The sequence below is a fragment of the Apodemus sylvaticus genome, chromosome 4 (genome assembly GCF_947179515.1).
Source record: "Apodemus sylvaticus chromosome 4, mApoSyl1.1, whole genome shotgun sequence".
NCBI lineage: Eukaryota > Metazoa > Chordata > Mammalia > Rodentia > Muridae > Apodemus > Apodemus sylvaticus.
This window is the reverse complement of record NC_067475.1, coordinates 43,046,916-43,191,094: the sequence shown is the minus strand read 5'-3', so window position 1 is coordinate 43,191,094 and position 144,179 is coordinate 43,046,916. Positions and strand designations below refer to the sequence as shown.

The following is a 144,179-nucleotide window of genomic DNA, read 5'->3' as shown; positions in this document are numbered from 1 at the left end:
TTCCTGTATCATCTTTTCTCAGAAGCTCTTGAGCTCTGTGTTTTCTTGGAGCAGTTTCTGAGTTGCAGATTTTACCTTAAGGTCTTTGATATATTTTTCTAGGATCCTTCTAGCTTGTCAGTCATCTATTGACTTCAGAAATGATATAGTTCTCATAAATTCTGGTAGTATATGGTTTCAAACAAATGGCCTACTTATTCCTTACAAATCCCTGCCTAGTCAAACATAAATGAAATGAAATTAGCCTATATTTCATATAAAGAGAATAGAACTTATAAAACTTACATATGATTCTAGCTACCCAAATTACTTAACACTTAATATACAAAGAGAAATCATTTTATTTGAAGTACTGCTGAGTTTTATCACTTTATGGTTTTTTGAAACATTGTCTTCCTTGAATTAATAATAATCACCATAAAAGTAATAATACTGACACATCATTTACATAACTACGTTGCTTTTGATTCTTTTAATAAAAGTTGAGAATTTTTGCCCCATTGGAACATGGTCCAAGAATGGAATTGTATGTGACTCCTGAGTTCTTTTTTTTTTTTATTCGATATGATTTATTTACATTTCAAATGATTTCCCCTTTCCTAGCCCCCCACTCCCTGAAAGTCCCAGAAGCCCCCTTCTCTTCCCCTGTCCTCCCACCCAACCCTTCCCACTTCCCCGTTCTGGTTTTGCCCTAAACTGCTTCACTGAGTCTTTCCAGAACAAGGGACCACTCCTCCTTTCTTCTTGTACCTCATTTGTTGTGTGGATTATGTTTTGGGTATTCCAGTTTTCTAGGTTAATATCCACTTATTAGTGAGTGCATACCATGATTCATCTTTTGAGTCTGGGTTACCTCACTTAGTATGATGTTCCCTAGCTCCATCCATTTGCCTAAGAATTTCATGAATTCATTGTTTCTAATGGCTGAATAGTATTCCATTGTGTAGATATACCACATTTTTTGCATCCACTCTTCTGTTGAGGGATACCTGGGTTCTTTCCAGCATCTGGCAATTATAAATAGGGATGCTATGAACATAGTAGAGCATGTATCTTTATTACATGGTGGGGAATCCTCTGGGTATATGCCCAGGAGTGGTATAGCAGGATCTTCTGGAAGTAAGGTGCCCAGTTTTCGGAGGAACCGCCAGACTGATTTCCAGAGTGGTTGTACCAATTTGCAACCCCACCAGCAGTGGAGGAGTGTTCCTTTTTCTCCACACCCTCTCCAACAACTGTTGTCTCCTGAATTTTTAATCTTAGCCATTCTGACTGGTGTAAGATGAAATCTTAGGGTTGTTTTGATTTGCATTTCCCTAATGACTAATGAAGTTGAGCATTTTTTAAGATGCTTCTCCGCCATCCGAAGTTCTTCAGGTGAGAATTCTTTGTTTAACTCTGTACCCCATTTTTTTCTTTTATTTATTTTTTTTATTTTTATTCGATATATTTTTTTATTTACATTTCAAATGATTTCCCCTTTTCTAGCCCCCGACTCCCCGAAAGTTCCATAAGCCCCCTTCTCTCCCCCTGTCCTCCCACCCACCCCTTCCCACTTCCCCGTTCTGGTTTTGCCCTATACTTCTTCACTGAGTCTTTCCAGAACAAGGGGCCACTCCTCCTTTCCTCTTGTACCTCATTTGATGTATGGATTATGTTTGGGGTATTCCAGTTTTCTAGGTTAATATCCACTTATTAGTGAGTGCATGCCATGAGTCACCTTTTGAGTCTGGGTTACCTCACTTAGTATGATGATTTCTAGCTCCATCCATTTGCCTAAGAATTTCATGAATTCATTGTTTCTAATGGCTGAATAGTACTCCATTGTGTAGATATACCACATATTTTGCATCCACTCTTCTGTTGAGGGATACCTGGGTTCTTTCCAGCATCTGGCAATTATAAATAGGGCTGCTATGAACATAGTAGAGCATGTATCCTTATTACATGGAGGGGAATCCTCTGGGTATATGCCCAGGAGTGGTATAGCAGGATCTTCTGGAAGTGAGGTGCCCAGTTTTCGAGGGAATCGCCAGACTGATTTCCAGAGTGGTTGTACCAATTTGCAACCCCACCAGCAGTGGAGGAGTGTTCCTCTTTCTCCACATCCTCTCCAACACCTGCTGTCTCCTGAATTTTTAATCTTAGCCATTCTGACTGGTGTAAGGTGAAATCTCAGGGTTGTTTTGATTTGCATTTCCCTAATGACTAATGAAGTTGAGCATTTTTTAAGATGCTTCTCGGCCATCCGAAGTTCTTCAGGTGAGAATTCCCTGTTTAACTCTGTACCCCATTTTTTAATAGGGTTGTTTGGTTTTCTGGAGCCTAACTTCTTGAGTTCTTTATATATATTGGATATTAGCCCTCTATCTGATGTAGGATTGGTAAAGATCTTTTCCCAATTTGTTGGTTGCCGATTTGTCCTTTTGATGGTGTCCTTTGCCTTACAGAAACTTTGTAATTTTATGAGGTCCCATTTGTCAATTCTTGATCTTAGAGCATACGCTATTGGTGTTCTGTTCAGAAATTTTCTCCCTGTACCAATGTCCTCAAGGGTCTTCCCGAGTTTCTTTTCTATTAGCTTCAGAGTGTCTGGCTTTATGTGGAGGTCCTTGATCCATTTGGATTTGAGCTTAGTACAAGGAGACAAAGATGGATCAATTCGCATTCTTCTGCATGCTGACCTCCAGTTGAACCAGCACCATTTGTTGAAAAGGCTATCTTTTTTCCATTGGATGTTTTCAGCCTCTTTGTCGAGGATCAAGTGGCCATAGGTGTGTGGGTTCATTTCTGGATCTTCAATCCTGTTCCATTGATCCTCCTGCCTGTCACTGTACCAATACGATGCAGTTTTTAACACTATTGCTCTGTAGTATTGCTTGGGGTCAGGGATACTGATTCCCCCAGATTTTCTTTTGTTGCTGAGAATAGTTTTAGCTATCCTGGGTTTTTTGTTGTTCCAGATGAATTTGATAATTGTTCTTTCTAACTCTGTGAAGAATTGAGTTGGGATTTTGATGGGTATTGCATTGAATCTGTATATTGCTTTTGGCAAAATGGCCATTTTAACTATATTGATTCTACCGATCCATGAGCATGGGAGGTTTTCCCATTTTTTGAGGTCTTCTTCCATTTCCTTCTTCAGAGTCTTGAAGTTCTTGTCATATAGATCTTTCACATGTTTGGTAAGAGTCACCCCAAGATACTTTATACTGTTTGTGGCTATTGTGAAGGGGGTCATTTCCCTAATTTCTTTCTCAGCCTGCTTATCCTTTGAGTATAGGAAGGCCACTGATTTGCTGGAGTTGATTTTATAACCTGCCACTTTGCTGAAGTTGTTAATAAGCTGTAGGAGCTCTCTAGTGGAGTTTTTTGGGTCACTTAGGTAGACTATCATGTCGTCTGCAAAGAATGATAGTTTGACTTCTTCCTTTCCAATTTGTATCCCTTTGCCCTCCTTATGTTGTCGAATTGCCCGAGCTAGTACCTCAAGTACAATATTGAAAAGATAAGGAGAAAGGGGGCAGCCTTGTCTGGTCCCTGATTTCAGTGGGATTGCTTCAAGTTTCTCTCCATTTAGTTTGATGCTGGCTACCGGTTTGCTGTATATTGCTTTTAGTATGTTTAGGTATGGGCCTTGAATTCCTGTTCTCTCCAAGACTTTAAGCATGAAAGGATGCTGAATTTTGTCAAATGCTTTTTCAGCATCCAATGAAATGACCATGTGATTTTGTTCTTTGAGTTTGTTTATGTACTGGATTGCATTGATGGATTTCTGTATATTGAACCAACCATGCATTCCCGGGATAAAGCCTACTTGATCATGGTGGATGATCGTTTGATGTGTTCTTGGATTTGGTTGGCAAGATTTTTATTGAGTATTTTTGCATGGAAGTTCATAAGGGAAATTGGTCTGAAGTTCTCTTTCTTTGTTGGATCTTTGTGTGGCTTTGGTATCAGCGTAATTGTGGCTTCATAGAAGGAATTGTGTATTGTTCCTTCTGTTTCTATTTTGTGGAATAGTTTGAAGAGTATTGGTGTTAACTCTTCTTTAAAGGTCTGATAGAATTCTACACTGAAACCATCTGGTCCTGTGCTTTTTTTGGTTGGAAGACTTTCTATGACTCCTTCTATTTCTTTAGGCATTATGGGACTGTTTAGATGGTCTAGTTGGTCCTGATTTAATTTTGGTATTTGGTATCTGTCAAGGAAATTGTCCATTTCCTCCAGATTCTCCAGTTGTTGAGTACAGTCTCTTGTAGTAGGATCTGATGATTCTTTGGATTTCCTCAGTTTCCGTTGTCATATCTCCCTTTTCATTTCTAAGCTTGTTAATTTGGATACTTTCTCTGTGCCCTTTGGTCAGTCTGGCTAAGGGTTTATCTATCTTGTTGATTTTCTCAAAGAACCAGCTCCTGGTTTTGTTGATTTTTTTGTTTGGTTCTCTTTGTTTCTACTTGATTGATTTCGGCCCTGAGTTTGATGATTTCCTGCCTTCTACTCCTCCTGGGTGAAATAGCTTCTTTTTGTTCCAGGGCTTTCAGGTGTGTCATCAAGCTGGTAATGTATGCTCTCTCCATTTTCTTTTTGGAGGCACTCAGGGCTATGAGTTTCCCTCTTAGCACTGCTTTCATTGTGTCCCATAGATTTGGGTATGTTGTGTTTTCATTTTCATTGTGTTCTAAAAAGTCTTTAATTTCTTTCTTTATTTCTTCCTTGACCAAGGTATCATTGAGTAGAATATTGTTCAGTTTCCATGTGTATGTGGGTTTTCTGTTGTTTTTGTTGCTATTGAAGACCACTTTTACTCCATAGTGATCTGATAGGAGTCATGGGATTAGTTCGATCTTCTTATATTTGTTGAGGTCTGTCGTGTGACCAATTATATGGTCGATTTTGGAGAAGGTACCATGAGGTGCTGAGAAAAAGGTATATTCTTTTGTTTTAGGATAGAATGTTCTATATATATCTGTTAAATCTAATTGGTCCAAAGCTTCAATTAGTTTCATTGTGTCCCTGTTTAGTTTCTGTTTTCCTTATCGGTCTATTGAGGAAAGTGTAGTGTTGAAGTCACCCACAATTATTGTGTTAGGTGCAATATGTGCTTTGAGTTTTAATAAAGTTTCTTTTATGAAAGAGGGTGCCCTTGCATTTGGAGCATAGATGTTCAGGACTGAGAGTTCTTCTTGTTGTATTTTTCCTTGACCAGCAAGAAGTGTCCCTCAGAGTCTCTTTTGATGTCTTTGGGTTGAAAGTCAATTTTATCTGATATTAAAATGGCTACTCCAGCTTGTTTCCTGAGACCATTTGCTTGGAAAATTGTCTTCCAGCCTTTTACTCTAAGGTAGTGTTTGTCTTTGACCCTGAGGTGTGTTTCCTGTAAGCAGCAAAATGTAGGGTCCTGTTTACGTATCAAGTCAGTTAGTCTGTGTCTTTTTATTGGGGCATTAAGTCCATTGATGTTAAGAGATATTAAGGAATAGTGATTGTTACTTCCTATCATTTTTGACGTTATTTTTTAAATTTGATTGCTTAACTTCTTTTGGGTTTGATGAAAGGTTACTATCTGGCTTTTTCCAGGGTGAAGTTTCCCTCCTTGTATTGGTGTTTTCCTCCTATTATCCTTTTTAGGGCTGGGTTTGTGGATAGATATTGGGTAAACTTGATTTTGTTATGAAATATCTTAGTTTCTCCATCTACAGTGATTGAGAGTTTTGCTGGATATAGTAGTTTTGGTTGGCATTTGTGTTCTCTTAGAGTCTGCATGAGATCTGCCCAGGACCTTCTAGCCTTCATAGTCTCAGGTGAAAAGTCTGCTGTGATTCTGATAGGTCTTCCTTTATATGTTACTTGGCCTTTTTCTCTTACTGCCTTTAATATTCTTTCTTTGTTTAGAACATTTGGTGTTTTGATTATTATGTGACAGGAGTTATTCCTGTTCCGGTCCAGTCTGTTTGGAGTTCTGTAGGCTTCTTGTATATTCATGGGCATCTCTCTCTTTAGGTTAGGGAAGTTTTCTTCCATAATTTTATTGAAAATGTTTGCTGGCCCTTTAAGTTGTAAATCTTCACTCTCATCTATGCCTATAATCCTTAGGTTTGGTCTTCTCATTGTGTCCTGGATTTCCTGGATATTTTGGGTTACAAGCTTTTTGCATTTTGCATTTTCTTTAACTGTTGAGTCCATGGTTTCTACGGAATCTTCAGCATCTGAGATTCTTTCTTCTATCTCTTGTATTCTGTTGTTGATATTTGCATCTCTGTCCCCTGATTTCTTCCCAAGGCTTTCTATCTCCAAAGTTGTCTCCCTTTGAGTTTTCTTAGTTGTTTCTACTTCTGATTTTAGATCCTGGATGGTTTTGCTTAGCTCCTTCACTTGCTTGTTTGTGCTTCCCTGTAATTCTTTAAGAGATTTTTGTTTTCCTCTTTCATGACCTCAGTCTGTTGACCAAAGTTCTCCTGTATTTCTTTAAGTGTTTTTTGCGTTTCCTCATTGTTGGCTTTTGTATTCTCCTGGATTTCTTTCAATGATTTTTGTTTTTCCCTTGCAAGGGCTTCTAAGTTTTGATCCATTTTCTCCTGAATTTCTTTAAGTATGTCCTTCATGTGTTCCTGTACCAGCATCATGACCAGTGATTTTAAATCCAAATCTTGTTTTACTGGTGTGATGGGGTATCCAGGACATGTTGGTAGAGGAGAATTGGGTTCAGATGTTGCCATATTGCCTTGATTTCTGTTAGTGACGTTCCTGCGTTTGCCTTTTGCCATCTAGTTTTCACTGGTGTTAGCTGGTCTTGTCAGTGCTGGACTCACCAGTGCAAGCTGCCCCTTCCCAGTTGGCCTCTGGTGCACAGCTTACCTCCTGCACTGCCTGTAGACAGGGTGCTGCTGCCCAGGCTGTTCAGATCCCGAAGCAGGCACCCGAAGGCTCCTGCTGGGGGCCGCTGGATTCACCGGAGCACACCGACTTCTCCCAGCTGGCTGCCCGGAAGCCCCTCTAGCCTCTTGCAGGACCTGGAGATGTGGTGCCGCCGCCCAGGCTGATCTCAGTCTGTCCGATCTCTCTGAAGTCCGAAACCAAGATGGAGGTGAGCCTCTCCTGACTGGCGGGAGGCCGAGTTCTGAAGTGGCTTCCGTGCAGCGAAAGGCGCCGCAAAACCGCAGCTGCTTGCAGCCCGGCTGGTCAGCGAAGGTCAGTGGTCGTGGGCGCAGGGCCTAACTGGACCCTGTGTCGCCTTGGTTCCACTGCTGATGGCCCTTCAGCTGGACCAGCCACTGCTGCACTGCAGCGGCCACCACCGCCGCCGCCCCCTCCTCTATCGATTCCTGAGTTCTTACCAGAAAACTCCAAGAAACCAAGACCAGAGCCTTGTGGCCTCTGTTTCTTAAAAAAAAAAAAAAAAAAAAAAAAAAAAAAAGTTGTTCTTGGAGGTTTGCTTTCATGCCCTTCTCAGGTGTAGTGGATAGGAGTTCGTTTTCTTCAGATTGTTCATTATAAATTGCTTTTTCTTATTTGTTTATATGCCTCTATGGAAACAGAAAACATGTTTTTTGCTAGGTGTGGCTTGTTTGCCCCATCTGGCTTGCCCATGTGATTGTGTACATCACACGATCCTCTTAACCCTCAATATATAAGTTGTCTGATACTCTGAATAAAGGTAGCTGTTACATGAGACATTAGTATGCCTCACTGATCAGCTCCACTCTCCCAGGTACCACCTCCTTTAGAGCAGTAAGCAGCGTTCTGGTTGATTTTATGGCAACTTGACATAAACTAGAGTTATCTGGGAGAAGAACCTCAATAGAGAAAATCGCCTCCACCAGACTGCCTATAGGCAAACCTGGAAAGGATTTTCTTAATTAATGATTGATGTGGGAGAGCCCAGTTCACTACCGGTGGTGCTACTCTGGGCAAGGTAGTCCTGGGTGGATTAAGAAAACAGGCTGAACAAGCCATGAGGAGCAAGCCTGTAAGCAGCATCCCTTCATGGCTTCTGCATCAGCTCCTGCTTCCAGATTTCTGCCTTGAAGTCTCTTCATGATAGGCTAAAAACTGTAAGATGCAATAAATAAGCCGTTTCCTCTCCTATGCGTTTCATCATGATGTTCATCATAGCAATAGAAAACAACTGAGAAGAGCATATGTGTGTGCCTTTCTGAGTGAACCACTCGTGCTTTTGAAAGCAGAGTCAGAGGTGGGTATAAGCTGCCCACTGTGAGTGCTGGAAACTAAATCTTCATATTCTGCAAGAACAGCAAATGCCCCTCATCCTGTGAACCATCTCTCTAGCAACAAGGGTTTATATTTTTCATAGAATGATATTTTTCGAATAAAAAAAGTATTGATATATAAGATTTTTGAGCACTATAGAACATATAAAAGAGATAAGCACTTGCTTTTATGTTAGTAGATGATTTGTCCTGATTTTCAGGGATATAACAAATGTTAGATTTACCTTATCAAAATAAGTTCGCTGCAATCTTCGTTCCTAATTGTCAGAATTCGTATAGCCTATTCTCACGCTCTCCACTCCCACCCACACACACTCTTGTTTGTTTGGTTTTGAGACAAGGTTTCCAAGTATCCCAGGCTGGCGAACCTACTATCCTCCTTGCCTCAGCTTCCCAAGTCTTGGGATTACAAAGTGTGCACACAACTCAGCACAACTCTGTCCCAGTTCCACTTGTTACTTGCTTATTTGTTTGTGTATCTGTGGAGGCCAGAGGGCAACTTCCCATAGCTGCTTCTCTCCTTCACCACATGGGTCTTAGTAACTGAGCTAAAACTGAGTTCATCACATTAGATAGGTACAAGTGCTTTTGTCTGCTGTGCCATCTTGCCTGCCCAACAACAAATGTGCACCCTACCTCTTATTTCTGTTAAGTAGAAGACAGAAAATCAGTCATAACCACAAAATTCAAAATTAATGTGCACTATACTTAATTGAACTATTACAACCCAACCCAAATCAATGACATGTAGACTTTGGCAAATTTCCTAACATACTGATAGTATAATGAATGAAGATATGGTAGCATGATAAAGTAGTAATACACAGAGTACTCACCCTCAGAGAATGCTAAATTGAAATTTATATTAAAAATAAATATGATAGGCAATAAAATATCCATGATTGACTGATAGATATTCCTCAGGAGTTATACAAATAAATGTGAACTGCGGAGTCAAAGCAGTATTTTTTAGCTCTGGCTGATTTTCTGCGATGAAATAGATATCCTGAGATTTAACTTGAGAATAAATGAAAATTCCTGGCAGCTTCATTATAGCAATAAGACAACTCTAAGACACTGACTGCTTCATAGGATCATAATCAAGTTTGTGAATTTTAAGCGAGGCTCGAGTTCAAAATGTCTCAAGGTTATGATTATATTTTTTCACTTTTAAATTAATTTTGAGGAACAAGAAAAAACCTGAAAGTTCATTCATAACCTGAATGTTGTTCCATTGTTATAATCATGTTAAAGGCAGAACAATCTGCAGGAAAACAATGCCGACGAGCACCAGTGCAAAGGGCTTATGTGTTTATAAATCAGATCATTAACATGACCAGCCTGGCACCAAGGGTATGCAGTCAATAGCTAGAAGGGATACAGTTACTTGCTTCCATCACTGGCTGGAAACATGGATAAGAAACAATGGGAAATGCTTACTGCAGACTTGATAGTCACACGGTTATATATTAAGAACTGACACTAAAATGATAAACTGAACCACAGAAAAGAGATTTTGAAGCAATTACTAATCAGGAAAAGATTCTAATAAATCAATCAGCATTAAAGTTGCTCTTCATCAGCTAGATTCATGGCATTGCAAGCTATTTACATTTTTAAATGGCTCACCTGGCTTAGCAATGATATTCAAATAATTTCCATAATGTCGCTTGACAAGGACATCTTAGGAAATTGTGTATTTAGCTCAGGTCTTAAGGAGAGTGTGTGAGTGTGGTGAGAGAAAAAGATAACATGAGAGAGAGAGAGAATGCCCAGCCAAAAAGAGGAAAAAAGAAAATAAAAGAAGACAAATAAAATTTTAATGTGTCTGTAAACTTAGATTCAGCCTATCTAGAGAATATAGCTAAGCACAGAATTGTGTAATTTCTCCTATAGTATATCTGTAATTTTTGTCACAGAAGGAGCAGTAATAGTCTATGTATTTTTTCATACATGTGGTAAAAGCCATTCAGAACTCAGACTGATTTGTGTGTTGTAGCCTTCCATATTAACATAAATTTAAACTTGAAGGCAGGACTCTGTAAGTTAGGCTATATTGTCAGAAGCATTTTGTCAAACAACAACTAAAACTTTGTGATGTCCTTGAAAAGTCCCTAAGGTGGAAGAGGCTGTGTCTACGGTCACACAGGAAGTCCATGGAGCACCCACATCCTTCCCTATGGTGGCGTTTCTTTACAGTGTGTACCTTGCCAGAAATGACTTTCTAACTTGCTCTGTGCTGAATTGGATGGAGTGCACAAGAACAAGAAAAGTTGCTTTAAACACAAAGGATCCAAAAAGGAGCACGTTGGCTAAGCAGATACCCTTTCACGAGGAAGTATCATTTTGTGCTGTTGGGTTTTTAGAGGGATAGGCTCTATGGCTGGTCACCCAGCCCTCAGTGAACTCCGTCTACTTTGTCAGAGAGGATTGATAATAAAATAAACAGATAAATATACCACCATCCTCATCCACTTTCTATAGAAGCCTTGATCACTCTATTCAAGCGATTATGCATATGGTATATAGCCCAAGGCCACTCCAGATATTGACTCTGCTGCTGTCTCCTTTCTGTGATGTATTTATGCTTTTTAAAGGTAGATGTCCCAACAAAAGTTTTCAAACTAACATGTAGCTACCTCTCACTCTCTTGCACTATATAGTATGTCCCATACTACAGTTTGTTACACAGGCTACACATATCAAAAGAAGTGAAGATTTCATTGAGAGTGGGTTAGATGGCTATATGGTTTCAGATTATATAGAGCCAGGGATATAAGCTATTTTCCTAACTCAGATATACTGGACTTGAGATACTCCAAAGTTTTAATTCCTGGATCTTGTAGGTACTTAGTAAGCAATTTCCATGGGTCAAATAACGTTTAAGTTATTTTTCCCTTCTCCACTGACAAATGACAAGGTGAAGTTGGGGTTTCTAGAAGTAAAGCATATTTGGGGAAAATAAAAAAGATCCTACTTGCAATTGTCAAGAGATGACAAGGATGGGGGTGGGGTCCTGTATCCTTTTAGTTTAGGAGAGCAAGAAATTCCAAGGATACCATACACTGTTGATAAATCAAAAAGATTACAGAAGTCAATCAGGACAAGGAGTGTTGGGTAGAAATAAGTCAAGGGCAAATGGCTTCCGTGAATACAAAAGCATCAGAAGGATTGTTGAGATGAGAACGGGTAGAAGAGAGGATATGGTCTGGACCTGGCCAGCTGCAACTACGTCACTGCAGCCATCATTTGGGGGTTTTGCTGTTTGGTTTTTTTGAAAGTAGAGGCTCCTATGAAATTCGTAAGAGAAAATGAGGCTCACTTTTGAAATATATGTGAAATGAGAACCACTAGGTGTTGTTTATGGTGTGATGGGAAAGGAATCACAGGACACTATGGACATAAAGGAGTCTGGTTCTGGAGCAAGGGAAGCTATAGATCCCTAGAGAGTTTGACAATGGAGAGCTGTCTTGGGAAAGCGCAACATACAGCATTAAGAGGAAGTCGGTGCTGAGGACTTGAGCTAACCTTGTAACAGCAGTCTAAACATGAGTTAGCCGACTTGAAAGTTTTAAGGGTCACAAGGCTGCCAATGAGGGCAGGTTCTTTCCAAGGTAAAATTCAACTTTGCCAAGTCTTGAGAAACCCTACAACGTATTTTGCATTCAGTTACCACATAGTAATTCCTAAATAATATCTATTATTAATAAGCTGAGGTCAAAGGGAAATCAGAAGTCTGATCTGTACATGTGGAAGTTAATACCAAGAATAGATTCCCTCAAATACAGAGAGTGCCAGCCAGTTATTACACATTGGAACATAGATGAGATCTCTCCAACAAATCCCTACCTCAGCACTCAGGAAACCCCACTGAAGAGGCTGTAGAAAGCGTATGCAAGCCAGAGGGAATGAAGGACAGCAGAACAAGGTTCTCTAAATCAACTGGACAAAGCTCGTATGAACTCACAGAGACTGTAGCAGCAAACCCAGGGTCTACATGGCTCTGTGCCAGGTCCTGGAACTCCGGAGCAAGTGTGTGAATGAGTGGGTCTCTGGTTCTTGTGCCTCCTCTGGGGGCTGTTTTCCTTCTGTTGGTTTGCTTGGTCCAATTTTAATGCGATGATTTGTCTTATCTTAATTATATTTTAAAAATGTAAGAATCTGTATGTATTATAGTTTAATTAAGAATAGCATTGACGTAATTGTTGGGAAATTTTTCCATCAATACAGAGTTGAGTGGATGACAGAACTTTTAGAATTCAAAGAATTACTTTGAGAAACAGGCAGCCAGGATATAATTAGAGTTAATTTGTGCCATTTAGCTGACGTCAATGGTTAGTTTTCTCACTCTGAATAGCAAGATCTAACTTACTGAAATTCCCTGAATTTTTACTAGAATATATAAAGGAAATTAGAGATGAAATGAAAAGACAATAAGTAAGTAAATAAATAAGAAAGTAAATAAATGCTCTGACATTTCAGCAGTTTCCAACACTGCCTTTTTCTTATAGTTACTACACTTTTGTACAAATTTGCTCTCATCTCATAATTTTAATACGACATTGTTTTGTATAGGAAAAAGAGAAGGAGGAGGAGGAGGAAGAGTAGGTTCACTATGAAAATGGAATCTAAAACATAAAGAAACTTGGGGCAAACTGAAGCCGCCCTGTCCTGAAGTTCTTACAAATCAGAACCCAGTGAAGGGGCTGGAAACCCGCACACATAGATATGGGTGGGGTCAGTGGACTGGTGCTTAAGCGGACATAACTTGCACATTAGTGTCCAGTAGCCTTCTAGAGAGCTTGTTTAAAAAAAAATAGATCTGGGCTGGGGAGATGGCTCAGTGGTTAAGAGCACTGACTGCTCTTCCAAAGGTCCTGAGGTCAAATCCCAGCAACCACATGGCGGCTCATAACCATCCGTAATGAGATCTGACTCCTTCTTCTGGTGTGTCTGAAGATAGCTACAGTGTACTTACATATAATAATAAATAAATAAATCTGAAAAAAAAGAAATAAAATGTCTTAAAAAAATAGATCCTGAACCCTTCGGGTTTCTTATTCAGTGGACATCCTGAGAATACACATTCATGCTAAGTTATCAAGGGAGCTACAGTGAAGAGCACCACACAGTTACATCTGAGGGTAGATGCTTTGCTGGTAACAATGCATGACCCATGAAAGGTCTATTTCCAATGAATGAGGTGAATACATATTATGAAGAGAAATGCCTGTGGTTAGACATCAGAGAAGATATGCAAGCAAAGAAGATATGTAGCAAAGGCTACAGTTGATACTGACAGCGGAAGGACAAAAGCTAGAAGAACAAAACCTCTGAGAAAGAAAAGATGGATCCCGAAGGGGGAAAAAAAGGATGCAGAGATAGTCTGAAATCAACCATAATTATTTTGTGCACACAATACACCCACTTTGGATGTATGTACCCAACTTGAAGGATCCACAGTATTGAAACACAGAGCCACTAGAAGTGAACCTAACAAAGTTATTCGTCCTATTGTCTGAACCCTAGAGCCCCAGGTAGGCCCTGCAAGGAAGCTAGAGCTTTCAAAAAGCTATCAAAAGGTGTTTATAGACACAGGACAAAGTATTGCTTTTAAAAGTCTGGGCTGGGGTTGGGGGGTGACTGGAGAAGTCCTGTTTAAAGTATAGGCTTCACCATTTGCTACACCTACTGATCCTTGTTCTCCCCAAACATAATGCTAGCCTCATGCTTTGTCCCAAGTCCCAAGTGAGCCAATGCAGACAGGGCTCAGCCTGTGATAGGAAAAGCGTGCTGTAAGTTTCTCCCATTAAACACGCAGCAGAGCAGATGGACCAGTCCACACCTACTGGGCATCAAGGACTTTTCCTGGTGTCACTGTTTCGACTTGGTTTTTCCTGTATCTTTACTAAGAATACTGATGTCTGTTTTCTGTTTAATCCTCTAACTCACAGACAGGGGACAGCTGAGAAGAAAAGTCTGACTTTCATCCCAAAATATTTAGATTATACACTGGTTGTATAATCCAAACACACTCTGTATACTCACACATGACCTAGATGTACAGGATTTATATCGAAAGGACAATAAAAATGTTAGAACTGAGGAAAGGTGGGAGATAGTTCATTCTTAACTATCCTCTTCAGTAGCCAGCTAGGAGGAGAGGTCCTAGGTCATTCGGAAATGATTGCTGAGCATTTCCATACTAGGTTCTAGAGGGTTTTACTCCTGGATTCTTAGCTAACAAAACCTGCCTCACTACTGAGCCTTTTTAATTCTCTGGCAAGATGCTGGGCTCTAGGCCACAGGCCAACCTCCTCCCTTACCTACCTTTGGCCACCGATGACCCTCAGAGTGGGCTGTGTTAGGCTAACTCTCTCCTCCTTGCTGCCCTTGGCCAGTGATATGGAGAACAGGCGGGCTCTCGGGGCTTACTTCACCTGAACCTCAAAGGTCTATCCTTGTCTCACTAGGTCAAGTCCTCGCTGTCATTTAAAATGACCCAGCCAGTTCTCCCTCTTCCTCACAATTTCCCTCCTCCTCCTCCTCCTCCTCCTCCTCCTCCTCCTCCTCCTCCTCCTCCTCCTCCTCCTTTTTCCTTCTTCTTCTTCTTCTTCTTCTTCTTCTTCTTCTTCTTCTTCTTCTTCTTCTCTCTCTCTCTCTCTCTCTCTCTCTCTCTCTCTCTCTCTCTCTCTCTCTCTCTCTCTCTCTCTCTCTCTCTCTCTCCTCCTCCTCCTACATAATGTAGGGAGGAGCAGAGAGAGAGACTCTGTATGCTTATATACTGTCAGGACTTATGTACTGTCCCCGAACAGCAAACTTCTTGTCCTGTGATTCTTTCCTTAAAGGAGAGCTAGGAGACAATAATATTGAATAATGGCAAAGATGACCTAGTAGAGAGCCAAAGGTAAGACTGGAGGAAGCAGGGTCTGAGGAAGGCTTTCTGTAAAGTGGCTATTCTAGGATGCGCAGCAGGGGAGAGCGCAGCTTGACCTCCCTAATGAATCACGTGGGCCGACCTGGGGCTGGGACAGAAAGAGTAGAAGAACTTCTTCTGGGTCGCTGTCAGTCTCAACCTGGGGCCGGAACTTCTTTACCCTTTCCTGTAACGTAAAGGCTGCACTGACTTTTGGTGCTTGAGATTTGGTGATGAGTTCCCAGAAAGGCAACGAGTGAGACTCGGACACAGCCTCGGCCTCAGAAGCACCAGAAAACATTCTCCTTCAAAAATGACAAGTTTGATAAGAGTGTTCAGACCAACTGTAATGCAAAACTTCGTGATGGAGTAGGTCAACACTGCAAAGAAGTTCTTGAATGGCGTGTAAAAATACAGCAAATACAAACCACTGTCAAAGCCTAAGAAATGTGTTAAATGTTTACAAAAGACAGTAAAGGACTCTTACCACGTAAGGTGTAGACCATGCGCCTGTGAACTTGGAGTTTGTGCAAAATGCGGAAAGAAAGAAGAGATCGTTATTCCATTTAGTAAAGCACCAGAAACTTCAGAAAATACTAACAACTAAAGTTCTAACCATAGAAGAAGCTGCAGAGCGAAGGAAGACAGTGATGAGGACTTAGATGCTGAGTCTGACTCAGATGGTGAGGATGGGGACACGCAGGCCTGACGACAGCACCGAGTCGGCCGCAGAGGGACAGAAAAGGCCGCCCCAATAGGCAGAGCTGACTCCTGAGCAACGCTGGTTGTTTATAACATTCGAGTAACAGAATCTTAAAAGTTTTTACAGTAATACTTAAGCTGTATATATACAGAATATGTGTGGGCACACTGTGACATGTTGTATAAAACCTATAGAAATTGCTTAGAAAATCATATTATCGAATGTCAAATTATTCAGTGTTGAGAATTGGTGATTGTAAGGGAACTATCTCATGGAAAACTAAGAGTGCATTCCATAACCTGACCTCCCATATGTGACTTCTTAGCAAAAGTCCCCTTACATTGTACAAAACAGTTAATTTTTATACATACATACAATCATGTGTAATGTTTTTCTTTCAAAATTGTTTTTATATACTTCATTCCATTTTTTAACCTTTTCTTGGTTTGGAAATATATACTTAGAAAAGATATGTAGACTGTATAGTTACTATCTAGAAAGGAAAATCTAACATTCATAGTAGAGATAGTTGCATTATCAGAAGCTGCTATGATGATCTCCCTCATCAGCTTACCCTTTCCAGAATTCCATCATCCTGAATTATCACTTCATTGCCAGAGTTTTTACTTGTAAACAGTGTAAGTCAGCGTCATGTGATTATTGAAACCTGTGTCCTTGTGTTTAAAACCCCAAAGCTACAGAACAGGTGGCACAATGAACTTTTCCACACTCTTTAGCCAAATTCCCAATTTTAATGTTTTACTATGTTTTCTTTGTGCCTTTATCTCTACAAATGTATATATGACACACATGTGCATGTACGAATGTGTGTATATATTTGCTGAGGCATTGAAATAAATGGGAAACCGTGGTTTTGAAGAAAAACTGGAGGAAGTTCATCTTTCACTGAAGGAAGCAATCATATGACTTCAGCGTTGGGTTCAATCTAAAAGAGTTTGTTCTTTTGTACTGAAAATCTAACAAAGTTTAGATCCCTGGACAGACACCAGATTGATTTAGTGTCCTCATCATTGTAAATAAAAGTTTAAGTTTAGTTTCTAATATGGACATTGTACTTCCTGCACACTGTCAAATAGCTGCTAGAAGCTCCTGATAAAATGAGAGAATGTTTCATTCTTTGGGGACAGAAAAGGGGTCACCATAATCCTAACGCCCCATGAGTGAATTGATTGTTAGATGTAGTTGGCCCAAGAGAAACAGGCTCATTTTACTGAGTCTGTTATCTTCAGAAACCTCAACACATTACATGACTGGTACTCTCTGGTCATGTCTCACTATTCATTTGAGTTACAAATGAATATACATTTAAATTAATCTCAAAAAAATTAAATAACTCATGTATCTACCCCCTCCCTGAGACAGCATTTTATTATTTGAAAAAATCCTAAACATCAAAAAAGGGGGGGGGGTAGAAAATGCCTTAAAAGTCCTGTTTGCTGGCTCAGACCTTGGGCTGGCTTGGTTTTTCTCAGTTGGCACAGGGTAGGATCATTTGAAAGGCTGGCACCTCAACTGAGGAAACGCTGCTCTAAGATCAGCAGGTAGGCAAACCTGTGTGGCATTTTCTTGATGACGGATGTGTGTTCCAGCCCATTGTGCGTGGTGCTACACCTAGACAGGTGGCCCTCGGGTAGTTGTGAGAACTGAGGCTGTAAACAGCATTTCTCCACCACCTCTGCTTCAGTTTCTGTCTCTAGGTTCCTGCCTTGAGCAACTACTTACTCTGACTCCCTTCACAATGGGCTGTGACTGGGAGATGTTAGCTGAAATAAACACTCCCTTTCCTCTCCTGCCTGGTTTTGATTGTGGGGTTTTTATCTCAGCAATTGAAACCCGAAGACATAACTCTAATTATACCATTTAGGAGGAACACTGTGAAGCCCAAGCCAACATGAGTTATGGAGCTATAGTCTCCCTACACACAAAGAAACACAGCCCCTGGCTTCAACACAGGCTGTTCTCAGCTACATAGAGGTTCACAGTTAAGTTCAAGGCCAGTTTGGGCTACAGGGAATCCATTCTCAAGAAAAAAAATTAATTAAAAAAGAGGAAAAGCCAGGTCAAATATTTGCTGTCTTGATTATCAACACACCTATATGGCTCAGACTTAAGAATTTAAAGTAGGGGTTCTATTTTCGATGTCTAGGTTGCCTCCTGGTCCTAGAATACTCTAAACATGTCAGCATTGCACGTCACCTGACTGTTTCCTATCTGTCTCCCTGCCTACCTACACCCATTTCTGTTCATCTTCTGTCCTCCTCACAGCAAGAATATGGAGCCAGCCTAAATGTCCATCGGGTTAAAACAGATAATGGAATGTGGCACAAGGACAAAGTGGAACTTTATTCAGCTGTAAAGACAAGGAGATCATGAGGACCGGAAGTATGACTCAGTAGTGAATTGAATGCACTGCTCTTGCAGAGTTTGGGTCCAGTTTCAACCACTTTTAACTCCATTTTCTGGTCTCAAGAGGAACATTCACTTGTTAGCATCCACCCCCTCCCCCAACACACATATCGTTAAATCGTTTATAAAACCTGAGATCAGGAAATTAATAGGAAGATGACTGGATATGGAAAGCATATTATGCAAGTGATCCAAACTCAACTCAGGCCAACAAACCCCACCTTTTTCAGTATGCGTATTCAAGTCTGTAATGTATAGACATAAAGCACTATTATACAAGTACTGAATGAGGAAAAGACTTAAAAACTAGGAAGGAGATCGTGAGAAGGTTAAGAACAGCTGAGAAGCAGTGGAGGTGGTTGGTGGGGATGGCACAAAGTGATTTTTGGGATATCAAGATAGACTGGATGGAACGTTAAGGCAGGGATGGAGAAGCCCTGGGTGGAAAAGACCAGTCTGCTAAAACACGCTGTTCAGGCTCCGCTTCTCCACCAATATGATTGGCCCACAATCACGTCTTGAACTGAGTGGGGAAGCAAGGCAAGCTGGCCAGGAGCAGAAGAGCCCACAGGCAAAGGAGGCAATGATCATGGGTTCAGTGAGATAGCTCACTGAATGGGGGGGAACAACGGCTATTTAAACCTTTGGGGGGGTGAGTAGGGACTATGTACTAAGGATGCCCCATTTCCATAAGGAGGAATTCCAGGTGCTGCTGGACATTACCCCATAATCAGAGAGGAAGTTCAACCTGGCTATCAGGTTACACGATCTCCAGAGGAGCAAAGGTGGAGGCACAGGGCTACAAGACTACTGCAGATCTCTGGGCGAGACTTCCTGGGTTTGGACCTGTCTTGAACTCCTGCCCCCACTCTTGCTCCGGGCCTTCTCCCCCAAATCCCAGTCCCACAGCTCCCCAGTCCCACAAAAACAGAGCTGAAAAATGGCATAATGGTACATAATGGTATTTTGAATGCTAATTTAAAAAATCAGACTGTGGGTGAGTTGCGTGCAGTCCCAAACCCCTTTGTTTAGCTCTGGGCTCTCTTTGGTCCCGAGATGCCTTGCAGGACCCCGAGAGAGACCCACTTCCCCATGCAAACCTTTGCTAACCCAATAAAACTAAGCAGCTCGGAACCCTGCCTGACCAATCCCATCCTAGTGGGATCCACTGGCCATTCAGTTGGTCTGCCTGGGACAGCCTACAGAGGTGAGCTGCACGAGTCTCCTGAGCCCCACTGCGAGGCTCTGGGCTCACTCTTCGGTCTCAGGAGGATACTTGAAGGACCCCAGGAATGTCCTGCCCCCCCCACCCCATGGAAACCTTTGGGGGCCACAAGACCAACCAACTTGGTTTGCTACTTCAGCCATTTCATCCCTGACAGATCCGCCCGCCATCCCAATTGGGTCCTACTGGGCCACAGGCTGCAGAGTGGGGTCTGCCTGAGGCACAGCCAGAAGGGTCAGGTACCCAGACCTCCATTGTCTAGTCCACGGCTTCCCAGACTTTCCCAAGAAGACCTGCTACCTTCAGGTTCATTCAGCCAACATCAGGAAAAAACCAGATGTCTAAAGGACAGCTTAAGAATACAACAAGAACCAGGGCAATATGGCACCGCCAGGGCCCAGCCACCCTGTTACAACAAACCCCGGATTTTCTAATGAACGTTAAGCACCAAAAGAGGATCTTAAATCCAATCTTATAAAAATGATAGAGGTTTTTAAAGAGGACATATATTTCCCTTAATGAAATATAGGAGAATACACTGAAACAGAGAGAGGCATTAAAAGAGGAAACAAATACATATAAAGAAATACAGGAAAATATAATCAAACAGGTGAAGGAAATAAGTAAAACTGTCAAAGACCTGAAAAGGAAAATAGAAGCAATAAGGAAAACACAAACTGAGGCAGTCCTGGACATGGAAAACCTAGGAGAGAGAACAAGAACTACAGACACAAGCATCACCAACAGTATACAGGAGATGGACGAGGGAATCCCAGGTGTAGAAGATATGATAGAAGAAATCAATGTATCAGTCAAAGAAAATGCAAAACCTAAAAAGTTCATGACACAAAATATGCAGGAAATTTGGAACACTGAAAACACCAAACCTAAGAATAATAAGAACAGAAGAAGATTCCCAGATCAAAGGCCAGAAGAAAATTTTAACAAAATCACAGAAGAAAATTTCCCTAACCTAAAGAAAGAAATGCCTCTAAAGATACACAAACACCAAAGACTGGACCAGAAAAGAAAATCCTTCTGCCATGAAATAATCAAAACAGTAACTATAAAGAACAAACAATTTAAAAGGCAAGTAACATATAAAGGCAGACATATCAGAATCACACCTGATTTCTCATCTGAGATTCTACAAGTTAGAAGACCCTGGACAGATGTCTTACAGACCCTAAGAGATCACAGATGTCATTACTACTACTATACCCAGCAAAACTTTCAATTGTCATAGATAGAGAAACCAAGGTATTCCAAGACAAAACCAGATTTAAAGAATAGCTTTCCAGTCAGACCTACAGAGGATACTAGAAGGAAAATTCCATCCCAAAGAGGCTAACTAGACTCAAGAAAACACAAGAAATAATTTCACACCATTAAAAACAATAGAAGAGACACACACCACCCCCACCACTACCACCATCAAAATAACAGGGAGTCACAATCATAAGTCATTAATATCTTTCCACATCAATGGACTCAATTCCTCAATAAAAAGACAGGCTAACAGAATGGATGATATGTAAACAGAATTCATCAAAAGAATAGGGCTGGAAAAAAGTTTTCCAAGCAAACAGTACCAAAGACTAGAATAGCCCTTCTAATAGACTTCCAACCGAGAGTAATCAAAAGGATAACGCTTCATACTCATCAAAGGAAAATTCTACCAAGAGGACATTTACATTCTGAACATCTATACCTCAAATGCAAGAACACTCACATTCCTAAAAGAAACATTACTAAAAATGAATCACAGGTGGAACATTACACATTGAGGGAAACTTCAATACCAACTCTCATCAATGGACAGGACATGGTGACAAAAACAAAACAAAAATAATGAAATTAACAAGAGGCTATGATTCAAATGGACCTAATAGATGCCTATAGAACATTTCACCCAAACACAAAGGAATATACCTTCTTCTAGCACCTCACAGAACCTTTTCCAAAATCAGCCATATAATCAGTCACAAAGTAAGCCTCAACCATACAAGAAGATTGAAATAGCACCATGCATCTTATCAGATGACCATGGGTTAAAGCTGGACTTCAACAACAGAAAGCCCACATATTCATGAAAACTGATCAACTCTCTGCCCAGTGATCACTGAGTCATGGGAGGAAGGGAGGGAGGAGAAGAGGGAGGAATAGAGGAGGAGAGGGGGAGAGGAAGGAAGAAGTATCAAGAAAAAAAGAAATTAAAGACTTTCTAGAATTCAATAAAAATGAGGGAACAACATGCCCCAACTTGTAAGACACTATGAAAGTAAAGTTCATAACACTAAGTGTCATCAAAAAGAAATTGAGAGTTCTCATACTAACAAAAGTACATTTAAAGGTCTAGGGGGGAAAAGAAAGAGGAGGAGGAAGCAGCAACAGAGTAAATTATAAGAAATAAACTGAGAGCAGAAATTAATCAATTAGAAATTAAGAAGACAATACAAAGAATCACCAAAACCAAGAGCTGGTTCCTTGAGAAAATCAACAAGATGGATAAATCCTTAGCCAAACTAATTAAAAGGCAGAGAGACTATCCAAATTAACAAAAACAGAAATGAAAAGGGAGACGTAACAATGGATACTGAGGACATTCAAAGAATCAGTAAGTCTTACTACTTCAAAAGCCTGTTCTCTACCAAATTGGCAACTCGAAATGAAATGGATGATTATCTTTAGATAGACACCAATTATAAAATCTAAATCAAGATCAGGTAAACTATCTGAATAGTCCTATAAAGAAATAGAAACAGTCATTAAAAGTCTCCCAATCAAAAAAATGCCTTGGGCTAGATGGTTTTATTGCAGAATTCTACCAAACTTTTAAAGAGCTAATGCCAACACCCCTCAAAACTATTCCACAATATATAAAAGAAGAAACACTGCTAAACTAATTTTGTGAGGCCACAGTAATCCTGACCTAAACCACACAAAGTCAAACTAAACCACACAAATATTCAACAAAGAAAGAGAATTTCAGACCAATTTCCCTTATGAATATTGATGCAGAAATATTCAATAAAATACTGGCAAGTCAAATCCAAAAACACATCAAAGACATCATCCACCATAATCAAATAGGCTTCATCTAGGGATGCAGGATGGTTTAGTATGCTAAAATCCATCAATGTAATCCACCATATAAACAAACTGAAAAAATAAAATAAAATCCATATATCATCTCACTAGATGCTGCAAAAGCCTTTCACAAAATCCAACACTCCTTCATGATAAAAGTCTTGGAGATGGGGGGATACAAGGTGCATACCTAAACACATTATAGTCAATTTGCTTAAGGCCAATAGCCAACGACAAATTAAATGGAAACTTAAAAGCATTTCCACTAAAATCAGGAACAAATTATGGCTATCCACTTCCCCCATCTCTTCAATTCAGTACTTCAAGTTCTAGCTAGAGCAATATGACAACTAAAAGAGATCAAAGGGATATGAATTGAAAAGGAAGAAGTCAGAGTATCTCTTTTCGCAGATGATAGTATATATAATTGACCTCAAAAATTCTACCACAAAACTCCTAGAGCTAATAAACACCTTCAATAAAGTGGCTGGATACAAAATTAACTCAAAGAAATCACTAGCTCTCCTCTACATAAGCAATTAGTGGGCTGAGATAGAAGTTAGGAAGATAGTACCCTTCACAATAGCCACAAAAAATATAAAATACCTTGGTGTAACTCTAACCAAGCAAGTCAAAGACCTGCATGATAAGAACTTCAAGTCTCTGAAAAAGAAAATTGAGGAAGATATCAGAAGTTGGAAAGACTTCCCATGCTCATGGATTGGTAGGATTTACATAGTGAAAATAACCATCTTACCAAAAGCAATCTATAGATTGATACAATGCAATTCCCATAAAAAAAAATCCAACACAATTCTTTACAGATCTTGAAAGAACAGTTCTCAACTTCATATACAGAAAGAAAAAAAAAAAACAAAAAACAAAAACGGGATAGCTAAAATGATCCTGAACAATAAAGAACTTCTGGGGTTATCAGTCCTGATCTCAAGCTACACTACAAAACAATAATAAAACTGCATAGAAATAGACAGAAGGATCAGTGGGATTGAATCAAAGACACAGAAATAAACCCACAAACCCATGGACACTTGACACACTTGATTTTTGAACAAGAAGGCAAAAACCATATAATGGAAAATAAAATGAACTATCTTCAACAAACAGTGCTGGCCTAACTGGGTATCTGCATGTAGATGAATGCCAACAGATCCATATCTATCACCTTGCACAAAACTCAAGTCCAAGTGGATCAAAGTTCTCAATGTAAACCAGATACACTAAATCTAATAGAACAGAAAATTGGAATAGCCTTGAGCTAATTGGTACAGAAGTCAACTTCCTGAACAGAACACCAATGTCTCAGGCTCTAAGATCAATTGATAAATGCGACATCATAAAATTAAAAAAGCTTCTGTAAGGCAAAGGACACCACTAATAGGACAAATGGCAACCTACAGAATGGGAAAAGATCTTCACCAATCCTACATCTGATGGAGCGTTAATATCTGAAATATAAAAAAGAACTCAAGAATTTTGACAACTACCCAAATAACCCAATTAAAATATTAGGTACAGAGGTAAACGGAATTCTCAACAGAGAAATCTTGAATGGCTGAGAAACAAAGAAATGCTCAAAGTCCTTAGTTATCAGGGAAATGCTAAACAAAACGACTCTGAAATTCCATCTTCCACTAGTCAGAATGGCTACAATCAGTTCTCAGGTGACAGCACATGCTGAGGATGTGAACAAGAAGAATACTCCTCCATTGCTGGTGGGAGTGCAAACTTGTACAACTACTTTGGAAATCAATTTGGTGGTTTCTCAGAAAACTGGGAATAGTTCTACCTCAACACCCAGCTATACCAGTCCTAGGCATATATCCTAAAGATGCCCCAATATACCACAAGGATACTTGCTCAACTATGTTCATAGCAGCTTTATCATATTAACTAGAAACTGGAAACAACCTAGATGTCCCTCAACTGAAAAATGGACAAAGAAAATGTGGTTCACTTACACAATGGAATACTATTCAGTCATTAAAAACAAGGACATCATGAATTTTGCAGGCAAAGTGGTGGAACTAGAAAATGTCATCTTGAGGGAGGTAATCCATACCCAAAAGGACATGCATGGTATGTACTCACTTATAAGTGGATATTAATCATAAAGTACAGGATAACCATGCTAAAATCAACAGACCCAAAAAATCCAAATAAAGAGGGTTCAAGGGAGGATAGCTGAACCCTTCTCAGAAAGAGAAACAAAATAGGTATCAGAGGGCAAAAGGAGGGGCCCATCTCTAAGACATGTCTAAGACCTGAAATAGGAAAGCGTCAGCGAGTCTATGGAGGCAACTCCAGCTGAGAGTCCTGGTGGCAGGGGATATGGATCCTGAAGTGGCCACTTCCTGTAGCCAGGCAGGACTACAAAATCTTCCACCCAACATGTGCCCTGCCTACAAAATGTGCAGTACAAAGAGCAGACTGAGGGAATGGACAACCAGTGACTGCCTCAAATCTGAGACCCATCTCAAGAGCAAGACCTTGACACTATTAATGATACTGTATTATGCTTGTAGGCAGGAATCTACCATAACCAGTGTCCTCTTTTGAGAGGCTCCACAGAGCAGCCAATGGAAAGAGATGCTGATTCACACCCAAACTTAAGAGTTGGGAAGATTGATGGACAGAAAGAGGACAGGGACTCCAACAGCCAGATGACCTAGGCTCTTGGGGGTCTCCAAGAGACTGACCCACCAACCAGAGTGAGCATGGGCTAGACCTAGGCCCCCTTCACATATGTAGCAGATGAGCAGCTTGCTCTTCATGCACGCCCCTCAACACCTGGAGCAGGGTCTGTCTCTGAGCCTGCCTGCCTGGAGATCTCAAGCTCCTAAGTGGACAGCCTTGCCTACCCCAAGTGGGCAAGGATGCGCCTAGTCCTGCAGGGAGCTGAAGTGCGAGCATGCGTGCGTGCGTGCGTGCGTGCGCGTTGGGGGAGGGCAGTCAGAGGGGGGATTCTGCTTCTCAAAAATGAGGCCTTGGGTGAGGGGTACTGGGAAAGGAACGACTGCTATTGAGTTGTATGTATACACATGTATCGGATTTTGTTGTCCCGAGCTTTTAGTTTGCACAGGATGTCACCATCTTTTTTTTTTTTTAACTGTTCTATATACATTTGTACCCTTTTCCCAAACCTGGGTAATTCACATAGAATTACCCCAAGAATCTTAATTACTAAGAGCTGAGCATATGCTAGTGGAGTCTAGTTGTTTCTCCACACATACTAACCTGGACTATTATTTACTGGCAAAAGGCCCCATTATATGACAAAAAAGTATATTTTAATGCCCATTCTCTGTTTTCTAAGCTGGAGTATTCGTTATGAGGGACGATCCTCAAGAGGCTAAAAATAGATGTTAGTACAGGATGTCTATGATCTATTTTTTTGTTTTAAATTATAGCATGGCAGATAGGAAAAGGGTTCTTGTGGAATAAAGCCAGGCAGTCACGTTAGTGTGCCTGTGACCTCAGTTGACTAGTCAAACTGGTCTACGTGACAACAGCCTCAGGTTTGTACACATCTGATTTTAAAAGTGGGCCCCTGTTTGCACTTTTTATGTGTCATACACACACACACACACACACACACACACAAGACATACAAGTATGAGGTTAGTGGGTGACAAAAAATACTATTTTTAAAAGGGGGCTGTTTGACTTGAAATCAATACTGGTCATTTAATGACACAATCCTTAAGGCTAAATTTTGTTTGTTTCTTCTGCTCTCTTGTATTCATGTATAACAGGTGTTTTGAGGATGAAAATTTGTTCACTCAGAAAATTGTGATGTCATCTAGAAATTAGTGCAAAAGGCCACTACCAAACCTATTTCCAAGGCACTTGACAATTTCTAGTAACTGTACTAAGTACCCTCTTGACACTTAACCTAGTAAAGACAGATTATCAACTCCATTTCATTGGTGAGGACAACTCATTTTTTTGGCCCAACCTACTGTTATTAGTTAAGTAGAAACACAATCTTGTTTTCCAAAGTCGAACTTTACATCCTTTTGCTCTATGTTGCAACAATATGATTTATCCTATACACAACCAGAATGGTCACTTCATTTAAATTCTCACCCTTGGCAAAAATGGGCCATAAGGAAAAACCATAAGGTTGCAATGAAACACCGAAAAAAAATCTATCAGTGTCACACACAGACTTAAAAACACCAGCATAATTTTCCATGTTAAGTGGTTAAAAACGTTTAATACTGTAAATATGATATTTTAGTCTCAAGATGGCTTGGCATGTGTTTGAGTAAAAGAACGAAGGGCAGCAGCGTAATAGGATCTGAAATCAGGTAACAGCCCGGTGTGGGTGTGCAGCACTCAGCAGCAGACCCACACATGAGGTCCATGTGGTCATTTTTACATTCCTTACCCAGCTTACTTCAGCTGCGATGTTTCCTGCTTCCATTTTGTAGCTCTTCCAAAGAATCACAAGTAAACATGAATTCATGTTTAAGCTGTTCCCTGACCTGTTGAGCTGCACTTTTTATTTTTAAGGTGCCATGGAAAACTAATTCTACTGGGGCTCTCTGTGTTTAACATGTGCCAAGTATCTTGATTTAAAATAAGTCAAAATCAGGCGGTGGACAGGGGACCCTTCCTAAATTAAATGCCAAATACCACAACAGGGACAAGAGAAAACTGACAATGGAACGGGGCTGTTTCATGTAGTCTTCACAGGTCAGTAGAGGCAGTGATCATCTATTTCACAGATGAGAAAACTAAGGCTAATGAAGGTCTCACCACAGCAGAATGAGGTTTCAATATCATAGTGTCATCTGTGCTTGCATTTTACAGATGCCTCTGTAATTAAGTACGTTCACATCAGAACATCCCAGACTTAGAGAAGAGCTGAAACAACCACAGCAGTATTATCCATTATCCCCGAGACAGCTTCCACTGACGTTATGAACTGGAATGGCTTCATAAGACTGCCATCTTCTTAAAGGAGTTCTAGCCAAACTAATCATTTTTCTCCATTAAGACTAAACACATTCAGGAGTGGGGGAGAACACTTAGAAGTTTCAAGTTTCAGGAAGCCAGTACAATCTGGATTTGCTTGGGGTTTTGTTGTTGTTGTTGTTGGGTGTGTATGCACATGTGTGCAAGAAAGTTATTAAGCTGAACCAGACAAAAATACAGTAAAATACCGTATTATATATACACAATGCATCGTTGGGGTTGTCAGTTCATTAGCTAAAAACAACAAAAGAGTTACAAATAATTACAGTTTTCAATCAGAAGAGCAAGAGAAAGTTAATTTCAAAAAGAATGGCGAAATAGAGTGTAGATGGGCAGCTGGAGCAGGGGAAGATTTGACAGCAATGAGCAGAAGCAGGAGACAGCAAGGCAGAACAGGACAGACACCAGACACACGCTGTGCTGCAGGCGCGGGCGTGGCCCTTGCAGGCACACTTCTCAACAGCTAAGGTCTTAGGTATCTGTTCTTCCAGGAGCTGAGAAAATGATTGAAAATGTGCAAAGTGATAGGAAAATCATTTACTAAAAACCCAAGGCTGCCTTCCTTCTTAATATGTTGACCAAGTCAGGGCTAGAGTTAATTTGTAGTTACTTTTAAGTTAGTTCATGTGGAAATCTGCCTCTTCCTTCTATGCTAACACTTGGCATTAAATACAAAGCCATGCTGATTTCAACCACATATTTAACTATCAATTCAAATATGCTCTATTAATACTAAGAGCAACACTATTTCCTTTCCTATACAATTCCAGTCAAGGGTGGACTAGGAACCTAGCAGTGAACACTGCGACTAATGTATGCTGCTTGCTCTTTGTCTGGTCTCACCAGAGCCAATTCTAATGTAAAACTACTAAGGAAATACAACAAAATTTCCTCAAAGAGAACATGAAACAAAAACAGTCCCACTCCTGTGCCTCCAACTTGTATGTGCAGGAATCTTGCCCAAATACTCAGGTCAGAGGTGACAGCAACTGACCTTGGTTTGTGGTTGTGTTGGGTAGCAAGAAAGAAATGCAATACTGAAAAGTTAAAATTATCCAGATTATTAGAGAAAAGAAAGAAGTTAACGAAAGATAAAATACTGTTAAGGAGAAATATAGTCTCAATGAAGGTTCATGAATAATTATGCGTTAAAATGAAGGAAGATTGGGTGAAGAAAAACCAAGGTTCAATTTATTTTAATTTTTTTATTTAAAAAATTCAGTTTTGTTGGCGAGAGAGAGAGAGAGCGAGAGAGAGAGAGAGAGAGAGAGAGAGAGAGAGAGAGAGAGCACTAATACCAAATAAAAGAGACAAAAGGTGAGAAACCCAATTTTTTTTTGTCCATTGAACACAAGAGGAAGGGAGGAAACTATGTAATAAAGAAGAGGTTGTAAGGTGTCTGTGTGCAACTGGCAGATAACTTTATATGTAGATCTTAAACATAGCTGGCTACCAAACACTAGCTATGGCCACTTGCTTGTTTTCACACACGAGATCCAACCAAATTATTTACTGAAGAGGGTTATAAAACTTCTTTAGAAAAGGTTATCAGTTATCAGTGTCTTAACATCCCAATCTTAACAACTATGAACTGTGATGCACAAAGAGGAAAAAATGAAAACCATACCTAACAGCTTAGCTGTTATAGCATTTATGTTCAAAGAAATATAAGCTCAAACACAATGACAGAATACAAAATAATTCTTTGGAAAGCAACTACTGAATACAACACTAAATTCAACATGAGGTAGGTACTTGGAATGGAAAGAGGTGGAAAGGGGGCGGGGAGGTCTACAATACTCAGCAGAACTGAGTGGGCAGGCGGGTATCCGCGATGTTCTCTGCTCTCTACAGACTTGTTTTCACTTTGAGTAACTAATAATGTAACTCTAAAATGTACACTACTTACAAAATCAAACTAAGAAGATAACTTACGGGAAATAAAATTAAAGTCTAACTATGTAAAACTCAAATGATTATGTTATGAAGACTGACAACCAGCTAACACTCCAATACCAGTTTAATAATTTTTCACATTTCTTATCAGACTTTCTAGAAAGCAGTGTTCAGCTGAAATAGAATCCTTTGTGAGCTCAATTTCATGAAATAATTCTATATTCTTATGTTCTGAATGGAGACTGATGTTCCCATCTTGTATAAAGTCCTGGGTTACTCAGAAAATTATGCCGTTTCTTCCATCTTATGCTGGGAAAATCTTTAGTATGGTTAAAATTATCTTCAAGTTTCACAGCAAATTGTAAAGGCTTATACATAATCTCCTTTTATATGGAGCCGGTAACTATAAAAAGCTATACTTTATTATTCAACTATCAAGTAGTTCAAATGAAAATCAGAGACTGGGCATCAACAGTTCCTTTCCTTGAGCTGTGGGATGCATTCTGTAACTACATTCTACTGTTAATGAGTAGCATTTTAAGTGATTTTAAAACATTAACAAACATTTCTTTACAACAGTAAGAAAGACAGTGGGACGACATGGAGTGGTAATGACCAGGTTTCCTCAGGCAAACCTGGAAGGTAGGAATACTGGCACTTAACATTTGTTTTACAGAGTGCCTCACTTGGCTCAGCCTACCCTAAAACTCAAACAATTCTCCTGCATCAGCTTCCTGAGCACTGGGGATGTGACTTTATGAATTCCGTTTTAATTTTAGGCTTAGAAAAATTGTTCCTCAAAAACTATACAACTGGTAATTTAAACATATCTACATGAACTAATTATGTCAATTAACATAGTTTCCTATCCTAACCTTAAAACCTCAATATTGTTAGTTAATAGGATTTTTAACGGTTTTACAGAACTGTTACCTTCTTCCTAGCAAAGGACTTAGTCGATTTCACACAAAGAAATAGCATCTGACATTAAACGTAAGCAATATGAATCCCCTTCTTATTTAGGTGATTTGAAACACATTGTCAAAAGCAAATCTTAATTAAAATTTTTTCTCTAAATTATAAAAATTTATTCTATTTGTTTCTAAATTCCCAAGACAAAGCTTTTCCTAAAAAGCAGTTGACACTAAAAATATTGTAAGGTTAGCTAGTGTGAGAGGCTGAGGCAGAGTGATCGTAAGATAAGAGCACACAAGACTTTTACCTAACGTTCTTTTGATTGAGTGCTATTTTAATCTAATGCGCTGAACTTTAAGAATTCTAGAATATCGAATTTCCCACTTCAGTGTCTTGATACTTTTAAATAAGATCGAATTGGTGGAAACTATTAAAAGAGGATAAAGCCAGCCACACCCTGGATGAGGGGACTTGGTCTGTCACTGAAGAGAAATCTGGAAAGCCCTCCCCAGGTCATTATGTAAATGGATCCCAGTGTCTTAACGCAGCCCAGAACCTTGTTTTTCCTTTTAAGCAACTGTAACCTACAAAGAAACTACCTGAAATGAAGAGAAAAATCTATTTTTCAAGTATTGGACCTCCATGCAATCCTGAGGAAAACCATACTCAAAGTAGTTCTGTCCCAGTGCTGGTCGTAAACTACCAGAATTAAGGCATAGCTGATCTTACTGTACCTGGACATAGTACTACACCACCACTTAAAAAACTAACAAGAAACCATGAGCAACACTCAATTCTTAACTCTAAAACAGAGCCATTCTTACTTACTGTATTTATTTCTTGGAGTTGAGTAGACTCTTGTGAAAAGAATCATTTTTAAACATGACCTTTCATTTTTTAAAATCAACCTAATGTCCTCAGTGTGTGACTTTGAGGTATACATGTATTAATGCCAAAGTTAATTGATACCAATATCTGTATATAAAAGGCTGCCAGTCTAAAGCGCGCATGGCCGGGCACCTACAGGTGAAACCTACGGCACCCACCCACCCAGAAGCAGGTGGCACAGCCCTTTCCTTCCCTAACAACAGAACCCTTTAAAGCTCAGAAGGAGTGTAACATTAGTAGGAAATCTTGAGCAGACACAAAGATGAAAGATGAAACTGCAGCAAGAGAGCATGGCAAATCCAAAAGGTCTTATTAGTGCGTAAATCTACGGGAAAACAACAACAACAAAAGAGAGAGAGAGAATTAACAAGCTACAATAGAAGTTATGTCTGTAAAGCAGATTATAAACAGGGTGGGAAATGTTTAATATGTGTCCTCCTGAAAAAGCAGTTACCGTCTTTTGCATTAAAAAAAGGAACAGCTGGTGCATTTTCACAGCATCTAGATTTATTTACGGTATAAAGCCATAGTATTGTATTGTAATATTATTACTCCTTTCCCACCCTGGCAGAGTAAACATGAATTCAGAAGCACAGTGGAGTGAAAACAAAGGAGAGAGAGAAAAGGCAGCAGAGAGACAGGAAAGGTGAGTACGGAGCTACAGAAGTGTTTATTGAGCATGCTACAGAGGTAAGCAGAGTACACACAAAATGAAATTAAACAACCAGCAAACCTCCCAACTTTGTTAGAAAATTAATTTTTAATTGTGCCGCTTTCAAACTATACTGAATTTTACATTTCTAAAGATGTAAAAACTCAACTAATAGAAAATATACATGACCATTCTGTCTACATAGATAACAGAATCTATGAATCTTGAAACTAAGTACATCAATTTCAAAAAGTATTGGTCATTTAACAGAATCAACAATTCAGATTGACAAGAACTGTTCAAATAAATTTGACCTGTAGATTCTGAGCCATGTTTTTATTAAAGTCAGATCTATTCCTAAATACAAAATATTTTGAAGATTTATTAAAACTGAATATTACAATGCAAGGTAAATTAAGACTAAAGGCACATAAACTTTGGTCCCACCTGGTTGTCAGTTTTAGAAAACTGCCACAAAATTAATCTTCCTGCAAGTTTTCGCAGTACACTTTCTTTGTCTTTGAAAAAATACATGCACCAGTTCCTGAACTAGCTAGACCAGTCTGCACATGCTCAGAAATCCACAACCATTTTCCAAATCTTAATTACAAACTAAGGATGGCAATATATATTTAAATGCACATAAGTCATGTCAACTTCAAAAACATCTACGAAAAATATTCAGCCACAAACAAGACATTACTTAGTGCTGACATTTATGATACGTCCCACAGAGTGTGTACAAAAAGGTTAAGGTTCCACAATGCTTTCCACATAGGGCTCAAACTTACAGAAACCACTTGTCTTAAGAAATTAATACTCTGCATCTTGTTAATTTTAACTAATGCCTACATTCATAACTGAATCTAGACCAGATTTGTGAGATACAAAAGGCCAATGTTTTTAAAAGCAATAAAGCCTAAGATAGTAAAAACTAAAAATGCTGTTTTATACTTTCAGTATCAAGTATCTTATTAGAGTAAATAGAAAGAAATGTGATAAGCCAATAATTCAAAATAAGTTCCAAGCAGGAGAAACAAAAACTTAACCTTTTGACACACCCCTGCCTAAACATATTTTAATTCCCACATAACGATGTGCCCTAAACAACCAATTCCTTTTTCCTAGTAAATGCACAATAGCAACACTAGTTTTCCTTTGTAAGGCACGTATGTCAACTAAGTTGGAAAAAAAAAAAAGCAAAATTAAACTAAAAATTTAAACAGACAAAAATGGCTTCCCTATTGAACAGATGAAACACAGCAGTTAGCAACTCTGCCTTTACATATGCCATTTCATTTTATAACCTAGGAATGATAACAGCATGAAAAAAAAAATCAAACTCTGGTCCCCACTTTTCTGAACAGTCAATAGGTGATGACACCAAACAATGGGATCTGCCCGCCATCTTCATCTCCCATCCTTAAATGGTTGACTTGGAGAAAGACACTCTCAGATGATGGTTTTCTCCAAGGTTATAATTATGAAGATCAATCAAAGCCTGGATAGCTTCCTCCACTGTTGCCATCTGAAGAAGAGCCATTTTGTGATCTCTTCTGAAACAAAATTATGAAATTAGATACATCATAACAGTTTAAACATTGATTTTTTTTTTACCCATTTGAGGTAATTATATATAATATATATATATATTATATATTTTTTTACCCATTTGAGGTTTTATATATATATATATAAAGATTTGAAAATTTTTTTAATTTCTATCAAGTCACACATTTTAAGACAAAGAAGCTTGCTTACTGAAAAAACTTAAATGCTTTCACAGTGCCCCCGGTGTTAGCAAACAGAGTTCGCAGATCCTCTTCTGCTACAGAAGGACTAGAAAAAGAAGACAGGAGAGTCCAGATGAATACAGACAACAGGAGACCCTCCTAATCTGCTGACAACATGACTGTGCTCAGTCAGGAACTGACATACTTACGGGATGTTAGACAGGTGAAGAGTAGCAGAAGGAGGGAAAATGTTCTGAAAGTTTTTGGATCCTGGTTTTTTAAAACGATGCAGAGGTGAATTCCCAAAATCTTTTGTTAGCCCTTGATCATCAAGCCCCTCTCGAGGTAGTTGCACAGTCTGATGCTTAGAGAGAGTAACACGAATAATTTTTCCATACATCTTCTGCCCATTAAGATGATTCATGGCTAGAAAAATAAAGGATATCTATTAAAATATCAAAGTTTAGAATAAAATACTTGTAATTTGAAAATTTTGAATTTTCTTACAACTTAAAAAACCATGAATTTATTAGCATTTTTCATTTCTACTAGACAACGTATTATACCAAAAAAACTTCCTTCATAGAGCAAGACAAACGTCTACAACCCTCTATCTTCTATAGGAATCCTGATGATAAACTGTGTTTTAAAGACAAGAAAACTGTAGCAGCCATCCCTAATTCTGTCCTCCCTTCTGCTGTTTGGCTTCCTAGTGTGTTAGAACTCCTGGGCAGCAGGGTTGGGACTGTCCTCTAATTCTCTATCGAATTTATGTTCCCTCTATTTCTCACTAGTCACTGTCATTTGTTAAAGATCTGGATAACTCCAATTCCTTATCTGCCTTGCTGTTGGATCTCTCTGTTTCCCATACAGAGAGCAGTTAAAAGACTTTCACAGGTTATAACTCTGATGATGCCATCACTTAGCAAACATCCCTGGGAACAAAATCTAAACTTACTCTTCAGTATAGTTACATTTCCGAGCCTGACCTTGCATTCCTCCCAGCTTCTCTGCAGAGATATTCACTGATGATATACAACAATAGCTTGTGTGGGAATGATGCCGGAAGACACTATCCAAGCCTTAATGGAGCGTGCCTTAGTCGTGTACTTCTTATCTTATAATGCTCTCTGGCTAGAAAGTATTCTCTAACACTTCTCTCAATTTTGTCAAATCATTTTCTGAACTTCCTTCTACAGAGGCCTTTTAATCATCTGTTGCAGAAGTTCATATCTCACTAAATATACCCTATACCTTTAAAGTAATCATAATGTATTCAAATCATTTGATTATATTTTCCCCTTCAAATTCTAGGGCACACAAAGACAAAAACTATCTCTACGTACATGGTCATAGGATATCATATGGCTTCCTGAGGTACAGGTTGTCTTTTAAAGAAGAGAACTTAACTAATATTTTTGGTTGTGAGCCTAGCCTTTAATGGCTGAGCCATCTTCCAGTCTGAGAACTTGCCTAATATTAGCAAAGAGTTAAGTGTTTTCTGCAGTCACAAGTCTAAGGGGGATGGAGCGGAAAAGGCTGTTTTAAAAAGATTCTTCATTTTGTACTGAAGGATCTTACACAATGGTTTGCACTGAGTGTTAAGACGCCAGGTTCGAGAACACCTAAGGACAAGCCTCTGAAGGATTAACTAGATCTGCACTTCTCAACTTGTGGGCTGTAACCCCTTTGGAGGTCAAATGATCCTTTCACAAAGGTCACAAATCAGATATTCTACATGTCAGGTATTTACATTATGATTTATAACAATAACAAAATTAGTTGTGAAGTAGCAACAAAATTTTAAGGTCGAAAGGGTTACAATATGATAAGTTGTATTAAAGGGCCACAGCAGGGATCTAGATGAACTCAGATAGGAAGGCCCACAATGACTAAGGACAGCAACATCCCATGGGCTTACACTCTAGACTACACAAGATTATAAAAGGCAAGCTCTAACCCAGCTAACACTCATCATTCTGTCTCCTGGCTATGAACTCAAAGTGGCCAGCTGCATCAAGCTTTTGCTGATACGACTACCTCATTGTAATGGACCGAACCTTCAAAATTTAAGCTAAAACAAACCCTATCTCCCTTAAGTTTCTCCCTTAAATTCCCTAAAGATACTCCGTTGAAGCAAAGAAGAAGAAAATACATTCAATATGTTCATACTTGGTAAAAACATGAATAGCAGAGGTAAAGTGCTGTCAACAAGATAGCCTTCCACCAGAATCTGGAAATATGTCAATCATAACTTCGAGAAAACTACTTTGTGTTGTTTCAACTTTACATCATAGTTTTTTGTTGTGGCAATCAAGCACAATAAGGATTAAGGTACCACTTGTTTAATGTAATCTTGATATAAAATGAAAACAAAAAGTATTCAGAATAAATGTGCTAATCCCCATATCTCATGATGATTTGGTATTAATTAAAGGAAGATAAAGCCACATTCAATTCGAACACTATTAAGAGCAGGAAGTACTTGAAAATGTTTTTGTGCACTAGGAACATTGTCAAATGTTACTTACATATAAAGGCACTGTACAAAAACAACAGTGAGCTGGGGCTACAGCTCAGAGAACTTGCCTAGCATGTGCAAATCTCTGGATTTGATACCCAGCACTACTAAAAAAAATAATTCAGTGATAAAATAATAGCAACAACTCACCTCAGAAGAAAGGCATATGTGCATAGACCCAGGAGAAAATGATATACCAAATACCTATGCTTAAGCTAGCACATTTAAAATACATATTGTCACATTAAAGCAGAAAATCTGATAGTTTTATATCTGAGGTACCAAGTTCACAGAGCTTCTGATTGCTGTAACAATTAATCCCATCAAAAATGGTAAATTCCAAAGTTTAAAAAATGTGAATGCAGTCAGAAAAAGGTAGCATCATTCTTGAATCTTAATGAATTAAATTATAAGCTTTAAGAGCCTGGTGACAATTACAAATAATCATGCATTTCTGAGCATGCAGTTGTATTCTAGATGGAAGCATGTGTGAAAAACAGTGATATATATGGAATTTGACTGAACTACATTTTATGCCTTTGGATTAACCATTGGTAAAGGTTTTTTTTTTTCTATTTTTTAAACCTCAGCAACTCAAAAGACATTTCCCTTTCTACTGCTAAGTTGAATCAAAATCTAAAGTGATTTTAGAAGGACACAAGGACACTGATTAGGGTTTTATGACCTATATACAATTCTTTTCTAATACAGCAGATATACAAGAATAGAACTCTTAACCAAAAGTCACTTCAGTTTTGGGGCTAACATCCTTTTCCATAAAGCTGTGCTCAGACTTGTTAGAAGAAAGCAAAACACGGATTCACCATGTATAAACTATAAAAATATAAGTTAATATGACATCTTGAGCTTGATCATTAAAAAGCCACAAATGATCTCTTCTCCTCAATTCAAGGGGTCTGTTTTTAGTCACAGATACTACTGCATTTGAATTTAGAATTTAAATGTATAGGTAACATATAGCTCCCTCTTACCGAGCTGTGACTGGTTCCCATCAGCCATCTGTATCAGAGCACTGTCTTTCTTATTGTACAAAATCTTCACGCGCTGCACATCTCCATAAACACCTTTTTGTGGAGCCACAGAGAGGTAATCCAGAAATGGAATTAATTTTATGTGCAAGTCAGCTAACAATTATCTTTCTGACACATCATGAAACATCCAGACATCAACATGATCACTCACTCAATCTCACCATTTACACAAATGAATAAAGAAGAACAAGATTTTGAACAGTGAATTTTGAAAAGAATAATTTTTGATAAACCCTCAAAGCTATGTGAATGATATTAAATTAAAAACCATGCAAAATAAATCAGCATGCATTAAAACAAACTTTGTGTCTATGGAGAGTTTTAAATAGCAAAGAAAAATAGCAAAAGATTTACTATTCAACTTTAAGCCAAAGTGCTAGCTACAAATAAGAATTAAGGTGAAACAAAACAAAAAAAAAAAATCAAATCAATAATAAAAGTATAGTGCTAACAATAACATACCGAAGAGGGTAAACAGACTTTGGGGCGTAACCATCTTTAGAAGGAGAGAAGAGCAAGCAGCGTAAGACAAGAAGAGAGAAGAGTCGAGGAAGAGCGGAGATGAACAGATCATCCATAACGAAGGGTGGTTCCCGCAGAATGGTGAGGTGGTCATGGATCATGGTTCAAGGCGGTTAATTGGGGCAAGTTGGTCCGAGGAACATTTGTTCAAGCACAGAAGCATGAACATAGGGAATGGAGACAGGGAATGAAGACAAGGACAAGGAAAATAAAGGATAAGACAGGGAAGGGAACGGGCATTTGGGAGAAGACAAGGAAAGGGGAGGTGAACACACAGGGAAAAGGATGAAATGGGGAAGGGAAACAGCAATGCAGAAGAAAAAAATAAGGAATCGGGGAACAAAAAAAAAAATAAAATATAGGTCAGTACATAGGAAATGCAGGAATTTGGTCAGAAAATGGTTGGTTTATGTACTGTACAAGAAAAACTGAGCAAAATGTAGTCATCCAAGACAAATATGGGTAAAGTACATCTCTATCAAAGAGTAAATACAGCATTTCATCTAAACATAGGGAAGGAACGCATGCATAGGAATTTTAAACTTTGAACTTTAACTGCATAAGCATGGCTGGTTATGAAATGCAGGCAAGTCTTAAAGGCACTCTGATTCAAACACTTTAGCATGCATAACAGTGAATGATAACAGTACGAAATGACAAAATTAGGTTATGTTTATTATTAACAGAGGCCACTCAAAAATGAGACAAATATTCAAATTAGACATCATAAATTGATACATTTGAGGGTCCCACATTTCATACCAGCTTTCATAGCAATCAAAATAAAATATTTCAGACATAAAATGTACAACTAAAGAAAATAACAAACTTTATTAACAAAAGGGAGCAGGGTAAAGTTGAAATATATATTTGTAGAAGACAATGACTAAAAACTGCAAAGAAAAAATTACTAAGAAAGACTGGAAGAGTGCCTCGTCAAGATCTTTGGAAGAACCTTCAAAGAAAAATGTATTAGAGTAGTTCACATAAAATAAGATTAAAAAAACGCAATGACACATAAGCATGAAATGAACAAGCAAATCATCAGAAAAGGCAAAGAGCAAAATTATTTTACAGTTACACTTGCAAATTAGATCACATTTGCCTTTGAGAACAACAGAAAAATAAAAAGCAAACTACGGTACTTCACCATATTTTTCTTAGGAAAAATAGGTAGCTATATTAGAATATATATACATATATAAAGATACATGACTGTCTAAAGAAACAGTACTAACTAAACAAGTACGGAGATTTTATTCAGAAGCAGAAATACAAAAGATATTTTGGCTAATGAATATACATAAAAAGAAAGGCAAGTGCAAAATGAAATATGAAAAACTTTCACAAATGAAATGGAGATGAAAAAGCCATTAAAAATTATTTCACTAACCTCTTCATTTAAATTGCTAACCAACAGGACTGTATTGCCACCAGCTGAGACTCCAGGCATGCCCACTCGGCCGGCGGCAGCGGCAGCAGCTGCTGCAGCAGCATTTGGAATAGCCAAAGGACTGAGAGCCCCTGGAACAGCTGCAACAGGAAGCCCTAATTTTAAAATAAAGCATATTTTACGAAACACACACAAGTCGTTTACAAAACCAATTTAAGCACAATGGCTGCGTGGCTCATGGATGCCCGTTCCAAATGGTTCCTGTAAGTTAATTTTTATGATGTTTAGAAAAATGTTTTGCTGTTGTGGAACAGTTATAAAAAAATAATTGATTTCAACAGTCATTTATTATTTGAACTAAGGTACATACCTGTATGTTAACATATTACATACATGATAGTCCTTTATCTTCCCTATGGAAAAGCTACCAAAGCATGAAGAATAAATTTTCACTCACTTCCATGATTTACAGTGAGAGGTTAAGTATAAGAAACCTTTGAGACAGTGATACTTCTCATCCCATTGCTACATAACAAATATAGTTCAGTTCCTATAAACAAATTTGGTTTCATATAAAATTCAGCTAGCACAGACAAATCCACCTAAACAATTCATGTGTCCTAAAAACATGACAATTTGCCTTCTCAATTTCATACTTAAGTAGAAAAAAATGAACCCCCAACACGTCCAACCCTTACATTCTTATTTACCTAGTATTTGCCATCAAGTATAGTCCAAAACAGTACAGAATTTACACCTTGCCATAAAAATGGCTCCAGCACTCTTTGACACAGATGACAGGACACACTTCCGCCCTCCCTTCGCCATGGCTTTGTAAACTCACAGTGTGTTTCTCTTCTTTTTCTAGTGCTCTTCTTCTTATGCATTGCTCTGGGTCTACCGCTACCTTTACTGGAGGAGATCTTACTTTTCTTGTCAGCTTTTAGATGGGTTTACAGAGGCTAGAATGACCTTTCACTGCAAGTTTCAAGAATTGAGAGTGAAAATTCTTAAGTTTCTACAGGAAAAAAAATCTCTTCCGATTTCTTCTTTATTTCTCAAATTCAGGCTTTATTCCTCTTCTGTGTGCACTCTACCACTAGGCTGAAGATTCTCAATTATAAAATTATTGTCTGGGTGAGTGTATTTTGCAGTTTTTTTTCAACCTTCCTTGGGAATTTATTTCAGAATGTTCTAACTTAAATAAAATTAGGCTTAAAATAATAAACCCAAGTACCATCGTACCTTTTGAGTATTAATCCATTTTATTTCTTCTTGTATGTGGTATGTGCCCGGGAGACTAATGTCTCCTATGCTCCTGGCCTTTGTGTTCTGAGCTATGACTCTGACCCTGAGGCTGAGTCAGCTGGGCTGAGTCTGGCCAGGGCCTAGGGTTACAGGGGTGCTGATGTTCTAGGCCTCTTCACACTGGCTCTGGGGACCTGGGCTCAGGTCCTTATGCTTGACATGACGGGACTTTCTTTACCCACCAGGCCATCTATCTCCTGGGCCCTGACTTATTTCTTCATATTAAATACAATATTTCTCATCACACCTCACAGGTTATTTCCATTTAACATTTAAAGAATACTTTTCATCAGGGGATATACATACACTTATAAACTATAGACACTCATACTCAGTTATTTTTTTTCTTATATCCACTTAGTAAGTGACCTCTCCATGCTTAGAAACAAACACAAGGAAAACACCCAGCATTTTTAGGCAGTTTGGCTGACAATACAATTATTTAATAATAGTGGAAATACCAGATGTAGTAATTATATTGTCAAATCATTTCTTTGTTTTAGTGGCTTTAATTGGCTACCTCTTGGAAGAAAAAGTAATTTAATATGCCGTTAAATTCTATGGTATTCATGAGACTCAGAATTAATATTGGTAAAACTAAACAAAAACAAAGCCAACCAACCTTAATACACTAAAAGCAACAGAAAAAAAAGTTCCACGTTAAGCCTCACATTCTCCTTTATGTAAAGACTTCAAACAGAGTTATCTGGTAGGCCCTTTCCCTACAACAAATGAAATCAACTTCATTTATGGGCTATTTTCAATTTTAATATGTAAGAAGCTCTCAATGCCACTAAGTCAGAAAAATATACTGAAAACCCAACCGTAACTTAACACAAAAATAAAATCTCAGCAATTTCTAAATCCCTTGTATTTTCTCTGTATATCCAGACACTTAACACCTCCTGCTCATGTTCCAAAGTTCCTTGAGCTTTGTAACTAGGCTAAAAAACAAACAAACAAACAAAAAAAAAAAACAAAAAAAACTGAAACCTTTGGGTTTCATGTCTCCCTTTACACTGAAAATTACTGAGGAAAACAAACTTTTGTTTATCTGAAGTATACCTACTCACTTTTACTATAAAAAAATTAAAAACAAAAGAACATATAATTATGTACTCTACTAGCCTTAAGACTGATGAGCAAAATAAAACTCCGATGCATACCAATAAGAAAAATCAAGACAAAAACCTATATTAGTATTAATGTCAGAGATTTGATTTTGTGGACCTCCATCGGGCATGACTCCCTACAATCTTGGTTAATATATTCCAAATAGTACCCTTAATATTAAAAAGGAGTAATGAATTTAAAACACAACTCATTTCAAAGAAAGAATGCTGTAATGACATTTAAAAAGGAATATCAAGGTATGAAGTTAAAATTACAGATTAATGACAGTCCTAAATCATTTCTTACTCAATGCTAACAAGATTGCTACCGAAATATACTTAGTATTTTACTTTTGGGAACATGTTTTTCTTCTTTTAAGATACATTTATCTCATGATAGCAATTCAATATCTAACAAAATTATCAAAAAAATTCATAATTAGTAGCAAATTTACTCAAAGTACTAAATATTTTAACATAATTGTTGAAAAAAATATTTCAGGTTTTTACACATGGGTTTTATAAGAGAGTAAATCTGATATTAAAAATTTAGATAAGTTTTAGGTCATGAAATGTCATTAAAAGATTTATTTAAATGAATCTAAAATAATTGTGAATTAAAAGGCAAATATAAATTGTTCTAGACTCAATAGGCAGTTTAAAAGTCTAAATTGAATTTTAATAAATATTATCTTTTAATAAAAAAACTGCTCGAATTTTACCCAAGAACAGTTTGGGTTCAAAACAGAAGCAATTACCAAAATGTAAAATGTAAGCTTTCAGGCCCCCAGTACTGTTCACATTTGTTTATATGCTAACTCACAGTCTACTTGTTATCACTACTCTTGGCTAAGAGGCTACAGAGCAGGCTCCTGTCACAGTGACCTGTGAGAGCTCTGGTGACATCAGCTGGCAGCTCCCCTCAGTTAAGGGCTCCCCTTTCCAGTTCCTCCCCACCTAGGTGGTAACAGGAAAACTACCTTCACTTCGAAACCAAAGCACAGCTCAAGCTTCTATCAGACTTGAAAGCCTCTGTGGGCACACTTCAGCTCTTTTCCAAATATTCTCTGAAAAATTAACTTTGTCGTCACACAGAACTTTTTAGATTTTATGTAAAAGAAAACCTACAAAATGTTTTATAATGCATTATCTCATCAATAAAAGTACAACCTCTACATAAATCCACAAATGTTAACTCAATTTTACAAGATAACTGCTCCTTTGTAAAACTTAAAATAAAACACATCACATGCATAAGTTTTAAATTTTAGCAAGAGACTTTTTGGCTTATAGGTGATCACATGTGGTAAGAGCCCCTTCAGGGTCATCACTGGTGTTAAGGTAGAAGACAAAGAGGTTGTGTGTATGTGTGTGTGTGCGTGTGTGTGTGTGTGTGTGTGTGTGTGTGTGTGTGTGTGTGAGAGAGAGAGAGAGAGAGAGAGAGAGAGAGAGGGGAGGGGGAGAGGGGGGAAGAGAGAGGGAGAAAGGGGGAGAGAGAGGGATGGAGAGACAGAAGGGGAAGGGGAAGGGAGAAAGGGAGAGGGAGAGAGGGAAGGGGAAAGGGAGAGAGGGAGGGGGGAAAGGGAGAGGGGGAAAGGAAGAAAGGGAGAGAGAGAGGGAGAGGAAGGGGAGGGAGACAGAAGAAGGGGGGTGGAGGAAAAAGGGAGGGAGAGGGAGGACAAGGGAGAGAGGGTGGGGTCATGTGTTAAGACAAGTGGGAGTGGCCAGTCCTATTGTTTTTTTTCAGAAACCTCTTCTCAAGAACCACTGAAACAATTCTTTCACAAAACATCATCCAGGCACTTCCCACTAGACTCCACTTACATGTTTCACCACCTTTTATGAATGACACAGAAGGGCTGATCCAGTCTCTAAACATTCAAACTATTCCTAGCTAGTTTTTTGGAAAATAGTGTTTTTATTTATTCTTGTGGTTTTTTTTTTTTTTTTTTTTTAATATCCAAACTATTGTCAGCTTTGGTCCAAACTTTTTATAAGAATATGAAAAAATTCCTTCTAGGTCTCACAATGTTCATATAAAAGGCATTATTTTCTAAGCTTCAATATTCTCATTATTTCTCAATCAATTACAGCGGATTCTAGAATTTTAGCTTGAAATCAAACACTTGTTCCATGCTAGGCACTGGAAAAAGCCCTTCATATGTCATTATATTTACTGCTCACAACAGCTGGGGATGGCAAGGATCACCACCATTATGCTCACTGCAAGTGAGAAGCTCCAGCAGACACAGGAGTGCTGGACTCCACTCCACCATGAATTAAATTCCGCCACACTACAAACGGTCCCTCTTGGGCAGTGCTTTGTCACACCATTACTCCTTCCTATGACAACATCTTTTGGGCATTAATTTATTATGAGTCTTTTTCCCCCTATAATCGACTTTTGTGGACAATCTGAGGTGCATAGTGCAGTGGAGAGCCACTTGTGATTTTAATCCGAACTGTTACAGGTGCCACTTTTCCTTTTAGGTACTGGAGACTAAAGCCAACCTTTGTAATAGTTAAGCAAGCACTCTACCACTGAGCTATGTTCCCAGGCTCAATCTCATTTTACTATAATAATAAATGTGTATTAAGTACTTCCAAATTGTATTTCAACAATTTAATCTAGTTCTCTTATTCTTTGAAAATTGCAAAGTAAAGCAAAGTTTTAAGTACTAATCTCTGGTTTCTGAAGTCACAGCTCCCTAAAGCTCTTGCCAAAATTCAGACTAAAAGTCAAAATTCTAGATGAGATTAGGCACTTGGAAGTCAGGTGCGCATGGATCTTTGTGAGCTGGAGGCCAGCCTGGTATTCTAAGCCTGCCTAGGTTTCACAGTGAGACCCTCTTTAAACAAACAAAACTTTACATTAAATTCCCTTTTGTCTCATAGCTAACTTCATATTTTCTATGTTTCACACATGTAATTTGTAGCTGTCTTCTTTTAAAAATACATAATTTCTGTTTTATTATTCGGGTGAGGCAAGGTCTTACACTAGGTGGTCCAGACAAATCTTGAATTCATGACACTCCTGACTCCCCATTAGGATTACAGGTGCATATGACTATAGTGAGCTTATAATTAAGTCTGCAGCATGGTTTCATTTTAACAAATCTCCTAGAGCCAAAAGCGAAAGCAAACCGTTATAGAATTCAGGCTATTCCGTCTTAAAAACACTTAAGCTTCTTGGTCCTGTTCTGAGATTACAGACTCGTGTCAGGACAGTTGTTTCCCAAATTCTTTTCTAAAAGAATTAATACTTAAACATTAAGAGTTTAAAAAAATTAACTACAGTAAAATAAAACACAAATTAATAGACCAAAAATCCACATTTTCTTAGATCATCTTTGAACATACAGCATATACAAACACAATATGCATTAAGACTACTCTTGAAATAACATGAGACACTATCTTACATTAAGTGTTCCAAGTTACTGGAGTCTTTTCTAAAATAGTGTTTAAAAGGTATGATATAAGCCAGCAAGTCATTCAACAACATTATCAAGTATTATATACTGTATATTAGCTATATTTACTATACATTTATACTGTGGGCAGTACAACTGCTTCATAGTTATCATGATACAATGTTGCTTGACAGTAGCATTTTTTTTTTTTTTTACCTATTTTACAATCTTATGGGAACATCTTCTCTAGATGGATCTATCTCTAACTGAAACAGTTGTATTTTAAATGTTCCTGCTACAACAAATGACATAAAGAACCTTAAAGAGAGGTAGAATCTTGAGTAATTTTTCTTTAAACTGTTAATTTTTCTAGTTATTCTACAGGGAGAAATTATCATCAATCTGTCTAGGTATCTAACAGTGGAGTCAAATTTTTAAATAGGAACTAAGTAATGGAAGACAGGACAGAGAACGCTGCTAATCCTTGTATCTAGATTCGTGTGTCTACAACTCTTCACTGGCACATCTCTTTAAAGGCACTTAATTCCAGCATTGTCGTAATAATCAAAAGGAACCTTTTGATCCATAAAATTACCAAGCAGCATTTCCATCTTTCTAAGCCTTTCTAAGAAAGTAAAGTACTTTCTACTAACAGTTCAGTAGAAACTTTAGAAGTAGCAACCACTATGAACAAACTAAAAAAAAATCTTAAAATGTAATATCTTAAAATGGCAGTAATTCTTGTTTTCTGAACATGCACAGATGAAAGAACAGATCCTTCCTTCCTAGCACACATTATGGAGATGGTGAAAGCAGCTCGCTCTCTCTCTCTCTCTCTCTCTCTCTCTCTCTCTCTCTCTCTCACTCACTCACTGCTGCAATGCTTACTTGCAGCTTTCCCTCCTGGTGCGGTTATAAAACACATAATATAACATGTATAATGGAGAGTTTGTAAAAGTTGTTTACATTGTCTGCATATGTTATAGAATCACAAAAAAGGGAATGGTAAATGTCATTTCAGAAAATGCTTTTTAAAAAGCAGAAGACTGACAGAAAGGCACTAAAAATTATTCAAAATAATTTTGAAAGAAAATGACAAAATGATGGAAAGATGTTTAAAATTCTAGAGTAAACAAGGTAGTAAGGTACTGACAGAAACATGGGAACATGAATGGATCTCTCACTCACTCACTCACTCACTCACTCACTAGAAAATATATGAAAAAGAACAGATGTAACTCAATAGAGGTTCAGTCTTGGCTGGACTGGGAGATTAAAACAACAACAAAAATTTTCCTAAGCTTCATTCCTCATATAAAAATTAACTCAAAATGGATAATGAAATTAACTAAAAGTACGAGAAAAAGAGACCACTTTCACAATTGAGCCCCCCAAATCACTAAGACAGTAGTAAATTATACCTCATCAAAATGATGGCTCTGCTCTGTGAAAGATTCTGTTGAGGAATGAAAGACTCATCTCGGATGCGCGGTCAGATGTGGACATTCTAAGTCTAAGACATGATGTGGAAGTAGAGACCACTTGAGAAGCAAAAGGGACGGGATAGGAGGGGCAAACTGGGAAATAAAGTTCAATTTATTATGACTAAATTACAAACCTTTCACTATCTCAGTCACACCTGGGTCTTTTTTGTTCTCACAATTATGACAAGAGGTGTAATATATAATTTTCTGCTATTTACTAAAGAAAATACTAATGCTTTCTGGTCTTTTTTGTTTTATAGAGATGTGTTCCTTTGGGGGAAAATGTGTCTAAACTCATATAAACTTTGATTAGTAGCTTTGTTAAGTCGTCTGCCCAGTTCCTTCCATTTTGAAGTCAGAGAAAGGCAAATGAGTCAATAATTACACATCAATAAACTGTGCATCAATGAATGGCTAGGTTACTCTTGTGGGCTACTAGAACCTGGAAGCAACAGTTTCTAAAGTTTAAAGCAGATATTGGGAATTATCTATCTTATACCCTATACCAGTTCATAAAGTTGGCAAGAATTAATGCTTGTACCCACTGATAATTAAAACAATAAAATACATGCAAATGTTTTGTCTACCAACTGGATTTGTCAGCAAAGAAACTGAGGAATTTATTGCTCTACACTGCCTTAAGGATAAACTGACTCATAACAACATATGCCCAAAATAATCTGAGGCCCTGAGTTTAGTCTCCAGTACTGCTTCCAGCCCCAAAAGTAAGTGAAAAAAGATCAGAATTGTTTTGCACACACTCTATGGCAAGGTAAAGGTTTAGCTTATTGAGGGGGGAAAAACCCTGAGGTTTTGCTAACTACTGAAAAAGAAGTATGTGAAAGGAGTACAGTCTTTATAGCCTCTTACTCTGATGAAAGATGCAGAAGTCACTAGTGAATGCTAACCCATTAGCAGACAACTAGAATGCAGGCAGGCTTCATGTTACCATAAGTCACAGTCACTCTCCCGCACAACCAAGTCAAGGAACCATGGAGGAGGAAGCAGATGTTACGGGTCTTCTTCAGAGATGCAGTAAGCCCAAATGCAGTGACTAGAGGAAGAATTATGACGCTACAGTAGGGAAACAACCAGAGCTATGAACAACTGGCAACATTCTAGAAGCTTAATTTAACACTTTTTTATCAAATCAATAAAACTGAAGTTGGGGCAGAGAAGACAGCTTCTTTTATAAAAAGAAAGTATGCAGATAGATGACCAAACATAAATACCTTTTAAAAATAAGAAATTTTGATGCAGGCTAGATACTTTAAGGTCTCTTTAAGAAATTGCTGCCTAGCAGACAGGAAAAAAAACATAGACCAATAATCAGACAATATTCCAGAGAGGGAGAGACCTTGGAACGTTCAGCCCCAAAAGATATGACTCAATCAAAATCTTTCACCTCTGGGCTCAGGAAACTCAGCAGAAGAGGTGGAAAGAGTTTAAAAGCCAAAGGGAGAACGCTACCAAAGACGCAGACCCTCTGAATCAATAAGATCAATGCACACAGACTGAGGCAGCATGCGGAGGGTCTGCGCAGGTCCATACCAGATGAGGTCCTAGAGCCGAAAGGAGACCTGGACACACATCTCATCCCTAACCCAGAAGCTGTCTCCAACTGATAATCTCCAGGGAATGAAAATTAAGTGCTCTTCAAGGGAGTCTCACTGAAAAAACAAACCACTCTTAAGGGCAAGGTCTCAGGCTCAGCTGTGGATGGCCAATAGAAAATGAACTCAGTGTCTGTAAGAGGTTCCTGGTCTCTTGTCGTGTCACACGGTCTTTTCCTCCTTTTAATTTTTACTTTTACATTTATAAGTTTATTTTTTTTCTTTTATTACACTACATGGCCTTTATATGCTTTCCAGTTTTGTGTTTTCTATGGGATTCCTGAGTTGTATGGACAAATAAGTTTCTATGTCAACATGTTTCTTACTCCTTTTCTTGGATTCTTCTTTGTTAGTTTTGTCCAAGGGTGATATGATAGTTTTTGTTTTATCTTGGTATTATCCTTTAGAAGCCTTTTTGTTTTCTACTGAGAGATAAAAAAGAGTGTGGATTTGACTGGGGAAGAGTGGGAAGGAACTGGGAGGAGGAGAGGAAGGGGAAGCATCATCAGGATATACCAGGATATACTATCTGAAGGAAAACCTCGTCCTCAATCAAAGAAAAAATAAATTTAAAAAAGAAGGAGAAAAGAAAATCTAATGCCTGGTTTGGTGATACAGAAAGGCATGAAATCCCAGCATGCAGGAGGCTGAGGAACAAAACATTCTGAGTCTGAGGGCAGTCTGTTCTGCAGAGCAATTTGCAAGACCAGACTGGAAACTGGACCACATAGTGAGACACTTATTTCTACTGAACTAATCAGAAATTCTTGATGTGGTAGATAAATTTTGTTTTGGTAAGAAATCTGGGAATATTATGGTGATGACTTTGATTTAAAACAGAATAGAAAAAAAAAACAGGTAAATACACAGTGATCACCTACTGCTCATATTACAGGAATGTGGGATTCATTCTAAGACATGGAAGATGATATACACAAATACATTTTATAAAATATTACCATGTGAATGACCCATTCAAAAGCAACAAAAAGAAAAAGCTTCCAAGTTTTAAAATAAACTTTGTAATTTAGGTTTATGTATAAAAGGGAGAAACATAGTAAACCTAGCTAAACAATAGTTTTATCACAATTATACCAAGTAACTTATGAAAAAAATATTAAAATACTGTGCAATGGCTATGGTGTCTTTTTATGAGGATATCACTATTAAATCACTATTAAAACCCTAAAATTTGGTATCAAAAATTCCAATAGCAGTTAACTATCAACTCTTGCTTCACTGAAATATCTTGGGATATTTAAAACCTTTGAATACCTTGGGCCCACTCCCACTGATTTTCAGTGGTGATTTCCATAGCCAACATGTTTGGAAAAGCATCATTACACAGAAGTACATATTAACCTTCATGAGAAATGTTCTCTCCTCATAGCCACCAACTGCTCAACCTCTGCTAATATTGTTAGTCTAAGAATGGGTGTTACTCTATTCAAACTCTATTCTTTTGACAGATTAGTTGCTTTAAAATTTTAAGGGGCAACATGATCATGAAAAATCATTTCTAGCAATTTTCTAAGGCTACTCACCTCTTAATATATTAACATTTACCTTGACAAAAAATGATCATAATGTCTCAATTTATAGTCAATAGCTGTGGCTATCTTGTTCTCTAAAAGAGGCCTGTGAGTAACTAGACAGTCAGGCTTAGGACTACGTACTTAGATGTTATATTTCTAAGTATATCTACAGTACTGTGTCCCTTCTCTGAATAACTACATTTTCAAAAACTCTGTGACTCCTAGTAAAAGAGGGAGGAAAACCAGGTATAAGTGATAGTTTAAAAATAAGTCGTGTTTAAAATAAAATCTTTTTTAAAAGGACATTCATCGAAGCAGCTAAATACAAAAAGCGATGTGAACCCCCATACATTTGAAAGAATATTTAAGTATACATAATCTTTTCAGTAAAGGGGTACTGTAGCGATTATTTCAGGAGTTCTGCATCAGAAAGACTGACCAAGAAAGGAATCTCGCCACTATTACTTTGGTTGTACTCTGAAGTCACCCGATAAAATATCCTAAGAGGCAAAACATAGAGAAAAGACAGTTATCATTTCAAAGTGACGGCATCACTACTGGAGCACTAGATTTCCCTGGACAGTGTGTGGAAACCACTTTTCAGAAACAGCACTGAGCTGGACTTACAGCTTAGCCTTACATTCTCACTACTCAAGACTGCAACAGGGGTGAAGGCAACATCAAGATCTTAATTTTAAAAAGACATAAAATCTATTTTTTAAAATGTGACAATAGGTACTAAAAATAATTTTCTGAGAGGCAACAGATCTAAAACAAATTGAAGATACAGCTTATACCCTAAATATAAACATGTCTCTAGTAAGTACTTTGTAAGAACTACCTAATACACCAGCTGAAAGATTCCAGACAACTGAAAATTTATAAATAACAAGTATTTTAAAAATGCAAAATAGTTTATAATTAATGATACATTCCTGCAGTAATTTAATATGCTTTGAAAATAATGAAATGAAGCCAAAACAGTGATTTTAGCATTAGTAAAGTTGAGCAGAAAAATCAAGAGTTCAGGGCCAGGCACGGAGGAAGCAAACGTTCAGCAGCTCTCAACATGAGTTCTGGTCTCAACCAAGAACTGTGCTGGCAAAATATAGCTGCAAAAACATAGCCTTCTACACCACTTATGTTATTTCAAATTAATACATAGCTTCCAGGAAAAACTTATAAAGCTATCAATAATCTTTAATATTTTTATTCAATAGTTATAGAAGTATAATTTTAGAAAATAAAGATTTTTAATACTTTAATGTCCACTTTCAAATATTCTATGTACTACATCAAAAAACAAAAATAACCAATGAAGATAAGTATATCCATGTTAAGTTATTAAAATTATCATTTCTACTTAAAAGTTTTAAATTAACTGTTTTTTTTTTCCTAAAGTCAAAACTTGAACTGGTTAGTATAAATGTATCTCTAGTGAATACTGTAACTTAGTCTATTATTGGAGTTTTGAAAATTAAACTTTCAAAACCAATTTGAGGACAGTTAAAAGTAAAAGGTCCGCTTATGAATGTAGAACAATTAAAACAAGTAAAAGATGAAAGGAATTGGGAAAGCAAGCTTAATTCCTCAAATTTAACCTGGAACTCAGCAATCAGGTTGGCTAATGCACTCAGGGATCCTCCATCTCCTCATGTCCCCTTCTCTACTCCCTATCCTGGGGTTAAAAATGGTGACTATTATGAAGGCTTTTCTATAGGCACTTGAGATTCAAATTCAGTAGCTCATGCCAAGAAAGCAAGCACTTTAAAATTAGAGCCATCTCCAGTTCCATGCTATGAAAGATTTTTTTCTTTATATTTTCTCACCAAAACCTTAAGATCATAACAAAGAATTATTCAGTTTCCCAGAAAATTCCAAATGACCTCAAAAATATGCCTCTACTTAAGATTCAAACACATACATAGCTTCTTAGAGTCCTTTCATGCTATCAACAGTGTTTTAATGGCACCGTCTTTTAGTATTTTACCCATAATGGTTTTCTGTACAAAGTGGTACGTGATTGTTTAATTTTCTAGATTATTTTTGCTACTTTGCTATTACCTATTTTGTTTGGCTATTTAAGGTTTCACTAGCATACCTTTAGAAAGATGCCTAAAACCCAGAAGCTACAATTACAGGTCTTTTTACTCTTTTGTACAAGTTCTGTCAAGTAAAGAGTTAAAAACTGCCTATCATTTATCATCTCAATCTTGACACTGCCATTAAAAAATGTTCAACCAAGGCTTCAACCATATCTACAGTGCAAATAAAATTCTGTCAGGAACACTGCTAATAGGAACAACCTAAAGCATCTATTTACTATTCACAATAAACAGCAGTGCTTGGTGCTAGAGCAGCAAATGCTAGTGTAAAGGGTCGACAGTTTTGCATGTCCTCCTGCAAATTACTGCTCTTCAACACTAGGCTCATTTTGCATACATACCAATCATTTTATACATTTACAAGTGAATGCAGTTGTTCCATATTCATAATAAGCATTTTCAACACTCATCTGTTTTTTTTATAATGATGGGCATAAACTATAATTTTAGGAGTTACTTTCCTCTTTCTCAACCATCGATCTTTGATTCTCTCTAGCTAGTAACCTTGATTTAAAGATACTATACTTGAGGTAGAGATGGCTCAGTGGTCATGAGCACACAGTGACCTCTTGAAGTCATGGGCTCGGTTCCCAGAACTTGTATGGTAGCTAACAACTGTCTGTATACTTCAGTTCCAGAAAATCGACACCCTCTCTTCTTCTGCCCTTCACACGCATTGCACACATGTGGTATACAAACATAATACAAAGAAAAATCCACACATAAATAAAAATGAAGACAGTAATAAATACACCAAAATAAAATTTCAAAGCACAACTAATTCAAGAAAACTATTAAGATCTGACATTATCAGTTTGTTTATTCTAACAGTTTCCCCCCCAATCTTCGGTCAATCAACTATAGCTGCTTATTTTTACACTGTACTTTATGTAAGTAGCACAAATCCATTGTAGGGTAAGGTAAAAGACATATATCCACATCCAAAAAGGAAGAGCATTAAGCATGCTCTAGGAAAATCTTCATGTACAGTTCTTCAAAACTTGTGATACACTATACTTTTTAAAAAGATTTCATGCACCAATGGACTCCTATTTTTAACTTTGTAAATACTTTATTTCTCCATACTGCTAAAGCAATCAAAAGAACACATAAAAACATTTAGACAGGACATCAAATCTGAAGCATATATATTTTAATAACATTCTTTTTCATTCCAATTTTCTTCATCATTTTAGGGGAGTTATATGTGGGAAAAGTGAGGTGATGAAAAAGGGGTAAGATGATACTTTTAGTTATCCGTAGGAAGTTAAAGGCTTCCATGTAATTCATACAACCCCCTGAATACACAAGAACAATACTTATAAAATATGAACGTCATTTGTTACGGTGTAAAATCCAAGATTAATTATACTTACAGTAGTTTAACAGGCACGTTCCCAGTGAGCAATGGAGGGAAGGCGGAACAGACAGTAAAAGTCATACCTAAAAGGGATGTCTCCTTGGCAAACGCTGCAGCAATAGCTGGGTCTAATGCAGGCTGGCCGTCTCCAGATGGAAGATCAGGTCGTGTATAATCCCTACTTTTATCATTGTTGTATTTTACATTCAAATTCACAAGTTTGGAAAAATCAATCCTTAGGGTACAGCAAGCATTATAAATATTTTGACCATCTAGGGCCTGTAAAAGTGAATAAGATGTATCAGCCATCATAAATATGAAATTAGCAAAAACAGAAAAAATTTCATATATCAAGACATGCTACTGTACTAAAGAAGCATGTACTGTAGTAAAGAAGTGGCAGAAGGTACTGTTACAACTCAGTTCCTTCATTAAATAGGCAATAGTATTTAACTCTGAAACACAACCATTTCATCATCAATGTAATATTTTTATATAAAATAAAAAGCTGTGAATAGCCTTTAAAAAAAAAAAAAAAACAACCTGTTAACAGTCTCTCACACACACACACAGTCAGCCCTAATGATAACACTAAAATGAGTTGATGCAGCTACTACTGGATGCCACACTATAGGGAGTTGTCTTATACAAATAAATGCAGCCCCAAGATGTAGAGCAATTTCCATGAAGTAAGAATAAGTACTTCCTTAAGATGAACTGTTCGCCTGAATCAGAATATCTTGATGAAATAAGAAAAGCCAATATAATTCCATGAAATTCTGGAATAAAAAAAGTGTGCTATCTACAGTTAAAAGTCTAGACTTAATGACATCACTATGTAAGACCACTACTAATTTTGAGTTATCAATGTAGCAATACAGAAAATAGAAATAAGGACCAACAAACTTCCTTAAAGGTTACTGTAGGAATTAAAAGACCATACATGTGAAAGTTTATTATAAATTATTGACTAATAAGATTATAGTATTTTGCTACTGTATATCAATCATTTCTTGTCCAACAAGACATATTATAGAAAAAAAGCTATAAAGGGGAACATAGCATTAATTTTCATCAGAAGAATAAAAATGTCTTGTTAATGGAAAAGTAAACATCTATATTTGCTTAAGTAAGCTTGCAGTTCATTCAAACATTGAAATGTACTTACTCTCTGGAACATTAATGCCCCTCAATATACAAAAATTTTGCTGAGCTGAAAAGCAGCAAAAAATTCACCATCTCAAGATCACAGGGCTGGCAAAAACTAACTTCTTAAAGGTATTTCATAAACATTATTATTTAAATTAATTTAGATCAAGCAAATCAATATACAAAAAATACACTCCATAAAAGTAGATACCAAATATATCAATTTTAGCAAGAATCTAATGCAAAATAACTCAGTATTCTCCCATGGAGGCATAAAACACACTAATAACTATGAATTTACAGTAAGTTAAGTCATTCCTGTTGGGAGACTGAGAGCCAGGTGACAGAATGTGATTTCTATGTGATTTAAATGGCACTGTGAACATTAGTGCTTCAAAGGTCTATCAGAAGATGAGTAGCAAAACTTTACCCCTAGGTAACTAATTAAATATTATCAAGGAGTACACATCACCTCATTAGAGCTGGCTTAAATCACCATCCCTAGGTTAATGCTAACGGTACTGACAGAAAATTACTAAATCTACAATAGACTTTTCAAAGTGTTATTTTAATGCGATATTAAGGTAGGATGCTAAACTACCTACAATTAATGTACCAATTACTACAACACCCTTTAGAACTCTTTGATAATTTCAATTTTAACTTTTAGAAAATATCTGTACATAAGTAAAAGACACACAGCCTGGGAAGTGCTGGAGAAACAACCAAATTTTATATAATTGTGTCAGGAATCCAGTTAGTTTAAAATTTGTATGAAGTAAGGTGACTGACAAAGTGAGAAAAAAAATTCATGTTGAAAACATTATGCAAGCTTCATTTCAAGCTGTATTTACAATTCCAATGAAGAATAGTGATACACAAACCAGTCCTACAGTGGGTACAGCCAGCACAACACAATGATCTCGCTAGAACACAGACTCCTGTCAGTTAAAGCTAAAGATTATGTGTAGCACGCAAAGGCGTCTCAAATATTTCTACTTTCAAAGAAAGTTTATGACCCAGGGTAGGGGAATGCTAGGGTGGTGAGGCAGGAGTGGGTAGGTGGAAGAGCACCCTCACAGAGGCAGGGGAAGGGGAGGGAATAGGGGGCTTGTGGAAGGTAACCTGGGAAGGAGGATAACATTTGAAATGTAAATAAATAACCAATAAAAATAAAGTGTAGGCACTAAGTACAAATAATTAGGAAAAAAATTGCCACAATAAATTAAAGTTTATAAAGCACAAGCATCAAAGTGAAGGAAAATGCTAAAACAGAATATACAATTACAAGAACACAATGAAACATGCAGATACTTCAATGGGCACTATTTATATATAACTTGCTTTAGTGAGAGGTTGTTGGGCATTCTTTAGGGAGGCTCTTAAGTTCCAAGTTCCCTTGGACTTTTAAAATAGTAATTAAGTAGTTCAAATCAACTATTTGCAACATAAAACTCCACACTGGTAGATTATGTAGAATTTTTTAAAACTCCAGACCCCCTGTGAACTCCTATAAACTCAAAATGCATAATGTAAAGCCAAAAGGTAGTTAAGCAAGTTCAAGCACACTGTCCACAAAGTACCATCACATTAGATTTCTCAAAACATCTTCATAAAACAGGGAGTTCTTTGTAAGAAAGACTGAAGGACATGATGTTAGTGCTACAAGCATCTGAGTTTGATGTTGCTTTCTTAAAAGCTAAAATGTAACCCACAAGTATGCTAAAACAAAATGACAATATAAAAGACTCTAGACAACACAGCACCATTATCTAGCAACTACAGAAAGACATCCAGTTCATGGATTTCAAATAACAAAAGCAAAAGGACATTTGCTACTCACGCGTTGTTGTTATAAATTTGCTGCAAAAAATAACCTTTAAAACTGGGGTATTTATATGCTTCAATTAGTTTTATACATTCCAATGTCAAAATCGTTCTTGAGAAGACAAGGAAGGAGTTTCTTTGCTTTGCCAGTATACGGAATGTGAGTTGTCTTACAAAGCTATGAAGACCTTTACATTATGATAATCAGGACTGCGGTTATGGCTTCAGTCCATCACCTCAAATGTCAGTGCTCAATAGATGTAGCAGGGAACAAAGCAGACACAGTATCCACTCACAGTAACAGAAAACACAATTCTCTAAGAAATAATTATAAAAGATCCATTCTAATTCAAGTACAAATTGTAATTCTCTGTGAAGAATTTTCTAAACTAGAATTTGACTAAAGAAAAAAGTAAAACTAAGTAAAGAGAAAAGCAGTACTAACCAATGAAATAGCATGCTGTAAGCCTCAAAGATCAGGGAGAGCAGACCTACTAAGTATTTAAACAAGTCTGACACAAATGAAGGAGTCATGAAATGAGACTTAAGAAATAAGCAAACATGTAATGTCTTAAACCGTGCTGATGACTACAGACTTTATCCTAAGGACAAAAGATAGTCACTGAAGGACATTGAGAAAGCAAGTATTATGTCTAAGTTGAAATCATCATGTAGTCTGCAAAACAAACCAAACAAAAAACAACAACAAAAAATACACCACTGGGAATGACCTAAGATCCTGAAGTAATGGACTTCTGCCAAATACCATGACCCTAACTTCAGATGATGCCCTGATGGCTTAAGTCAGGAAACTTCTATCCACTGTTGGTCAAGGACAAGTACCTCATTCTGCATAAAGTGAGTTTGCATCGAATAGTCTACCAGTATCAAATGAACAGGTTGCTCTTTAACTTCATCTAAATATTCATGTCTGTGTCAGTGTCACCTCTGGCTTAGAGAAGATCCTTTGGCAGCAAGCAGTAGCTAAGTACAGAGGCACAAGTGCTCAGCACTAAGAAACAAAACCGTAGCACTCTCTCCAAGGCTCAAGGACCATAAGAGAGTCAGAGCCAAGTAAAGGGGTAGAACACTACTCAAACTGTCTTCTGGGCATAATATGTTACACTCTTTAGAGCTTAGCATCTGTAATTACCAGCACAAGATCTGTACAAGACTAGACCTGTCAACACTCCATCAACAAGAAAGAAGACGGTAGCAAGAATCTCCAGGCAGTTATGATTACTAGGGAGAGACGTTTTCTTCAGTAGTTTAGGTACTAGTAAGTTGCACCTCCAGGAGGATGAAGTGAGAACAGTTGTCATAGGCTCATGCTTGAATACTTGATCCCCAATTACTGGAAAGGATAAGAATGAGATCTCCAACAAAGTTTTCTGTAAGATGCCTTGGTCATGACATCTCTATATAACAATGAAAAAGTACCTAAGATTGTTGGTCTTATATAATCCCTCAAATATGTTTCTGAAAAGGGGTCAACAGGAGCTGTAGGAGAACAAGAAAGGATAACTAATAAGCATGGGTGTGATTAAAGTATATTATATACAGATATAAATGTTATAATGAAGCCTATATGTTTGATTAAAACTAAATAGAGAAAATATACAGCATTAGTTGTTTTTAAACACACAAAACATCCTATTAGTATCAGCACTAAGTGCAACAAATGTGGTTTTGTATACTGACATAAGTTTAAAAAAAAAATCAGAGAAAAACTTTTTGAGTAATACCTGTTTAAACAAGGGTGGTAACAGTTAAAGGACAAACGGGAACTCAGGAATCAGAATCAGTATCTGAAAACAGGATGGAAGGAGGGAGTAACGACTCCAAGCTTCCTGTCTTTTTCTGAAAAATGACCTGGCATCCTGCACTACGAGACACAGGGAACACTAGGAACTGCAAGTTGCAGAGAACTAGCAGGTTACAGAGAGCATTCTAAGTTTGAAAGTGTACAATGGCTAGATTCCTGGTCTGGGTCTTTTAGTAAAGTTCTGAGCTAGAGAAGTTAACAAAAGCACTAAAGATGACTAAGCTACGTGAATAAAGTATGCTAAACACAAGGAGAATGTGAAAGGGAGCATGCAACTAAAGAGAAAAGAAGGGGAAATCTAAGCAAAGTATCAGAAACCAGGGGGAGGGAAATTAACAAAGTGGGGTCAAAGTGTCAAATATTCACCATAGATTATGAGCAAGATTAAAACTGAAAACGACTACTGCAATTGTACTATTTTAATAAGTACTTTAAACCACAGTTTAAAGGGTAGTTTAATTAACTATGGATAAAACCAAATTATGGTGGACAGAGAAATGAGGACGACAAAAAAGATAGGAGCAACAAAAAGCTTGCTTAAGAAATCTGACTATAACTAAAAGCAGAGAAGACTAGATGGAGGAAGATGGAGATATGTACAGCAACAGAATCAACAAGATTTGAAGTAAATTCATTAGAAACTTCTGAATATCTGAAATCCTGGTGATAATAAGCAGTCAGAATGGAAAAATAAGCCAAGGTAGACAATGATGCCATTACTACCAATCTAGCTGGAGGGAGGGGAGGGGAGGGAGGGAGGGAGGGAGGGAGGGAGGGAGGGAGGGAGGGAATGTGCTGATCTCATCTTCACTGACACTGGAGAGGGGATGAAGCATGTGCCTTCTTTAAGAAGGCATACATACTTAAACACAGGAATAAGGATTAGATTTTGCTACAGACTACAATTCCCATCTGACTTGAAAAAAAAAATTTACAAATGTGAGGAAAGACCCTGAGTAAAAAGTGTCATCCCCAAGTCTGTGTAAACAGAGCAGTGCTGACTGAAAAGGAATGTGAAGAGATTTTCTCAGGAAGAATGACTACTTTCTGATTTCACTCAAAAATGTAAAAGATTCTCAATGGTCAGAGGATAGAATACTAGGACTATTTTGTAAGTACACCCTTGATAAAGGCAGGCACAAAGAGTGCAGACTGCGAAGATCATCAAAAGGTTTCCCACGTACTCTACATGACCAGAAAATAAGACAAGAAAGTGCTGTGGAAAGTGGATACCGCTTCCTTTGCTAAGACGTTCGGCTACCAGAATGTGTACTTAAGAATAAAAATTATCTCTTTAAGACTTCTGTATGGAAAACTTCACTGAGCATACGTAAATAGTCAAACACATACAACTGGATGCATATCCACACACAAATATATAAAACAATTGTGATACTTTATCATAATACTAATGATAACTATAGATTATTTTAGACAAGATACATACATTAAACATTTTTTTCTGTAATAAATAGAACATAAATTCTAAACAAACACCAGTTCACTGATCCTTTGTCAATACTTTCCTCTGGAGATACATGAAGACACAACACAACAAATAAATAAAAAACACATTAAAAAAAAACATGCACCATTTGCAAATACATTTGACACTGTAGAAAATGCCATAAAAATAATCGTTCTCTAGTCATTCCAACAGTACAGTCTCGTACTGCATTAATATAAAGGCTTTACAAGCACAGGAGGCAAGGCATGTGAGGAGTAAGCATTTGGGACAACAACTACTTCTAAGGGTCTGAAAAGACGCTGGCGTCTGAAAAGGAAAGCACACTAAAGTACGAATTACACAACCTGACAACAAGTAGGGTGAGACTAAAATACCTGAAAAACTGATAATGTGCCTCTTTAGATCTTAACACTACGTTATATCAAGAAAGTTGAGAGACGCTGTATTACAATAATGCCATGACTACTGACAGAGCTGTTTGCTATTGGAAGCATGTTTACTGGCCAAATCTGAAACTGTAGGTCAAAGGAAATGAAACAATAAAAAACCGGTCCCACTTTCAGACAAGCAATCTTGACCTAGAGAAATCAATGAAATACTAGAGAACATGATTAGTATGAAATTAAAGAATCAAAAGTAAAAAATTAGGTAAGATTAAGATAAAGAACTGACTTAATAGTTTCATAACATTACTTAATATTAATTTTTAGTGATTTAATAATGAAATAACATGGCAAAAGAAGTTAAACAGTAAAAACAGAATTGAGTAAAGAGAAAGCTTTAGGCATTAAGCAAAGGGGTTTATAAATTTTCAATAGCAACCTGACAAAAGGGTAATTTTACTTCTCTACGGTTTCTTACCTTACATATCTAAGAATGATTTAAAAAAAATAAATGATATGACTAAATAGCAGACTAAGAAAATAAATACAAAACAAAAAAACCAATTAACCTGTAAGAAACAATGTAACTAGAGCTGACCAGAATACTGATGTATGTGAATCAAAGTACCTTGAAAAGTTACTTTGAAACTCCTACCAAAAAGTACATAGGCCAGGCAGTGGTGGCGCATGCCTTTAATGCCTGTAATCCCAGCAGTTGGGAGGCAGAGGCAGGTATATTTCTGAGGCCAGCCCGGGCTACTAAGTGAGTTTCAGGACAGCCAGGGCTACAAAGAGAAACCCTGTCTTGAAAAAACAAACAAACAAACAAACAAACAAACAAAAAGTACATCAAACTGTGTGCATGCCTAACACAATCCCACTGACTTAATCTACAACCAAAGGGAACAAATGTGTAACACAAGCAAGCCTATGTTACAGTTGACTGTAGCTACAGTTGTTCTAAGTAACTAATACCACAAGTGAAGGAAAGACACAGGGCTATCTCCAGAGGCCACACTTACTAGCTTGGCTTGCTGAGCATTTACTGGGTCACCATACTGGAGCAACGCCTGAAACTGGTTGTTTTTTGTAAATGTGATTATCTTCAATACAGCACCAAACTTAGAAAATATCTGTGAAAACATTAAAATCAAGGGCATTATTACCTACTATATTATTTCATCAAGCTCTAGCAAGTAATGCAAAGCACATTACACTTACTTGGTGAAGGACATCAAGTGTTACAGGGTAGTACATATTGTCAATAATTATTCTAAGTACTGGACTCTGGGCTGGAGTCACCGCACTCTCACTGACTGTGGTGCCACTAAGAGGTGTATTTGCTGTCTGGACAGCTGTCACAGCTTGAAGAACTACTTGAGCACGCTGAAAGTGACAACAAGGACATCCATTATTTCTATTTACATTCTATCATGTGTTTTACTATTGTCTCTTTGTAGTTCAAGTATTCAACTACATTTGTTTCAAAATAGTTACCTAAACACTTTAGCACCAATTACATGAAGCACAGTTAGTTTGCCAATAAAGATTTTAAGTTTTCAAAATATTACATAAAAGGACTCAAATACTTGGAAGAGACCTCAGTAAAATACCACAAATTGAATTTGTCTGAAAAAAAAAAAAAACCCAACAAACAAAACAAAAACCTATAACACTATCAATGTACCAGAAATCAGAGGCATGCCTTCTCCCAGATAAATGGAATTTTAACATTTATCTATGTTCTATTTTGGTCTGACTTTCTTTCGAAACACCATCTTATGCTATACACTTAAGCTTTACAAATACACAGAGCTTGTCCACTTCTTCTGGGCCATGGATATTCCACTACATCTTTTACTGCTGCACACTTGGGTCATCTCTAGCTTTGGACTACTAGAATGTAATTGTTACTCCCTGAAATTTTTTGCACATCTTTTTTATTTACATATATATGCTTTCTCAAGCATGCAATTAGGAGTGGAATTATTAAGTATAGAACATACATATGCTCAACTTGAGATATACTCCAAAAATGATTCTACCAATTTACACCCCAGTCACCTCTATATGAGAATTCAAGCTTCTTTGGCTGTCAACTCCAACATCTACTATTAGATGTCCTGTCTATTTCTTTATAGCTAGATCTTTACTATGTAGCCCAGATTGGCCTTATCCACATTCCATTTCTAAGTCAGAGCACAGTGGCAGCAAAAGACTTCAAGCAAGAGAAACCTCATCCAGTTAGAGGACCTGTAACACATCATTACTTTGGGTAATTACATTGAGGTAAAGACTGGGCAAACAGATGGCTGTAAGAGAGGAGATACAATAGGTGTTCTAGACCTTTTTCTAGCCAAGCACAAAAAGGACATGATGCAGGAGAATAACTTAGTGGGACTCTATGCAAATAACTGTGTCATCTAAGCAACAGCAGCAGCAAGGAATACAGAAAAGTATACAGGTCACGATAAAGAGTGAACTCACAGGTCCTGGTGATTTAATAAATGGTTATAGCTAAACATATTTATTTGCCTTTCTATTATGAAATATCAAAATGCTTGTAAGTGAATAAAAATATAACAAATACTAAATATTAGGCTGAAATGATTTGTCAAATTCTAGGAACAACAACAAAAATGAAAATACATAGCAAGCTAAAATTTATACTGGCAACAACAAAACAAAAACAAAAACCAGGAATCAGAGCAGCAACAAAACAGAAGACAGGAAGACAGATCTGGATTAATAGAAAATCTGGATTAATGAACAAGCAACTCAATTCTTGCCTCTGCCTTATCACCTCAACACTAAAACCAATAATCCTTTAAAAAAAATCAAAAGTCCTAAAAGCCATAGTTGTTAGCTCAGAATAAATGCCTCTGGCACTTGGGGGGGGGAGGGTAGAGGAGACAAACTTGGCATCCAATTCCTCATTACTTTAGGGGGAATTATGTGAGTCCAACAGAATTCTAATTGTGCATTCTCAAACATGAATGAAACGAAGAGCAAGGTAGAGAGTGAGCACAAGGCGGATGCAGAGGGAGAACTGAAGAGGAGATAGCACGCTAACTCTAAGTTCTTCAAAGAACTGCAAGGTTCTTTCTTTGCCCAACTAAAAGGTAAAAACAAACAATACATTCTACAGGGTTTTTGAAAACTAAAAACTTTAATTTCAACACTCCTTCTGTAATAGAATTATTGCCTAGCCACTCTTACGTTCATTATTCCAAAGTCCCCTCTATATGGGACTTTAAGTAACAATCCTAATTTAAAATAACATATCCAGGTTTGTTCTCCTTCTTATATATAATCTTCCTTTTTAATCTTTGAAGGCGGAAGGCATAGCTCAGTGATGGAGTGCTCAACTAACATGCTAAAGGCCTTGGATTTAATCCATCCACAGCACTACATAGAATGATAATCATACTGAAGCAAATATACACAGAAAGTTTACAGAGACCATTACAGCAATTTAACATATTCTGATCTAAAATCATCCATATACTATTTCAACATTAATTTTAAATATTATCTGTATATTTCAAAAGCCAACATTCACATGTTCTTCCCTAAGTTTTTCTCAAAGGAAAATTACCATGTCATTAGTAAAATAAATAAATAAATAAAAACTTCCCTAATGAAAGACTACCAAGAATCACTCAAGGCCTTGAATTTCCTGTGTTCTGGCGGTAGAGCTGTGCTGTTTACACTAACAAGTTTCATCTCCCCACAGTATCTCCAGGCCGCCACCCCACACAGTCCTTCCCTCTCCCTCTCGCACCTGACTACTAGCTCTAGCTGTGACTGCGGATACTCTTGCCAGTGTTTGTACATTTTGTTGCCTGGTACACAGTGACTAAATCCAGAGACGAAAACATGTTCCATTAACCCTCAGTCCCAATTTCCATAGGAAAAACTTTAACTTTAAACCTGCAAGAGATATTGATCTCTGACAGTGTCTTTAAAAGAACAGGGAAACTAATCTAATAATTTAGATCAGGAAAATGAGTATCAGAAAGTCACCTATTTTTGTAAATGGATACTTAATACGTATATATAGACCTTAAAATATTTTAAAGATAACAAAAGTGCATGTAAAAAGTGTTTTCTATTAATATATATTATTTATTAGTCTTAAGATGCTATTGGCCATATTTTTTATGTACCTAAAAACACTCACTTGGTTTAATGTATTATCTGTCTTTAGTTCTTTGTGATTGGAGTACTGGATGTAAATTGGCTGGTTACGAAGATGAGGCGTCACAGCAGAATAGTAATTAACCATAGTAATAGCTGCTTCCTCTGTTGCCAGTTCCAAAAATGCCTGAAAATGAGTTTTTTAAAAAAATACCATGAATTAAATTTAAATAAAAATTACAATTTTTAACTCAAACTCGTGTCTGTGTAATCTAATCTGCTAATTAAAATACTGCCTAGAATATAACCCTCATTTACATTTCAGTATTCTAATAAAGAGAATTTAGCATTTTTACTGAAGGCTGGTAGACACGGTTGTTAGGCACTTGTTGCTCTTCCAGAGGTCCCAAGTTCACAACCCAACACCTGGCCACAGAGGCTTAAACCTCAACTTCAAGGAATGTGATACCTTTAGCTTTTGCTAATAACTTACATGCACATATCCAGAAACAAGATACACAATTTGAAAATAATAAAATATATCTCAGACATCTCTTAATTTTAAAAATACTTTTAGAGCTAATTCAAGTAATAACCTTGAATTTTGGTGGTTCCATCTACAATTTACTATACTTCATAAATCTGTTTTTTAAAGACCAGAATTATTATATTAGCTATATTTTAGAGAATGTTAATTTTCATAAATTCTACTAAATAAAATTTTTAGAAATTTTAAAACATAATACCATTATTTAATATACCTAGCTCCTATTGTTACTGTTAAAAGCCTGATTTCTGATGCTTCCAGATGAGTAAACTCAGGTAACAGATGCTGCTAGCACCCCTGGTTTCTACTATTACAAAAGAAACAAAAAAAACTGAACTTCTTTTAATTTTGTCAGAAAATTAATCCTTTAGGTGACAGATAATCCTCACTCTGCAATCTGAGCTGTAACATGCTAGGAATGCTTGGAGAACTGTACCTGGTTTTTTCCTTTCAGCATAAGGATGTTAGTCACCTTACCAAAAGGTAAACCTAAAGCAATAACTTCTGTTTCAGTCACTTCACCAGGTAACTTTCGAATGTGAAGTACACGAGAGGGAGCCCCATCCATTTTATCTTCTCCTTTAAATTTCTTACTATCGTTACCGTTGGCTGAAAGACATACAGAAATATTTCTTATAATCAGTAAGAAAAAAAGTATTGATTCCTATGAAAAGTTAAAAATACCTTAAAACATAGATGAGTAAATATGAATTCTTAAAAAGTTAAAATTAGGCTTTCAAAAGAAAAAATCATTAACCATCAATTAAAGTTAGCATCAAGCCATGTGCACAGTCTATGTAGAAGTATAAGTAATTAGCTAAAATACTAAAATTCAATTTCATACCGGAACTGTCTAATGACTAAAGAACACAAGTAAATTAAAATTACCACTGAATTCTTTTTACAGGTTGAGAGATAGAGCAGGCTCCCCTTAGCCAAAGAGGTCCATCCCAAGCCCTCTACACGTATACACAGCTAGAACTAAGCTCCATTGAAGTTGTTTTCCTATATGTTGCACACATATTATTAGGTTTAAACAGGACACAGGAAACTACTAAGAATAAATAAAACAAAAAAACACAATAAAGTAGAAGTACACACTTTTGGATCATTAAATTAGACCAGTAATGTCCATTTCAATAAACAAATATGCCTTCATTACAAAGTTTCATGAAAAAGGAAACCATCTGTAACTATGGATGCCTACAGATTATATAATAAACTGAAAGGCATCTCTACATCTATCAGAGTTGGTCAAAATATACTAGATACTCAACTGTATTTGTGAAGACTTCAAGTAACATGAAAAATCCTTATACACACTAACATATTCATGGTTACATTTTACAGATTAAATATTTTATGATTCCATGTTAAAGTCAGAGGACAACTTGCCAGAGTCATGTTTTTCCACCATGTGTGCCCCAGGATTCAAATGCAGGCCTTCACATGCTGAGCCACCTTGGAGGCCCAAAGTCTCCCATTTATCATCTATTACTCGGTCCTCAGACAATTTTAGTACAGTTTCTACTTTAAATATCCAAACAGAACTTGAAAGCTATTTCTACTCCAACTTCCCTATGTCCATCTCTAACACCAACATCTTCATGAGTAAAGAAAGCAATCTCAGGCCGGACTCTGAACAAATCATATTTTTCTGGTTTCTATTGTAATTACCTTTCTCTGATAAAAAATAATCATCTTGAATCTATTACTTTCCTGGACCAGCTTTTAGAGACCACCCACTAGTGACTAAGAACTATTAACCCCCTCCCCTTTATTAGATTTCTTCCAAACGTTTAAATTTACTGAGTTATTTGATGTCAGACTAGACTGTATCATGATGAGCACCCTGTACATAGTTTCAGGCTGTTCTATAGTTACCCAATATAGTTTTATAAACAAGAGTCACCAAGGTGACAGAGCCATTGTTCTAATTCTCTAGGGTATCTTCTTATTTTCAGTGTTAACGGTTAAGCTTGTCAATTTGACTGGAGTTAGAATCACCATAGAAACAAACTTTATATACTAGGGTATAGTAGGATGCTACCATTAAAGTTTAAGTGAAAAGACCCAGACTCCACAGCTAGAGTGCCAAAGGAATGAAAGAAAAACTAAAACAAGAAAAACAGAACAAGCTAAGCACCAGCACTTATTTCTCTTTACACTCAATGTGACCTGATGACAATCTTGTGTCACCATGGCTTTCCTGTCCCAGGAAACTATATCTTTTCTTAAAGTATAAACAAATTAACCTTCCTTGAAGTTGCTTCATGCCAGATATTGAGTCACATGAAAGAATACTCCAGGGAGGAAGAGGTACTACTGTCCTAGAAATTCCTGAGCTGGTTTACTGAAAGTACAACTAAGACATGAAAGCCACGTGCTTCTGTTATATTTTTTCATGTCTTAAGGTTGTTCCAGACACAACAATTCAATAATATTAGGTTTTCTGATAAAAATGAAATAGGATTTTCTATAGATATTTCCTTATCTGAAATTTTCTGTTCTTAGTCGGTAAAATAAAACTTTATGTTTTCTGTTTGTATGGAATACAACTTTCCATCCTTTTACTATTAACCTATTTGTGCCAACCTGACTTTAGAATAGTAGTTAGAACTTCTTTCTAAATCCAGGAAAATAATTCTTTTGGTTAAACTGTATAGTCTGGTATTTTACATAAGAAAATGTAATGCAGACCTCACAATAATTTTCAGTTTAGATCCACAGCAACAAAGATTTTCATATACCTTCTTCCCACAAAACACATACACTTCCCCCATTATCAATATTGCCCACCAGAGTACAGCATGTTAGACCCTTTCACGTGCAATCTTTATGTCACTAAGTTTTGACAAACAGTCCATCCATCATTACAGTACAATATATGCCTATCCTCAACCCTAAACATCTTCTCTATTACGAGCTACATTCACAACCTTGCTTTCCACTGTCATCATGTTTTAATCAGACTATCAGAGCAACATGGTAAATCGGACATCGGATGAACCTATCAGGTATTAAGTTTTTCATAGCTTGTTAGTTTACCTCCTTTGACCTGGACATACCACAATTGTGTTATCAATCTACCTACTGAAAAACATCCCAGTTTTTCCATTTTGTTTTAAAAAGGCTTTTAAGTTGTTCCTTCTTCCCCGGACATAATTTTCATTTCCTTTGAATAAACAGAAAGGAGTACAACTTTTGAAATGTTTAAGAGGATGATTAATTTTATAAGAAAATACAAAATAAGTTTCCCCAAACAACTGTATCATTTAGTAATCTTACCAGTATTGAAGTCCTGTTGTCTACATTATCATCACTATTTGGTGGTGCCAATGCTCTGAATTTGGGTATAAAATATGCTATGTGACCAATTTCAGTATGTACATGTATATTCCATGAAACCACCAAAAAAAAAAAAATTGTTGGCCCTCTAGATAAGCAAGTTCTTTATATGTAGATTCTACCTTGAATTTGTGGAAAAGTCCCCAGAGGGGATAAGGACTCCACAAGAAGACCAATGGTCAACTAACCTGGACTCTTGGGGGCTTTCAGAGACTGAACTACCAACCTAAGAGTATAAAGCAGTTAGACCTGAGTTCCCCAGCCTCTGCACATATACAGCAGATATGCAGCGTAGCTTGCATGGGGGGTCCCCCAGTAACGGGAGTGGGGGCTTACTCTGACTCTGTTGTCTGCCTGTGGATCCTGTTCCCCTAAACTGGCTGTCTTGGATGGCCTCTGCAGAAGAGGATATACCTGGTTCTGCAGTGACTTGAGGTGTCAGAGTACCTTGGGTGGTATCCAAGGGGGACCTCACCCATCTCAGAGATGAAGGGGATGGAGAGGTGGTGGAGCGGCCATAAAAGGGGGGAGCTGGGACAAGATGGCCTGCCATGGAGATGTCAAGTGAGTAAATAAATAAATAATAAATAAATAAATGAAAAGATATGAAAATAAATTTCCTGAGCACTCCACTGAGTTATCTCCATGCAAATGAGATGTAACAAATAGATATCCTAATATACATGATTTTAAAACGCACAGAAAGATGTGCACTAGTTATATGAAAATATCACATCTTACAAAGAGATCTGAGTATTCATAATCTTTGGCATGTTGCAAGGAAGAGGAGGCAGTCTAAGCTGCCATGGTCGTGACGTTGTACCATTATACATAATCACCATTCTCCAATCTGTCCGTGCCCTGTGCCATGCCATTCCCACTGCGCTTTTCCTATCTGTGAACTGCCTAGCAGACAATACGACTTAATTATCATTTCTTACAATTTACTACTTATAAACTCATCATCTATAGACATACTTTCTTTTTAATCTTCTATCTTTTATCAAACTTGACCTGGAAGATCATCTCCACAGTTATATCAGTAACTCATACTACAGACCTAAGCAATGTAATAGTACATAATGCCAAAACAGGAATTTATCCATTCATTTGCTGATGGACATTCAAGTTGTTTTAATTTTGGATTACTATAAATATATACTCAACTTTCACATACTAAGACATTTTAATGAACTGCATTTATTGTGAATAAAGACCTAGGAGAGAAAGCAGCAGAATCCTATAGTTAAGTACAGCACTTTAAAAAACTGCCAAATAGAGAAATCAACCTAGGCTGACCAAGAACTGTCTTCCTATTTACTCAGTGAGAGAAGACACTAAGCAGGCTACTGGTAGAGAAAAGATATCAATGGTCTAATCTAGCAATAGACCCTGCAATCTACAACTACAATACCAACCTGCCCACTGATTCTATAGTGGCATGGCAGTTATAGCAGTAACCAACAACTTTTCACTTCTCTGAAGCCTGCTCTATATGTCTATCACTGTAAACCTGGTCAAAAGCTTAAAACCATAGGTCGCGAGGGATACTATTGCTCTTTTGTTAACTATTCATGCTGTTAAACTACCCTCTAAAGATTTACTCATACCCACAGATTTGTGTCACTCTCAATTCTGAACAGAGAAGTTTCTTTTTTGCAGTGTGTAGCTACTGTTAATACAGATATACAACTGATCAAAGTACTAAGTAATAGTAACAATTAATGCTTAGTTGTAGATGAATCATCTATATTAACCTTCCCCATCCAAAGCTCAGTGTTTATAAAACCATGACCAGAAAGAGTTGATGAATGCGGAGGAAAGCTGTGAAATACAGTCTTCTGGATATGAGCAAGGCAGTTGTATACATTAACTCATAGCAGCTGTGGTTACCTGGACAAGATCAAGCTGGTGAAAATTTCAACATGGCTTGGGAAGGAGCTTTGAGTAGTTAGTTGATGGGTGCTGAAGGTGTAAGAGTCACTTTCCTTTGGAGACATGTCTGTGAAACAAGTTGCTAATGCAGCACTAACTGAGGGGTTGCTAATAACAAACAGGGAAGACACCAAGTTGGGAAGAGTAACAGGGTACAGGGTAATAAGAGTGAGGAGGAGATAATGATGATCAAAATAGAAAATATTTTGATCAATTTCTAAAATTGGGTCGTTAATCACCTTAACTGCTAACTTTGAGTTTGCACATTTCTAAATTTATATGCAATCATGATACTAGTCTTTATTGTATTTATATTCTTTGTAAAAATATTTGGTTATAGCATGGCTTGCCTTTTTTCTTAAATGTCTTTAAAGTGCATACATGTTTAATTCTGTTGTTATTTCTGATAGGCTTTTAGAATCATTATCAGTAAAATGTCTGCTTAACCTAAACCATGGAGAATTTGTTCTCTTCTAAAATTTTTATAACTTTCAGACTTATATTTACAATACAGTCCATTTGGAGTTCATTGCCACCTGCATCAGAAGGTGTTAACTCCAAAATTCACTATGAGAGGGATGGAAGGCAAAAGCTATATAGCTTATTAAATTTCTTTTTCCCATAAGACTTTGCACCTCTCATAAGCATCAGCTGTCCATAAATATGTGGGGCTTACTTTTGAATTCTCTATATTAGGATCTACTGACCAACATATTTCATCAGAAACCAATATAATTCTATTTTGAGTTTTGTAATTTACAGTTATTTTCAAAATCAGACTATCTTCTAGTGTTTTCATTATTATCTACTAGCTATACTTAAATTACTAGGATTTTTAGTATATTACCTCAAGCTCAGAATGTTATATTAAAGTCACACTGTATTACTTTATGTAAAATGAGAACATCTTCACTTTTGGGCTGCTAGTATGGTCTTGTCTATGTAATCAATAAAGTCTATGATACAAAGTTTCCACTATATAGTAAGTGTAATATACAGAAGTTCAGAGAACACAAGGATATTCAAATAACTGAGACAGGGTTAAAAGAAGAATCATTTACACTTGCCATTTCACAGTACTATTCATAAATAACCTTTATGTGCTCTGAGATTTTAGCTAATGTCATTCTATTACATCTAAAAAGGTTAGCCTGTACTCTTTTAGTGTGATCTGTTGACTTCTTGTTAAATTCTTTTGCATGGATATGTCTAGTATCTTTACTATTAGTTTTCAATTACTGGGTACTCTGAGCCTCGATCTGTGCGTGTTTTACAAATTAAAGTCAATACAGGGAGGAAGCTATTGAGCTGCTTTAAGTTCATGTTTCCCACACATCTTTAGAAGTGTTCAATAATATCTATTTCAAATATAGACATACATGTATGTACATATATATGTATATAGATACACACATACACCCCTACCTGTGCGTGTGCACAAGCGTACACTGCCCCACTCTCTTTGTGCACTATCCAGAAATCCAAATATGGTGTTAGGAGGAGGGTAAGGCTGCCTGATTCTTGCCTGGTATTCCCATAGGTGTACTTTTTGTTTAGCAGAGTCAACAAATTTAACTCATTTTTATCAAAATGTATTAACTATTTTCCTGCTTTAATCTCAACAAGCAAATTTTTAATTTCAAATATTCAATTGTTCTGTCAGAATATTTTTATGCTTAAAAAAAAAAACTTTATCTAAAGACATTCCACCCTCTGTTCAATTATTATTTTAATCTTTCCCTTTAAACTTAATTCTATGGCCTTTGCATACTAATTCTCCTATCTAGACACTGTAGAAGTGTCCCCCTATTATACACCTCACCCTCTAGGTTTTTATTTTTCTCTTTTTTCATCTAATCTGTACTTTTTGATTGTAAGCTAATGATATTATGTATGACAGATATAGGAAGATAAAATCCTATTTTCATCCTTAAGGACAGTTTTATATATGTATATTTTCAATCAGGCAACTAAATTTCATATGAAGTCTTCATCCTGTCAACTTAGACTTTTGGTTCCTTCAACAGATGGCACTTACTGGCACTTACTACCAAATATAATTTTATTAAAGAGATGGACTTTCTATATTCAAATTGTAGGTCTCGGGGGCACCACGGGAGGTACCCTCAGAAGCAGGTACCCTGACTTCTCAGAACTCCAATGTCTCAGGAAAGTGTTCATCCTATGACATCACCACATAGTTCTCAGGCCTGTAGTAAGGCAATTCCTGACAGATATTGCAACCTTTCTACCAGTACAAATGCAGCTAGTGTCTTTCTGCTATGACCACTACACCAACCTCTGTCTGCCTAAATTGCACAACTCCCCTTTATTTAGGATCCATGCTCCTAAACCCCACGTTTAGTTCTAAAGAGTTTCTTTGGTCCAGTGAAGCCTCTCTGCTTTGTCTATGTAGTCATGGCAGGAAGATGCTTCAAAGCAGAAACCTAAAGTGATCACAAGACTCACTGCAGAGGTTTCCTTTCATTCAAGTTTATAATTTCTGTTCATCAATTCCAACAATCAACTTTGATTTGTGGGCTCAGAAGATGACTGGAAAAAGGATCAAGGCTACTACAGTTACTCAGGGATAGCCCTAAATATTAACTTTTAAAACAATCCTACTAGCAATTACTGTTATAGATCAAAAACCTAACAAAGCAGAGTTGCAGACATTTAAACCAGTTTATCATCAGAATGACCTTGTGATTTTAAAATTACTGTACAGAAAAATATATACTAAAACTTCAGCTTTTCATCATCATGCTGCAGGTAGCAAATCCTTTCTCATTTTTAATTAACTGAAATCCCACAATTGTATGTAGGTACATAAAAGTCTATTCAAACAGAACACAGCTGGCCAGAAGAAGGTTGTTCCATCCTTTTATGGCCTTTATAGAAGAAAGTACAAACTAGTTTCAGGAAGGTAGGTATAAAGTATAGAGTCTTGAGACTCTAATATAATTAATCTAATTATATTAAATTAATATAATTATAATATTCAAAATAGTCATAAATTAAATTCTAAGATCAGTACATATATATTTCTTCCTCAGACATTAAAATATTTTTGAGACCTAAACAAGAAAAACTCTAAATGCATAAATAAATGCTCTTAGACTTAATGAATTCATTAAGAAGTCAGTAGAGCAAGAGCAAAACTACAAGGAAGACACTGTGTAGGTCAGCTTCCAGTTGTTATTTATAGCACAGGCAATAGAGCTATCGTATAAAATAGTAAAGACAGACGACACAAACACAAAAATTCAAAATCTAAGAAAAATGCAAAAATGTGTGTGTATGTGTGTGTGTCTGTGTGTGTAATTAAAAAGCAAGTTATTACGGCTGAGCTAATCTGAGGTGCCTATAGTCCCAACTACATGGGAAACTACAGCAGAAGGACTGACTAGCAGAAGGACTGACTACTTGTCCACTTGGGCCCAGGAGGGAAAGGCCAACCTGGATGTGAGAGACTGGCACAAGGGGACCGGGAGGGGGGTGGGGGTGGAGTGAATTAACCCTTTTGAAAATATTAACTACAGGATGCAGGATCTAGATAAATCTACAACACACATTTAAGTATATAGAATTTCTTCGTCACTTAAAAACAAAAAAATTGTAATAAATTAACCATGGTTAAAAAGAATGAATCGGTATATGACCCAGTGGTAGTGCTTCCCTGGCACATGGCCAGTCCACAGCATCACAGTAGCAGGTAAATAAAGCAGATTTAAACACTACTTGCCCACAAAAAATTACCAATTTCACATTTCAAAACAAAAGCTATTCTAGCATAAACTGTGCACTGGCTTTAACGCTCTGCCCTGGAGAACAGTAAGACAGCAGCACGCACTTACCTGTTACCACCATGCCGCTCATGTTGGAGTTGGGAGAACTGAGAACACTGCCTGCGAGTAGCTCGTCAGATCCTCTCTACAGCAAACAAAGCAAATTACCGTAAGTCACTGAGATTAAAAATAATACAGAGGTTTATTTATTTCTGACTTTTCTACTGCTGCACTCAACTGAATCCCTAAAAAAGTGGTTTTCAATCTTTCAAATGCTGTGACCTTTTAACACAGTTCCTCATATTGTAGTGACCATCAACCTTAAATTATTTTATAGCTGTATATTTGCTTCTGCTATGAACTGTAATGTGTATTTATGCTTTGCAGGGTATCTGATATGGGACCACTGTGGGATTGCAATAGCACACAGGTTGAGAACCCCTGCCCTAAAACAAAGGATAACTTCATCCCGTTTTACTCTGCCATCTACACCAAGGAAGCGTTCATCTCCTTCTTTTGCCCAAGTCCTGGTAAGAAAAAGTATAAAGTTCTATAATTGATTCTTCAAAAGGCTACACCTCAAATTTTTACCAAAAGGAAAGAAAAAAGGAGGCCAGAGTAGACAGCCTTTCTCAAAAGCATTATTCTCTCTTCCACTCTAACAGTTTTACTAACTCAAATAATCATTCAAACTTCAAAATGGGGTACTTGTCATTAGCATAATAAAAAGACAGGTATAAAATACCAACAACTAGAACACTGAAAATAAAACCAACATGGAAAAAATGAAAATTTTCATTTGACAAAATAAAACAAAAAGGTAGAAAGAAAAAAAACAAACAAACAAACAAATGAGAAAGAATGACAGGGAAACCCAATCACAAAAGAATACAGATGGAATACAATCTGATAAGTGGATATTAATTAGCCCAGAAGCTCTGAATACCCAAGGCACAAATCGCATAACAAATGACTCCCATGAAGAAGTATGGAGAGGGTCCTGATCCTGGAAAGGATTGATCTAGCATTGGAGGGGAATATAAGGACAGAGAAAAAGGAGGGAGGTGATTGGAGAATGGAAGGAGAGAAGAAGGTTTATGGGACATATGGGGAGGGGGGATCTGGGAAGGGGGAAATCATTTGGAATGTAAACAAAGAATATAGAAAACAAAAATATTAAAAAAGAAATTTAAACCCTAAAAAAAAAAAAAAGAATGACAGGGAAAGATTATACAGTTTCACATATTCAAACTACTCAGTGATGTTTTAGATATTTTGAAAATAACTATATGTTATAAATATATAATTCACTAAAGATTTAAAGTAATTAAACCAACTATTTTGTCTATTTTAATAATGTGTTCATTTAAAATGTGTATATTTGCATAGAAGGGCATTAATATTTAAAATAACTAAATAATGTTGGGTTATTTAACGAATTTAACAGAATAAAGTTGAACACAAAAATCAAGATAATAAATTATTCTTGTATTATACAATATACATATATTATAAATATATTTATTATATAATAAAATATTCATATAAGATATAAAAAGACAGTTGAAACCAAGTTACTTTATACACAAAAGTTGGCTCCCAACTATAGGACGGAGGTTTCCTATAGTGAATAAAATCAGCATCTGATTCTAAAAGTAAACAGGATGGAGATCTTTGGTACTTTATTTACAACCATTCAGAAGGATCCCTGTGTCTAAACATCCATTACCCCTACACACATCCCAGTGTCCATGAGCAAACATAACATCCTTTCAAATGTGACTTTCACTGGATCTTTAAACTTGGCTTGCTTTCTTTTCAACCCTAGGAGATCAGAAGGAACTACTAAGAAATGAGTAGGAAATCCTGCTTCTAAATTAAAGGGAAACCAAGTCTTTACTCTTAATTAACTCTACATGCAGAAGGCTGCCTCTTTTCCTTTTCTCTACAACAAATCCTTTTGGCAAAGTCTTTTGGAATACATTATTTAAAAAATGTATATTGGTCATTTTTTCATCCAATTACTTCATACCTGTTGTTGAGAGTACATTTTACACATATTCTGTCAAAATACACATTTATTCTTTTGAGAGGTGAGGAGTACTGAGGGCTATATCTACAGCTAGTCTATAAAGAAAATCATGCTCATCTTTTCAGAGTAAAAGGTTTACCACTATTGTGACCAAGAGAAATGATTCTACAATGTTGTTAATTTTACATGAAATATCTTAATCAACCTAGTTCTTTAACTTGGACTTTATAAAAACTACACAATAATAATTGGTGACAGGTACATTTGGGTGGCTACTGAAAAGAAATCAAACTTTTAGTATTTAAATTCAGAATCAAAACCTATACTAAGGATATGTAATCTTTAAAACTGTTCATTCATTTAAAATGTCAACAGGTTTCACATTCAACTAAAAATTTTATATGTCAAAACTAGCTTTAAATGGTTCTTGGTAAATAAGTATAATCAGAAAAACATTAACATCTATTATAGTACAAGTGATCATTTCAAAAAATGTATCCTACAGAATTAAGGAAATGCTCACACAGACTAAAATTTCTGTGAGAGAAATAATACAATTTAAAAAAAAAAAAACAGGCAAGCTTCAAAGGTACAAATCAGGTTTTCTTCTGTTATTTATCAGTCTTCTCCTATCATAATTGAGCCTAACTACCATCTACTACTCGCTAGCAAGAGTTCCTAGGGTTGCCAAGATGGCAAGCAAAAACTGTAAACAGAAGTTGGTAAGTCCATGAGCCTTGCTAGGGTGAAGACTGACATCTAGGCTAGCACTTCCTACTCTAAAGATGCCAGTCTAGGAAATCATGACCTGGAAAAAGAAAAATAATCAAATTCCAGAGAAAAACTAGACATTCAAAAAAAAATGAACATACTCAACCTTGATATAGAGAAAAGACACAAGCGCTAAGTCCCTATTAAAGGCTAGACAAGCACTACATCACACAGCCAATAAACATAAAGAAACTAAATCTCAAAGGAAATATTGGGTAAATCCTATTAGTACGTAGTCTCAAAATCCCCACACAAATAATAATTGCAATAATTAAAGACAATATTCTTTAATAAGCTCTGTATGATGTCGTGACTATACGTATGTGTACACTCATACACGTACAGTTTTCATACACATTTCAGTTTTCTGGCATAAAGCTCTAAAACACCTAGTTACTCCCAAGATAGCTGATCAGTGGAAGGCTCAAGGTGCTCAAGGCAGCTAGCTGGTCACTGCAACAAGAAGGATGAAGCGGGCAGGGAAAGGTTAAGTTGATCACTAACAGCCAATGGTTCATTACAAGCATGCCTTTGTAATGAAGCCTCTTCCATAAAAACCCTAGACTAGTCTCACACTGTTTCCACTTTTCAGTGTACAGAGAATTCTGGAGAATGAACGGCACCCTAGAAAAGGTCTATCTCCATCCCTCACTCTCACCTTGAGCACCTCTTCTCTTACCCTTAATAATGTTCTAAGTCTTTTTCTTTAGTAAATTAAGTGAACTCAAGAAGACAGCTGTGGGAAACCTACATCCAGAAGCAAGGCACAAAAGTCTGGCTTCTGATAGGCATCCCAGAAGAATTTGAAGACTGAACCCTCAACCCATGGAATCTAAGGCTTTCTCCAGGGATAATGTCAGAAGCTATTTGGAGGACACCCAGCTGGTAATCCGCTATTAAAGAATTAATTACTTGTTTGCCGGTAAAAGAAGCCTTCAATCTTTATGGGGTCAGGAAAGTCTCCTGTGGTGACTGCTACTGGGTATGGGAAAGAAAAAAGTTAAGTTTGTTTTTCCAAGCATATTCCAACAGGCTTTCAACAATCAACAGAAGACAGCCAGAAGAGCAAGAAAAAAATTAAAATGTGCAAGAAATGTGTTCACAGAATTTAAACTGCATGCAAGTGGAACATGTGGCCATATTAAAACACTGGTAAACCATAAAATACCAACAACACAGGAACTAACCCCAAGTATCAACAGATGTCACTGTATAAAAGTTAAGTTTCTATACAACAAAGGAAACAATTAGCAAAATTAACAGCTAACAAAATGGGAGAAAGTCTCTACCAACTATGCTTCAGACAAGGAGTTGTATCTGAATTTACAAGGAACTGCAGAAATTACATGCTAAGGAAATCAAAAAATAGCAAAGCATGAACAGTGTTCAAAAAAATAAATGAAAATGACCAATAACTATGTAAAAGCATTCAAGGATAGTAGGAAAATATCCCTACTATCAAGGAAACATAAAACTATTTTGAGACACCATCTCACACCATTAAGAATGGCTATAATTAACAAATCTCACATCAAATGTTGAAGAGGGTGTGGAGAGAGAGGACCCCATTCACTATTGGTAGTGACTGGGGTGGACTATTGTAGAAAAAACATTTGGAGATTTCTCAAAAACTTAAATTAGCCTAGGTGTCCATCAACAGAAGAATGAACAATGAAATAGTGATATAGATGTACACACACACACACACAGACAGAGAGAGAGAGAGAGAGAGAGACAGAGAGAGAGAGAGAGAGAGAATACTAAGTTCTAAAGAAAAATGAAGCTAAAAATGTTGCAGGAAAATAAATGGACTTAGAATCTATAGTATAGGATAAAAACCTGCATTCTCTCTCATATGTGAAATGTAGCCAATATGTAAACAAATGTACATGTGGGTAAAGTAACAGTGGGTAACAAAGACCACAAGAAAGGCTAAATATAAGAGGATGAGGACAGACTAAATTCAGGCAATGAACATAAGTTATAAAAGGAGTTAAATATAAGGCTAATTATTTTTCTAATTCTCATTCTGTCCTGGATCATTTTTTCCTTCCTAGTGCTGGAAAAGTGGCTGAAATGTATCTGATGGCCAAAGGGTAAAGGTTAACATGAAGCTCCACATTAAATGTATCTGATGGCCAAAGGGTAAAGGTTAACATGAAACTCCACATTAATAATAAAAACCAACCCAAGGGTGCTGCTGCATGCCTTTGATCCCACACTCGGGAGGCAGAGCTCCTGAGTTCCAGGAAACCAGAGCCTTTAAAAATGAGAGAGAGAGGCGGGCGGTGGTGATGCACACCTTTCATCCCAGCACTTGGGAGGCAGAGGCAGGTGGATTTCTGAGTTCGAGGCTGGCCTGGTCTACAGAGTGAGTTCCAGGACAGCCAGAGCTACACAGAGAGAAACACTGTCTCCCAATAAATAAATAAATAAATAAATAAATAAATAAATAAATAAATAAATAAATAAATAAATAAATAAAATCAGAGAGAGATTGAGAGAGACAGAGAGAGAGAGACACAGACACACACACACACACACAGAGAGAGAGAGAGAGAGAGAGAGAGAGAGAGAGAGAGAGAGAGAGAGATGGGTGGGTAGTTCGATGCCAAAAAACCAATGTATACTCCATTAATCAGGGGGAACAACCAGGAACAAAACAAGCAAAAACAAAACAAACAAACAACACAACACAAAACACCAGTCTAACAAAAATTAAGAAACTAAATAAAAAAGTGGCAGTAAGAATTTGAAATGTAACAATTCTGTACTAATCTGAGACATAAATCAGAATGAAACCCTGGGAAATAACGCACTGCTGCTTGATAAAATTTAATATACTTAAGCCTCGGTGTACACTCTCAAAAATGGTCATACATATACCAGCACTGTTCAACTTTAAAAGCCTTATCCCAAATATCCACCAAATGAGATAATTTGAACATTTTCACAGAAGAGCTCTCTACAGTACTATGCAACTGCACATATAATTTGGCTAATTACTGAAATCTTCACTGAATCAAAACAGAAGTCACAGCCAGAGTCAGGTGTACTGGCTTAGATGTGTAATCCCAAACAGCATTGCCTACATAATGAGTTCAAAGCCAGTCTCAACTACAGTGTGAGACCCTTCCCCTAGCCCCACAAAGTGACAAATTGTGGATAACTGTTTTCATAAAATGTATTGCATGTATATATTTTTATACCTACATGTACACACACGAACACATATATACACCAAAGCATCATCGAGAAATTAAGTTTTGGGATTATCAGGGACGTAAAATGAGAGAATGCTTCATACCTTGAGTATGACATGACACAATTGCTTATAACCTACACACATCTTCCAACATATAAAGTCTTTAAGTTACCTACAAAATGTAATACAACATAAAGTGTACATAAACAACAGGTTTACTACATTGTTTACAAGAAAAAGTCTTCACATACTCAACCAATTTAAAGGCAGTATTTTCAATACAAGATTACCTGGATGTAGAACATTTAAAGCCAATGAACATGGAAGAACAAATGTATTATGTTTTTCATTTACATGACAAAATTATATTTGAAAGAAAAAATCTTCAGGACACACCAGTGCTAAACGCCCAGTTAGGTAAAGAGCATAAAGCCATACACATATATGTAACATTTACATTTTTAAGTGGTAGATAAGGGATTACTAATATTATCACAAATAAATTTAATTACGGGTTCCAGGGAGAAAACAATGAATAAAGCATTTTAATCATTCCAAATAAGCCACTTCTGTGAAATAACATTTAAACCAAAAGATCAGAAAAAAAATCAGAACAAACTACAATCAATATTGTAGATTAAGATATCAAATAAGGCCAGATAAAAGGGTGCATCCCAAATGACAAGAGTTCACATCTACAGGACCCATGTATAAAGGGGGGTGTGGAGCCACTCATCCATAATCCCAGTTCTGCTATAGAAAGATGGAAGGTGGAGACAGGGATTGTCCTGAAACTCCCAGGACAGCTAGGAGTTTCCCAAGTTCAATAGAAGGTGAAAGGCAGAATCTTTATGAGGAGTTATCTACTGACTCCGCATGCACAATGCACAACATGCTCCCATAAGTAAATAAATATTTTAAAAGCTATCACAAAATTATTTCACAAGCAACAGATACAACTTGATGCTACATAAAATTTGGCTCACGTTCTGGTCATCTCTCCTACTTATTAAGCAAGACTTGCTTAAAGATTCACTTTTACTGCTTTACAAGTATGTGTCAGCATGTGTTTATGGCACATGTGTACAGATACCCACTGATTAGAGAAGAAAGTGTTAAATGCTGCCCTACTTCCTCAAACAGAGGAGGAACTTCTGGGCAGGAGCTGGGGGCAGGCCATGGAGGGATGCTGCCTTCTTATAGAACCTAGGACAGAGATATAGAGTGCAGGGATAGTACTGTGCCCACAGTGGGCTGAACTCTCCTCCATCAATCACCAATTAAGAAAATGCCCGACACCTTGATTTTATGGCAGCATCTTCTCAACTGAGGTTCCCTCATTTAATATGACTCTAGCTTGTGTCATAAAGCTAACTCAGGACATAGCCCCTGCAGTGGACGTTACAGGTGGTTACCAAGATGCCTGATACGAATCATGGGAGTCAAACGTACATCCTCTGGAAGAGCAGCACGCATTCTGAACTGCTAAGTCATCAATCCAGGCCCAAGATTGATTTTTAAAGGCAATATATACATGAGATATACAAAGGACAAAAGCATGGACCACACTATTTCTGGCCAGACAGCCCTGGCAGACTCAGGAAAGACAGGTCAAAACAGCAGACTGAGAATCTGTTTTGTTCCTTCGAAATCATCCTAATATATTGATTTACCCATTCTATTTAGATGTCTATGAAATCCACTGGAATATAAACTATAATAACTTCCATGTTTATCCAAACACAGTAAGATGCTTTTCATGAAAAGCATAGTGAAAAAGAAAAATGCAATCAAGTTCAACTGGCTTAACAAAATAAAATTTTGAAATAAATTCCAAATAACTGAATCAAAAAAGAAATCTAAACTTCAAACACAGTCTTAAAAACTTGAAGATCTTGGCAGAAGAGTATAAATCATAAGCTGAAAATCTGTTTAATCTTCCTCATAGTAAAACAAATCCAAATTAATTCTGTATTTGGATACTTTCTCACCCACCAGACTAGCAACACTTCCAACTTTTGCTTTTCCTGAAACAGGGTCTCTCTCACTGGGACCCAGAGCTTACCTGATTATTCTACAACCCCCCCCCACCAAAAAAAAAAAAAAACATTTAGGAATATCTAGTAAAACTGTATTTGTATTACACACTGATGCAGCAATTTCATATTCAGGACCTATTCTAAAGAAACTAGTTATTTTTCACTCTGGCAAGAGTAAGAACAGTGAACGTCTACAGAAGGCCTGACGTGTTGTCCAGGAGGTATCATTTAGGAAAATGCCAAGGTATAAGACATTATGCTTTCTACCTACTGTGGGAAGAAAAATGAAGAAATTTATATTTTAATTAAATGAGTAAGTTGGATAAACCAACCAACTCATGAAATCCCACCCGGAGGGCACGAACAGAAGATGAGCTAAGTGTCTTTGAATGCCGCTTGTTTCAGGTCTTTTTTTTTTTTTTAACTTGAGGAAAGATAGTTAAAAATAATTTTTTAAAATCAAATCCAAGATGAAAACAAATCTATCATTATTTTAGTGGTAGAGCATAAAGACTAATTTCAATAAACTTTAAAATTCAATAACTACACTGTGCCTCTATGAAATATGCCCTAAAGACAAAAATTTGAGTATTAAACAATCATTATTTTAAATAATGTTAGTACAGTGTTAATATGGCTGTTAGTAAAGTAGTGTCTTTTTTTAAATGCTAGTGTTTCTTAAAGTGCTACGCATGGTATACCAAGGTTAATATTAGCAAGCAAAATTTTTCAGGGACAAGAGATACAAACTCCAGGGGGCTGGAGAGATGGCCCAGTGTTTAAGAGCACTTGTTCTTACAGAGGTCTGGGGTTTGATTCCCAGTACCCACATGTCAATTTTCAACTGTTTATAACTCCAGTTCCAAGATGTACATGATACACAAACATGTGTAAGCAAAACACTCAAACACATAAAATAAATCTGAAAAAGAAAGCAAATAAACAAAAACAGTATTTAAAAAAATCAAATAACTTTAGTTAGCTTTAAGTATGAATGAGAAATAATAAATGAGCTCATATTTCTATCAAAAAATGCTAACTATCCCCTGAAAGAGTCCTGAAACAGTAACAACCTTAAAGCAAGTATCCCCCAGCACATCATTATCATGATTTCTAGGGAGCACTTTCTACACCGTGGGCACAAGGACTTTTGAAAAGCATGGCTGATTAATTTGAAAACAAAGATACTTCAACCACATATCAAAAGTTCCTAGTATTTGAAGCTCCACTTGCCCAAGATTTAAAAACATTTTTAAAATAGTCAGTGCAATAGACTACAAAATAAATGTTAAAATGCTTAATTTCAAAATGGTAATAATTAAAAAGAGAACCCACACTAACTCCACTGGAGGTTGGTCATCAGAAACACTGTAATGAGGAGGGGCTTATAAGACCCAAGCCCTCTCTCCCTCCCTCCCTTCTTCCCTCCCATCCTCCCCTCCTCCCCAGGGAAGTATTAGCAGTCAATGTTTGCCTGAAGAGAGAGTACCGTTTTTTCAGTGGTGCAGCCACTGATAAATTTCCCATACTCCAGGAAGTAATCTCCCACCCAGGTGGAAGGTTACAGCAAAAGAGAGAGGCGGGAATAAAAGCAGAAAGCAGGAAAAAGAACAACTACAATTCATTACATACATGTATAAAACTATCACAGAATAAAATCTATCCTGCTTCAGTTTTAAAAACTGTATGTGGCTACAGTGTAAACACATAATTCATGAGCAATTCTTAGAGGACTTTTAATCTATGAAGAAAAATAGTATTTTCACAATACAAGTAAGATTATACAATCATTTGTCACTAAGTGAGCAAATGATGGGAGCATTCTATAATGAGTGTGTCAAACTGACAACATCTCACCCTACTGACAAATGTCACCAAGTGAACTAGACATTCTGTTCCTCCTAAAATAATAGAACAGAAGTGACATAGCATATCAAGATATTCTTGCTAAAAATTAAACCTATATCAAGTTTGATCAAGTTTCATCTAATTTATAAGCTCATAATTAATGAAGAAAATATAAGAAACATGAAACAAGCTCTAGGCAGCAGAAGACTGAAGGGTGGGAATAGAAATTACAAAGGACTGGGTACAGGAATAGACAGATTGATAAAGAGCTCTAAGGGACATTAATCAGCATGTTGGCATTATTCCTAAAAGGAAAACTACTCATTAAGTTACTTTAAATTTTACTGTATAAAAAGAATATTGTCCATGTAATCAATATATAATCCTTAACTTTTGATGTATTTTAATGAAAATGGAAAATAGTTCAAGATCAATTTAAATTAGACAAAATGAGACTATTTGTGTAACAAACTTTGAACACATTCTTAGTAGTGGAATGCACTAGAGCAGAAATTCTCATCCTATGGTTCCTACGCCCTTTGGGGTCAAACAACCCTTTCACAGGAGTCACATATCCAATATTCTGCACATCAAATATTTACATTATAATTCATAACAGTAACAAAAGTAGAGTTATGAAGTAGCAGTGACAATAATTTTATGATTAGAGATCACTACAACGTGAGGAATTATATTAATGGGTTATGGCACTAGAGAATAAAGTTAGTATTCTCACTTTTAAAGCAATGAGGTATAAAAGTCATTACATGAGTTCTTCCTATAAATTTGTATTTTAGTATAATAGTATCAGAGACTATTCAATTACTAGTCCTAGGACTCTTGAACAAGTAGCTAAAATATGAGATTCACAACACTCAAATCTGTTCCAGTTACTCTAGCAACTTCCAGGTACCTATGCTGCTTCTGTGTAAATGTTTCAGTTGTTTCCTTTAAAAACCATGGGCTCTCAAAATCCAAACAGCTATAAAACTATTAGGATATCTAAAAGTTTGTAACTTCTTAGTATCATCAGAAGTTAAATCTGTATTACAATGTGTAACTTTTCATAAACTTATTAATGTAAAGGGTTTATTAAGTGGCAGGGTCTGAATCTAATATAAAGCGCTCTGAAAGAGCTGATTACTCTTTTACTACCGCTTACAACATCTTTTTACCCAGAAGTTCTCCATCCGTTTTTTCCCTTCCTCCTCCTTTTGGTCTTTTGAGACAGCGTTTCTCTGTGTAGCCCCAGCTGTTCTGGGACTCACTCTGTAGATCAGGCTGGCCTTGGACTCACAGAGCTCTGCCTGCCTCTGCCTCCAGAGTACTGGGATTAAGGGTGTGCAACACCATGCCTGGGTCTTTGCTAGAGAGAACTGATACACATTTATTAAATTTAAAGAATGGCCCACAGCCTGTGACTGTTTGCTATACTCTGTTGTGATTTATTATGTTCTCAACATTTCTGTACGTAACATAACAGAACTCAACAGTTCTGAAACGTAACTGTACCATAGCTGTATGGCATTTACTTAAAACCTTGAGTCTCCAAGGAGATGTGATCCTTCTACAGCCTGAATCTTTTGTTTGTCCAACAAATAGGAATGTGGCAAAATAAAGTCAGTATTTATCTTTTTACACACTGCTAAATTGTTCATGAATTATAAACATATTATAGCCCAAGACATTTTCAGAGTCATTATGCACATACTTAATATGTACACTTAACAATGGAATAAAATCAACAAATTGTTTGAGCTGGTTGGCATTCAATAGATATTACATTATAAAACTTGAAATTTTTAGAAAAAAAAACCTCTAGCACAAAGTATATGCTATGGCACTAAAAATTTTAATTAAAATCTAAAAAAAAAAAAGGAATCAACAAAACCAACTTTTTAAAACACATACCTTATTAAAAAAAGTTACATTCAACTATTACCAAAAAAGATATGCTTAGTATTATTTATCTAATGATGAAGTATTTAATAGTCATATAATACAACTTAAACTGTGAGTTATGGATTAATGTGTTATTTTTGGAGCAGAATCCAATTTCATAAAAAAGCAAGCTACTCTTAACAGGAATACTTTATTTGTAACTTTATTTGTAACTCCAGTTACAAACAGAGTTTGATTTTTAGTTAACAAACAAAACCATAATCAAACAAACAAAAAACCTGCTACATATTTACAAGTCTGAATCAAAAGGTGCTGTATTAAATAGGAACAAACAAAAACCATAAGACAGCATATTCAATGAAAAGCAAGTCAAGACTTAAAGGATGCCAGAGAAGCCCCACTAAGAGGGATACAGAACAGCTAAAGCCTGTATCAGAAAAGGTTTGTGTGTGTTTAGGTTTTGTCAATCTGACATACACCAGAGCAGAGACCCAGGGCAAAGGAACTTAACAAGCTGAGGGACGGTCCCCATCAGAATGGCCTAGGAGCACATCTATGGGGCTTTCTCCTTGATGACAGGAAGGGCCCAGTTCACTGCAGACGGTGCTTCCTCTGGGAAGGTGGTCCCATGACGAATGCGAAAGCTAACAGAGCAAGCCATGCTTGTTCTGGTTTCCTTCAATGACAGGCTAACTTGAAAGCCAAATAAACCTCTCTTCCCCAAGATGCTTTTTCAGTCATGGTGTTTATCATAGCAACAGAGAAGCAAGTAAAACCACGTGATAGAAAAAGCATGTACCTTTAATCCTAGCACTTGGTGGAGGAAAGGGAGGAGCTCTAGGTCGGCCTGGTCTACACAATGAATTCTGAGACAGAGCTACACAGTGAGAACCTGTCTCAAAGGAATTAATTAATTTTTAAAAATAAAAAATAAAAATTAAAAAAAGGAAAAGGAAAAATTCACATGAAACAAAGGCAGAAAGAAAAAGAATCAATGAAGGCAAACAATTAACAGAAAAGTTCATGAAGCTAAAGTGAGAACATTTATAATATGAATCAATAATCAAACAAAACATGAATCATCAGTGTGAGAAAGCAGAGCTCTCGAGTGACCAAAGGTTCGAGGCTGACAGGTATGGAGGGCCAAGTGCAGTGGCACACAACTATAACGCCAGCTTCCCAGGCTGACAGCCAGGCCTGAGACTTCATAGTAGGCTTCATCTACATAACAGTTTTAAGCTGGAAAAAATAACAGTAAGATCCAATCTCAAAAAGAAAAAAGAAAAGAAAGACAATAGAAAGCACAAACAATCCTCAGTATGTAGTTTAAAATTTCCCCAGAGAAACCAACCCAAGACCTACAACGCTTCACTTTAAAAATCACACTCCTTCTTTAACTGATGGTCTGTAGAACTTAAATTCATGAGAAAGAAAGATAGACTGTTCACCCTAAATGAAAGAACAGGATAAAACTGGCTACTCTTTATGTCCACTCCACTTAATACTTACACGGAATCACAAAGAAAAAAATGGCAGCCAAACAGCTGGTCATTAAAGGTAAATGTGAAAATGCTGTTAGAATCTGAAACAAGCCAGGCAGTGGTGGCACACGCCTTTAGTCCCAGCACTTGGGAGGCAGAGGCAGGCAGATTTCTGAGTTCGAGGCCAGCCTGGCCTACAGAGTGAGTTCCAGGACAGCCAGGGCTACACAGAGAAACCCTGTCTCAAAACACAAAAACAAAACAAACAAACAAACAAAAGAATCTGAAACAAACATCAGATTTACAAACTGATTTTTGGTAAGAAGTACAGATTGCGAGAACATGCACACATCATATTTCTAAACTCTTGCCCCAAACAATTGAAGATGAACTCTTAACACTTTTCTACAGAAGCTGTGGATACTGAGAAATGAATTCAACATAAAACAAGCAAACAAAAAAATTATACAAAGCTTTACAGTGAAATCTTAAAGACCAATGCCCAAAATTTAAAGACCCGTGTGAATGAAGAAATAAACTTTATTTTGTCATTGATAAGAAAATTCAATATTAAGTTGCCTGTTTTCTTCAAATTGCTTTACCAATTCAAACCAAATCCAGTAAGATTTCAGTATGCTCTCTTTGACTCAGAAGGGCCAAACAAGTTTGAAAAACAACAAAGTGGGCAGAGCAACACAACTTGATTTCAAGAGTTAGTATGTAACTAACGCTTAAAACACTATGCCACTAACATCTAGACAGATAGAAAAGGGTCCACAGGAGAGAGTATAGACATAAAATCATGTATAGCCAAGTTTTTTAAGTCAAATTATTTTTGACAAAATTACAAGATTAATTAACAAAAACATTCATTTTAGCAAACATTGCTAGAAAAACTGATGTTCACATCTAAAATAAATATTTTCAATCCATGTTCTCAACCTGTTTTGTTGGAGTCTTGACTTTTTCCTCCCTTCTCCCTGCTTCTCCTCCTCTCTATTTCTTTCACTATCTTTCTCCCTATTTCATTCTAGGTGGTTGTTGTTGTGTGCATATTTGTGTTAATGTAACAAATTGGAGAGGTCCTGAAAAAATTTAATCCCAAATGGAGAAGAGACCTAAGTATTAAACTGAAATGAAAACTCTTAGAAAACAGTCGTTTCACTTTAGGTTAGGAAAGGCTTAAGTAGGACAAACTAAACCATCCATAAAAGAAAAAGTTGACTAAAATGGAGTCCAGCAGTGTAACTGCTGTTCTTCACAGGTACTGTATAGAGCACGGAGAGTATGGGAAATGTGTGCAAGCTACTAATGAAGGACATGTCCAGAAGGAAGCCTTACAAAATCCAAAAGTGAAACAGTATCTCAGAAACAGACAAGCTAGATGGGATGGCTATTCCAGGTTGTCAACTTGACTAAACCTGGAGTTAACGAAAACCCAAGCTGTTGGGTGTATCTGAAGGGCTTTTTCTTGATTAATTCATTGGTGGTACAAAGACCTACCCTACATCTCCATCTTAACTTCCGGGTGGAGGCCTGTATGAAGGACATGGAGGAAAGAAGCTTCTGCTTTTGCCTGCTCATTCTCAAGGGCAGCAGGTTCGTGATCTTGCTGAGGCATTCTTTCACTGGCATTAGAGAACCTACTTCAGGATTCTGATGTGTGCACATGACCAGCTCACAGAGGAGCCTCTTAGACTGACCGGCTATGGAATCCTTGGACTTTTGGTCAGGAGACAACCATTGTTAGACCAACAGAACCACAGCTGTGGTCATTTGAATGAAAATAGCCTCGTGGACTCAAAGGGAATGCTATTATTTGAAAGGAGGGTGTGTGGCCTTGTTGGAGAAAAGGGTGTTGATGGGGATAGGGTGATAGAGATTTCAAATATTCAAGCTAGGTGTGTGTTTGTCTGTCTCCCTCCCTTCCGCCCTCCTCCTCCTCCTCCTCCCTCTCTCTGCTGCCTACCAATCCAGATGTAGAAGTCTTAGGCTCCTTCTCCTGCACTGTCTGCCTGTATGCCACCATGCTCCCAGTCATGATGATAATGAACTAAACCGTTGAATCTTTAGGCCAGCCCCAATTAAATGTTTTCCTTTATAAGAGTCGCCTCCATCACAGTGTAGCTTAACAGCAATAGAAATCCTATGACGACAGCCTATAAGCTACTCTAATAATAAAGTTGTATATACACACACACACACACACAAAATCACACACATATTGGGGGGTGGGCACTGATTCATTCTATAAATTCTCTTCCTCCAAAGAACCCTGACTATAATATACCAGTCATGGTGGTCTAAGCCTTTAATCCCAGCACTCGGGAGGCAGAGACAGGCAAACTTTTAACTGAAGACTAACCTGGTCTATACAGTGAAACCTTGTCTCAAAAAAACACAAAAGGAAGAAAAGAACAACTGGCAAAAGGCACATTAAAAATATGAATTAAAACCACAATTAAATTATCACTTCACACCCATTAAACACTAAAAAGCACTGAGAAGTCTCTGGAGGAACTGAAATTTTCATATCCTGGTGGTGGCAAGACGGTGCAACCACTGTGGAAAAGAGGCTGCAGTTTCTCAATTAGTTAAACATATGCCTAACATATGATTCAGCCATTCTTAACAATGGGCCCCAAGAGATATAAAAGCATATGTCTGTACAAAAACATACAGAAATGATCAAAGCAACTTTATAATACCCCCAAACACAAATGCCCACTACAGGTTTTTAATTACCATATAGCATGATGATACTAAGCAAACAGTGGAGAAGAGAACATCACCGACACGTGTAAATAACTCAAAAACTTCTGCTGAGTGTAATAGAACAGAAGACCTCTCTGAGTTCATTTACTTAAAACTCTAAAAATACAAGCAAATCTATAGTGACAGCAAATCACTTGCTTCTGGGGGAAGGAAAGGCAAAAGGGGCCTACACAGGGGCATTCCTAGGAGTAATAGATTTCTAACTCCATTGTAGTAGTGGCTTTGTGTGTGAGTGTGAGAGTGTGTGTGTGTAAATGAAACACTGCATACTTTAAATACAAGCAATTTATGTCATACCAAAATAAAAATTTGAAAAGGTCATGATATGTATCAGAACACAATCTATTTGTACAAAAAAAAAAATTAAAACATGCATGGTAATGTGTGAATCAGTGATTTTTAAAAATGTGAATTAAGGAAAAATGCATACGTTTTCAATTATTTTAAAAATATACACATATATTACTTTCTTTACAACTATTTACTTATAAGAAAGTTTAAGTGATTGTACATAATTCTACAACCAATATAAGAATTTAACCAATATAAGAGAAAATGATAAATTAACTTTAACTTGAATTTTTATACAATTTTCTAAAAACAGACCACAAAGCTATACCTAACTCATTTTTATAACTATCCTCTAGTAATAAATAGACCAGAGTTATTAGTTAACTCATTTTGACAAAGTACCTTGTATCATTTATTCTTTTATATAATTCACAAAAGAAATCTATTTGGATAATAACTACAATATCAACACATTTTGTACTCTTGACCTATTCCTGACTTCAAAGTTCTTAATATCTCAATTTGAAAAGCATGACTGTCAATAAAACTAAATGCTCTACACAATATTACTCCAGAGCATTATCACAGAACATAGTAACACCTCCTAACCTATTCTGAAGATCAAACCATCATAAACACAATTCTTTAAGATCCAAGAAAAATACTGAAGGTCAATCTCACTAACCCAGGAACACTTACAGTTCTCCTACGGGTATTTATATTTGTGGGGTTTTATAATTTATACTTATAATTAAGGCTGAATGACAGAAGAAATCCTATTACAGACTTGGGAGTAAGTTAAAAGACAAAGAATATGTCCTAACAAGGCAGAAAGGCTTGCAATCAAATATCTCTAATGCACCAAGACATTAAAAGGTCTATGCCTTCAAGGAAGTACCAGATGGTAGGCATGAAGTCAACTGTAAAGGCTGAGCAGTTTTTCTACCCAAGAAGGGAGTGAAAACCTACTACACACAAGAAAGCTCTTTAGCAACTCAAGCTGAAAGTACTTAACGCAACTGTGTTATCTAATGTCAGGACAATTGATTACCAATGTGATTCATTCCTAACACAGGCATTTCACCTTAATCAAACTGTCTTAAACTAAAACTTAACACTACTTAAAGTTAAAAAACTTTAAGGAGGCTTAAAAAAAAAATCAGCTTTTTATCAATTAACATACCATAGTCATTAATTAACAATATCCAACTGTACAGTTGTTTATAGACTCTGACTTTACAAATTAAGGTAAATATTTTATGCTTGGGTTTTGTTGTCAAGGCTAACTAAAATTTTCCACTCTTTACAATGGTACTATATTCAACATTCCTAGTTTCCACTTTACTTTCAAACATAATCTCCTACCTTCACACCAACAGCAACCTCAGTGACAATTCTGTAAAGGAAAAAGATAAATAAAATGTCAACCTCTTATTCTTCTAATGACCATTGCTTAACTTTTAAAACTTTTAAGATCTTTCATAAATTCTCCAGACCCTGGCAATACAATCAGAAACAAATTCACAGATGCTCAGTGACACTTTTTTAAACTATTATTTACCTGGACACTTTATTTTTTGGAAATAACTTTGAACCATGAGATGTTTCAGTTAGTTTATGGTCATTTTAAAAAACCTTTAATAGCAAGATGAAAATCCAGACACACTATGCTATTCCTACAGTGCTTGTATACTGACATCAGCAACCTAAGTTCTTTGGTAACCTAAAAAAAATCTGGGAATTGGAAAATCGTCTGGAGGGAATTCACAGCATGTCTGAAGCTACAGTCCACGTGGCAAATAATATCCCATTAAGGTAATTTGTGGCAATGATGTTTAAGCCTACTACCTTTTTAAAACATCAAATAACTAACTCTAGACTGATAACCTACTGAAAAAACTAAGATTTTTCCTTTTAGACCCTTCAAATCCAGACACTCGTTTTAATAAAGGTTCATGTTAGCTGAGTCTCTTGGTGCCCCCTTCTCTGAACAATGAGTTGAACTGGGCCGTTTGGGATGTGGAGTTAACAAGGGCGCGACATTGGTCCTCGTCTTTTTCCCTTCACAGCTCAATCTCAGCATCCTATCTTCACGCCCAGCCGCTCAAAGATGCAACTCGACTCTGAAGCGCGTTCCATGTTTGATTGGGGTTTTCTGCTTGTTTTTATTTTTTATTTATTTTTTTCTCCAGAAAACTAATCAAAGTAGGGGGCGGGGGTGGGGCGGGAGGAAGACGACCCTGTGTGGCTGATCTGTTGTCTCTGCCTTGCATGGCTCGGTGGCCTTTGCCCATGTGACTGACGCTACCTCAAACACTTCACGGGGTTTTGTTTTGTTTGTGGTTTAATTTCCGGGCCCTTTGGGCCAAGCCTTTTATTTTTTGTTGTTGTTGTTGTTGTAAAGGCATTTCGATGGCCTCCCGCCCCCGCTCCCAGACGCGGATGAAAACAAAGGAGTGTGACATGTGCCCTCCTCCCTCCCGCCGCCACGCGCCCTCCCCTTCCCCGCAGCTCCCACTCGGCGCTCCCGCCGCGGTGTGTGTTTCGGGCGAGGCCGGGGATGGCGGGCCTCCTCGGGCTTCGCGCTCCGCACAGGCCTCCGCGGCTCGGCCCGCTCGCGCCCGCGCCGCCACCGCCGCCACCACCGCCACCCTAGGGTTCGGGTCTCCCCGCGGCGTCGACAGGGCTCCCGAGGGGGCAGGGCCGCACCGGGTTTCCCGCCCCATCCCCCGCAGTCAGGCCGCACCGAGTCCCCACACAAGCCCCGAGGCCTCCCCGGCCTCCCAGCCGCGACTGCGGTTCGCGCCGGTAGCCGGAGCGGCCGAGGGAAGCCCGGGGAGGGGTGTGTGTGATGGGGCGGGGGTTGGGTAACGGCGGCGCGGCCTGGGAGGGGCCGCCGGAGCCCCGCTCCCCGACCCGACCCGGATCCCGGCGGCGGCCCCGCCGGCCTCCTCTCCCTCCCCCACCTCCTCATGGGCTCCGGTACCTACCCGTCCATTGCCGAACCGGACAAAGCTTCGCTCCCAAGAACCGAGCCACGCAGCCAGCGAGCCACACAAGCGGCGAGAAAATGGCGGCCAGGGCCCGACGGAAATTGCCGAAGGTGCCGGAGCGCACGGGGCAGCGCGCGGCGGCGGAAAGAGCCGAGCGCGCGGGCGCCCGGCGGCGGGAGACGAGCGGCGGGGCACAGGGACCGGGGGAGTGGGCGCCTCCGCCGTTGGCTGCCTCCGCCTGCCCGCGCGCTTGCTCCCGCCCTCCGAGACGAGCCTGCTGCAGTGGCTGGCTGGGCGTCCTGGGTTCCCTTCCGTGGGCGGTGTGAGTGGGGCAGCCTGCAGCCTGCACCGTAGACGCCTCAGGCTCCTCCGGACGGCAACGCTGCTCTCAGGCCGCTTCCACTTTCCACTCCAACCTCAAGCTGCATTACCAACTCCCACAAAGGCCAATCCCAGGCCCAGCCCGGTGACCCTCTACCCTAGAGAAAAGACTTTATGGCTGCATCCTAGACCACGTTTACAAACTGTCCATCCTCAAAGACCTTACCCCACTGGCCAAGACCCATCGCTTAGTAAATTATAACATCTCCTAAAGAAGGACTGCTCGCCTTCCTTGGTGTTTGCTTACCAACCTGGAATCAATCAGGCCAAGTGGAAGGAAAGGTGCTTCTCATTTGGGTTGATAATTATTATGCATCTGTAAGGAAAAAAAGAAAGAAAGAAAAAACAAATATTCCAAGATCCCTGGATGGGAATGACCACACCTGAGCAAGGTGGCAGAAACTGTTCCTGTTTTCCAACATTTGGGCATATGGAAAGAGTAGGACAATTGAGTTAGCATTGGTTACAGAGGATGAATAATGTTAAAACGGCCTAGACAAAAGTCACTCTTTTCCCATAGGACTCAAGGGCTTAATATCATAGAATGTGTTTTCCGTTTTCCTCAACAAAGTTTGCTTTCTGAAAATGTTCTATCTCGGCTTAACGCTAGCGCCAGCACCATCCCCTGCACCTCACTACCGCCTCCAACACTTACTGTGTCTGCCCAGGTGTCCCAGTATCCTTCAGGAAACCTCTTGCCCTCACCACCTGGAATTTCACTTCACTAAATGGAAGATTGTATATTATTTTTAAATGATAGGTCAGACCTTATCCAGAGGATGAAGCAACTTACTGAATCCGTTTCAAAAGCAATCACCAACAACCACACGTGTACACTGTTGCTATAAGAACTTTTCAAAGCCACCTCCAGGTCAAATATTCTTGATTTGCCTCAGGCATTGTCGATATTTAAAAAAAAATCTAATTTCCTGTAACACCTCCCTTCTATCTACACTATTTGCTTATGATACATGAAGGAAACATTATCACTTCCATTATTAATAGTTTTTCATGGGTCGTGGTTTTGTTTGCATAGTTTCTACTCAGCAATTAAATCTGTGCTCCCGAAGGGAGGATAGGAATACAGAATTCATTCTCCATATTCCTCACATTGGCTCCATCAACACTGGTAACTGGTTCTTGCTTTCTATCTCAGGGAAGACAATCTGTGTCAAGAAGAACAGAACTATCAAGTGTCAAATGTCCACTAAAATACATCCTTTGTTTTTCTAATAAGGTATAAAAGCAAACACACAACACAGTCAATATGCCAGCTTATTTAAGTCAATACTTCAGTAGAAAATTTATGAGGTAGTTGGCAAGGTAAGACACATAAAGTAGTAGATTTTAAAATGTAGTAAAGAAATAAGGGTGTAAACTGTAAGTTGGGAATGATACTAATGCCTCAGCACGCATCAGTAGGCTCCTCTGGACATCTACCTGAGGTTTCAGCCCTTCATTCAGTGGTAAACCGTAGCTGGGAAACATTAAGTGTAAAATCTAGAAATAATTTATAACTTTGAATTTTTGCACCATTCGGAGTAAAGCATAATAAAATCTTCTCCATCTCATTCTCCAGTCAGGACATGAGTCATCTGGATGGTCAACGTATGGAGGCTAAATATTCTCTCTTCCAGTTCGCTTATTCAATGGACAGGCATCTTTCACCAGTGTGTCTCAGGGTTTGTATGTGCAGGAGTTCCTCAGTTGACTCAACTCCCAAACACAAGAGTAGTGCTTCTGGCAATCCATAGGCCAAGAAATTGTCATATGTCAAGAAATTGTAAAATGCATCCTCAGAGGTGAATAAGCAACAAAGTATTTTAAGATAGGAAACATATTCCCAAAACTTTCTTTAGTATGTTTTTTGCAGTCACTCTGTCTTTGTTATTGTTAATCTCTGGCTATGTCAAATATACTAGTAGTGTGAGGTTAGCTTATCTGTGGAAGATGGGCATACAGAACAAAATAACAGCTATAGAAGATGGTACCACCTGCAACTGTAGGCACCTAGTAGCAGGATAAGACTGTATTCCCTGTGTGCTACATACCACAAAAACATATCCATGGAAGCCTGGCTTTGCATTTGAAATGTTCCATTTGTTAGCTACATGAGGCTGGACATGGTGAGCATAACCCAAGGATGAAGTATTCTTTCATGAAAATGAGATTAAAAGTAATGTCCTTATCCAAACCGGTGTCCAAATGACTTGACTGGCCGCAGTAAATGCTTAATAAACGGTGCAGCTGTCGTCTTGATTGTCGCTTGGTTGGTGGTGTTCCTGTCACTGATACTACTCTCTGCAGAAGGAATAGGCCACACTTCTGGCTTTTGGAACTTTTGAGGCAGCCCATATCCATACAGATGTATCTGTACAGAGATTCTTCACAAAGGTTAAACATGTCAGTCGTGAAATTAGATTGGCCTCATACAGGTGAATAAATGAGGGGAAATGTCACTGGCAAATTTGTAAAGTCCCACCCATATGTCAAGCTGTGTGATTGTGTGGGCTAACCAGGGGCTGGATTATTAAACAGTAGAGGATGACCAACCCTTGCAAATGCTGACAAGATTCAATTCATGTTTATGGACTCCTAACAGAACAGGGCAATAAAAAGTGAAGTGTATTCTTTCCATACCCAAATCTTCCTTCAGTGCAGTGATTTGTTCTTTTCCATCTGAAAGGTAACTGATTTGACCTTTCACAGGAAAGTTTTCACTTGTGTGAGCAAGCATTAAATCTAAATTTCAGCGTAGGCTAAGCCAAAATGAGGTCTAATAATACTGATGCAATAAAAACAGGAAATGGGATCATGTTCACAACAATAACATTGTATTCGTAGTCTGCTTAGAGCACAGGAATATCAGTTAACTTTTCAGTATGACAACAGAAATAATAATACACCAATTAAATATTTTATTTTTGCAGAGGTAATAGGAACTCAAAGTAGAGGAAAGGAAATCCAAAAGCTGTCAAAATGGAGCAAACTCCAGGGAAAAGGGAAATAATTAGAAACAGGAGGCAGATACAAGGTTGCTGGGCACCAGGCATGGGAATGTAAAATAGATGTAATAGCACAAAGTTCCTTTACAACATGAAGAAAACTATCTCTAACTGCCATGTCATAAGGCTTTTACAATTTTCCAAATATACTTGAACTCAACTGAAACATGATGCTTATGACTTCAGAGCACGTGAACTCCGTACCAGTAAATCTATTAGGAGAAGAAAGAGCATATATTTTAGGATCCTGTTCCCCATGCATATTCCTTAGCCACCTATCTTTCCATTTTACTACATGCACTTTCAGATATGCTCTAATACCTGTATTGACATTGTGATGGTTGATTTAACTGTCAACTGGACATGGAACCGTCTGGGAAGAGTGCCTCAGTGAGGGACTGTTGACATCACGTTGGCCTGCAGGCATGTCTGTGGGTGATTGACTCCATCACAGTAATTGAGTAAGAAGATGCACCCCACTGCGGTTGAGGGCATGACCTGGGGTGTGGCCCTGTAGGGTGTAGAGGGACCTGAGTAATGGATACACCTGCTTTCATTCTCCCTCTGCTTCACATTCCTGCACCCTTGAATCCCACCAGTGATGGGTTATGCTGTGGTTTGAGTGAGAACAGCCCCCATAAGGCTCCTATATTTAAATACAGAGACAGAATCCCAGCATAGCATCTACTCCTGGTTCCGACAGAGAAGGCACAGAGGAGACCACAGCATTGGCCCTGACCTGTTCCAGCATTGGCTGGAACTCTGACAACTTGGAGTAACAGAGTGGGGCTCTGGCACCAATGTCTGCCCTAGCATAGGACTCAGGAGGGGATCAGCTGCTCATGCCTACCCTAGTGGAGGACTATGGTGGGGATCAGCTGCTCATGCCTACCCTGGTGGAGGACTATGGTGGGGATCAGCTGCTCATGCGTGTTTCTCAATTGGAAGAGACCCTGGGAAGGACTAGGAGGTGTGGCCTTGTTAGAGGAGGTGTGTCACTAGAGGTAGGCTCTGGGGCCCTGTCTTACTCTGCCTCTTGTTTGTAGGTCAGATACAAGGTCTCAGCTACTGCTATAGAGCTATGTCTGCCTGCCTGCCTGCCTGCCTCTGCATGCCCCATCACGATGGCCATGGGCTCATCCTCCTGAACTGTAAACAAATCATCAATGCAATGCTTCCTTTTATAAGATGTCTTGGTCATGGTGTCTGTCTTTTCACAGCTACAGAATAGTGACTAAGAATGACACTTGGAATTGTAAGCAGAATAAACCCTTCCTCCCTGACAGTCACTTATGTCATTATTTTATCATAGCAACTGGAACCTAAACTAGGACAAAAATATTCATTTGTTTGTTTTACTCAAAGGTGATAATTATTATGTAGTCAGTATTTTGTAACTTTAAGATATGCATCTTTGAGATCTAAGAAATTAAAAATACACATTATAGAGTTTTGAATTGTCTTGCTCTTGCTACATAGTTATGCATTCCACCAATAAAATCATACTTTATTTAACTAGACATACTGACAAATCCTTAGGTGGCCTTTATGTTAATTTTGTAAACAATTTTGCAATTAATTTCGTTGTTTCTAAGTTACTTTTCATGCCAGAATACATCTGCTCAATGACTGCTATAAATAAAATAACTAGGTAAAGTGATTTTAATTCTGAAAGATGCTACCAAATTGCCCTACGTGAGATTTAAGACCTTAGGGAGAGATTAGCAAATGCTGCTGTAATTATGTGATTGTCAAAGGCCAACAAGAGAGTGTTCAGCAGGTAAAGGTGTTTGCCATCAAGTCTGAGAATCCATGTGATCCAGCTGGCCCACTCCTGTGGGTGGATGGTTTCAGATGGCCAGGATGTGTATACACACACACACACACACACAGAGAGTAAATAAATTAAAATGACATCTAAAGGTAACATGGAAAAACAACAATCAAATAGGAAAATGAGCAAAGTACTTGAATAGGATATTAAAAGTTTATACAAAAAAAAAAAAATGAGCACAGATATCCCCATCCTCACTTAACAGTCCTGGAGAACATTGTGCTAGGATGCTTTGTTTTGAGCCCTCAAGAGAGACAAGCACAAAACAGAGTGCTGAGAAGAAAAAAAAAGTCTCTTCCATTCTGTCACTGACACATAAAGACAGCATGAACTTGCTTCTGGGACTGGAGAGGTAGCTCAGCAGTTAAAAGCACAGTCTGTACCACTCCTTCGGAGAACCTGGATTTGGTTCCCAGTGCTCAAGTTCAATGGCTCACAGCTGCATGAAACTCCAGCTTCAGGGAAGCTAAACCTCCGGCCTCTGAGGGCACCTGCATTCGCCTGTACATTCCCCCATACATAAATGTAATGTTAAAAAAAAATCCTCTCGATGCCTGTCTTAGTCAGGGTTTCTATTCCTGCACAAACATCATGACCAAGAAGCAAGTTGGGGAGGAAAGGGTTTATTGAGCTTACACTTCCATGTTGCAGTTCATCACTAAAGGAAGTTAGGACTGGAACTCAAGCAGGCCAGGAAGCAGGAGCTGATGCAGAGGCCATGGAGGGGTGTTTCTTACTGGCTTGCTTCCTCTGGCCTGCTCAGCCTGCTCTCTTATAGAACCCAAGAGCACCAGCCCAATGGTGGTACCACCCACAAGGGGTCCTCACCACTTGATCACTAATTGAGAAAATGCCCCACAGTTGGATCTCATGGAGGCACTTCCCCAACTGAAGCTCCTTTCTCTGTGATAACTCCAGCCTGTGTCAAGTTGACACACAAAACCAGCCAGTACAATGCCTTAAACAAAAGCAAAACAAAACAGACACATAAAACTCTTCCAAACACACTTAGCTCTTTTGTGATGATATGTCTTTCAATACTCAGGAAAGAAGGAAATTCAGGAAAGAAGGAAATTCCTGAGAACCTCAGATTCCATATGTGAGGCAGGATGTGGGTGAGAGAAGGCCTTGGTCCTAGTTATGAACAAGGCCCTGTGTACCTGTGGAGCCAGAGAGTAAAAACCGCAGGAAAGGGTCTCCAGGAAAAACACAGTGATACATAGATCCATTGAACTGAGATTGACGGGTTTTGGCATGCTTAGGAAAAGAAGCAAAAGTATATGGGATTTGTAAAAGTTTACCATGTACTTATTTACCTGCATTGTATGTGTCTAAGTATCGGAACTTTTACCACAGCAAATGTGTAGAGGTCAGAGGACAACTTGCAAGAATCGATTCTCTCAGTTCAACTCAGGTCATCAGGCTCAGAGGTCACCAGCCTCTAAAAGCTGAACTATCTTTTCCATACTAGAATAACTAACAATTTAATGAAATATTATTATATTAATACTCAAAATAAGATTGTGAAACAATTTTATAAAGAATATTAGAGAAGTATGTATGTGTGTGTATGCATGCACACACTTGTGCACTTTAGTGCACTACAGTTAAATTTTGCAACTTCTAAAGTGGAAAGTCAATAGATAGTTTGTGTACAATCCGTAGCTGAGAAAATGGTGGATAAGCATGTAAGCCAGAGTGAGGACTAGGGGAGCCAGAGAAATGGGGGCATTTTGAGAACTGTCACCTCTATGTGACTCATGGAACTTGGAGATGAGGAAGGGTGTCGTTTGGGTCCCACTTATTTCCTGACAGACCATCCAGAACTATTTGCTTTTTTTATATATATGATATATTCTTTATTTACGTTTCAAGTGATTTTCCCTTTCCTGGATCCCCTCTCCCCGAAAGTCCCGTAAGCCCTCTTCCTTCCCCCTGTTCCCCAGTCCACCACCTCCCACTTCCCTGTCCTGGTATTCCACTACACTGCTGCACTGAGCCTTTCCAGGACCAGGGGTCACTCCTTCCTTCTTCTTGGGCATCATTGGATATGTGATTTGTGTCTTGGGTATTCCAAGCTTCTAGGCTAATATCTCCTTATCAATGAGTGCATACCATGAGTGTTCTTTTGAGACTGGGTTACCTCACTTAGGATGATGTTCTCCAGCTCCATCCATTTGCCAAAGAATTTCATGAATTCATTGTTTCTAATGACTGACTAGTATTCCATTGTGTAAATATACCACATTTTCTGTATCCATTCTTCCATTGAGGGACATCTGGGTTCTTTCCAGCTTGTGGCTATTATAAATAGGGCTGCTATGAACATAGTGGAGCATGTATCCTTATTACATGCTGGGGAATCTTCTAGGTATATGCCCAGGAGTGGTATAGCGGGGGTCCTCCGGAAGTATCATTCCCAGTTTTCTGAGGAACTGCCAGACTGACTTCCTTTGCTTTCAAAGCTATGTGAATGTTTCACTTTGATAGAAAATATGTTTTATATTGAAAAAGAGAAGGAATTAGGTTGTAGGGAGCAAGTTTTGGCTTCAGTACACCATTGCCTCACTTGTATTCAGCTGCAAGGACTGCTTGTCTGCATGCTAACTGAAGGAAAGTTCAGCAGAGATGGCTGAACTGTATTGTCCTTCCTGTACTGTGCACACAGTGAAGATCACTCCTGGAAGAGTACACAATACCTTTGATTGGATCTTAGTCTTTCAGAATGACAACACTTACAGGCGCAAACTAGGGGTGAGATAGAAAATAAGACACATGGAAAAGTAAAAAAGGGATGGGGAGGTTAACTACAAAGGAAACAACATCATTTCCCTACAAACCATGAAATAAAATATAAAATCCATATCATAATATATGTTGCTTTGCACAGACACCCACACAAATGGAAGCTAAGGACAATCGATGTGCAAACAAAAATCATGTAATGATTTAAATTGTTAAAATAAATGGTGCATGGCAGGAAAGAGTAGGGTTTTTGCACTAAAGTCTTGTATGATTTTACAAAATAAAAAAAAAAAAAGAAAAGGAGCCAGTTTTCATCACTATGTAAAGTAGCCAGCAGGAGGAGTTTCCTGGTCTGTTGTATTTGCTTGCTTTATGTCCTGCATCCAAAGTGAATGGTGCTCTCAGCAATAGGGTTTTATTGCCTCGTTATGGTGGGCAATCAAGAGCAATGGTAATAGCCTGTGTTGTTTTTGTGACTTTGGCTTCTGAGGGAAGAAGACATCAGTGATTTTACCCAGCACTGGTCCTATTGGTGTGATAGTGACATGAATGTTTTGGTGATAACCAACTACTTTCTGGCTGGATAGAAGGCCTAGTCTCTAAGAGGAATGCCATACCCCAAACTGTAAGCATGGTGAAACATTCCTGGAGAGATCGTGGAACCTACAGACGAACTTGCTATTTATTGTTCTGCTAACTGGTCGTGCTGTCAAACTGCCTTTGAAATATTTAGGTTAATCTCCATAGATTTGTGTTGCTCACAACTTCGCTCAGGGAAACTTCTGCTTGCAGTGGATAGCAGTTGATATACAGACTCACAGCTGGTCAAAGTGCAAAGTAAGTAAGAGAGAGTGAGGAGCTATGGCTAAATCATCCATATTAACCTCCCATCATCCAAGGTTTAGAGAGCATCACAAAAGAGAGGACAGAAAGAATGTGTGAGAGCTGTGAATATAGACTTCTGCATATGAGCAAGGCTTTTATACATATCAACTCGCAGCAGCTGTGATTACCTGCAGAAGACCTGGGTCAAGAGAGCACTACAGCATGGCTTGGGAAAGGACCCTCAGAACCCCACCCTTGAAATGAGGAGTTATTGAGAGTTGGTGGCTGCTGAAAGAGCAAGAGTCACTCTCCTTTGGGGACATGGCCAACAGCAGGTTGCCAGTGCATCAGTGGGTGGCCCCACCTCCGTGTTCATCTAGGCATCATTAACTGCATCAATAACCTTAACTTTATTAAGGTTATTAATAAAAAGAGCAAAAAGGAAGCTCGCGAAGTCGACACGAGATGGGCACCCACGGCAGTGAGAGCTGGAAGGAAGCAGTGGTGGGTATTTTGATATGATCAAAATACACTGGATACATGCATAAAATTTTCATAGACTAAATAGCAAATGTTACTGTAAAAAGAGAACCACACTGCAAATGGAAGTGATCAGCCTCTTCAAATTCTCTTACTCTTTTGAGCTTTCAGAGAACTTTAACTTCTTTATAATGGGGAGGATGAAGTAAGAAATGAGAGCTGAAAATACCCCCAGTGTGATTGTCCTTAACTGTTTCATAATAGATGCTCTGTTGGGACACTGTTCCTCCAATCCATGTTTTTCTCACCCCGTGTCCAATTTTAACTATAGGAATATTTTTTTTAAGAAAAAAAAAGGGAATCGATAAATGGAACCTCATAAAGCTGAAAAGCTTCTGTAAGGCAAAGGACACTGTTGTCAGCACAAGATGACACCCTGCAGGTGGGGAAAAGATGTTCACTAATCAGCATCTGACAGAGGTCTAATATCTGAAATACTTAAAGAATTTAAGAAGGCAGACACTGACAATCCAGATAACCCAATTAAAAATGGGGTACAGAGCTGAACAGGGAATTCTCAACAGAGGAATCTCAAATAGTCAAGAAGCACCTAAAGAAATGTTCAACATCCTTAGTCTTCAGGGAAATGCAAATCAAAATGACTCTGTGAGTCCACTGTATACCCAGCAGAATGGCTAAGATCAAAAACTCAAAGGACAGCACATGTTGGGGAGATTGTGGAACAAGGGGAGCACTCCTCCACTGCTGGTAGGAGTGCAAATTAGTACAACCAATTTGGAAATCAATTTGGCAGTTACTTAGAAGACTAGCAACAGTTCTATCTCAGACTCAGCAATTCTACTCCTAGGCATATACCCAAAAGATGCTCCTCCATCCAACAAGCACAGTTGCCCAACTATGTATGTAGCAGCTTTATTTGTAATAGTTGAAAACTGGAAACAACCTAGAAGTCTCTCAGCTGAAGGATGCATACCACCCTGAGTAAGGTAACCCAGACCCAAAAGAACATGCATGGTATGTACTCACTTATAAGTGGATGTTAGCCATAAAGAACAGTATAACTATGCTATGATCAGCAGAGCCAGACAACAAGGAGGGCACAAGGAAGAATGCTTGAATCTTTCTCAGAAGAGGAAACAAAATAGATATCTGAGAACAATGGAAGGAGGGATCTGTGTAGAAGAGGGGATGGGGAGGGGAGCAGGGAGGGGCAGGAGAGAGCAGAGGAGCAAGAAGGGAGATTGGCTGGGGAAGGTCAATCTCTAGGACATGACAAAGACTGTCCTCTGTGAGGCTCCACCCAGCAGCCAATGGGAAGCGATGGAGAGACTCACGCCCAAATATTAGATGGCGCTCAAAGAGTCTTACAGAAGAGTTGGGAGAAAGATCGAGGGTGAGAACTCCACAGGAAAGCCTACAGAGTCAACTAACCTGGACCATAGGGGCTCCCAGAAACTGAATCACCAACCAAAAAGCAGGCATGGGCTGGACCTAGGCACCCTGCACATATTTAGCATATGAGCAGCTTGGTTCCCAACAACTGGGGCAGGGACTGTCTCTGAGCCTGTTGCCTGCCTGCCTGTGGATTTTGCACTCCTAAATGGACAGCCTTGTCTGGCCTCAGTGGGAAAGGATGTGCCCAGTCCCACAGTGACTTGATATGTATGAAGGGGTGGGAAGGTTGACATCCAGAGGGTGATTCTGCCTCTCAAAAGAGAAAGGGAAGGCATGGAAGTCATGGCAGCAGGCCTTTGAAACAGGAAGCTGAGAGATCACATCTTCAATGGCCAGCACAACAGTAGAGTGACCTGGAAGTGAGCTAAGACTGCAAAATTTCAAACCCACTCCTAGTAATCCTTATCCTCTAGCAAGGCTAACAGTTCTTTAACCTCTCAAGCAGTATCACCCAACAGAGACCAAGTATGCAGACACACAAACCTGTGGGGAACATTTTTCTTTGAAGCCATCATATCTGATGACCTAAGGTTCATCTCCTGTGCCTAAAGGATGGAGGGGGGTGATTGACTCCTTAAAACTGTTCTCTGCAACCTCCCATGTGCTATACTATACATACCCACACACGTACAAACATACAGTGACAAACACTCACACACACACATGCAAATACATTTAATTAAAAAATAACCTGTTGTGCTAAATGTTCTACCTATAAGGAGATGCAGGACCATAGCAATATCCATAAAGAAACCATGAGACACTGACCTAGAGCAAATAAAAGCTTCTATCTTGTTAATGAAATTAGTGTACTCAACTAAAAGCAACACAGTCTCATTGGCTTCTATTCAGATTTTGCTGATTGTTTGTGTTGAGTGAAAATAAGCAAATAGTATTTATATCCAGATGACTGTGGAAGGTGTTATGGTTGGACTTTCACTCCGTCCTGCCCATGTGGAGTAGTCAGGCAATTTGGGTGCATCGGACCTTCTTGTACAGTTCTGGAATAAAAGCTCATCGAAGTAATGTTTCCCACCTGTCGTCATAGATTCTGGTAAGATCCAAAGTCAGTCTAAGCTGAATCTACGATTGCTTCAGAGATAGATCAATAATCTTGTAATTTACATTTGAGGACGGTACAAATGTATTCATCGGGAGCACAGAGCTCTGATGGACACCAACATACAGAGCACGAAAGAAGCTTACCTACAGGAAGACAGAAAACAGTTTTGTACGTCAGCAATCTCTTCTCCCTAAGACCAGAGGACATCATTTTAGAACATACGGTTGCTTCATTGCTCTGCTCTGAGCAATTTTCTGAAGCTAAAATCCTGACAGAGGTTTGTAAGCTAGTAGGAGCTGTTCTCTTGTCCACTCTCTGACCTCATTCCTTGCAATTGTCTTGTCTGTTCATTCCTCACCAGAGTGTCAGCCTCCTCTACTCCTGATGTAGTTGGCATGCAAGATCCTGTCTCCTTTTAGGGTCTTAGCTAAGCTGTTGTTCTGCTCTCCCTCAAATATTTCTTGCCTCCCTGACAGATAATGCCTTCATTTCTCAGTCCTTATTCAAACCCCCAGTTCTCAGAGGGACACTCAGACAATCTTATCAGCATCCCACTCTGGGTTTCAGACAGCTCCATTGTCCTCCTTATGTCTGTCTCTACCAAAAGAATCCACGGGAGACACACAGAGCACTGAGTAAAAGATAGAGTCTATTTTTACTGAAGTGGGGCATGAGAGTGGGCAATGGCCCGAGAGACCATTGCATCAACCTATATTTTTAGGGTAGGTTCTAAGCTTACCTACAGTCTCTGGAACTTAGAGCTTTCCTGAAAGTTTCTCTTCCCCAGTGATTGATAGGACCTTTAGAATTAACTCTTGAGGGAGGGGACTAGTGGTATGGTTTGTTGTTGTTTTGTTTTGTTTGTTTTTGTTTGTTTGTTTTGCTTTGGGGGGGGTGTCCAAGACCACAAAGCATTCAACTAGATGGCAATTTTACATTCTTTGGGGTAGTTTAGAATTGGCCATGTTTCTCAGAAAGACCAGAGACAGAATCTATTCTTTGAACAGGAATTAGTCCTACCGTTTCAGTGTCTGTTTCTACCAGCTGCTAACAATGGGCGACCTTTCAACCTGCCAATATCTGATTGGCTAACTAATAACCATCCAACAAATACACTGCCATTTGTAGTATTAGTTTCTCAAAGCACACGATAATATTATAGTCTATTACATAACATTTTATTGTTTGGTTTCTGCCTCCTTTTTCTGTAATATAAGATACCCGGAAAATAGCAAATGTTCCCTAAGCCTTTATGGAAACACAAAGGAGCAATATCACTGTCGTCTGAACCCTGAATCTGATGTGAGCCAAGGTGGTTCTTCTAGAACTTTATACATTGGCAGTCAGAATATGTTTGTAGGCAATTGATAGCAAACTACCTACTAAAAAAATAATGAAGGGTGAGCCATACAGAGAAGGTCTGAAGAAATTGGTGATGTTTACCCTGGGGAAAACCAGAGAACAGACCAGTTATCTTCAAATAAATCAGAAGTTGTCATATACAAAGAGGAATTAGGCATAGTATATGTTTTTGTTTTAAAAGAAGAGTGGATTAAAGTTATAGAAAGGTGCATTTCAGCTGAGCACAACAACTAACTTTCTAACAATAAAGCTGCCCCACACTGGAGCAAATTGTTTTCCACTTTAGCCATCTCTCTGTCAGTGTAGTGTGCAGGCAGGGGCTGGGTGTGTCTGCCACTGAGGACAGAAGGCACCCCTGCACTGGGCAATGCCTTGAACTTGGTGGCCTCTGCTCTAGAATGTGTTATGAAGCATTTTGATGTGACCACTTGTGCGCTATCCATAACCATATGCCCTCCTTATGTTGTCTGTCTTTCCCAGTTCCTAAACCATCTTCACATACAGAATCTTCCCCCTATACCACTTGCACTTCATGAGCAGAGACCTTTTGGCCATGGTTGGTTAGATCAGGAATAAGCCACATTCTGAAGCTTGTCAGCCCAAGTCTCTACCCCTACAAATTCACAGGGAGGAAAAGACTCAGGTTCTCTGAGAGGATTAGAAAGGTGAATTCCTAATGCAGAAGTGTGGACAGCCATTTCTAACATGTATGGGGAGAGGCAGATTCTTCTTTAGAAGGATCAAAAGAATGAAGCCAGCACAGATTGATGAGCATCTGGGATCTGAGGGATGGAGGACACTTCCTGCCTGGATTGCCACACCCTAATTCTGGCCTCTGCTAAGGCCCAAAGTTACTGGTACTTTGAGGAGCATGATTCTCCTTCCTCCTCCTCCTCCTCTTCTTCTTCCTCTTCCTCTTCTTCTTCTTCTTCTTCCTCTTCCTCTTCCTCTTCCTCTTCCTCTTCCTCTTCCTCTTCCTCTTCCTCTTCCTCTTCCTCTTCCTCTTCCTCTTCTTCTTCTTCTTCTTCTTCTTCTTCTTCTTCTTCTTCTTCTTCTTCTTCTTCTCCTTCCCCTTCCCCTTCCTCTTCCTCTTCCTCCTCCTCTCCCTCCTCCTCTTCTCTTTCTTTCCCTGCCTCCCTCTATGCTCAGCCTTCCTATCTCTCCCTTCAAGCCCTTTCCCCTTTCTTTTCCTTAGGCTAATCAGTTACTCCTGTCAGGTGCTACCTGAGCGTCATAAACTACAAACATTTTATTTAGATTTTCAGCTCTACTTATTTGTATTTAATTATCTGAATTCATAAAATCTTATCATTTATGTAAATAGCTTAAAATTAGTATCCTTTCTTTGTACTAATTGGAATGAGATGCTACAAATTATAAAATAAGTTCTGTAATGCCTTTCGAAATGTTACCCTGGCTTTGCTGTCATTGCTATTATATTAATCCCCAATGCAAAGTTCTACAGTTGTATATCTGATATCATCATCAATGTGTCATGCATTCCTGTTTTTCTAAGGGACTTATTACATCCTCTAACTCTGAGGGGTGGTGCTTGTTTATTGATCTTCTTCCTTACTGCTCTCTGGCCCTTCTGCCTTTTCAGGTTGAGGTGTTGGTAGTAGTAGCAGTGCGACTGTGATAAAGAGGTGTTAGGAAACAAAAAGAAACAATGAGTACTTTTTAAAGTCAGGTATAGTAGGTACTGCTACTCCCAGTACTTAGGTGGGTCTCTATGAGCCTGATTTACATATCAAGTTTCAGGATAATCAGGGCTTCATATGAGACCCAATCTCAAAAAGGATTGTAACTCTCAGTTGGTTGTAAAGTACCAGGTTTTATCATGGCCTTGTTTTTTGTGTTTTTGTTTGTTTGTTTTTTACCTGTGCTTTCTTCTCATAGCCCCCTCCCCCTCCCTCCTTCTCTCCCCAACTGCTTTCTGCTAATCCCTCTCCCTCCTCACACAACCCTCTTCTGATTTCAACCAATCACGTGTACTTTATTTCCATTCCCACCTGCATATGATTATGAGTTTTCTTCTCCCCTGATCATCTCTTTTCTAGATTTTAATCATGTGTATATGTGTTTGTGTATGACATGACAGTACGTGTCCATATGTTTAGGAGCCCATGGAGACCAGAAGAGGGCATTTATCTCAGGCCACAGGCATCAACACAGACTCCATCTGTAGCAGGACCACGGACCCACACATGGGCCTTGGCGGCAGCCTAGGTCAAAACCTCACCACGGCCTCTTCATATCTGTCTGTTCCTCACCACCACCAAGTTCTACCTTTCTCCACAGTGTTCAAGCCTCTCAGATTCATTTTCTCTTCCCTCTTTCTACCTGTATTATGTAGCACGCAGGCACTTGAGTAACTTCAGGCTGCCCAGACAGGCATGTGTCTGTTTTCTTAATTTCACTAGGTCATACAGAGTTTAGAATGGACAGACAGCGTTATCCTCAAGAACTAGAGCCTCAGTGGAAGACATGGGTTACTGTCCCCAGGGCCTTGACGTTTTGTAGCTGAGTTCCATTTTCTGACTCATTCTGTTATTTGAGTGTGGGTACGATGTGACTAGCCAATGTCCTGCTTCTGTGACAAGCTGCTCTCATGCTGTGCTTTCTCTACTGGCTGTTGTGCCTTTGCATTCATCGTGGGAATTCCCCCAGGAACCGTGAGCCAAACTAGACCCTTTCCTCTTAAGTTGCTTAAATCAGGAGATTTTATCACAGAGAGAGAAGAGGAGCTAATACACATTTCACATTTAAATCATAACACACATTAAGAAAATTAGAAGTTAAAATGAAGTCATCTTTAAAATTCCACAACACTCAGATTATATAATAAGTTAGAATTATTATAATGTTATTATTTGAGGCAGAACTGGAATTGGACATAATTTAATTTTTTTTGCCACATAATTCTTTGCTTACAGTTAGTACAATTTATTTCTAAGCAGCATGTTTAGAATAAAGCAGAATATAAACTGTTTCTAAGTACTTTCAACAACTTCAAGTACTTCACAAGTAGGGGATTTAAATACAATTGATATACTAATTATGATTAATTTATGGATAATTATTATCTATCCATTAAATCATTTCCCTAAGGGTTTGTATTCATTAATATGTTGGTTGTTAGCTACACAAGTTTAAGTTGCTTAAGTCTTAGGTGATCAAGCTGAAATTATGAACTATTTTCTGCCTTTTATCTCTATCAAATGGACAAGGGCATTTTTCCTTTTAGACTTTGGATCTAGAGTATCATTTAAAAGTCCATGTTTTGGAAGCTTGGCTCCAGGGTGCCACTATTGGGAGGTAGTTGAACTCTTGGGAGATAGGGCCTCATGTGAGGAGTTAGGTCACGAGGATAGGAGGACCGGGATCCTTTCTTTCTCCTCTCCTTTCTAGACATTACGAGTCAAACTTCTTTATATCACTACATGACCCTTAGCATTCTATTTTGCCTTCCATTGTCCCAAAGCAACAGAACCAAGCAATCATGCCTCAACATGAATGTGTCCTCCATTTAATTTGTTTACTTTGGGTGCTTTATCCGATTAACAAAAATCTGAAGCACACAGTGACTGAGTATTCAATTAAGCTCCTCCTTCTCTGCTCAGCTCCACTAGGCATGCCGATAGCATGTATCTACAGATAGATACAAAGGGTAAGTCTTAAAGATACAATTGCTCACAAAAGCATAGCTTCTCTCTGTAGTCTCTGACAGATTCCAGGATCCAAAGAACTCTAAACCACACCCAACACATTTTTTTCCTCTAGCCTTAGCTTGCAATGTGTCCTTAAAAAGGAAATATATGGTGGCCTTGTTGATATCTTAAATACACATTTAGCTTAATTACTTCTTAGACCAGCAAATAGGTTTGACAGTGACAAGCTTGATGAGCCTTTTCCAGACTATATCCTGGAACCACCAATAGAGACCTGAGAGGCAGCATGACCTTGTATGGGCATCTGTGGCCAGAGGGTGGTTATGACGTTGGCTTTCTTTGCTGGTCCATTCCCAGCAGTCTGTAGTGGTTCAGAATGAACAAATATTTCTGGTCATTTCAGTCTCTCTCAGGAATTGTTCATATACTATCAGAGTGCTCTGATGTTTGAAAATGTCATGCTCCTGCTATATGAAAATGACAGTTACCAAGTTGTACTTCAAGTTGTTTATTTAGAAGCAATAAAAGGTCAGAGATCCAGTCAGTCTTTCTCTTCAGTCTCTCTTAGAAAAGGTAACAGATGCCCTTGAGAAGGGTGACTCAAAACAAAAACAAAAACAAAAACAAAAAACCAAAACAAAACAAAACCCCAACGGTGTCTCCTAGTGACTGCTTCCTAAGGATATAAGGCCTGTGTAAGGAGGTCAGGAGACACACAAGAGGGATCTTTTAATTGTGTCATTGAGAAGCTGCAGGGAAGGGGGTGGAGGTCAGGGTATTATCCTAATTTTGAGGTAAACATGAGAATCATCACTGTTTGGGCCTGCAGGCTCAGAACCATGCTATCAACCCAGTCTTCCTTGAGTCTCCTGTGGGTTTATACTTTGCCCTGTTCTGCATATGAAGTTTAATCCTTTGTCTATTTACACGAATCAATCAATAGTTCCTAAATATTCATGAGGCTGTGTGCACCTGGGTGCAGGTGCCTGTGTTCACATACATAGCCAAGGAGAACAGAGGAGGAAGTTGGGTGTCCTGTTCTGCCATTCTTTTCCTTGTCCCTTGTAGATAGGACCTCTCATTGACCCTGGAGCCTGCTGCTCTTCCAGGTAGGCTGGCTCGCTGTCTTCCCGCCGTCTCCCATGGTCCTCCAGTCTCCTCGGCTACCCTTCAATGCTGGACGCACGAAGCTAAGCCTTATGTTTTATGTGAGTTCTGAGGATCTGAACTCAGGTCATGCTTGCACTGCAAGCTTTGTTACCCACTGAGGCACCTCCCCTGCACCTGTCCTCACACTCTTAGGGATAATAATGAAGAGGAATCTGGAGCAAAGTTAAACTTTTGCCATTTCTTTTTCTCCTTGTTGTCTTCCTGATTCGTATGCCCTGTCCTCTCCCAGTTGAACAAAACACATTTTCTCACGTTTCTCTTGCAAATCGATTTAGTGAGACATAGGCTGGGGAGCTCTTAGAATCAACCCCAAGAAATAATGCTTGAAATAACATTGCACCTTGTTTCTCTCAGGGGAGCTCTCATGGGTACCATCCCATTCAATGATAAGCCTATTACAGACAAGCTCTTTTTCCTTAAATAGAGCCCCACCCTCTTTGGTGTAAGGAAAATGGTTTGGTTTAACCTGACTTGAAGCTTTTGACCAGTGCTCAGAGAAACTCTGAAACCCCGTGCTCTCACCTTGATCAGCACAAACCCCAACTATACTTCTATTAGTAATCTTCCTTCGTTCACTTGGATAGTCATGTACCACTAAAGGAAAGTATCCCACCCTTATAAATGATGCACCAAACCTCCAACGATACAATAGGATAGCATTGTAGCTGCTTTCACTAAGTTGTTGATCTGTACTGAGACCACTACTCTTGACCTGCTTATCTCTTAGCAAAGCATGCACTCACATGCAGACTGTTCAGATTAAAAAAAAACAAACAAAACCAACCAACCAGCCAGCCAACCAACCAACCAACCAACCAACCAAACAAACAAACAAACAAACAAAAAAACCCAAACCATAAAACCAATCTTTCTCAGCTAGCAGATCTCATACTGATTAATGCACACAAGCCTTTCACACGTCTTTGCTCTAGTCTGTAACCCGTCCAGTGGGTCAGTTATTCCAGGGTCCCGAAGGAGTGCTACCTGCGGGTCAAAGGGGGGAGAGAAGGAAGGAGGCCAAGCACCAAGAAAGACAAGTCAATCTGGGTTATGTCAAAGCCTCGTTTAATGTTCTGGGGTACACAGGTTTTAAGGCTTTCAGGAGGGGCGTACCCCAAGGCAAGGACAAAGAAAGGAAAGGCAATCCTAGCAGTTTCAGCAGGAAGAGATAAGGGTCCTCTGGTGGAGACAACAGGTGTTTGCACAGGCTGGAGCCTGCCACAGTTATCTCAGGACTTCCTTCCACCACAATTACCGGAGTCTGCGGGTGTTGATGCAGGCAGGACCATCCTGCAGTTATCTCGAGACAATGGCTAAACCAATGCCCGCGGGAGAGGCTCTTGTTTGCTTATCTCAGGGCCTTTGCCCTGTCAGCCAAAGTGAGGGTCTCTAATGGCTTCCCACACTAGGCAAGAGGATGAAGGGCACACTTTTCAGTTTCATCTGCGCTGTTTGCTCCATAAATGTCCCCCTCCCCCAACACATACACACACACACACACACACACACACACACTTACACTCTGTCCATTGTTGGGGGGCAGGCACCATCACCTCTTCATTTACTTCCTATAGTATCTTTTGGATTGTTATAGTTATTAGTATCCAAACTAAGTCCACATTCTCTTCAATGTAAAATATAGATCCTTTTAGAGGACTAAATTCCTTAGAATCCCTTGATGACTCTCCACTGTAGATGAAGTCTAATCTTGCTACCATGTAATGAAAACTCTACAGTGCTTGAACCACATTCCAGGTACTGACATCTCACACTTTTACTTTATGGTTCACATGAAACACTGACTCCGGCCCCCTACATACCATTTCTTGCTTGAGTGCCCCTATTTAGCATCTTCTCAGCTTTCCCATGCTCAGCTACACCACATTACGTTGTATGACTCCTCACCTAAGTAATCTCTGCCTACTTCATTGGGGTCAATATCTCACTTCTACAAAAAAGTCTTTACCCCTGGGCTGTAGTAGTGTCCCATGCTCTCTACTACCCGTTCACATTACAATGTCCTGATTAGCTCAAGTCTGCATTTTATAGACTTTATTGGCATATAGTTTGTAGTACCTCTAAGGCCAAAACATTATTGTGCTCACCTTGCTAAACCAGTCTCTTGTCCTGTAATGCTGAAACATATTTAATCAAGTTACACACAACCCTTCATCTCCTCTGGATACCTTACCTTTAAATTTGATAGTTCATACCTCCCTCACTCCCACCCTGTGCTGGCTTGCTGCATTCTGATAGCAAAGTATTTATAGAAATATCCAACTCAAAAAAAATGGCAATCATGAATTTCATAATTACAAAGTTTGTCCCACTATGAGCAAAACTTTAGATTTTTATTATGAAATACTGTGAAATGGGACATGCAAATAGCACGTAAGTATTTACAATACAGAAATAGTTTAAAAACATTAAGTAAATTTCATCAATTGGCTTAAGAAATAATGGCCAACATCCTGTGTATCTCACATAGCAATAAGGTTCACCACATTCTGGGCATTTGGCCTAACTGGAATGGAGACAAGGTCCTTGAGCCAGTGATGACGGCCACAGGGAGCACTTCATTATCCCTCTCTTTCTCCCTCTGTCCCCACCCACAATAATTGTTTTCAATCTGTGACTCTCAAACAAGCAGATCATATTTACATGTGGAAAAATCTGGTTTCTCCTCTAACCCTGAATCTGGTTTCTCTGGATGGAAAGGAAAACAGAAACTTTATGCGTAAATAAAACAAAAATGCATCCGAGCTGGCATCTGTGAATGACTGGTTACCTTTAATGTTCAAAGTCACGTCTCTCTTACATATCATTTTATTGACATATGGCTTTGCAAGCTGTTAGCATCATCTCCAGGAAGTAATGCTTTCATATAAAGCTATACTTCTTTGAGGGACTCTGATAGACACTGTTCCTGTCGTCTATAAGAATATCATGGAGAAGCTTTTAAAAGATAGGTAGGATATTTTTGTCATTAGAGAATAACTAATATCCAATTCTTCTGTATATATTAAGATGAAAAAAATGCAAATAGTGGGGAACTTTGGAAAATGGAAAGTGTTTTCATGTATTGGACAAGTGGTGCATAAGTAACAAAAAAGAAAACAAAATGGATGCAAGCCCCATGAGCCCTCTAGCCTCACATCTGAAGGCATTTGGAGTTAGGCAAAGCAAAAAACAGGATGGCAGAGACCAGATTCCAGTGATGCTCTGGTACCTTAGGTATGAAGTGCTGGTAACTGGAAGGAGACAGAGATATGCTCCAGACATGACCAAGGGTGACCTCTGACTCTATCAGTGTCCAGCGAAATATACCTATATAGGATAAAACGTTACAAGACCAGTAGATGGGAACAAATACAGAGACCCACAGCAAGACATCATACAGAGAGAGACCCTGGAACACACAGCTCTAAATTCATCTCCAGCAAATCCCTTTCTTCACAGAACTTTGCAGAAGAGGAGGTAGAGAAAGACTATAAGAGCCAGAGGGGATGGAGATCACCAAGAAAACAGGGTTTTCTAAATCAACCAAGCAAAGCTCATAAAAACTCAAGAGACTCAAGAGAACAAAGGCTGAGACAACAAGCTCATGGCCTACAGTGGTCTATACCAGTGTACTGGCTGGTTTTGTGTGTCAACTTGACACAAGCTACAGTCATTAGACAAGAGGGAGCCTTAGTTGAAGAAATGCCTTCATGAGATCCAAGCATGAGGCATTTTCTCAATTAATGATCAAGGAGGGAGGGTCCTGCCCATTGTTGGTGCTACTACCCCTGAGGTGATAGAAAGCAGGCTGAGCAAGCCACGTGAAGCAAGCCAGTAAGCAACACCTTTCATGATCTCTACATCAGCTCCTGCTTCCAGTTTCCAGCCCTGCTTGAGTTCCTGTCCTGACTTCCTTTGGTGATGAACAGAAACATGGAAGTGTAAGCTGAACAAACTCTTTCTTCCCCAACTTTCTATTGGGTCATGGTGTTTTGTTGCAGCAATAAAAACCATTACTAAGACAACCCGGTCCTTGAGTAGATTTTCTAACTTCCAGTTCAGTATTTTTATGGGGCTCTTAAGTGTGTAAACAAGTGGGTCTCTGATTCTTGTGCCTTCTCTTGGGCTCTTTTTCTTCTGTTGTTTGCCTTGTCTAGCTTTGATGTGGAGGTTTTTGTTTTATTTTATTGCACATTGTTTTGTAGTTATCTCTTAGAAGCCTGTTATTCTCTAGTGAGAGACAGAGAGAGAGGGAGTGGAGGTGGGGAGGAACTGGGAGGGAGGAAAAACTATAACCAGGATATATTATATGAGAAAAGAATCTATTTTCAATAAAAACTGGGTAGGGGTAGGCAAGACCCGTAAAAGTGACTGAAGAGGTGTCTACTGAGATACTGCACTGCCACATGAAGCTGGGAGACTAGAATCACTGCAAGGTAGAGGTTGACAGCCATTGTCTGTCTCCTTGGATATTCAGTAGAGATCCATGAAAGGCCAAAGATGAGCTGTGAGCCTCAATTGGTGTTCCGATTCTTCACGATTATCCCTTTCTAAGCTATAAAAAGTATTTTGAAAGATTCAAATTCATCCAAAAAAGACCTTAAATGTCTTGTAAACAAATGTCAACATTCACCAAAATCAAGAAAGCTTATGGTGTGGCTGCATGGTAGAGCAAGTGCTTAGCATGGGTAAGGATCATGACGGACTCCTCAGCACTACAAAAAGAGGATGGGAGGAAGGAAGGAAGAGAAAGAGAGAGGGAGAAAGAGAATACAAGCATACATCCTGTAGGAATGATCTCTGGGGAACGATGAGGTAGCGTCACCTGTCAATACAAATCTGATGGCCAATAAGCTGAGGGAGAATTAACAGGTGGGACATTTGACAGAGAGAGAGAGAGAGAGAGAGAGAGAGAGAGAGAGAGAGAGAGAGAGAGAGAGAGAACTCTGGGAAATCGTCAGGCACATGGGAGATTCAGAAATATGATACTAAGGAGAGGTAACCAGCCGTGTGGCAGACATAAAATAGCACAAACAGGTTAATTGAGCTATGAGCTAGTCAGGAGGAACGTCTAGCTTAATGCCAAGCATTTATTGATAAATAATAAGCCTCTGAATCATTATTCAGGAATTGGGGTGCAGGTGGAAAGGTCAGTAGTTACAACATACAACATAAAAATTATCATGCCTGGAATTCAATATAAAATTGAAGGACATCCAAACAAGTGGAAAATGAGTCTCATATTAGAGAGATATCAATCAATATATATATAATAGAGATGATGGCTTTTATTTTATTTTTGAAACGAGGTCTCATAGTCCAAACTGGACTCAAACTTATTGTGGAGCCAAGGGTGACCTCGAACTTCTGATCCTCCTGCCTCCTTGTTCCCAGTGCTGAAAGTACTTGTTTATACCAGACCAGGAATATGCAGCTGAATTCAAGATTCTGTGCAAAGCAGTCAAACATTCAAACTGAGCTATACCCCAAGCCTGAGATGATGGAGCTTATTTTAGATGTTATAATATGCTCAAAACTATAAAAGAAAATCATAAAAATCATGAAGAATAAAAACCATGAGATCAGAACTAGAAAACACAAGGCATTATTATCAGGCTGAAGATGTAATTGAGTGAGAGCTTTCGCATGGAATGCGTGAAGCCCTGGATTTGAGACCTGCCGCTATGAAAGAAGATAACTTTCTTATAGTATTTTCCTACATAAAATGAAATGTACAGTTGGTTTTGGTTATTAAATAGCATGGAACTTCCAGAGTTTGGAAAGACACATCTGAATTTTCAAAGTTGCTAGATGGGCTTATTGGAATGTAGAGGTGTTAAAAATAATCAGATTGTCTAGCTGTGCCCTGGCTCTTTGGTCTGGAGGGGCCTTGTGAGACCCCAAAAGTGTTCTGCTTCCTTGTGGAAACCTTTGGGAGCTCCAAAATCCCCCACATTGGAACCCTGCCCACCCAACCACACATCCTATCTGGATCCATCCACCACCCGTTTGTCCACTTGGAACAGCTGGCAGAGCCTAGCATAACAGCCCTCTGAGAGACTCTACCCAGCAGCTGACTAAGAGATATGCAGTTACCCACAGACAAACATTGGATGGAGGTTGGAAACCCCTATGCAAGAATTAGGAGAGGGATTGAAGGCCCCGAAAGAGATGGCAACCCTACAGGAAGACCAACAGAATCAACTAACCTGGACCCCTGGATGCTCCTAGAGACTGACCCACCAATCAAGAGCATACGCATGCTGGTCGAAGGCTCCCAACACATCCAGAGGGCTGTCACCAGTGGGAAAGAATGACCTTAATCCTGCAGAGACTTGATGCTCCAGGGTAGAGGAATGGGGGTGGCAGGAGCTGCCCTCTCAGAGGCAGAGGGGAGGGGGATGGGGGAGAACTCTGTGAGGGGAGACTGGAAGGAGGAGCAACATTTGGGATGAAAAACAAGCAAGAAAGGAAAGAAGGAAGGAGGGAAGAAAGGAAGGAAGGAAGGAGACAATCTGGAAGATTTAGGGAGACAGCGCAGTGGAAAAGAGCTTAGGTTCTGAGAGTAGGAGAACCTGAGTTTGAATATTTAGCATCCATGTAAAAATCACACAAGACTGTGCATGTCTGTGACCTCATCACTGGGGGAAGACAGACAAACAGATCTTTAAGCTGTGTGAGAAAGCAGATCCAACTCCATGATCTCCACTAGAAACACCCCAAAAATACAATAGAAGTAGAAGAAAGGGAAGAAGCTGTTGGAAATGGCAGAAGATAACGTTTTATTTGTTTCGTTTTTGGTGTAGGATTCAATTCAAGGGCCTTGCACATTCTCAGTGGGTGCTCTACACTGAGCAATCCCTCTAGACATTAAAGAGACAGTGCTGTCTTTAACAATCTATTTCTTTTTCCAAGTAAAATGAAATTATAGAAAGCACCACTAGTAATAAGTCACAGTTCAATTACCTTCTCATTTGTAAGCAAATTATTACTCATAGAAATAAGAATTTTCCTCCATTTTCTAAAATTAAAGTGATAGTAAATATTCCCATATGTCACTGCTAATTTTAATAATACAAGATGTAATTCTGACCCTTCCTTTGACTGTTAAAATACAGGCCTCTATTTTTAACCTGCAATTTTCAAGAGATGTGTTTGCCTGGTATCCTAATCTTCAATGCATTGTTATTCAATGTATTTTAAAGCTCTGGCCAGAGAAAAGGTATTTTGAAGAACTGACTGAAAGCAATCTCATCTATTTCTTTGCATGATGTAAAAATCTATTCTTGTGTTGTGACATCTGAGGGCATACATCTCTGAACCAAATCATGTTGACCTTACAGTGTACTGTTGGTTTAACTTCAAGCACATTGGTGGGTTATTCATAGAGTTTATCTTGTGCAGTTCTAACTCCCAGTGGAATTATCCTTAGTGTCCTCAGCCCCCAAAGTGTCACTATTTTGACCTACATTAAACGGACAACTTAGTTATAAATGAGTTTTCTCTCTGCTATGTGCGTTTTTCTTCTTTTCTATATCGTTTACTTTTTCTTGTGTTCTTTGTTAACCTGTTAAAGTTTCTATATTACAATGGGCTCAGTCTCTTAGAAAGAGCAGGGGGTCTATCTTTCACAGTTTAAAGGCTGGAAGACCAATGTGCTGTTGCATTCAGTGTGTGAGGATCTGCTTCCAAGTTCATAAATGGTGCCCTCTAATTGTGCCTTCATATGGCACAGGAAATAATAGCAGGGAAAAGCACTTGGACATTTCTTCTGAAGAGCAGTGTTTTCTGTACTGGAACATTCCTGACAGGAGTGAGAGGGAGACTCCTGAAACTGAAGAAAGAAATAAAACCTCATATGTCTGTGAAAAGAGACACTTGGAAGATTGTCCAAGGCTCTTCCCCAGATTCACAGATGTAAACAACTGTTTGGGAGGATATTGAGCACCCACCAGCAGAGGGGACATCTTGGGACTCATGATTTGGCCTGTAAGCTGGGTGGAGCGCTCCACGGTTGTGCTTTTCATGAGCCTTACCCTTGGTGAGGTGGACTCTTCAGCTAACTTAGAGCCATTCACATTTCTCTGAGTCTTCACTTATACTTTTGTTAGGAACCCCCATAAAACTCATTGCTTCACCAAGTTGCATGTTGGCTTATCAGGGATTCCCTTTTTGAAATAAAAGGACTCTTCTCTGTCTGTGTCTCTGTCTCTGTCCCTGTCTCTGTTTCTGTCTCTGTCTTTCTGTCTCTGTCTCTCTCTTTATCTCTCTCTCTCTCTTTCGTGTGTGTAGTAATCTGACTCCTCACAATGGTTTCATATACATGATTTTCTTACCTATTACAAGACAACCCTTTGACCACTATCGTGTTGGAAAGTAAGATCAATATAGAAATCCAAGAGGGACCAAGAGAGATGAATTCAATAAATAATGTGCTCATTATGTAAGTCAACAAAAGTGCTATAAATGTTATTTAAAAAGAAAATAGAAACTTTCATATCATCTGTGCAGCCTTACAAAATATTCCTACATAATTTACTAAGATTTTAGCAAAACTACTAGAAAACTTGAAATGATTTTAAGAGTATGGGGATTCTTGGGCCATCTAGTTTGTCATATAGACAAAAGACCTGAGACCCAAGGTTCATACGTCTAACCACAGTTATTCTGCTAGAAAGCAACAACAGAGGTATTTTCACTTCAAAGCCATGACGTTTTGGAGACTACCAATTAGACATCTTTCAGCATTTAAACTTAAGATGAATATTATCACTTGTCAGTATGTGTACAGATATTATCCAGTACTGAGTGGTCATAGGTAACTAGGAACTGCCATCATGAAATCCCTGTACAGTTCTTCAACTATAGTTGTCAAAGCAGTGAAATTTCTAAGCACTGGCCAACCGGAGCTTTGAAGGACATAAGGATGCACATGATCTCCAGCCTGCAGGAGACCAAAGTCTGGCTGCATAAGTCAATCCATCATTGTATCAGTTGGAATTATGGACGGTGTGCTAGGTAGGAAAGAACAGTTAAACCACTCAAGAGAGAGAATTTGTTAGTACATAGAAAAAAGATATCTGAGAGGATAAGTCACTTCAGGACTGTGAGGCAGCCCTTCCTGCATCTATACCTTTTCTGGTGTGACTTTGCAGTGCCTTCTCTCAGGACTCTAAGTCCATTCCAGTCTCATTTGTAGCTAGGCTTTAGTGGTGAATGGTTTGGAAAGCAGAATTTGGCAAAAGTAATGGTCTAGGGTAAAAAAGTCTCCTGTATACACCTGAGACTACTGCCAAAACCCTGCCATTGTCATAGAAACAGGCATAGTCCAGCCTGTTAGGCAGAGACAGACCTGCTAGAAATGCTAGATATTAGAATGGATTCCAAGAGCAGTATACAGGTAGGACATCATAGCTGCAGAGGTTCATGCATGTGTTCCCACCCTGCCTGTCTGGATGGTGTCCTCTCAGTTATATGTTGTATGTTGTATGTATGTTGCATGTTGCATTCATGTGTCATGTTTCATATGCTATCTGCTATATGTTATATGATGTTATATGTTATTTGTTGCATGTTTGCTATATGCTGGCAAACCTTTCCCATCCTACTTTGCAGCCAGCCCTCATCTTAGCTAATCACCCACAAATACTTTCCCAAGGTTTGCCAGTTCTTTGTGAGGAGGAGCAAGAACAATGTAACAGGGACCTAATTACTAGCATGTCCTCATCACCCACCTCGGGGACTTCCTCCACAGTACTCGTCCCCTCATTTTGTTCATGGTGATCTCAGGACTTTGGTTACAGCCATTGAATAAAAATTCTATTTTCTTTTTGTAGGGTTGATTGGACCAGGTAAGATCATACACTCATCCTCCAACAAACCATGGTAGCTAAGGCATGCCATATGCCTCCACAGGTGAGCAGGAACAGTGTGAGGTTTGGATCACACGTGGTCAGTCCGCAAAATGAAACTCTGTAGTATTTGCTGGGTAGGAGAGCAAGAGAGCTCATTAAAGTTGACAACAATCCTTTAAGAATGAGAGTTATCTTCACGATAAGATGATTTATTCATAATTACTGCAGGCTTTCAAAAGTGGCAGCTATCTTAAAGCTTGCTGTATGTATGTTACAAGCAAGACTCTACTATAGATCTGTCTGGGGCCCCAGGCATTCTGTTTACTCTGCCAACCTCTTTTCTCCTCTGTTTTGACCTTGATCAGTACTGAGGTAGTCTCTCTTTTTTTTTTTTTTCGTTTTTTTTTAATTTTTTTTATTCGATATAATTTATTTACATTTCAAATGATTTCCCCTTTTCTAGCCCCCCCACTCCCCGAAAGTCCCGTAAGCCCCCTTCTCTTCCCCTGTCCTCCCTCCCACCCCTTCCCACTTCCCCGTTCTGGTTTTGCCGAATACTGTTTCACTGAGTCTTTCCAGAACCAGGGGCCACTCCTCCTTTCTTCTTGTATCTCATTTGATGTGTGGATTATGTTTTGGGTATTCCAGTTTTCTAGGTTAATAACCACTTATTAGTGAGTGCATACCATGATTCACCTTTTGAGTCTGGGTTACCTCACTTAGTATGATGTTCTCTAGCTCCATCCATTTGCCTAAGAATTTCATGAATTCATTGTTTCTAATGGCTGAAGAGTACTCCATTGTGTAGATATACCACATTTTTTGCATCCACTCTTCTGTTGAGGGATACCTGGGTTCTTTCAAGCATCTGGCAATTATAAATAGGGCTGCTATGAACAACTCTAGACTAAAGGATTCTCCTCTTCCCCCGGAAGCTCCAAGAAAAACCCAGGATTGGTTTTGATCTGGCCAACCTTGGATGACACTGCTACTCTTAATCTAATTGCTGGTGGGGTGGGGTCTAGAAGGAGGTGTTGCATGGCCTGCCCAGCACCGGGTCACCTGCAAGTCCAGTTGTTACTTCTGGAAGAGAAAGGGAAGCAAACCTAGAAAATAAACAAAGAATGGACTCCATTGCTCTACCTATCTTCTCTATTCATTTAAATAACAGATAATCCATAATAGGCCTGGGTTCGCTATCAGGCCTGCATTTGAATGACAAGACTGAGAGAAACATGAAGGAACACAAGACAGATCTCATGCAGTACACAGGCGACCAGGGAAATTCTCCCCGAGGCCCGATAGCATCCTAAGAAGGCTAAATGTAGTGATAAGCAAGGTACAGGGGCCGCCAACATGGGAACAAAGGAGACTTCAGAATATCTCTGTGCATTTGCAAGTGGAGAGAAAGGAAAAGCAAAACAAAGCACCATTATCTCCCTCTGATCTCTCAGATTTATCACTTTGCCCTTTGAAGCCCAAATCTGAATTGCTTGATATTTACATTGAATAGTTCCTTAGCAACCGTCTCAGGTATGTAGAGAATGGTACAAAACTGATTTAATAGAGCTGGAAATTAAATATCTCAGCCATTTCAAAATATTATCATATAAACATATTCCAAGAGAGTTGTTTTTTGTTACTATGGAATGGCATGAACAATTCTTCAGGTGACCAGCAGTGCTTCAGTGACTTCCTTTAAAGGAGTGAAGAATTCCAATCCTCTTAGCAAATCTCAACATGTTACTGCATCGTGATCCCATTGCAATGGCCAGTTACCCCAGCAGTTACAAAGGATGCTTCAGTGGGGAATCAATGGTCAGACAAGGTTTTAGGCATTCAGGAAGCTCGGCAAAGCTAGAGGACTGGTGATTTGGGACACCCAGGTTCATGAGAGAAACTGACGAGTGACAGCACTTGGGGACAGACAAGTGTGTGTGTGGGGGGGTGGGGGGTTGAACAACTCTTCAGCAGGTGGTACTGCTAATGGCTCTCTTAGAGAAGATGGGGAACTATTAGCTTGCAGAGAGGCAGCAAGCCAGAGCTGTGGCCTGCAAAATGCTGCAGTCGGATAAAGCTAGAAAGACTACAGGAAGATTTCAGGGAATCCTTAAGTTAGCATCTAATGAGATGCCATAATAAAAACACATAGTCACATTACAGAGGAATAAAATTGTGACGTGTGCTATACAACATGGGGAATATTGGAAACATCAGACTTAATAAAATCCTAAGATAGAAAATCATATAGTGTGAATATATTTGTACGGATATTCTGAATAAGTCAAGAGATTAAAGAAGTAAAAAATAGTAGTTACCACAGGCTATCAGAACAAAATAAAAGGCTATTTTTAAAAGATAAAGAGTGAAGTTTCATTTATTTTTATTTTTTCAAGTATATGTGCATGTGTATGGTGTGTGTATATGTTTGCATGGCACACACATATGCATATGTAGTTGACGTCATTTCTATGAGTTCAGGGGATCTGAACACCAGTTCTCATGCTTGCACAGAAAGCAGCTGCAATATGATTATGTGTATGAGGGGCTTCTTGGCCTCAGGCTAGACAGGGAAAAGGAAAGAGACAGGAGACGGGGACAAAGGTCCTTAAGGCCCCACTTCCAGTGACTACTACCAATTCCTGAAGTTTCCAGAATATCCACAGTTACAGCCATCCACTTAACACACCAACTTAGAGCATGTGTCAAATGTTTTATATTTAAAACATAACAAACGGGGAAATGCCTCAAGTCAATGTTAAGAAAAGAAAACAAAACAAATGTATGAATTTTAATTTCCAAAGCTTAGTGTTTATATATCGTTGCTATGATGTATTTTTTTAATTCTCTTTTAAAGGTTTATTTATTTTTATTTTATGTGTGCAATTGTCGTGTGTGCCTAGTGCCCACAGAAGTCAGAGGAGGTCATCAGGTTCTCTGAACTGTGGTGATAGACTGTTGTGAGCAGCCATATGATTGCTAGAACCCAGGTCCACAGGAAGAGTAACAAGTGCTCTTAATTGTTGAACCACTACTCCAGCCCCACTGTAGTACAAAATTTGTACATCCTATTTGAAAGAGCATAATTAAGAGGAAGACTTTTAAAAACACTAATTTTGAAAATGAAAGGAAAACCAACATCTACTCAAGACTAGAGCAATGATGGCTGTGTCCCTGTTGGTATTCTAAAAATTGTGGAGTACTTTTAGCATATATTTTATTTTTGAAATATAGATACCACGTTTGTTCCATTAATATTGTGATATCCTCATAATTGCTCCTTTGGTTGTTATGTGTTCCTGCAGTCTATCATAATATTATGATTGTCCTGGCACATAGCTCTGATACTGTTATTGCTTGTCCCAAACCCATCAATGACTCTTCTGTGCTCAGCATAATATCCAAATTTTCGTCTTTGATATCAAGTACCTCTGTAGTTGACCCTATTTCTCACCTCATTTTATTGCTTCAGCCTTACCTTGGTCATTTGGTGAACTCTATCTTCCAGAAGGTCTGTTACCGTGTCCTTCAACTTATTTCTATTTTCCAATGTTTCTGCCAAATGTGTCTTTTCTCCCACAATTAATTTCTTCAAAATTTTCATCCTTGAACATAATAGAGTAGCTTTTCATTTTTCTTGGTTTTGTTTTACTAAAACCTACAGTGATAAATATCATTAGAGCCCAACACATATATGTACATTTCTTAAAAAAAGAAAAAAATCAAGAAAGAAAGCAGACTTTATCTCAATTTGGGAGATAGATGTGCATCTCCTTTTTATTTGGTATTTTCTATTATTTATCTCTTTAAAGTAAGAATGCAGAGCGCTATTCTGTTAAATTATCTCTTGGCCCAGTTATGACCAGCTAGTCTCTTTGTGTAAATCTTGCTGCAGTGCTTGGTATAAGGCCTTCTGCTGTAATAGACTTTATCCTGCATCTCCCTTTCTCTAAACTCTGAGACATGCTTCTCACTTCCAATGTAGTTTAACACAGAACTCTACATGATCCTGATTTCCGGTCACTTTAGAGTCTTCATAGATTATAAACGCTTTGAGGCGGGGGTGGGGGTGGGGAGTAGTGCTTAATTTTAAGTACTCTGGCATCTACAACATATTAGTGTCTTATAAGAAGTTAATCAAATGAAATAAACTTGATATTAATTATCTCAAATCACCACACAGATATTCACCCAATGTATCCTAAGAAATCCTTTCCTTTTTCTTGAGCTATATATGGCTTCGGGATGCAATGATGATGAGATCATTCACTGGAGAATACTCTATCATCTGTAATCAATTTATGAAGTTACTAAGTAATTGCTGAGGAATCCCCCAGTTCCTAGAAATATCATTAGTTCAGGTACCATTGTCTCTTTCCCCACACCCTTACGTTAGAGTAGCAATAAAGACCCGTGAAGAAAAAAATACCTCCTGATCAAGAGTATAGAATGACTGGCTTGGGTATAGAGTCCACATCCTAGTTGGATCAGGGTACTTGCCTGGCCAAGGGACCATACCTAAGAAGTTGAACTTTCTATAAGCCATGCTAAAGGAAACAGCTGGAATACTTATTTCTTTAGTAAGGTACTGTACTTTTTCTCCTGGTTCCCAGCCGCCACCATAGTTCCAGTGAGCAACCATAAGGTTCAGCTGGATCTTCCTGCCTTTCTGAGATCTGAGTCAGAAAGGTACAAATTTCTGTTTCTTTTCCTGTCTCTTTCTTTTGGATACTGGCCAGAGCTTAAGGATGCTTACTTTATCTGTTGCTTTTGGGTAAACCAACTAGTTTTATGTCAGCTTCACGTAAGCTAGAGTCACTGGAGAGAAGAGATCCTCCAGTTGAAAAAACTGCCTCTATGTATAGGGTTGGGAAGCAAGTAGGGCATTTTCTTATTTCTTGATTGACATGAGAGCCTGCTATCCCATTGTGGGTAGTGCCATCCTTGGGCAGGTGATCCTGGGTTCTAATAGAATGTGGGCTGAGCAAGCCACGAGGATCAGGCTAATAAGCAGCACTCCTCCATGGCCTCTGAATTAGTTCCTGCCTCCAGGTTCCTGCCCTGTATAAGTTCCTGCCTTGTCTTCCCTCAGTGGACTGTGATTCAAGATAAGTAAGTCAAATAAATCCTTTTCTCCCCAAGTTCCCTTGGCCATGATGGTTTACCACAGCAATAGTAAGTCTAACTAGGACACTTGGGTTTCTCTCATCTTCCTATCAATCCTTACTCCCAATCCTGGGGCTACTTATCCACCGTGCATGTGACTTCTATGATGGCTTTAATAAGATGGCTTCCCCGCCTTTTCTCCTCCATTCTTCTACACCAGGCAGCTGATCAGATTTACAGCATTCCTAGCCTGGGAGGTTTACTTTTAAAGTCTAATGAAATTGTCCATGAGCTTCTGTTCTGAGTTCATTCTTAAGTTCTTTTATTAATGAGACTAGGAACCTCAAGACTCCAATTTTCTTTGCATCACCAAGGCCTCGGGCATACTAAGTAAATACTGGACCATCACACAGCATCCTTATCTCTTTCTTATTATTTTGAGACAGGGTCTCACTAGGTTTCTCAGGGTGGTCTTGAACTTCCTTTGCAGCCCAGACAGGTGTTTAAGTTCCAATCCTCCTGCATCAGGCTCCTGAATATCTGGGTTTATAGGTTTATACCACTGGATCTGACTTATTTCTACATTAGTTACTTAGGAGTTAGTGATTTTATAGTACTTATGAATCTGATATTTTATAGGAAGAGGCTGGGAAACCCGATCTCAGTTTCACAGTTTCGAGAAGTCCTGGTATAGTAGAGTCATCAGAACAAAATAATCAAAACTAGAGTAATAAAGAAGGGAAAAAGAAAGCAAGATGCTCTAAGAAAATGAACATTTCCCCAGAAAATCAGTCTTCTGTAACATAAAAACATCCAAAGGGGGGAAATCCTTTAAATATTGTTTTTTTTTTAACTTCAAAGAGGATACCCAGGACATGCAACTGTTTTTTAACATGAAAATCTTCAAAGAATATATTTCCCATGCAATACTTAAAATTCTCAAAGGGGGCTCCTTCGGGAGGCAAGCCCTTTGAAGGTGAAATCTCTTCAATCATGTGAGTTTTTTCAAAGAGAAAACCTTTTTCAAATTTTCTTTAAGCCAGGGACATTTTTAAGAAGGAATTATTTCAGGAATGAGAAGAGAAACACTGTCTTTCCAGTGGTCTATGTTTTATTGGACTTCTCCAAATAGAAGCCATAGAAACAATGAAAACAAGTTATTGCCAATAAGTAGAATATAGTTCATTTTAGAAACAAAACAGAAAATATTTGTCAGCCCTACCCACAATGTATTTCACTTTAAGATTGTAAAAATATGTAAATGCTTTAAAATGGTTAGATATTTATATTTTAATTACAGTGATGGAAGCCACACTTTGTTTTTCCAGGAACCTCTTTTTGCTTGGGAAGTAAAGTGGACATGAACTTATTATGTGTGAAATCATTTATCATTTTAACTGCTGGATATTTTATTTAACACTGGCAACTGGCAATGTCTTGTCAACTCTCATCAGGAACTTTAGTTTTGTCAGGTCACTACAACTCTGAAAATAGAACTTTCCAGGCATATTGAATCTGATCCCATGTCGTCAGAGCCTAGTTCATTTCTTGGATCCAAATGTCCTTCTCTGGCTACCCAGTCACTTATTTAAATGGTCACTTAACAAACACTTATTACCATTATTGTGTATCTGATACTGGACCCCATGTCATCCCTCATGAAATCAATATAACAATAGTGAATACAGGCTGCCAAATGGTTATTTTCTTTTTCTTCTCTGGGTGTTACTACTATCAGGGACAAAAGAATCCAAGCCTGATAGAATCTCATACCCAGATTCTTCAGTTAATCTTTGGCACTCTCTCTGTTTAGGAGGGTCCTCATGGATCTTTGTATATCTAGAATATGCTTTCATTCGTCTGATAAATAAAAGCACTATCAGGATCTCAAACCAATGCGACTGAAGCCTGGTGTAGTGGCTCTTCCTGGTTGTCAACTTGACTATATCTGGAATGAGCTACAATACAGAATTGGAAGGTTCACCTGAGATCCTCATCTGGAGGCTGGGAGACACAAGTTTCTGACCTGGATCTTGGCTCGGAGACCTTGAGGCCTAGTGGCTATGAATCATGAAGATTAAGACTGGGAGATCTCTGAGTTCAAGGTCATCTGGGACAAAGCAAGTCCCAGATCCAGGTGTGGTGGCACACACCTTAATCTGGGCCACACCTTCTGCTGGAGACCTGCATATAGACATTGGAAGAAGGAAGATTCACACTCTCTTTGCCTGCTTGCTTTGTGGGACTGAGCAACTGCTAGATCCTTGGACTTCCATTCACAGCTGCTGCTGACCATTGTTGGGAGTTGGACTACATATTATAAGTCACCAACAAATTCACCTACTATATAGAGACTACTCACAAGTTCTGTGACTCTAAAAAACTCTGACTAATATACATGGTACACATTTTGGTTTCCTTTTCAAAAAGTGTGTGTGTGTGTGTGTGTGTGTGTATGAGAGAGAGAGAGAGATTGCAGTACCTATGGAGATGGAGGAGGGTGTTAGATCCTCTGGCATTACAGAGTGTTGTGAACCTCCCAAAAGTTCCTTTAAGCACAGAGACATCGCTCTAGACCAACATCTTCTTTTTCTATAAGTCATACAGATGTCTAGATGGTGTTCCTTACCAGATCATACTAGGGGACCTTTGTTGATGTTCTTGTGTTGTTGTAGAGAGTAATAAGAGCTTCAAATAGTGTCTTCTGTTTTACCAACCAATTTCCAATGTTTTTAATGTTATTGTAGATTTTGTGTTTTTACATTGAACACTCTTTCAGGTATTCTTTCAAATATGATTTTCATTTTATTTTATATTATTTATCATATAATATACACATTATTTATTATATCATATAATATACATATTATTTATTATAATATACATATTTATTTATGTTAATGAAATAACAGCAAAACAACTCGTGAAACGTCTGATAATACATAAAAAATGTTGTATAAGGGAAATTGCATATCTGAAGAGTGGTTGCTAGTGAAATGAAGGCTAACCAGCAGGAAAAGGCGAAATCTCAGGCACACAATCATATCCTTGAAAGATGCTTAAGCATAAGAATTCCATTTTTTGACAAAAAAATACTTTGATGAATTTAATTTCCTTTAACCTGTACTGAAAGAGGGTAGTTTTATAAAAGACCTTTTAACATAAAGTGCTTTGAATTTCACAAAATCAAGCATGACTTACCATCAAGATATACTTTAGATCTGCTGAAAGAAATCCTAGCCTCTGAGAAATAATGATGATGACTATGGATTCAGTTGATGTGCCTTGGACAAGTTGAGTTCACTTTTAGACGCATTTCACAAGTAGGGACCACACAGGCCAAAGAACAATACGCCGTGTTTCTCTGGATGTTTTCTTCTTTCTCTTTTTCAGCATCTTTCCGCATGTGCAATACAGGCAACATCATAAACAAACCTAGTTGAAGGGCTACTTTGAGATTACCTTGTTCTATTTGTGATCTTTAGGGATGGCTGGAGAACAGAAATTAAGACAGAATTAAAGCATTTGACAAAATCCAACACCCCTTCATGATAAAAGTCTTGGAAAGATCAGGAATTCAAGGCCCATACCTAAACATAGTAAAAGCAATATACACCAAACCAGTAGCCAACATCAAACTAAGTGGAGAGAAACTAGAAGCAATCAGTTTCTAAATTAGGAACTAGACATGGCTGTTGACTCTCTCCCTACCTGTTCAATATAGCACTTGAAGTCCTAGCCAGAGCAATTAGACAACAAAAGGAGGTCAAAGGGATACAAATTGGAAAGAAAGAAATCAGACTGTCACTATTTGCAGATGATATAATACTATACTTGAGCGACCCTAAAAGTCCCACCAGAGAACTCCTAAACCTGATAAACAACTTCTGTAAAGTGGCTGGCTATAAATTAACTCAAATCAATAGCCTTCCTATATTCAAAGGATAAATAGGCTGAGAATGAAATTAGGGAAACAACACCATTCACAATTGTCACAAATAATATAAGATACCTTGGTGTGCCTCTAAACAAGCAAGTGAAAGATCTGTATGACAAGAACTTCAAGTCTCTGAAGAAAGAAATTGAAGAAGATCTCAGAGGATGGAAAGATCTCCTATGCTCATGGGTTAGCGGGGTTAATATAGTAAAAATGGTCATCTTGCCTAAAGCAATATACAGATTCAATGCAATTCCCATCAAAATTCCAACTCAATTAGAATTAGAAAGAGCAATTTCCAAATTAATCTGGAATAACAAAATACCCAGGAGGTTGAAAACTACTCTCAACAATAAAAGAACCTCTGGCAGAATCACCATTCTTGAGAACTATTGCTATAGAGCAATAGTGATAAAAACTGCATGGTATTGGTACAATGACAGGCAGATAGATCAATGGAATAGAAATGAAGACCCAGAAACAAACTCATATACCTATGGTCACTTGATCTTTGACAAAGGAGCTAAAACCACCCAGTGGAAAAAAGACAGCATTTTCAACAAATGGTGCTGGGTCAAATGGCAATCAACATGTAGAAGAATGCAAATTGATCCATTCTTATCTACCTATACTAAGCTCAAGTCTAAGTGGATCAAAGACCTCCACATAAAACCAGATACATTTAATCTAATAGAAGAGAAAGTGTATAAGAGCCTGGAGCACATGGGCAGAGGGGAAAATTTCAGAAGAGAACACTAATAGCTTATGCTCTAAGATCAAGAATTGACAAATTGGACCTCATAAAATTACAAAGCTTCTGTAAGGCAAAGGACACTGTCAATAGGACAAAATGGCAACCAACAGATTGGGGAAAGATCTTTACCAATCCTACATTCAATAGAGGGCTAATATCCAATATATACAAATATTTCAAGAAGTTAGACTCCAGAGAAACAAATAACCCTATTAAAAATGGAGTACAGAGCTAAACAAAGAATTCTCAACTGAGGAATACAGGATTGCTAAGAAACACCTAAAGAAATGTTCAACATCCTTAATCATCAGGGAAATGTAAATCAAAATAACCCTGAGATTCTACCTCACACCAGTCAGAATGACTAAGATGAAAAACTCAGGGGACATCAGGTGCTGGCGAGGATGTGGAAAAAGAGGAACACTCCTCCATTGCTGGTAAAACCACTCTGGAAATTAGTTTGGTGGTTCCTCAGAAAACTAGACATAGTACTATCTGAGGACCCAGATATACCACTCCTTGTCATATACCCAGAAGATGCTCCAACATGTAATAAAGACACATGCTCCACTATGTTCATAGCAGCCTCATTTATAATAGCCAGAAGCTGGAAAGAACCCAGATGTCCCTCAAGAGAGGAATGGATACAGAAAATGTGGTACATTTACACAATGGAGCTCAGCGATTAAAAACATTGACTTCATGAAATTCTTAAGCAAATGGATGGAACGAGAAAGTATCAAAAAAACATATATGGTATGCACTTGCTGATAAGTGGCTATTAGCCCAAATCTTGGAATACCCAAGATATGATTCACAGACTCCATGAAGCACAAGAAGAAGGAAGACCAAAGTGTGGATACTTTGGTCTGTGTCTTAGTTAGGGTTTTACTGCTGTGAACAGACATCATGACCAATGCAAGTTTTATAAAAGACAACATTTAATTGGGGCTGACTTGTAGGCTCAGAGGTTCAGTCCATTGTCATCAAGGCAGAAACATGGCAGCATCCAAGCAGATATGGTGCAGTAGGAACTGAGAGTTCTACATCTTCATCTGAAGGCTGCTAGTGAAAGACTGACTTCCAGGCAACTAGGGTGAGGGTCTTAAGCCCATACCCACAGTGACACACCTACTCCAACAAGGTCACATCTCCCAATAGGGTCAATACCTGGGCCAATCATATACAAACCATCACAGTCTATCTTAGAAGGGGGATCAAAATACCCATGGCTCACAGCCAACCAATGGACTGAGCACAGGGTCCCCAATGGAGGAGCCAGTGAAAGGACCCAAGGAGCTGAAGAGGTTTGCAGCCCCATCGGAGGAACAATAATATATACCAACCAGTACCCCCCTAGAACTCCCAGGGACTAAACCACCAACCAAAGAGTACACATGGAGGGACCCATGGCTCCAGCTACATATGTAGCAGAGGATGGTCTTTTCTGACATCAATTAGAGGAGAGACCATTGGTCCTGTGAAGGATTGATGTCCCAGCTTAGGGGAATGCCAGGTCAGGAAAATGGGAAGAGGGGGTTGGTAAGCATGGAAGGGGGGATGGGAGGGGGGTTTTGGGGGGTGGGGAAATGAAGAAATAGGAGAAAGAGCCTAAGGAACTGGAAACAGCATTCAGACACTGTGTGGTAGAGGCCTGGTATCCAGGAGGGAGAAAAGGAAGGAGTCAGAAGGAACAGGACAGACTGAGGCCCTGTTAGTTTAGTTTAGGGCAACAGAATCCTTATGAAAAAGCTATTCCTTTAAAGAGTGCCTTGCCTTAGAGCACAAGCTCATGGCCCTAAACATGCCGTGCATTGCCACAAGTATACCACAAGACCATAGACTGTCTCAAAGGCTGCAAGGAATGCTGCCTCATGATGTCTCTGTATAAAATGCCCTGCCCTGGCTCCAACCTTAAAGGGATTCCTGGCTTCTGCATTAATGACAAATCAGTAATTTAAAACACCAGTGGTAGTGAGGAATGAATGACTCTCCACAAAATACTTCAGGATAAATCCTTATCATTTTGGGTGCATGAATCTGGGGCCACAGGAGGCTTTATTTATTTTTTTTTTTAAAAAGCCAATCTCAAAACATGAAAATATTAAGCAGTATGAGTAGACTATGGCCTTTTGGGCACTGTGATGCATAACGCAGGTGCACCAGTTAAAGCAAACATATCACTGTAGAGGAGCAGGGAATAAAAGGGATGTTATGCTATGTGAGGGAATAAGGCACATTCTTTTAATTTTGTTGTGAATCTAAAACTGCTAAAAAGCAGTCTTAAAACTAAGTAAAATGATAACATTTTCCCTTTTAGTATAGGTGAAAGAAAAGATTAACTGCAAATGAATAATTTGGTGGTGGTTGCATGTTGTATTCTCCATACTGGGAGGTTTCAAGCATATATAAGAAAATTGGGAAATTATTGTTACTTTTGAGATCATTTCCTAGATTATTCTTTATTCAATGTTCCAATTTTTGAAAAATGATTTCTTTTACTTTTAATTATGTGTGTGTGTCTCTTTGCGGTTGTGTAGGAATGTACAGTGTTGTGAGTACAGTGTTGGTGAAGGCTCAAAGAGGATGCAAGGCCCCTAAGAGATGGAGTTGCATGTGGTTGTGAGCATAAAATTGCTACTCAACTGAACAATATCCTATCAATGTTATATGCTCATACATACAAATACTGAATATTCCATTCCCAGAATTAATATAATAAACACATAAATGTATGATACAATGATATTTTTCACTTTTAAGGGTAATTTATCATGCAAGCTCTTTCAGTGTCTGCTTACAGAGAAATGATAGATTATGGCTTGCTTATAAATTGCTCTATTAACTCACTGTTACTGGCAGTTCAACATATAAGGAATGTGTATATATGTACATATGAGATACAAACACAGGTAAAGTCTGTGGGTGGAATAATAATTTTTTAAAGTACATTTCTGAATGAAATCAGTAATGGTCAATGGAAAGAAATGATATAATGAATACATGAATGAAGTAGCTTTATTTATTATTCTGCAAATGCTCATTTTTCTCTCTTAGCTCCATAGAAAGAACATATTTCCATTTGTGCTGTAAACAGACCCAGACCCCAGGAAGCAGTATGTCTTTTTATTCATTATTCCAGTAATGCCAATCTTCAGGATGAGAAGAACATTTTCGGGTGGTTTCTTCTCCAATTAGCTCGGGCTCCTGAATAAAGCACAGATCTGAGCCAGCACACCATACCCAAATACCAAAGAAGCTGTCCTGGGTGACCTTCTGATTCTCATGCAAACTAGTAATATTGGTGGTAAAGCTAGCTACTGAGTAACACTACGTTATTTTAGCTATTGAAATAAATAAGCATTTAAATGCATTTATAATTTCATTTAGGTATCTTTATCTGTCATTGTTTATTCTTCAGTTCAATTAAGAAATAATCACTATTGTGAAATTTAAGTCAGGTAATTTATTGTTTTCACAATATATGCTTTTCATTTGGAATACTACATTATTTACAAGCTATGTGACTTGAGGACTAATTAATTTCTTCATTTAGTATTTTAGGGTATCAACAGGGTAACAAGAAATTTACCAATTTTATACGACTGTTTATTTATATATTATACAATTTGTTGTTCTAGAAGTTACCATTTTATCTCTTAATGATGTTGTATACCAGATGTTCTTAAATTTAGTTGATATCGACAGAGGCAAGGCTGGAAATTAAAAAGTGACCCCAATTAAATTTGCATCCAATTCTTCCTTTCTTCTCTCCGACTCCATTTGTTTTATTAATTAGTCTACCAGTTGCTGCCATTGTCTCTGGTTCCTATGGATTGTAAACAAAGAATATAGAAAATAAAAATATATATTTAAAAAAAAACATCACAACCAAGAGCAGCAACTCAGAGGACAGCTGATTTTATCTCGCACCTCCAGGTAACAAAGAGTCTATCATGGAGGAAAATGAGAGCAGAAGGCCAGGGCAGGAACTGGAGGCAGGAACTGGAGCAGAGGCTCTGGGATGGGCTCGGAAGGAGCTGCTTACCTGCTCACTCCCTGTGGCTTTTCCTCAGCATCACCAGGGGTGGCACCACCAGGAGCGAGCTGAATCATCTCACACTAATCAAGAAAATGATCAACACACTTGCCCACAGGAGCAGAATCTTACGGAGGCATTTTTTCAATTACGATTTCTTCTTCCTAGGTAACTCTTGCTTTTGTCAACTTGCCAACAGGTCAACCAGAACAGTTATAATTTTAAATATTAAGTGCTATTTTTCTTGATGTATCACCCTTTAATAGTCTTTGAGTTTCCTTTATACAATATATAAATCCCTTCACATGTCCTTCCAGTGCTCCTAACATCTCCCCAATTCTGCCATTCTAATATTATCCATTACAAGAAGTTATTTATTTTGAGTCATTTTATAAATAAAAATCAGGATTTTTGTGATGTTTGACAATACAGCGACTCAAAATTATAATCTAAAATAGTATTTATACCTAATTATAGAGCATGAGACACCACAACCCAAGCTCTGTGATTTACTAGTTAAAAGAAGAAGAGCATGATCATATATGATTAAAATCACTCTCCAAACAGAATGTTCTAATGTTATGTCAAGTATGATTTACTGAAAATTACTGAATTAAGCCCCTCCTCCCCCAGCTTAGAACAATGGTTTTCTTATAGAGCCTTTTGTGTTTTCTTGAGTTTATCATTTATTTCTCTTTTCTATAATGGTAAAATAGATTGGCATTCCGGAGTCATATTTGTATTGCAATGGTACTTCTTTTTAATTGTGTGTGTGTGTGTGTGTGTGTGTGTGTGTGTGTGTGTGTGTGGTGTATCTGAGTACAAGCATGTGCATGCCACATCATAGGTATGTCGGGCAGAGAACAACTTCTGGGATTTGATTCTCACTCTACAGTGGGATTCGGGATCAAACTCAGGTCGTCAGGCTTTGAGAGCAAGTGCTTTGTGTGCCATGCCATCTAGTATGCAGAGATGCTCCTTTTCCAGATGGGCTCTTTGTCAGGCATAGCTTCACGTATTTCTAATCCGACAGAGGAGGCATTCTTCTAGGTTTGCATCAAGTTGACAGCTGAAGCTAACTGTGACACCCTGTCCTAGATCAATTTCTCATATATAAGTAGTGTCAATCAGATTTTAAACATTATTTATGCTACTGTTGTTACATTTCCTAGAATTATTTTTATCATTTCCTCTACATCAGCACAGTGTCTCTTTTATTCTTCAAGTGCAGTTGTATTCTGAAATTTTCAACAGTATTTTAGATTCCCAAGGACTTTTTCTTCTCTAATTTTTTTTTCACTTTGAAAACAGCTTGATTATATGAATTGTTATGAAGGTAACAGCCCCTTGAATCTTTTTAAGGGATATTATTAGACATCTACTAAATAATTTCCCTGACTTAGTTTGCTTCCCATAGTGTTAATTGTTCTGTTTGATTGTCTTAGTGGCTCTACTCGGTGTTGTGTATCCAACTCAAGTGTCTTGTTTTTCTTCCTTCTTATTCCATTAATGAATGGAAGGCCAAGTGAATTAACATAAGGGATTTGCATGGATTTCGTCCACTAAGACATTAGCAGTAAAGAAAACAGACATGTAGCAAGGCCTCCCGATGTAAGGTCCTTGCTAAGTCACTGATCACTTCACTATTTCTATACCTTGTCTGTAAAATTATACCTACCTTGTGGAGAAGTCCTAGGAAGGCAAGAGATTAATGGTTAAAGACAAGTGTTATGCAGTGGTTAACACCAAACACATAGTTTTCTTCTTTGCAACTGACAAGACATCTGTGGTTTTTCTGTACACAACTATGGCTGCTTTAATTTGGACGAATGAGAGTAGAGGAAAACAGAGGAGAGAGAAATGAGCTAGTAGGAACACTTTGATTCATACTAGAAGGAGCACATTCATTTCTCTAGGGCACTGGTTCTCAACCTTCCTATTTCTGTACCACTTTAATGCAGTTGCTCATGTTATGCTGACCCCCAAACATAAAATTATTTTCAACAGTATTCTTGATACTGTTATGAATTATAGTGTAAACATCTGAGTCTCTGATGGTCTTAGGCACCCTCTGCAAAAAGGTCATTCAACCTCCAAAGGGTTCGAGACCTACAGGTTGAGAACTGATGCTCAAGTTTTTTGCTTTTTTGTTGTTGTTGTTGTTGTTGTTGTTGTTTGTTTTTTTTTCAGAGCTGTCTTTCCCATCTCTTCTCTTCTTTAGGTCTAAAGTCTCTACTTCTAATCTCTTTATTGTAGAGTTTTCTAATATAAAGTCTGGATATTTTCAAGAGCAGTGCTCACAGGTAACTCTCTTAGTTTAATTTTGGGGAAAAAGTATATAATTTTCTGTATGGGCCACAAAAATATGTGTGTGTACATGTGTGTCTGTTATTTGAAGTAATATATAGATAATGTTTTGTAAAGAACTCTGCTTCCTCTTATGGCTTCACTAGACCATATGATAACTCGAAGTTTAGAAACTTGCAGGATGATTAAAACTTCATGTGACTTACATTCTTCTCCATGTTCATTTATAGTTCAGCATGAAACACGGTAAGACCCTAGCTAGAGAAATGAGCGAGATTTTAGAGTCTTTTTTTTACTGACCACTTATTATTACATAGAATTGAATTTAGATGGAGCAAGAACTGACGTAAAAGGAGAGTTAGGACTCTGTTTCAAGAATCCTAAAAAAACATGACCAAACATTCCTAAACCAGGTCAACTCCATAAGAACAGGCCTTTTAGTCACTGCTGTTACCTTATACAGCAGACAAATTGTCTTTTACTGGGTGCTCAGTATACATATGCACTATGAATGCAAGGAGGATCAGAGCCATATGTAGACCAATCATGAAAATATTTGTATCTCTTTTCCAAAAATTCATATATATGGAGACCTCTTAACAATAGAATCGTTGGAGCTAAGTAGGTCATGAAGTCTCTGAATGGAATTTTGTCCTAATTTTAGACCATCACCACCACCACCATCACCACCACCACCACCACCACCACCACCACCACCACCACCATCACCACCACCACCAATACTTGAAGGCGACACATGCCCCTTCCATCATGTAAGGATCCAGATAAGAGGCACCATCTATGAGAAACCAGCTCCCATAACACAGACTTGAATGTAAGCCACCTCATTCATGACACTGTTGCTATACCAGTCCAAATGGATCATAATATAGTCCTAAAGAAGAAACAAACTGGGTGTTTTAGAGAGAGAGAACCCTAAGATAGCATTAGAAGGACAGGGAATAAGAGGGATGGACAGTGTAGGAATGTAGGAAATTAGAGTGTCTTAGGTAAGCTCAGAGATCTAGATCTGCGGGGCTCATTCCTCAGAAGTACAGGTTTCATTCTGCTTGCAATGGAAAGCTGTCGGCGAAGTGGGGAATGAAGAAAGTAGGACCATAGTCTGATTCATACTTGAGAGATTTCTCTGCAGTGAAGCAATTGGGCTGAGAGGGTGCAAGAATAAAAAGTAGGAGGAAGAGTGAGGAACTTATAAGAGGTCTAATGAAGAATATGCAGGATATAAGGACGATATGAATCACAACTATGGTGATTACTGATCTTACAGAGCTCAACTCAGTTGTAGCTGTCTTTTGTTATTTTGTGGGTTATTTCTTCCACAATACTTCACGCCCTTTTTTCCACCTGTTCAATCCTCTAACACTAGATAGGAGAGAACAAAGGATAGAGGAGAACGGGTAGAGACCCATGAATAAAGTCAAGGGTTGGAAAAGAGGCAACGTTACACTACTTTCTGTTGATTCAGGGAGTCCAGTTCCTTGAGGTCAGTTTGATCGTTACTGGCAGGATATATAATTTCTTCTTGTTGTTTCTTCTTTGTGCATGACTACTTAACAAGCTGCGACCAATAGCACCCAATAACCCATCCAGCTTCTGGGGGTCATTTATACATTCTCCGAAAAGTCTCCAGATTCCCAGACATCACACACAATCACAGAAACTATCTGCAGCTGGCAAAACTATGCCCCCGGTAGGGCACAAGGCAAATCATAGTTATCTGCTGTTTGGACAATTAGAACTAGCCCCATATCCCACACCTGAGATTAAAATGAAAACACATTCTTATAAAAATTCTGTGTTCTTTAAAGAAACCAATAACTCCCAAACTGTTACTACACCTGGGGTTATAGGACATAGTAAAGAACTGAGATTGGGTTCAACAGCTTGGGGCTGAATAGATGTTTGATGTATAGTTTCAGTAATTGGCATAAAAAAAGATCAGATGTATAAACATCTAGAGAAACCAGTTTTGTTGTATTAACTTTGATAGGCTACTTAGATATAAGTTTAAGGTATGTATGCTGAATATTATCAGAAGTTAAAGCAGACAAGAGCAGTTAAAAAACTTGGCTGTTGATATTAGGGTGGTATGAAAGAGTCAAGAATTACCCAAGAAGTAAGGTATGTAAATGAGAAGTCAAAAATTTAACATTGAAGGCTCATCTATATTAGAGAGACAGAATATGTCCTCTTTAGATTTTTGCCTAATTTCCATGAAGATACTAGATGGTAAGTACCTTGCAAGTAATCTCACCCACCACCTGTCATGAAAAAATGAGTGCTATATCTTGGAAATGTACCCAAATTTCCCATCTTAACTGCCTTATATGCTAACTGTGAATTCTTTCCATTTGAATCTCTGTGATTTGGAAGGAATAGATATAAAAGTGTGGGCACTTAGTAATTTGAACCAATCGATCATCATTATTCCAGGATCCCTCACTTAAAAAGCGAGGGGAAAAAAAAAGATGACGCCACATGGAAAGTGAGTGTTGGAGCCTCTGAATTTGTTTCTCACATTTGACTGTTCAGTGGCTGGGGCGTTGCTATCTCCATAGAAGATTCATTTTGCTTATCTGCATGAATGAGTCCTGAAAGTTTCTAAGAAACAGTTAATTGACAGAAAAAAATAGATATATCTAATGCAGGTATTATCCTGAAAAACAGGAATAATGAAGTTATAATCTTTAAGTGTCTAGGGTTACAAGTTTAACCACCAATACTGCCACACTACCTCAACCACTACCATACAAGTGAAGAGCAGAAGGACACCAGAAGACTGAGGAACATGCAAAATTGGAAAAGACAAATATTCATTGAAATTGATTCCCCAAGATCACTTGAGTGTTCTATGCTTCTTCTTATAAATTTATTTAGTAGAGTGTTACAATATTAAAAAGACAGACAAGATAGTCTAACTGCAATGGGTATACATAATGCATTATATATTATATATCACATAGTTAATTCATATTACATAATTTATATATATATATATATATATATATAATTGTTTCTACCTTCTTCAGATAGCAACATAAGCTGGGAACATGATTTGATATGTATGTGTATATATACATGTACATATATATCATATATAATATATTTATCTTATGTTGTTGCTATCTGAAGAACAATAAGAAACAATAAGAAATGAGTCCTATTGGTAGGTATTGGTTTTGGATTGTACAAAACTGTATGTGTGAGCAGGTATTGGGTGAACAGATGCTAAGTGAATAGGTATAGGATGACCAGGCATGGGTTAGGGCACTGTTTCTATTCTGAGCTACGTACTGTTGGGCTGTATTGGGCTTCACTGAACCTGTTGTCATGCTGTGGAGTTATACTTCACCCTTTGAAGTGAATTCTTCATAGAACCATAGCTTGAAAAGCCACCCCACTCTAACACACAGCACAAAGCAGCATCAGAATCCCCAGTCTATCCACCTGCAATGCGGCCTTGGTCTCCAGTCCCATTCTTAACTCCTCTAATCAGCAATCTTGGCAGTGACAGACAGGGCCAATATCAGGGACATGCTGTAGATACAGAAGCAATAATACCCAGAGCACAGACAAAATTCCCAGATTATCTATTATTAGTAAAGTATTGTGAGAATAGCAGATGAAAGGCAGGATGTGCTCAAATAAGTCTGTTATTGGAAGGATGGTGCTATATATATGAGCATATAGATGTCTGTGCATATATATGCATGAGGGATTTGTCAGGGAAAGGAAGTAGATTTTGCAATGATTAATTCTACACTTTGGGCGAATCTGACACTGTCACTCTTTGCTGATACACATTGAAAATCTTTAACTGGTTAGACATTTGTTTTTTAATAACTGACAAGGTATGGGAATTTATACATGATAGGTATATGATGGCTTGTTATTGCTTTCAGTTTAGCAGAACAAACAAAAGAAAATTGGGGTTGTCATTGTGACATTCAGAGTCCTCCCCAATTCCTTTATATTGTTGCCCTTTTTCTCCACAGACTCTGTTTTATTCAGTTTTATTTTAAATTAAAATTGGGCTGTTTATGTGGACCCTGAGAAGAACAAGTGATGCATCCATGGGTGGTTTCAGGATGTCATTAGAAACATGCACAGCCCATGCCAACTATGGCAGACTCTGTCCTTACTTACAGTGAATTTATTGCATATGATTTTTGGTTCTTAATAGAAAAGTACTGGGCTATCATTTTAAGAACGGTTGTAAATTTAGGGGCATTGGGCGCTTTAAGAAATGGATGTTTTCCTTTGTTTTTGGAAAGTAAAGCTAAAGCCATTACTTTAGATTCCAGTATTGGCATAGAGAACAAAACACTAAAATATTCACATTGGAAATGTGTATTGTTTATAAAGTCAGCTTTGGGACTTCAGTACAATATTATGAATTTACCAAACTATTACACACACACACACACACACACACACACACACACACACACGCGCGTGCGCGCGCGCGCGCACACACACACACATTCACACTGATATACTAATTAGACCTCATAGGATCCATTTAAGAAAATCAATATGTTAACGTACGTATTTTTTATGATGGAATAAGAAAAAAGATTACAAGACACGTTAGTGACAGAACAGGATTAGAATTCTCATTCACAGGTTTTTAAAGATATGGGTTCCTATAGATAGTGCAAATTCTAAGAGACATCTAGAAGTTAACTGATCTAGAGTATTTTCTAACTTTTTGATTGATCATAAAATTAGACTAAGATTGGGCACTGATATCATGGTGGGTTTATAGTTAGTCTAACATAGATGTCTGTCTTAGTTACTTTTCTTTTGCTGAGAAGACCAAGGAAACTTATAGAAGTTTATTGAGGGATTACAGTTTCAGAGGGTGAGTTTATGACCAACATGGTACAGAACATGGCAGTAGGCAGGTAGGGATGGCACTGGAGCAGTAGCTGAGAGCCACCATCTGATCTGCAAGCATGAGGTAGAGGAGGGGGCAGAGAGGCAGAGAGACAGAGGCAGGCAGAGACTGACAGAGACAGAACAAACAGAGAGGGAGGGAGGAAGGGGGTAGGAAGTGAAGGAGGAAGAGAGGGAGAAGGATAAGGAGTGAAGACATGGACTTTTAAAATCACAGAGCACACCCATACTGCCACACCTCTTCCAACATGATCACTCATCCTAATTCTTCCAAAACAGTTCCACCAATTGAGAACAAAGCACTCAAATATGTGAATCTAAGGGGGGGGGGGCATTCTCATTCAAACAACCACAGTGTCTCTTATTACATTTTAACCTTTCATTCTATAATGAGTTTTTTGAAATGATTCATAAAGTTTTAAAGTATGTGGAATGTCCATCAGAAGCTAGCCTCATCCTAATCTCTCATAGTGTTGATTTCCATAATCCAATAATGTACCTTCAGATGCAAACGTTTATTTTTCTAGGAGAGAATATATTCATCTGGCTAATTTCTATGTGGCCACCAGTTTTACAGACATCTTGTGACTTGCTCTTGAATATACATAATGGATCTAAAACCCCAGGGAACCCTGTGGAAATTCCCACTGGCAACAACATGCCTTGGTTATTACATTCTCATCTCCCTGTTCCCCATAGCATCTCACTAAATTTCTTAGGCTGGTCCTGAACATGTGATCTTTCTGTCTCAGCCTTCCAAGCAGATGGTTGTGTCTCATCCTATCTGGTAATGGATTATTCTCTGGGAGAGAAGCAATTGGCTGTGCAGTTGCTGAGAAGCATAGCAGAAAGCAGGAAGGATGCTTTTATTCATTTATTCTAACACAGTTGCTGGACACTAACCATGTGCTGGCTATCGCAGTAGATGCTGGCAGTTAGCAGAGAAGATGACAGGAGCTATCCCTAGTGTCTTTAGCATAGACCACAGAGAAGGAAAAAGCAATCACAAATACCCGTACATCTCGAGTGCAGATGAGTAAGTCAAGTGAATTAATGAATTTAAAATGTGACCATCCTACTGTGATAAAATGTTAAATACTATTCATGAGATCTCTTTGAAATGTATTAATTATGAGCAATATTATAAGCTTACAACATACTTATAATCGTGGAATCATGGTATATGGATAAATATTAAAATGGGTTTTGAAGTGCTTTTGAAAATGAAAGCTATAATATAGTATTAAGATGTTAGAGACATAAACCATAAATGGAAATAACAGTTTTTGCTACTATTTCAGGATTGCATAATAAGTGTGTGCTAAATTATAAGTGTATTTTCATGCATAAGGATAGAAGGTGCAACAAAAGAGAACTAGATGTCAGAGTGGGATATTTCTGTCCCATTTTAATTTTTAAAACCATAAAACTAAAGAGAATAGTTTGAAAGTATTCTCCCCTTAAACTAGATCCTCTGATGATTTAATATTTTGCTTTTACTTGTAAAAACACATTGTGCTTTCAAAAAAATACATGTGTGTTTGCCCAAAACACTATGAGGAAATTGAGATTTGGTGTGTGTACATGTGTGCATGTGTGTGAAGACAGGGAGCAAAGAATTGAGGGAGGCTAAAATTCAAAGTTTGAAGTATAAATAGAAGCGAGGTAAACAAAGCACTTTTGACTCATGGTCATGTCTTGTCTGTTTTAGGCAGGAGTAGCCTGTAGCTAAGGATGAGCAGGAACTACTGATCCTCCTGTCTCTGCTTCCTGGGTGCTGGGATCACAGGTGTGCACCCCCACTCCTGGTTTATGTGTTTGCGAGGCATGGAACCCAGGGCTTTGTGCAAACTAGACAAATACTTTACCAGCTGAGCTGCATCCGCAGCTGGACTCCCACTAGTTTCTGTACACAGCACACTGTTAGCAGATTTCTTGTGGATACAGTTTAAAGTCTGTTGCTTGTTTTGGATTCTTTAGAGACAGAAAAGGAAAAGATATTTCTGTCTGTGGTTGAATATTCTTATGTAGTATAATGCAATCAATAATTCTTCTCTTTTAAAAAGTATTACATATGTGTTTTTATGGAGGCGCTGAAACATCTGGATGTTTTTTTCCTCCCTGCAGCATCCTCATCAACACCCTGGGAAGAGGAGACTGAATGCCTACTGACTCTGATTTTGAGAAACAAGCACTTATGGCGGCTGTTACCTCATTGTCCTGATATCTGAGTCTGTTTCTTCCCTTCTTTTTTTCCACTTCCAGTGTTTCTTTTCCTAGAGTTGTCTGCCTGCCATTTTTCTCTTATCCCCTTTGCATACTTCTAGCCCTGCAGTATGATCTTTAAGAAATTATTCTGCAAAATGTTTACCACTTGAGAACCACTTGTAATGCCTTAGGGACCCTCT

General features: G+C 38.4%; 1 protein-coding gene and 1 pseudogene across 4 annotated transcripts; one reads left to right on the top strand and one right to left on the bottom strand.

The window, feature by feature from the left end:
* The first annotated feature begins 15,380 nt into the window (after nt 1-15,380).
* LOC127682107 (uncharacterized protein C9orf85 homolog) lies at nt 15,381-15,856 on the top strand (annotated as a pseudogene).
* Nucleotides 15,857-33,131: 17,275 nt separating this feature from the next.
* On the bottom strand, nt 33,132-92,944 carry Ptbp2 (polypyrimidine tract binding protein 2). Of its 4 annotated transcripts, none has more exons than XM_052179337.1 (14): nt 92,840-92,944; nt 91,215-91,245; nt 73,575-73,650; nt 64,871-65,043; nt 63,931-64,074; nt 60,969-61,133; nt 60,770-60,880; nt 53,179-53,374; nt 39,166-39,320; nt 37,713-37,746; nt 37,191-37,283; nt 33,887-34,103; nt 33,706-33,783; nt 33,132-33,500 (listed from the first exon to the last, which is right to left on the bottom strand). In XM_052179337.1, the coding sequence occupies exons 1-14, from the start codon at nt 92,845-92,847 to the stop codon at nt 33,368-33,370; spliced, it is 1,614 nt and encodes a 537-aa protein (XP_052035297.1). In that variant the 5' UTR covers nt 92,848-92,944; the 3' UTR covers nt 33,132-33,367. The 4 variants fall into 4 exon arrangements, with proteins under 4 accessions (XP_052035297.1, XP_052035299.1, XP_052035300.1 ...); XM_052179339.1 differs by having other exon boundaries at nt 33,132-33,497; XM_052179340.1 differs by having other exon boundaries at nt 39,166-39,305; nt 92,840-92,943.
* Between the last annotated feature and the right edge of the window lie 51,235 nt (nt 92,945-144,179).

What these genes read in the sequence shown, in the direction of transcription:
- Ptbp2 (XM_052179337.1), bottom strand. An exon ending in GAGCGGCATGGTGGTAACAG is followed by an intron (nt 65,044 to 73,574) that starts GTAAGTGCGTGC and finishes TATGTCTTTCAG; the next exon opens with CCAACGGTAACGATAGTAAG. An exon ending in CAGATAATACATTAAACCAA is followed by an intron (nt 61,134 to 63,930) that starts GTGAGTGTTTTT and finishes TGTCACTTTCAG; the next exon opens with CGTGCTCAAGTAGTTCTTCA.